The 144179-nt window shown below is 38.5% G+C and overlaps 2 protein-coding genes across 7 annotated transcripts; both read right to left on the bottom strand.

Moving 5' to 3' along the window:
- Positions 1 to 17872: 17872 nt before the first annotated feature.
- Positions 17873 to 18535, bottom strand: LOC307057007 (RNA-binding protein with multiple splicing 2; the record flags this gene model as incomplete). Its single annotated transcript, XM_079709993.1, has 1 exon — positions 17873 to 18535. Exon 1 carries the CDS (start codon positions 18515 to 18517, stop codon positions 17873 to 17875), a length of 645 nt encoding a protein of 214 aa, XP_079566119.1. The 5' UTR covers positions 18518 to 18535.
- Positions 18536 to 45890: 27355 nt separating this feature from the next.
- On the bottom strand, positions 45891 to 113147 carry AGFG1 (ArfGAP with FG repeats 1; the record flags this gene model as incomplete). 6 transcript variants are annotated; one of them, XM_079709894.1, is made up of 14 exons in its annotated part: positions 45891 to 45950; positions 46686 to 46771; positions 47651 to 47809; positions 54332 to 54424; positions 54638 to 54717; positions 57176 to 57356; positions 58450 to 58659; positions 59964 to 60035; positions 60706 to 60825; positions 66223 to 66376; positions 67565 to 67727; positions 71285 to 71400; positions 95341 to 95434; positions 112981 to 113147. In XM_079709894.1, the coding sequence occupies 14 exons, from the start codon at positions 113145 to 113147 to the stop codon at positions 45891 to 45893; spliced, it is 1755 nt and encodes a 584-aa protein (XP_079566020.1). The 6 variants fall into 6 exon arrangements, with proteins under 6 accessions (XP_079566020.1, XP_079566023.1, XP_079566022.1 ...); XM_079709897.1 differs by lacking the exons at positions 59964 to 60035; positions 60706 to 60825 and adding an exon at positions 49701 to 49748 and having other exon boundaries at positions 46686 to 46777; XM_079709896.1 differs by lacking the exon at positions 59964 to 60035.
- Positions 113148 to 144179: the final 31032 nt, after the last annotated feature.

Raw genomic sequence — 144179 nt, forward strand, 5'->3', positions numbered from 1 at the left:
TCTTTCAAAACTCTTCCCATTTGTACGATGTCAGATTTCAGATCGCCATTAATCTCAGCATGGAACCCTCTGCCCTGGTGTTGGGAGTCAATGCCTTCATTGCCTTGCTGACCCAAACCATCCTGACTGTGGCCGTGATTGACAACCAGGGACCAGGGCTTCCAGCCCACATTGAGGTAAGTGCATTGCTTCTGTGCCTGCACTGACACAGAGGCATATCTTTAAAAATATGTATATTTTTACAATCAGATTTATTGAGACATAATTTACATACAATAAATTTACACATAAATAAATTTATGTACAGTTCTGTTAATTTGAGCAAAGATACAACTGTGTAGTCACCACCACAATGAAAATCAAGAACAGTTCTTTCACCCCAAACAGTTCCCCATGCCCCTTTTTCGTCAGTCTCCTCTTTCAACCTCCCTCTCCAGCCCACTGATCAGTTTTCTATCCCTATAGCTTTGTCATTTTAGAAAGTCATAGAAATGGAATTATAATAGTATATAGCTTTTTGTTTCTGGCTTCTTCCATTACTCATAGTGTCTTCAGATGGAATAATTCTGCATTGAGAAATATAAATATAATGTAGTTCAGATGCATTCTATTTCTTAAGAAGCTTTTTCATTAAACAGATGAGCTTTTTATTAAACAGGTGAAAGAATGAAGGAACTACCTAAAATAGAACCATAAAGTCATTCCCGTTTAAGTGGTTCCCCTTTCCCACAGATAAAGGTTTTTCCTTGCCTTGGCCAAAGTTCATTCTCATTAAAGCTTAGTTCACAAATTCCATAAGCCTACTCAATCTCATGAACAAAATGGTCAATTTTACATATCTCTATAAATATGTAATACAAAATATTTAGAATATTGAGCTATCTTCTTTGAAAACAAAAAAATAGAAATCATTTCACAAAACACAATTAAATAAAATAACACCAGGATATTTTAAAAATCTATTTTAACCTCCCACTTGTTCAATAGAAGGAAGGATACCTACATTTAGTAAATATTAAAACTAAGATTCATATAGATTCAATACTTTCTGAGATAATAAAGCAAGCAGTTTTTACTCTCTAAAATTAAATTTGAATTCCCGATTTATTATCTGGCTTGCAATTCTTTTCCCTGTTTTTCAGAAATTATTAAGTGTGTGATGGAGAGAATACAAGCTTGAAATCAGAAAAATATAGATTTGAATATTCAAGTTTATTAGTAACTATTTTAAAACTTCTAATTTTGGACAATTTCAAATACACTTTAAAAAGTAGAATAGTGTAGTGAAACTTCACCCAACTTTAACAATTATCATTTTGTGGTCAATCTTGTTTCATCTGTACTCCTCATGCAATTCCTCACATTTTTTAATGTTTCAGTTTTCTCATCAATAAAATGGAGAATATAACACCTACTTCATGAAGTTTTACAGAGACGAAATACCAGCCTATTAAACACAAGATTCCTCGCCCATAGTGTATTCAATACATGGGTGTGTTTCTCTTTTCTCCTAATTGAATAAATATTCACATTAGTCACACTGTTAGGATGTACTTATTTCTTCTAAGGACTTTTACATTAATCGTCTCCAGATAGTTCTTTTTTTTTACACAAATCCACTGTGTCTTAATTTGAAATGAATATATTCCTATGACTGAAGTAGGCAAAATAGAACTTGAGATGAAAATTATCCATCAATCTGTCTATCCTCCTTCTGCTGCTATTTTGTATAACCTGATTTAAATGTCTGCTTTGCTGACAAATCATTTTGACCTTTCTGGGGAGTTCATGCAAATATCAAAGACTCAGAAAAAAATTAAATTTGGCAGAAAAAGTCAAGCTTCATCTTGTTCCCCCTGATAATATAAGATTTTTAATCTTTTTAACTTCTCAACCAAGGGAAATCTAGATTTAAGAAACTTCTCCAAAATCTTTTTTTGTATTTCTATATTTTCTCTTCTAGTTTCTGCCAACATCCTCAGCACTAGGAACAACTTTCATTGAGGTTCTTTCATTGAAAATTGTTTTAAACCTCAGCTCCCAAAGAAAGGACTTGTTTATCCAGGTGCCAGAGCAGAGTAAGCAAAAAAACATACAATCCAAAGGCATAATAGAAGACAAATCCTATTTCAATAAAATATTTCCCTAGACAAAAATGTGTTATTGCAAATCCCTGGTTTTGAAAAGCAAACTTCTTCAAAATTGATTTTTGGTAGGAATCTAATTAAATATGCTTGAGTTAAACTTCTAAGTGCCAAGACTGTAAAGATATTTGATTAATAACTCCCTAATCTCCATCATAAACGTTCATTTATCATTGATTATGCACTTATGACATCCCATGAGCTCTTTAATGTAATGCCATTTTAAAAGATTGGAATCTAAAAAAATAGAAAGTACAATGTCAGCATTTTCCACATGACACAGAGATTTATCAGAGAGAAGACTGCATTGAAACATCCTAAAGTAATTCTATTTTCTCAGCATTTCTCAAACCGTTATGACAACACAGGCTATTTATGAATTTTGCAATTAAAAAAAAAGCCAATGAAGAGCTTAAAAAGATGATTCAAGCACATCTTCAAAGATTACTGAAAGGCTAGGGGGAGAAAAGGCCCATGAGAAAAGCTAAAAGAATCCTTTTACCTCATCTAGAAAGAGTTAAGGAGTAATTTAATAATAATCTTTAAATACACAGCCAATTAGGCAAGGAGTGGTAACTATAAAGTCTCTATCTTTACTAAAAGCATAAGAATATGTTGTGATATATAGGTGATATAACATAATTTCCTGGGGGGAATCTTATTTTTAAAAGATAGATGAGGGCTTCCCTGGTGGCGCAGTGGTTGAGAGTCTGCCTGCTGATGCAGGGGACGCGGGTTCGTGCCCCGGTCTGGGAAGATCCCACATGCCGCAGAGCGGCTGGGCCCGTGAGCCATGGCCGCTGAGCCTGCGCGTCCGCAGCCTGTGCTCCACAATGGGAGAGGCCACAACAGTGAGAGGCCCGTGTACCGCAAAAAAAATAATAATAAAAAAAAATAAAAGATAGATGAAATTCCTCAGTCTAAAATATGGGGGGTGGGGCACGGGGTGTTAGAGGAAGTGGGTGAATAACCACACAACCTCTCAATAAAGGTTAACTTCTTCAGATAACCCTTTAGCTAAGTAAATGAAGTAATAACACCTCACTAGTTTCACACCAAACACCCAGCTATTGACAAATTGGTTGCCTGTTACTCTATCTCTCCAACTCTCTCTGTCTCTCTCTGTCTCTCTCTGTCTCTCTCTCTCTCTCACACACACACACACACACACACACACACATCCTTCCAACCTCCAACTTGCAAAGATACTCTTTTGAATGGGGAACAGATTGGGTGAACAGCTGTTTCTTCTCGATTAAGGGAGTTGACAGTTAGGACCTCCTCCCATTCATGAATCTCATTGCCTTCGCCCTCCTCCTCCCTGGATGGTCTGGAGGCTTAAGATATGAAAAGCAACTCTGTAATTTTAGAAGAATATTTTTTCCTCCTACCGTGTTTAGTTCTTAGCTGGGTCCCTGTAACAAAAGACAGATTAACAAGTGAAAAGCATACAAATTTATTTGATCTAAGTTTTATGTGCCACAGGAGCCTTCATAAGGAAATGAAGACCCAGAGAAATATTTAAACCTGTGTGTTTTTATCTTAGATTTGATGAAGACTGGAAAGTCATGAAAAAAATGTGATAGGACAGAAAGGATATGAGCTAAGAGTAGTAAACTGGGGGAAACTTAGCATAGCCTGTTTATTCAGGTTCCTTTCTGTGTCCCTTTGTCTTTGGAGGTAAGGATGCTCCTTTCCTCTGGGTATAGGGAAGGCACCTCTCACATGAGGGTCTAATGACCTGCTTCAGGGGAAGGTCAGAAAGTCCTTCCTGCACCTGCAGTGTCTCAAATTCCTATTAAAAATATTAGAGAAAAACAAATATTGTATATTAACACATATATGTGGAATCTAGAAAAATGGTACAGATGAACCTATTTGCATAGCAGAAATAGAGACACAGACATAGGGAACAAACATATGGACACTGAGGGGGGAAAATGGGGGGTGGGATGAATTGGGAGATTGGGATTGACATATATACACTACTATGTATGAAATAGATAACAAATGAGAAACTACTAAAAAAATATTTAGTATGCCAAGATGCATATTTGGGGGTAGCATGGCCTAAACCCCATTACCACCAAGTTTGGGAAGTACACATGAAAAAGAAGAGTAGTGGTGCAAAGTGGTCACTTGATGTCATGAAAATCACAGTGTTGTGCTGCTCTGTCTTTCCTGTCCTCCCTGGGGAATGCAAAATGATCCTTTCTAGCTCTCCTGGCAGAAAGCCATTGCACTCAGCTACTCTAGGACCTGCCAGATGGACCCTGATTACACACTCCATTAGGTTATCTAGCTAGGATAACTGGTGCCTTCGTCTACCCTAAATTAAATAAAATTAGGATCATGAAAATCGATTTTTAGTTATAACCCCAAAGGGCTTAATTAAGGGAGGGACACTCTAAACAGAAAGATTACCTCACAGAAAGTAGAGCAGTGATGCTGTTATTTTAAGTGCATGAAATAGGGTTATGTTCAAATTTGGGGCAGCCTCACATACACCAAAACTGAAAATTTTCAGATGTGTTTAAAGCATGTAATATTTGCCAGCCCAGGTAGCTCAGATGAGTGTTTTCACTTCACATCCATTAATCCAAACCTGTAATGTGTACAGTTGCTCAGCCCTAGGCTTCACTATTTCATAAGCTATTTTGGAGTCAACTCAAAGAATAGCTGAAGTTGAAAGCCAGATTTTCAATATCAAACAAAACAACGACTTATATGGATTTTCAACGCATTTGGGCCCTGATCATTCGGACAACTTTTTTTCTTACCTTTCTATTCTCGTGGAGATGGCCTCAATGCAGTTATCTTCAGGGGAATAGGATTGAGGGATTGAACTTGAAGGAGAAGAGAGTAATGTTTGACATTTAAACAAATTTCAACAAGTGTTTTTAAAAATATTAAAATAAGAAAGGCTTACTTCCATTAAAGCAACAACCGACTAGATATCAGGAAAATCCTTACACTACAAAACACCTAAAACTTGTGGATATAAATTTAACTTTTTAAAATAAATGTATGAATTGGTAATAAGTAAGAAAAAATCCTCAGAGGCCAAAGCAGGACAGGAAACCAGATAGGCAAGGAAGCACTGTGTCTGTCATGTGCTCAAGGCATCTGCTGATTCTCCCACTGACCTGGAATTTGGGCTTCAGTGGCACCCCAAAGGGCTACATCCTCAGTGAGTGGTGAAATAGAATAAAACAGGGGGGCGGAAAACCCTAACAAAGAAGATTAATCTGGGTGGAATTGAAAGAATTAACTCTAAGAATTTGTCTTCATAAGCCAGCACTCAAATAATTCTAGAGCCCAATTCCTGCAAGCTAATTTCTTTCTTAAACTGAGAATTTAGTTTAAAGTGGTCCAGGGACTTCCCTGGTGACACAGTGGTTAAGAATCTGCCTACAAATGTGGGGGACATGGGTTCGAGCCCTGGTCCGGGAAGATCCCACATGCTATGGAGCAACTAAGCCCGTGTGCCACAACTACTGAGCCTGCGCTCTAGAGCCCGCGAGCCACAACTACTGAAGCCCACGCACCTAGAGCCCGTGCTCTGCAACAAAGACAAGCCACTCCAATGAGAAGCCCGCACACCACAACGAAGAGTAGCCCCTCCTCGCTCCAACTAGAGAAAGCCTGTGTTCAGCAACGAGGACCCAACGCAGCCAAAAATAAATAAATAAATTAATTAATTTATTTATTTTTTTAAAAAAGTGGTCCGTATTGGCAATGGTTGCAAGCACATATATGTATTAAAAGCATCTGCTGGGCTTCCCTGGTGGCGCAGTGGTTGAGAGTCTGCCTGCCGATGCAGGGGACACGGGTTCATGCCCCGGTCCGGGAAGATCCCACATGCCGCGGAGCGGCTGGGTCCGTGAGCCGTGGCCGCTGAGCCTGTGAGTCCGGAGCCTGTGCTCCGTGACGGGAGAGGCCACAACAGTGAGGCCCGCATACCGCAAAAAAAAAAAAAAAGCAGAGGCTCTCTAGAAGTGTGTCCCTCAATACAAGAATCAAAATATTGGCACAGATGAAATTCTACCAAATATGAGTTTATGATTAAAAAATCCAAAATCATATAAGGATATAAAATATCATAAGCAAATCAACTGAAATAATAAACAGCATAATCAGACCAACAAAGGTTTTAAAAGAATTATCAGCATCATTGTGTGGAATTGCTGGATCATGGCAATAATAAAATGCAAACAGAGTTTTAATCCGTTTTATTATTGCTTTTAAATTCTCTATGGACAATTCTCCCCCTTACTGACTGTACCTGGGACAGACAACTCCCACCATCAGCATTCTTATACACCCCTGCTTTGTTTAAGGGTGAATATGTCAAGTGTAACTACTAAAAAATTAGAAATAGATTACATAATTTATATACAGAAGAGAGGAATAAAACATATTATGGAAAAAACATAACCCTAAAGAATTCAAGAAAGGAGGGGGAAATTCAGGAGCATGAAAAAATATGAAAAATATAGTAGTAAGAAATAATAAACAAGCTCCTAGACTGAACTATCAATTTACAGAAAATAGAGGAGGTACAAGGACTCATTAAATAACATCCAGGGATATCACTCAAAAACACCAGAATCTGGGAAGCTATGGTTCTTTTCAACAAATAAAATTCAAGGGGATAAGAAAAAGAAGTTGATAGTATCTTAGGGGATCTATCAATCAATTGCTATGTGTGAATTTTATTTGAATCCTGATTCATACCATAAATCTGAACACTATCTGAAATCTAATCAGGGAAATCTGAACACTGACTAGAGATATTAAAGAATTATTAATGTTTTTAGGTGTGATAGTAGTTTGTGGTTATGCTTTCATGAGTCCTTATTTTTAAAGATACACACAAATATTTATTAAGTTATATGATACAGGATTCAAATTAATCTATGAGGGGAAAGGGTAAGTGCTTGGGGCATTAATGAGACAAGATTGGCTCTGAGCTGGTAATTGATGAAGCCTGGTGATGGATAAATAGGCATTTGTAAACTATTCTGTCCACTTTTGTGAATGTTTATAATTTTTTAAAAATTAAATTCAAACAATTTTAAGTTAAATTACCCAGTAAAAAAAAGTAAAATACTAAAAGGTATTGCCAGACAGGATTCCAATTATAAATGGAATCATTATAAATGCTTCCAAATATATTCTATTTATAGAAAACACATCTAAAATACAAGAACATCTAAAGTTCAAGGGGGAGATGGGGGAAAGAGAAAATTCACACCATACAAACAAAAAAATTTTTAAGTTACTATAGTTCAATTTTTAAAATATAAAATATAATTAAGGCCTCTTGATCGAGACATATAAAGAGAGTCATTAAAACAATTAAGGGTTCAATTATTTCATTAGAAACATACATTAATTCAAAACTTTTATAGGTCTATTAATATAATTTCAATGGTTCTAGATGGAAACACTGCAATTTTTTCAAGTATATTACATTCTAGCAGAAGAATAAACTATATATATATAGATATAGTAAATATGTACTATATCTGTATATATAACTATATAGTTATAGTTTTAGAATGTGTATATATTTGGAGAGTTTCAGAAGTATACAAAGTTAAAATTTACTGAATTCATACTATATAGGCACCCTTCTATATGCCTTACATGTAACAACTTATTTAATCCTCAAACAAGTGTGTGAGTAGGTATTGTTATTATTCTAATTTTACAAATGAGAAAACAGAGACAGAGAATCACACCTGCAGAACCTCTCAGCTTGTAGTAAAATATCATTATATATATTAAGTGTCAGACTTATGTGACTCATTAATGTCCTTTTCTTTCATTTATTTTTTTTTTAGTTTTTAGTTTAGGGGAGTTAATTTTCTGTCATTGTTGGACTTCTCCTAATAATAAGAATTTACATAATCTATTCAGCCAAATACAGAAAGGGAAAATGTAGTTCTACTATGGATCGGAAACTAAACGAATCAGAGGACTCAACTCCTGACAGGAGCCCAGTAACACAGTTTTAGTCTGGTCTCTCCCACCATGGACTCAGAAGACAGGCTTCCTGAATATGTATGGTGCTAAAATACATGGTTCTTTAGTGTTTTATCCTAGACTAAGATACCATGAAAGACAGGACCATCATGAACCTCATCAATATCACATTAAAGCCTCAGCTATTGGCCAGTAAACAGGATACAACCAAAAGATGGAGCTGATGAAACTGAAACAAACCATCTGTATGGTCTCAGTGAGCAACTGGGACCCAAAATACTATTTCAGTACTTTCAAGTCTGTCCCCAAAATAACATGGAAATCAGACAACTGGGATCATCCAAGAGCAGAAAGATGAAATATACAAGAGCAGAAAGATGAAATATCCTAGAGTGAATGATATATATTAGCTGTCTGTGCCTTACCTCATAAAAGTGTGATTTGTTTTGATTTGGATAATAGATAAAGAAATACATAGCACAGGTCCAATACATATTAAGTGATCAATGTGTGATTATTATTATTATACTAGTATTGTATACAGACATAGTTCAGAGATATTGCAGGTTTGGTTCTAAACCACTTCAGTAAGGTGAATATCAAAATAAAGTAAGTCACATGAATTTTTTGTTTACCGGTGCATATAAAAGTTATACTGTATTGCACTGTTGATGGGAATGTAAATTGATACAGCCACTATGGGGAACAGTATGGAAGTTCCTTAAAAAACTAAAAATAGAATTACCACATGACCCAGCAATACCACTACAGGGCATATACCCTGAGAAAACCATAATTCAAAAAGAGTCATGTACCACAATGTTCATTGCAGCACTATTTACAATAGTCAGGACATGGAAACAACCCAAGTGTCCACTGACAGATGAATGGATAAAGAAGATGTGGCACATATATACAATGGAATATTACTCAGCCATAAAAAGAAACGAAACTGAGCTATTTGTAATGAGGTGGACGGACCTAGAGTCTGTCATACAGAGTGAAGTAAGTCAGAAAGAGAAATACTGTATGCTAACACATATATATGGAGTCTAAAAAAAAAAAATTGGTTCTGATGAAGCTAGGGGCAGGACAGGAATAAAGATGCAGCCGTAGAGAATGTACTTGAGGACACCGGGAGGGGGAAGAGTAAGCTGGGAAAAAGTGAGAGTGGCATGGACATATATATATTACCAAATGTAAAATAGATAGCTAGTGGGAAGCAGCCATATAGCACAGGGAGATCAGCTTTGTGACCACCTAGAGGGGTGGGATAGGGAGGGGGGAGGGAGGGAGACACAAGAGGGAGGGGATATGGGGATATATGTATACATATAGCTGATTCACTTTGTTATACAGCAGAAACTAACACACCATTGTAAAGCAATTATACTCCAATAAAGATGTTAAAAAAAAGTTACACTGTAGTCTATTAAATGTGCAATAGCATTATGTCTTTAAAAATAACATACAAATCTTAGCTAAAAAATACACTATTGCTAAAAAATGCTACCATGATTGTGAGAAATGCATTTGTGAGGGGAGCTCAGCATTCCTGAAAAATTCTGTGGTTGCTTTTCTCTACAGGTCAGAAATTACAGTGGGAGCTGATACCACTGAAATGAGATACTTAAACGCAATGGAGATAATAGGGTTCTGGGGTAGCAGAGGCCAAGTGCTGTCACTTAATTGCCAAAGACAAGATGGTATGGTTACCACAATGGAGCCAAAGCAGTGATCAGAATAGCCTAACTCACAGAGATCTGTGGTGTTGGCTGGTTAGCATCCCCAGAAAATAAACAGATGCACAATCTACTAAATTCTTACTTGATCTGTCTAAGCAGAGGTGTTCTAATTAATTTTAAGCAACTCAATATTCACTAAAAGTTGTAATGGAAAACACTGACATTTGCTTTGTGATAATTTGGAGTCTGATGTTTTTAGTAGAGTAAAAGCTGCCTGGAAACTAATCCACCCAAGGATAAAAGATGCCCGAAATTTAATCCACCCAGGTGTCTTTAATTTAAGTCCAAGTTGAATGAGTTTAGGGGTAGTGGTAAGAAATGCTTGGGCATAGGAGGCAGCTCCACTGGGAAAGTTTTCAAAACGTTTCTTCCCAGATTAGATAGAATGTTGAGACAAACGACTTTATTCTCTACTATGGGCCTTGATCTCTCCCTGCTGTGTGCTGAGTAAACACCTCATATCAATTTTAAAATTCACAAATTCTCTCTTTGATGGTGCCCACATTTATTTTGTTGCTTGAGTTTTTATTTCAACTTACATATTTTTATTCCCAAAATTTCAGATTGGTTGTTTTGATATCAACCTATTCTTATTTCATTTCTACCTGTATTTGCCTTCTAAATTCTTATTCTTTTTTTATGGAAGTCATCCCTTTATTTATCACCTAGAAAATCCAAAAAAAAAATTACTATTTGAAAGACATTGTCAAAGAAGTAAAGCTGTCACTGTTTGCAGATGACATGATACTATACATAGAGAATCCTAAAGATGCTACCAGAAAACTACTAGAGCTAATCAATGAATTTGGTAAATTAGCAGGATACAAACCTAATGCACAGAAATCTCTTGCATTCCTATATACTAATGATGAAAAATCTGAAAGAGAAATTAAGGAAACACTCCCATTTACCATTGCAACAAAAAGAATAAAATACCTAGGAATAAACCTACCTAGAGAGACAAAAGACCTGTATGCAGAAAACTATAAGACACTGGTGAAACAAATTAAAGATAATACAAACAGATGGAGAGATATACCATGCTCTTGGACTGGAAGAATCAATATTGTGAAAATGACTATACTACCCAAAGCAATCTACAGATTCAATGCAATCCCTATCAAACTACCAATGGCATTTTTCACAGAACTAGAACAAGAAATTTCCCAATTTGTATGGAAACACAAAAGACCCTGAATAGCCAAAGCAATCTTGAGAAAGAAAAACGGAGCTGGAAGAATCAGGCTCCCCGACTTCAGACTATACTACAAAGTTTCAGTAATCAAGACAATATGGTACTGGCATAAAAACAGAAATATAGATCAATGGAACAGGACAGAAAGCCCAGAGATAAACCCACACACATATCGTCACCTTATCTTTGATAAAGGAGGCAAGAATACACAGTGGAGAAAAGACAGCCTCTTCAACACGTGGTGCTCGGAAAACTGGACAGCTACATGTAAAAGAATGAAATTAGAACACTCCCTAACACCATGCACAAAAATAAACTCAAAATGGATTAAAGACCTAAAAGTAAGGCCAGACACTATCAAACTCTTAGAGGAAAACACAGGCAGAACACTCTATGACTAAATCACAGCAAGATCCTTTTTGACCCACCTCCTAGAGAAATGGAAACAAAACCAAAAATAAACAAATGGGACCTAATGAAACTTAAAAGCTTTTGCACAGCAAAGGAAACCATAAACAAGACGAAAAGACAACCCTCAGAATGGGAGAAAATATTTGCAAAGGAAGCAACTGACAAAGGATTAATCTCAAAAATTTACAAGCAGCTCATGCAACTCAATAGCAAAAAAACAAACAACCCAATCCAAAAATGGGCAGAAGACCTACATAGACATTTCTCCAAAGAAGACATACAGATTGCCAACAAACACATGAAAGAATGCTCAACATCACTAATCATTAGAGAAATACAAATCAAAACTACAATGAGGTATCACCTCACACCAGTCAGAATGGCCATCATCAAAATTCTACAAACAATAAATGCTGGAGAGGGTGTGGAGATAAGGGAACCCTCTTGCACTGTTGGTGGGAATGTAAATTGATACAGCCACTATGGAGAACAATATGGAGGTTCCTTAAGAAACTAAAAATAGAACTACCATACGACCCAGGAATCCCACTACTGGGCATATACCCTGAGAAAACCATAATTTAAATAGAGTCATGTACCACAATGTTCATTGCAGCTCTATTTACAATAGCCAGGACACGGAAGCAACCTAAGTGTCCACTGACACATGAATGGATAAAGAAGATGTGACACATATATACAATGGGATATTACTCAGCCATAAAAAGAAATGAAATTGAGTTATTTGTAGTGAGGTGGATGGACCTAGAGTCTGTCATACAGAGTGAAGTAAGTCAGAAAGAGGAAAACAAATACCGTATGTTAACACATATATATGGAATTTTTTTTAAAAATGGTCATGAAGAACCTAGAGGCAGGACAGGAATAAAGATGCAGACATAGAGAATGAGCTTGAGGACACGGGGAGGGGGAAGGGTAAGCTGGGACGAAGTGAGAGAGTGGCATGGACCTATATACACTCCCAAATGTAAAATAGATAGCTAGTGGAAAGCAGCCGCATAGCACAGGGAGATCAGCTCGGTGCTTTGTGACCACCTAGAGTGGTGGGATAGGGAGGGTGGGAGGAAGATGCAAGAGGGAAGAGATATGGGGACATATGTATATGTATAACAGATTCACTTTGTTATAAAGCAGAAACTAACAGACTATTGTAAAGCAATTATACTCCAATAAAGATGTTTAAAAAAAAAGACATTTTTAGTTCTATAAAGTCAATTTCATCTTAAATGAATTCATGTCCTAAGTTTTATTTCATTGTTCTTTCTCAACATTAGATGTTTTCAAATGTGCATTAGTTATTTATTACTGCATAACAAATTACTAAAACACTTTATGACTTAAAAAGCACACGTTGATTATCTCACAGTTTCTGAGTCAGGAATCTGGGTACAGCTTAACTGGGCCCTCTGCTTCAGTGCTTCAGGGTCTCTTACAGGCTGCAGTCAAGGTATTGACTGGGCTGTGGTCCTCTCAAGGCTTGCCTGGGGCAGGATCCATTTCAAGTTCATGTGACTGTTGGCATAATTCAGTTCTTTGTGGGCCGTTGAGCCGAGGCCTTCAATTCTTGGCTGGCTGTTGACTGAAGATCGTCCTCAATTCCGTGCCATGTGGGTCTCTGCAACACGGCAGCTTGCTTCGTCAAAGTGTACAAGCCAAGAAATCAAGAGTCAGCGTGAAGATGGAAGTTACAGACTTTATGACCTAATCATGGAAGTGACATCCTACGATTTGTGTGACATTGTGGTCATTAGCCATTAGATCCAACCAATACTCAAGAGAAGGTGATTTCACAAGTGTGTCAACTCCAGGAGGCAAGAATCATTGGGCGCCATCTTAGAGGCTCCTACTACAAAGAGTGTTTGAAACTTGTTTGCAGACTTACTTAAAGTGAGAGGTGTTTCGGTTTTGTTTTCATTTCTTTCTCTTCTCACCCCAATTCCCCACGCCCTGCTTCTTCCTGTCTAGAAGTTTTGTAGTTATCTTTCCTGCCCCACCCCCTGGCCCCATCCCATAGCAGTCATGGGATATCATAGATTATCCTCAAACCACAGATGATTTAAGTCAATCTGTGGTCTCAGATGTGGCATATATACAAAACTGGAACGATACAGAGATGATAAGCATGGCCCCTGTGCAAGGATGACATGCAAAGTCATGGAACATTTCATATTTAAAAGAATAAGAGGGGCTTCCCTGGTGGCGCAGTGGTTGGGAGTCCGCCTGCTGATGCAGGGGACATGGGTTTGTGCCCTGGTCCGGGAAGATCCCACATGCCACGGAGCAGCTGGGCCCGTGAGCCATGGCCGCTGAGCCTGCGCTTCCAGAGCCTGTGCTCCGCAACGGGAGAGGCCACGACAGTGAGAGGCCCGCGTACCGCAAACAAACAAACAAAGAATAAGAAAGAGGGGGAATGGTAGGGGAGAGGAAGAGGAGGAGGAGAAGCAGGAGGAAAAGATTTGCCGTCTCAGGACTGTGTCCATCCTCCAGTCTCTCTGGTGGACAATAGTTTAGAAGCCATAGCCCCAGACAGCAAAGAGCAGTAGATATTTTTCAAGACCCAAGAGGACCCACCCTGGCACCTGACCTTGAAAGTGAGCGTGGCTCTGGTCTCCCATCTCATGTGGGATATCTAGTCTCTGCTATCATATCCCCAGTCTCTTAATAGCCCATTTTCAGGCCCAAAACCCAACAAGGCCATGGCTACAGCCTTGCATTCTGCATTCTCATTCTGTGTCTTCTCCATGGGGATATTTATCTTGATTTTGAGTCCAGCTATACTATAACTTATTTTATTTTTATTTGTTATCCACACTAGATCTTTTTTCACTTTTTTGAACATAGAGGTTGCATCAATGTGAAAATACTGAACCATTGCTATTCAAAATCTCCTCAGCCTACAATCTCTACTCCTTATAAAACAGCAAAATCTCCACAATTGGAGAAAGTTGTAGAGAATAACCAGAAAAAGAAAAAAGGAAAGGAAAAGGAGGAGAAAGAAGAGGAGAGGGAAAGAAGGGAATAGAAAGGTAAGGAAAAAGAAAAAAAGTGGTTACCCTGTTGCTTTTAATTAAATTGAAAGAGTGGGAGGAAAGACTTCCTCCCGGAAAAAATGCATTGAAAACCCCCTTTCCCCTTGGTTTCCTTTCTTCAGGCCTTCATTTCACTTATTACTTTTGCTAAAGATAGCTGAGAAGACAGAGAGAGGCATTGGGAGAGTTTGTGGCAATCTAATGTGTTTTATTTTAAAATGTTTCAATATCTTTTATTGAATGTTGCAGTGTACTGAAAAAATTGAAAAGAAAACTTCATATACAAAGAATAGGAAGAGGAGAAGAAAAAGATTGAATATGTCAGTAAAAGAAACCCGTCAAAAGCCCAAGTGGTCTTAGTCCCACCAGTGAATTCTGTATTTGGGTCCTGAAGGGAATGGCCTTGTTTGGCTTGCGGACCAGCTGCTGATGGGCCATGTCATGTTGCATCAATGAAACAGGGAAGAGGCTGCACGCATGGGTATAAGGGAGGGAGGAGTCCCTGAGGCAAAGTGCTCCTTCACTGGGAGGAGAGGTTAGTCCCCCCTGACCTGGCAGATCTTCCTATCCGACCTTTGCTTGTGATGCTGCCACTGTGAGGGTTTTAAAGGCTTTGTTCAAAGATAAATTCTCTCTTAAGTTTCAGAACAGACAAACCAGGATTCAGTGTGCTCAAATACAACGAAGACAAAAAGAATGTTTTCTTATGGGCATCTAGTTTTTATTTTATTAGGAAATTTGGACAATATTCTGTGATAACTAAGAACACAAAAGGAAAAAAGAACAGAAAACCATGCATGAGGACAGGCAAAAACGGAGGAAAGATGGAGCTGAATGGCAGTCAGTTGGATGTATTCATATCCATAAAACCAAACATTAGGAATCAATGATTTTATTCAGCTGAGTTTACTGATTTGCACAGTTACTCAGGTGCTGGGCTGCATACATATTTTTTCCATTAGATGTTTCCTATTAGTTTGGAAACTTTGCAGATGGGAAGACTTGAGGTACAAAAGAAAGCCAGGAAGAGAGTCCAGGACCATAGAATGGAGGAAAAACAAGCAGAATGGGAAGGAGGGAAGTCTTACCAACAGAATGGGTACCAGCAGCACCTGCAGACCAGCCCATCTGGCAGCAGCATTGCTTCCGGCAGCAGCATTGCTTCCGGCAGCAGCTCTTCTGCTGGCAACAGCCCTTCCACCGCCACAGCTGCCCACAGTGTCAGGAGAGAGGACTCGGGAGAGGTGAGGAGGGAGACCCAGGAGGGGAGGGAGGTCTGATGCCGCCTTCTACGAAGCCCTTATGTACCATCTTGGGACAAGGGGGAGGGAGCAACCCATGACTCCTGACCAGTGGTCACTCCCTCATTGTTGCCATTGCAGATTCCAAATGGGGTTGTCTGGGGTTATTCCTTGTTTACATTCTTATGGACTATATTTGACCCAATACATGTGCTAATTTTAGCTTTTCTCTTTAAAGTCATTTTAGAAACAAACCAAGAGATGCTAACATGTTGGAAGGGATCTTCATTTTCACAGAAACACAGCTAAATCTTTGAGATTTTTTTTTTTTTTTCTGTGTTGGGTCTTCGCTTCTGTGCAAGGGCTTTCTCTAGTTGTGGCAAGCGGGGGCCACTCTTCATCACGGTGCACAGGCCTCTCACTATCGCGGCCTCTCTTATTGTGGAGCACAGGCTCCAGACGCGCAGGCTCAGTAGTTGTGGCTCACGGGCCTAGTTGCTCCGCGGCATGCGGGATCCTCCCAGACCAGGGCTCGAACCCGTGTCCCCTGCATTAGCAGGCAGATTCTCAACCACTGCGCCACCAGGGAAGCCCCTGAATCTTTGAGATTTTGAATCAAGAAGGCACTTGATTACTACCAGCGCCTGTTCTGTTTCTCCTCAATGGTTTTCTCTCCAAATATTCAGTTGAAATCACCCTGCTTTAACAGAAACTTCGAGATGCAGATGAGTAAATATGAATATACAAATTGAAGAAGCCATTCTCTTTCAAAATTTTCCCATTTGTTACTATTGTGTGCCTTCCACCTCATTAAATTGGCCATTTCAGTTCTTGTGAAGTTACAAGTTCACGGCTATATTTCCAAAATTTTTGGAATGAAATGAAAATAAAATTTTTAAATGAAATGACCCTCTTTTCTTTTCTTTTTTTTTTTTTTACTTTGGATGATTTTTTATTTTGCATTTCATATATTATCCAGTTTCACATTCTCACAGGATCAGCAATTACAACAGCCTCCTCGTCTCCCAAGTCTGAAAACGGCAAGACAGCCACAGCTGCGGCCAAAGGCAATGCACTGATGTGCACACGAAACAAAAAATTGCACAATTTTTCCTTCATTTTTCTTAAACTAACGGCTGACGCTAAGGCTCACTGCTGGAGAACGGAAACCCTTTTCTTCTTCTTGCCTCAAACTAAAATGTTAAACTTATCTGACAGGGCGGACAAGGTCTCTTCAATAATTAATTGCACACACACACGAAAAATCCTTCATGTTGCATAAATATTTTGTTACACAGGGTACAAAAATACTTTCACTTTTTGGTTGGTTTTGAAGTTTGGAAACCATGAGGAACCATGGCAGGGGTGGGGTGCGCCGCAGAGAGGTAAGCGAAACTGGGCAGAGAAAGGGTTTTCTTAATGGCTGTTGGCTCCTCTGAGGGGGAGGAAGCGGAGGACCCCAACTTGAAATGACCAAGAAGACGCTCGATCTTGGCTGGGTGGTCCTTCCTGTTCAGCCTGGAAGTGTGTGGGGTGGTGGAGGCCGCCAGCCGCAGGGCGGAACTGGCTGCAGGGCTTGGTCCTCACTGAAGCAGGGTGGGTGCAGGGGAGGCGGGTGTGGGGAGAGGGACCGGGAATGATGAACCATTAGTGGCCAGGACTTGTTGCTATGGTGACACAATGTGAGAACAAACTGTACACTCACATATATACAAGTTTAAGTGTCTTAATTCATGCCAGGAAAACATGCAAAATTAAACGCCTCATTTCTTTGAGGTGGGGCTACGGAAGCAAATTTGGACTGGAGGTCAGGCCTTGCTCAGTCCCAGTGAGACCTCCGAGCTGGGTCTGGGTGTCCCAGTGAGAAGGCCCCTGAATCCTGCCGTGAGGCCTTGGAGCAGGGCTTTGGGGCAGGACAGGGCTGAGGAAAAGGAGAGAAAGGAAACAGAGTCCACTGAGTCAGGCTTAAAATTCACAGTCTTTGGAGGGAAACAGCAGCTCTGCACGGGCCACCTGGGGGCAGTGGAAGCTCAGGGTGGCTCCCTCCCCAGTGAGGCGGGCGGGGGCTTCGAGCTGTGGTGACCAGACTGAAGAACTAACAGAACTGACGATATTTCCATCCTTGCCGGGTGGTATCAGAGGAAGGGTACCAGCGCACCTGAGCATGTAGGGCGGCAGCGGCAGCAGCAGTGGCGGCTGGGTAGGTAAACGCAGCATGTGAGATGGCTGGGGTCAGCTCCGTGGTGTACAGAGGGTAGGGGGCCCAGGCCTCTGGGGATGCGGGGATCAGAGCGGCCCCCATCAGGTCATAGGGGTCTCGTGCGATGAAGTGTGCTCCTAGGGCGGGGTGAGCGTTGGTGGGATTTGGTGTAGCCATTAGCTTGTTCTTGGCCATCTTGGTGTTGGCTTTGGCAAACTCTAGCCTCAGGGTCTGAGGGTTCTCAGGATCAAAGCGAATACCGTTCAATGCATTCTTGGCCGCTTCTGCTCCTGCCCGGCTGTCAAAGATCACAAAACCAACAGGCTGTCTCGATGTGAGCTTGATCAGGGACCCTTCATACCCCTTGAACGGCCTGAAGAGCAGGTAGAGTTCTCTGGGTTTAATATCCACAGGGAGCCCACTGACGAACAGTGTCCGGACCTCCTCCTCCAGGGTGCCGCTGGAGCCCGAGCCCGTGCCGGTGCCGGTGCCGGTGCCCGTGCTGGTGCCGTGCTCGCCGTCCGGCTTCAGGTTGCTCATGGTGCGGGGGGTGGGGTGGGGGTGGCTAGGGGAAGGGAACGCGGAGGGCTAGCGCGGCGCCCGGCCCCGGCGAGGAGGTGGGAAGGGGCGAGGTGAGCGGTGCGCTGCTCCGGGGGTGAGGGGCTGGGTGGCGGTGGGGAGCGCGCGGGGCGGTGAGAGGGGCAGCCGCAGCGTCGGGCTGGGGTCACATCAAGTTTGGCGGGTGCAGGAGGCGGGGAGGGGGTGCGGCGGGGGAGGCACTGGGAACCGGAGCCGACGACCCTCTTTTCTTTTTTAACCTCAAAAGCTGTCTATTAAAAGCCTGGATCCAATGCTCTCCTCTCTCACTCTGCAATCTTTCCCTTAGGACTCACATCCACACTCATGGTTTCCACTTCCACACTCATGGTTTCCACTTCCACATGTATATGCCTGGACTCATTCCTTCATTGTGCACATACAGCTTGGAATCTTCTCCAGACTCCGAACTTAGCCAACTTGCAGTCCACCTTCTCCCTGCGGGTATCTCAGAGGCAGTTCCAGTGTCAATTGCCCCAGACTCAAGTCCTAATCTTCCCTGCCCACCCCCCACAAAAAGTGAATTTCTCCACTGTTCCTTACCCATCAACTTGGCAATCTATTTAAAAAAGTCATCTTTGAATCCTTCCTTTCTCTCAACCCATATCTAGTCTTTCACCAAATTGTTGATTCTGCCTCTTTAAAAGCTCTCACATCTGTTCACATATCTCAGCTCCACTGTGCTGCTCACCCCTGTACAAGCACCCCCTGAGCAGCTGAAATGCTCTTTGGTCCACATACCACAGAAATGGTTTGGGATCATTGATAACACCACAGTCAGCCCTGGGGACGACACAGCATTTCCTCTCGCTCAAATTCCTGAAGAACGATCTTACCAGATTGGCAAAATGGGTTCTGAACAGCAAGCCTGTTGCAAATGAAGCTTGGGGGAAAGTCAGCCACCAAACATCCCCACCAAGGTCTCCGCACTCTCAGTGATGGCTAGAGATGCTCCTACACCAGCTTGTGTGATGAATAGCCCAGTTGCACTTTCATTTTTCCTACCTTATATTTTTACAGCCTCTGTGTTGGTCACCAACCCTCAAATCTCACCAGGATCCACAACTACACGTTTTACCTCATAGCCACAGACTCCTTTTTTTCCCCATCTTCCCCTACATCTCTGGCCTCTGCCCTTGCACTCCTCAGGGTACCTGCCCTGCTCTCAGAATCACCTAAGTCAGGCTACTTAGCATAGTGTTTCTCTCAGACATCAGTTGATGTCATATCATCAAAGACAAAATTAGTTCCTCATCCAAAGCTAAACATACCAAGAACTACATCATCAAAATCTAGACTCGTCGGAGGATGTATTTCTGTTTTTAAAATAATCATTACAGCCTGGGTGTGAGAAGACAAATCACAATGGTATGCTTCAGATGAAGAGGTAAAGAACAAAAGCTTCTAGGCTCAGCAGTTCCTACTGGTCACAGAACATAATCGTGGCATCTGGCCTTGGCGGTGGACTTTGATTCTGTTACCATTTTCACATCCCCATCTCCCAATGTCACTTTATTGCAAACTCTTTGAGGTCAGAGATTATACCTTAAACTTCACTGTACTGACCCCCTTGGAAGCTCACAGACCACCTGGCCTAGGGGCTGTCCAATGATGGGTATGGTCTGCAGACCCCCTGACAACCCACACACACAGTAATGTTCCCTGGGCAGTGAGGGATGATAGAGAAGTCTGCCCATCCCTGTTGACAGCCCGGTTCCCAGCATGCTTCCCTAGAACTTTTAGGCCTTTTCAAATTGTATTGGAATATAGTTTTATGAAAAAATTAACAAAACCGAAAATGTGATGAAGACAAAGATATCTAAAAGGGAAGTAATAAGAGATGATGGATTCTTCCATGTAAACCATGCCAAATAGCAACAGGGAAATGGACATGTGTCTTCCCTCTCCTGTCCCCAGAGTCAGTATATAAGGGCCTCCCCCAGCAGAAGGGGCATCAGACCTCCCTCCCCTCCTGTGTCTCCTTCCTCATCTCTCTCGTGTCCTCCCTACTTGATACCATGGGCAGCTGTGGCTGTGGAAGCTGTGGTGGCTGCCTCGGCTGGGGTGGCGGCAGCTGCGCCCCGTGAAGATGCTCCCGGGTAGGCTGCTGCCCCAGCTGCTGCCCCTGCTGCTGCCCCTGCTGCTACGGCTGCCCTGGGGGCTGCTGCAGCGTCCCCGTGGTCTGCCGCCATCGCCGCACCTGGAGCTGCAGCCCGTGTGGCTGCGGCTGCGGAAGGGCTGCTGCCAGCACGAGAGCTGCTGCCGGAAGCAACGCTGCTGCCGGGTGGGCCAGCTCAGCTGCTGGCAGCGTTTGCTGAGATTGGGTTTGCCTGTTGGCAAGTCTTTCCTCCAGCCCTCCCCGTCTCTCCTTCCGTGACCTGGAAGTCACTCCTGTGCACTCAAGGGTTGTAATCTCTGCCACATCACAAATTGATAATTTCAAAAGACCCTGCTATTGAGGTGAACAATAAGAACTGTGCAAGCAAGACAGCCCAGCCGCTGGAGACAATTCACATATTGAACAAACTTGAAAATCGAATCATATTTACTTTTTTGCTTTCCTGAAATTCTTTTACACAACTTCAATGCCCACGCTTATTTTCACTGTGCCCGTACATTACATGCCATTTCTTCTGTATTCTGCCCAGCAGTGCTGTACTGCTAAAAATGAAATCTTAAATAGAATAATGCACCATACACTGATGGCTAAAGATCTCTCTTATTTTATTTACTTTTATTAATTGTCTTGCTATGAAAAGACCTTCTGTGGTCTCTAAATTCAAGAAAGCTAAATAAAGAAACCCTTGTTGGGAAGGATTTCCCCAGTTGTAAGATTCTTTTCTTTTACGATCATCAGTTGCACTGATGCGTTATGGAACAATCACAATCAGGTCTCAGAGCAGCCGGATTTACCCACATTCCGTCTCCTTATGACACTCATTTCTTTGAAGTCAATGGGAATGTTATTATTCTTTCCAAAAATTCCTACATCTCACCTTGGTTTGAAAGAACATGAACCCAGCTGGAGTTGTTGCCACTCCAGAATAACAGCTGGCGTTTCACCCCAAATCATCCTACCCCATCCCTGAAAAGGATATTCTTAAGACAAATGTAATACATTTCCAAATCTGCCTTAAATCTTTTCTTTTCAAACCTCAGTTGGAAGTATATGGCCTCTGACACAAAACGCTTATCACAGAGAGTGATTTTTGTAAGAGGCCATGACCATGGATGGCCTCTGGCTCCTACCTAGCAATGACTCGGTGCCAGGATGTGTTGGGATGGGGATTGGGAACAGGTGTATGCAGGTGCTACCAAAGTTCACTGACCCAAGGTTAGGCCAGCACCTGAAGATTTAGGTCCTAATTTCTTTGTTTTTACTCTGGTACTACTCTTAGAAATGGTGAAAATGTTTTAATTCTGCATTTGCCAGTTTCTGAGAGTGGTTCTCCACCCCATTCTTATGAGAAGAACAAATAAATGAGCAAGACAGATCTAAGATGTTGATCAAGGCCCCCCCACTCTATTTATGCACAGTAATGTGCAAGAGGATGAAGACTTTTGAAATTTCTGTGTGATATGGGGATAAGGGTTACAATGACACTTAGCCAAGCAATGCCAGGAATATACCATGAGTACCTGACTGTCAGGACCCAGGAAAATTCTCCTTGTGTGTGACTAAGTGAATGCAAGTCTAACATAGAGAGGAAACGTCTACAAAATTGAAGGATTCAATTACTTACTTAGTTGTTTTAGAAACTGGGAAGAATTCATCTACTGACTTGTGCCATCTCCTACATTTTTAGAAACTTAATCATTTACCTTTAAACAAGAGACTTTCTCAACAATTCAGAGCAAAGGATGGCCTCTGGCCTATTTTCTTTAGAAGGACTCCAGGTATAGAAAATCCGTGTCCTCCACTGTTGGCCTATCCCAATGCACCCTCACCCCGGTACTTCATGTCTTCCAGATGTACAACTGGAATCCTCCCTTCTTTCATGTTTCCCCTGGTCCACTGTAGACCTAGATGAGAGTCTGCTCATCAAATCTCTTTATAGACCTGAGGACAGTCTTCAGTCTTTTTTTTTCCCCCAATAAGCAACAACCTCAAATTTTTAACCTTCAGTAGACTTAGAATATATTAGTCTATCTCAAAGTGTAGCCCCTGGAGCCAGCAGCATTGGCATCACCTGGGAACTTGTTAGAAATGCAAATTCTCAGAGAGTCTGGAGGTGAAGCCAGTAATCTGTGTTCTAACAAGTCCTCCAGATGATTCTGATCCATGCTTGAATTTGAGACCTTTGGACTGTATCAGCTTTTTTCCATTTAGATTTAGAGAACCATCTCATTATAATAGGCATCTAGTTAACTCTTTCTGTCTCATTTTTCCAGTGAATTTTTTTTTAATAGAGAAGATGATCTTTGGAAACTAAGGCTAGATGAAGAGTTCTTAGATTTGACACCAAAAACACGAACAGTAAAATAAAAAATTGACAAATTGGACTGCAACAAAATTAAAAATGTTTGCTCTGTTAAAGACCTGTTGAGAGGATGAGAAGACAAGCTATAGACTTGGAGAAAATATTTATAAACCACATATCCCGCAAAGGACTTATATCTAGAATACATGAATAATTCTCAAAACTCCACAGTTAGAAAGCAAGCAACCAATTAGAAAATGGGCGAAAGACATGAACAGACAATTCACTGAAGACGATATACCAATGGCAAATAAGAACATGGAAAGGTGTACTACATCATTAGCCATTAAAGAATGCAAATTAAAACCACAATGAGATATCACTATATACCTACCAGAATGACCAAAATAAAAAATAGTGACAACCCAAAAGCTGGCAAGGATGCAGAGAAATTGAGTCACTCATACACTGTTAGCAAGAATAAAAAATGGTATAGGCATTTTGGAAAAGTATATGGCAATTTCTTACAAAACCAAATATGTGTTTAGAATACAATTTAGCAATTGTACTCTCAGGCATTTACCCCAGAGAAATGAAAACTTAATGTTCACAAAAAACCTATACATAAATGCTTATGGCAGCTTCATTCATAATAGCCCCAAACTGGAAACAGCTCAGAAGTCTTTCAACAGGTGAAGGGTTAAACAAGCTATGGTATATCCATCCCTGGAATACCGCTCAGTCATAAAAAAGAAGCCAACTACTGCTACATGCAGAACGTGGATGACCTCAACGGAATGAGGCTGAGGGAAAAGCCCAGCTCAACAGGATAATTCCACATGTATAACATTCTTGCCATAACAAAAGTACTGAGATGGAGAACAGGTTAGTGGTTACTAGGAGTTAGAGATGAAGAGAGGGAAGGGAGTGAATGTGACTGGAAAAGGATGACAGGAGGGGTCCTGGTGACAGAACAGTTGTGTCTTCACTGCGGTGGTCACACACGTCTACACATGCAATAAAATTGCATAGAGGTAAGTACACGCAAATCAGTGCCTGAAAAACTGGTGAAATCTGAACAAAATGTAATGTCAGTTTCTCAGCTGTGATTCTCTACTACAGCTATGCAGGATGTTACTATTGGGGGAAACTGAGTGAAGGGTGTGCAGGACCTCTCTGCATTCTTTCTTACAAGTGCATGCAAATCTACAACTATCACCAAATAAAAAGCTTAAAAATAATAATAAGCTGCAAAGAACACTTCTAGATCAAAATGGCACCTAGGCTGACTGAGACCCCTAAAGCCCTCCTTTCCAGCTTTTCTCTGGCGACTCCATTTGCTCATTTTCAGTCTAGACTGTGAAGATTATGATCCTCCCACAATTCCTCCTGTGTCTGGATTGTCCTACCTTCACCATGTATACTGGGTGAATTCCTCTTCCAACAACATCCAATTCTTTCTCCAGTACCATCAACCCCACTTCTAGCCACTGTCTCTTTTCTGAACTACATGTGTAATCTCCAAATTACTCTCCACGCTTCACCCTTATCCCCGATAAATTCCCTTTTCCACACAGCAGCTAGAGTTTGGACCACATCATGCCCGAGCTGACAACCCACCAATGGCTTCCCTTCATGCTCTGGGTTTGTCTTAATCCCTTACCCCAGCCCACAAGGCTCTACATGATTGACCCCTCCCCTTCCCTTCATCAGCTCCACCCACCAGCCACACTTGCCTTCTCTCCATTTCTCAAATACATAAAGCATATTCCAACTTGCACACTTTTGCCCTAGATGATTTCTATGCCTGGAAAAAAGTTTTCCAAATCTTTGCACAATTGATTCCTGCTTAACTTTCAGGTTGAAAATTAAATCTCACCTCTGTAGAGTGATCTTTTCTGATCACTCACTCTGAAGTAGCCCTTAGGGTATGGTGTTTGTAAACACCAGAATTTTGCTTCTCCGTTGGCCCTTATTTATTGTTTTTCTCTCTCCCTCCTTGAGAGTTGAGTCCTACCTGCCTATCAGTGCTGTGTGCCTGGTGCCCACGACAGTGCCAGGCACACCCTCAGTAAACACCCACTCAAAGAAAGAAAGGGAGCTCTGGAGGCTGACTCTGACCAGCTGTCTTCCTCCCCATCATTCACAGAGTCAATTACTCCCTTACCTGTGCGAGCAGCTGCCTTTTACATGATCTCACTGGTACATCAACACAATCATGCATATGTTTGTTTACAAGACCTTGCAGTTCTAGAGGGCGGGAGCCACATGTTTTGGTTTTGAATTCCCAGGTCCTGTCACAGTATGAGGCATCAATTAATATTTGATGAATGAAGGACCATCCTCTTTCCAGGGGATGACACCAGGTGGTCACGTCCCCAGGAATCCATTTAAAGCCATTTACAAGGCCAGCGAGGATGGGTATTGAACAGTGTCTCCCGTGAGGTATAAGGGTCAGACACCGACGACCTGACACTTCCCTTCTCATTAAAGTACGCAATTCAGCCGTGTCCTTAAGCTTCTGGCCAAAGACATTCTTCACAGAAAACTCACAAAATAAAGGAGCAAAGCTGAAAACCAAACGCACAATTGCATCTTCTAGAAAGATTTTAAACTGGAATGCTTTTTAAAAAGGTACCTCATCTGAAACAGTAGGGAAAGGAAAGCCCCAAAGTAGTCATACAACAAATTTCATTCAAAATTAAATCAGTGATTTTCATACGGGATGCCCAAGTGACCTTGCTTCTGGGAGGTCACCAGAGCAGATGATGGAAACTCAGAGAATAAAGCCATCTTAAAAGCAAGTGGGTTTTTTAAACCCATGCTAACATAAGATCATGCTAATGACCTTTTAAAGACATTAAGATGATCTCCCAATTCATCTAGAGTTTTTGTTTTTATTGTGGTTTTTGTTGCTTGTTACAAAAAGTGTAGTAATTAGATACAAGCAAAACTGAGCTATATATATATATATATATATATATATATATATATATATATATATATATATATATGCCCCATAGTTGGACAATAAAAAGAAAACCTTTGGAATGAGGTACCTAAAATGTCTAATCTATGTGGATACTTCTTAACACCCTCCATCAAAGTGTCTCAACAGGCCAGAAACTCAGCTTCCAAAGAGAAGACTTACCCCCGGTGCTTCCCACCAGCTCCACACTTGCAGACCGAGCTTCACCCAGCCCCACCTAGCCCCAGGGGCAGGGCCGCCACTCAGTTCCATCACCAACCTCTTCATCCTGGGGTAAAAAGACTTACCAGCGGAACCAAGGCAAGACCAAAGAGATATGCCTAATTCCCTGGGACCCAAGATCTTCAAAATGACTTTTGACTATTTTTCAAGGCGAGTATTCGTGGATATTCTTTTCCCTTTGAGCTATTCTGACACAGGACAGAATAAAGAATTAGAAACTAAGAGCCACTGAAAGGAACAAAAAAGGGGTGTCTGGGGCCCATCACTAACCCACCAGGAGCCAGCAGGCAGGACCAAAATCCTCATCAAACACTTCTCAACAAGACCATAGAATATGGAGCTGAGTATTTTTACCCAGAAATCACCAGCTCTGTAATTGTTCATAAGGCTCTGGGAATAGAGGGTGGGAGGCTATAATTACCAGTGGTAGCTCTACGGTGCCTTTTAAACTTGAGGTCAGAAAAGAACCTGAGTGTTTTAAGACTGATGGGCTAGGATGGGTCAGGAGACTGTGAGAGATGGAAGATGTACATTGATTGGGGAGTTCAAACAGGTAATTGAAGGGATAACATAAAGTAAGACCTTAAGGGCAAGTGATCAGTATCACCATTTGTCTTTTTCTTAATACAGGAATTGGTGCCTTGGAACAAGCGTTGAGTGGGCACGGCAGGCAGAGCCATCTGGTTTTGTCCATGTCACAGTGCAGCTGTCTGTCAATAATATTGTCACTAAACTTCTCTAAACAGCCATTTCTCCCCATGTAAACATTGGGCTTAGGCTCTCCCAAGGATCCGTCCAGCTCTTAATTCTTCCGTGAGTTTAATGATAATACAGAATGATCCATTTTAACTAAAAATTATTCTCTAGATATATGCTCATAAAGGGAATTACTGATTTATCTAAAGAGGGCAGAAGTTACTTTTATTTGATCTGGATTGATGGTTTCATTTTTTTTAACTTAATGTATACAACTATGTAATTGTGAAATGATTTCAGTCAAGTTTACTTACATGATGAGAGGTTAAGCAGATGATGATAGAATTGTAATTTAATGTAAGCATATAGACCCAAATTTTATTCTTAAAAGTTAGACCAGACCTAAAAGAAATTTAGACTCTGAATAAGTAAAAACTTGAAAACAAAAGCCACGATGATAATAATGAAGGTATAATAGTCACCACTTACAGAGGGCATACATACATACATCAATCTAACTTAATTCCGATGATAATTCTGACAGATCAATATCATGATCTACATTTTACAAAGGGAAAAGCTAACGTTCAGGGAAATTAAATAAGCTGCCAAAGGTGCAAGGCTTTCTGAGGTGTGGAGCTGGAATTTCGATCCAGATTTGAGAGTTTTTATAGCCCATGTTCTCAGTTACTGCACTGCCAACACCAGCAGGGTCACAGAAACAGTGGGTTGCTGGATAACTAGGGCAAATGGTGGGGTAGGGGTGACCAGACGCCTCCATATATTTTAGCAGTAACTACCAGCACTGTTCATTCTCTCTGGATAAAGACAATCAATTTATCAGGAAATATTTGAGGCCAGCTAAATTCTTTCTTGATTTGAGCTGTGTCAGTGCTCTATCACATTAAAAGCAGCAAAGAAACATACAGATATCAGGTTCTTTCCAAGCCGAGGACAGGACGATTTTCCCTTTGTACCTTAGCTAGTCCATCCCTTGCTTTTCTCACTGTCACTTGTAGCTTCTTTCACATCCCATGCCATCTCAACCCAAACGTGACACGGTAAAAGTCGTGAGATTCTTTCATCACAGACACAACCCACCTGGTGTCTTCAACCATGTTATCAGAGCATCTTATATGAAGTCTGAGAATACTCGTCAATGAAGTGCTGAAATAATCAATTATGACCAGACTGCTCATAACATCACTTGAGCAAGTGGATAATATTTGGTAAGTGGCTGATGGCAAAAGCCATTCCAGGAAGGGAAGCAGTGGAACCGCCAGCCACATCATCATTGGGAAATGAGTCACAGGGACCCATTTCATCACCCCTGGGAAATGAGTCAAAGGGATTCAATTTAGGATGACATATGTATTTAGTTCACTTGTTGAATTGTTCCAAAAAAAAAAAAAGGAATGAGTGCCTACTACTTGCTAGCACTGGTTTGGTGCTAGGGATATAGAGGAAGTCCCTATAGTCCAGTTAGGGGAGATTAAACATTTGAATGACTTACCCGTGCATAGTTATTTTATTTTATTTTTGCATGCTTAATTGTGATATCATTCACATACCATACATTTTTCCTTTTTAAAGTGTACAATTCAGGACTTCCTTAGTGGCGCAGAGTTTAAGAATCCACCTGCCAATACAGGGGACACGGGTTTGAGCCCTGGTCTGCGAAGATCCCACACGCCACAGAGCAACAAAGTCCGTGTGCCACAACTACTGAGCCTGTGCTCTAGAGCCCGCGAGCCACAACTACTGAGCCTATGCACCACAACGACTGAAGCCCGCGCGCCTAGAGCCCGTGCTCCACAAGAGAAGCCACCGCAATGAGAAGCCCGCGCACCGCAACGAAGAGCAGCCCCCGCTCGCCACAACTAGAGAAAGCCCATGCGCAGCAACAAAGACCCGACGCAGCCAAAAAAATTAATTTAAAAAACTTTTAAGGGGGCTTCCCTGGTGGCGCAGTGGTTGAGAGTCCGCCTGCTGATGCAGGGGACACGGGTTCGTGCCCCGGTCCAGGAAGATCCCACGTGCCGTGGAGCGGCTGGGCCCGTGAGCCACGGCCGCTGAGCCTGCGCTCCGCAACGGGAGAGGCCACAACAGTGAGGCCTGCGTACAGCAAAAAAAAAAAAAAAAAAAAACTCTTCAAAAAGTGTACAAATCAATGTTTTTCAGGACATTCACAAAATTCACTATTTTAGAACATTTTTACCACCCCTGAGAGAAACACTGTGCCCATTATCAGTCATTTGCTATTCCTCCATCCCCACAAGCCCTGGAAGCCACTCTTCTACTTTCTGTCTCAATGGATTTGCCTGTTTTGAACATTCCATATAAATGGAATCACACATATGTGGTCTTTTGTATCTGGCTTATTTCACTTAGCATGTTTTCAAGGTTCACCCATGTTACAGAATGAATCAGTACTTCATTCCTTTCTATGGCTGAAAATTGTTCCATTGTATGGTCATACCATATTTATCCATTTACCAGTTGATGGACATTTGGGTTGTTTCCACTTTTTGTCTATTATGAATAACGCTGCAATGGACATTCGTGTACAAGTTTTTGTATAGATATATATTTTTCTCTTGGGTATATACCTAGAAGTGGAATTGCTGAATATGGTAACTCTATGCTGAACTTCTTGAGGAACTGCCAAACTGTTTTCCAAAGCAACTGCGTCATTTTAAATTCACACCAGCAATGTATGAGGGTTCCAACTACATCCTTATTAACTCTCGTTATTGTCTATCTTTTTTATTATAGCCATCCCAGTAAGTATAAAGTGATATCTCACTGTGGTTTGTTTTTTCTTTTTTGCGGTACGCGGGCCTCTCACTGTTGTGGCCTCTCCCATTGCAGAGCACAGGCTCCGGACGCGCAGGCTCAGCGGCCACGGCTCACGGGCCCAGCCGCTCCGCGGCATGTGGGATCTTCCCGGACCGGAGCATGAACCCGTGTCCCCTGCATCGGCAGGCGGACTCTCAACCACTGCGCCACCAGGGAAGCCCCTCACTGTGGTTTTGATTTGTATATTGCTAATGACTAATGATGTTGAACTTTTTTTAATGTGCTTATTGGCCATTTGTATATATTTTTTTGAATAGAAAAATGTCTATTCAGATCCTTTGTGCATTTTTCAGTTGGGTCATTTGTCTTTTTGTTAAGAGTTGCTCCAAACAGTTAAAAGTACAGAAAGGAATGTATTACACTTATGTTACACCGAGTTTGAAATACATGTTTAAAACTCATTATTATATGGGCATAATATTTTGTCTTGCAATTTAAATAATTTTTATGAATATTTAGAAAATTAAGTTCTATCCGGTTATAATAAAAAAGGAAAATATAAGAAGTGCTAAAAGCTCTACCAACTCGTAAAACAGACAGCAATAAAAATGGGCCAAATAGGGTGGGAGGGAAGTGCAAGAGGGAGGGAATATGGGGATATATGTATACGTATAGCTGATTCACTTTGTTATACAACAGAAACTAACACAACATTGTAAAGCAATTATACTCCAATAAAGATGTTAAAAAAAAGAAAAAAATGTGCCAAATAAATTTAATTATACAAAAATAATTTCTCTATTTTATATACTATTAAGTCACTATTAATCTCTTCATTTGTAGACTGGCCACATGACTTTTTCCAGTGGTAAGAAAAATTATCAGTGGTTGCAAGATGTCCATCAATAATTGATTACTGTCTTCATCTAATTTAAACCACAAACTGTTGTTCAAAGTCAAATTCAGTTAACACTTTCTTATCTCAAGATTCCAAGACAAACGTCATGTATCTATTATATTTCATACCATTAAAATGCCTCATCAGGGATGTGACAATTCCTTCCTAAGAAGATAGAACATCTTCCTCCCGTATGATTTTCAACCTTCTAATACTTGAGATATTGCCCTATCTTCGAATCTTAGCAGAAATAATTTCAAAGTTTTAAGATGGTACTTTTTTCTCAATCATCTCAAATAGGGTTTTTTAATACCTGTAGTCTATAGATAATTAATTACCCCAAATGGTTGAGTTTTTCTGCATCATATCTGCTACCCACCTCCTGGTTCCCAAGTGAGTCCAGATAAGATATAAGGCAGGGGCTGCCCACTGGGGTGAACAGGGAGATAGATTCTTTTCAGGGTCCAGTCAGATGGGAGATGGGTGGCCCCAAGATTTCTTAAAGATGCATTAAACCAAGGACAACACATCTGGATGGAAGCCAAGATCAAAGCCAAGAAAGAATGCATCGTGTGACCAACTAAAAGGGCCAGGTGAAGATGGAGAGTGGACAGAAAGCCCCTCTCTCACTAGAATAAGCTCCAGGAAGACCGGGGTCTTACTTTTCGTCTGCTTCCGTGTGTAGCACAATGTAGGCACATTGTGGATCAATATTTGCTAAATGAATGAATGAACGTCAAGTTAGGAGCCTGGAGTTTGGGGGCGGAGGGTGGGCTGAAAGAACAGACATTTCTCCCCTGTGTGCACTGAGGGTCCAGGGGAGAAGTGGCCAAGAGCCCAGTCCGCGTGTGCTGACATCTGTGGAAGTACAAACTCCATGAGGGGGGCATCAACAGTTCATCACTGAACACAAGTCTACATTTGAAAGAACCGCCAGTTCTGCTGTCGACATGTCGTCAACATTGAGTATGGATCAAATTTCCCTACTTCTTTATATATTTCAGGGGTTGGCAAGCTATGAGCTGCTGGTCAAATCTGGGATGTAGCCTGTTTTAATAAATAAAGTTGTATAGGAATATAGCTATGTGCATTTTTTTACATATTATCTATGGCTGCTTTTATGCTACAGGGCAGAGTTGGGCTGCTTGTTGTCAGCCTTGTGTACATAATTCAATCAGAGAGTGTTTAAGTACTTTAAAAAATAAGTTTGAGCTGCTTCACATGAAGTCAACTAGAGCCTGTGCTCAGGCCAAGAGCTATAAAAGCAGGAAATTCAGTGTTTCCTTCTTCCAACTGTCAGCTTCTCTCAGTAGGCAGCAGTTTCTACCTGCTACTGGTTGCTCTCCAGTGCCTTCAGATAACTGTTTTCAGCATTTTTCCAGGATTCATAGTTATCTGTGAGAGGGTTGGTTACAGTTATTACTGAAAGATGGAAGTTCTCTCACACATTTAATTTACTTCTAAATGCTATGAGTGTCCAGACTCAAGTGCGTATCTCCAGGTGAGACCTTCCACTTGAATCTCTGTAACAACCTATTGGTTATGTCTGCATATAGGACCCTCAGGAACAAATCTAAAACTGAACTCAACATCTTTTCATCCAACTGTCTCTAAACCAAGATGTCACTCCCATTCATCCAACTACCTCAGCCAGAAGTCGGGGAGTCAGGTGTGGTTGTTCTCTCTTAACCCCTAAAACGTACTCCATCTCCCTATTATGCTGGCTCAAGTCACCATAATTTGTCACATAAATTACTAAAAACCTCGTCTCCCTACTTCCACTTTCGTCTCTTCAGTAAATCATTCTCCATGCTGCCGCCTAAGCCATATTTCTTTAGCATGGGGAAGTCACTTTTACTAAGCCATATTTCTAAGCAAGTCCGATCATATCATTCATCTCCTTAAATCTCTTAATGCTTAATCACTCTTGTCGCCAACTTCTACCCTAAAACAAGTCAAAGCCCCTCAAATGGCATAAGAAGCCCTTCAAGACCTGGCTTCTATTCAATCTGATCTCTCACCATTTTGGCCCCAGTCTCTGTACTCTTTATACTTTGAGATTCTCGAGTTTCCCGTAGCCCCAGATTTTTGCACTCAGTGATATCAGTGCCTGCATTTCTCTAGGCACTAAACTAGATAACTCTTCCTCACTATTCAAGTCTCAGCTGGATGTTTACTTTTATAGAAAGCCTTTCTCAAGGCTCTAATTTCAGTTAGGTGTATCTCCTACCTGTACCCACTGCACCTTAGACTTTATCCTAGTTCTTATTTCATTGAGCACTTGTGTCTATATCCCCCACTACACTGTAATTTATATCACACTGTAATTCCAAGTTTCCCCCTAATTTTCAGGACAGGCACTATATGTTATTTACTGTTAATTCCCAGTAGCTAACTTGGTTCCTGGCTTATACTCCATACTTGATATATGTGTTGATGAAGATAACAAAATTTTCAAAAGGTATGGAGAGGTATCTTTCTAAAGGACTGTTATCTTAACCAGTGCCAACTCTTATTTTCCCAGAAGTTGATCCAAGAAACCCTCATTTATCCAAGCAACATTTATTGAATGTTTAGCATGTGCCCAGCCCAGTGGTGGTTATAGTTATCCAGAGGTAACTGAGACAGAGCTACTGCTAGGGAAGAGTTCACTGCCTAGTGGGGAAGCAAGTGAATAAGTGAATTATAAATATCATGCTAAAGTAGAAGCATTCATAAGGTGCATTAGAAACACTGCTGACAGTAATAAAGTGACATTTGGAAAAATTAAGAAACAGGCTAAGGACATGAACAGGCAATCAAAAAAAAAAAAAAAAAGGAAGCAGAACAAGCAAATAACACTTGGGGAAACAGTCAGCTTCTCTGGCAATTTAACTACAATTTACAAAATGAGATACGGTCTTTTGCTTATAATAATGCTTAGTTCCTAAAAGTCCCACATGAGTAAGGGTCGGTGGGAGTAAAATCTCTGTGGAAGGCAATTTGGCAATATGAAATACTGTGAAAAGATCAATCCCCAAAAACCTACTCCTGGAAATGTATCTTTCAAAGAGTAACATTATATATACACACAGATTTATGTATAAGAATTTTTAAAAAATTATTTGTAGTAATGCAAATAGGAACCAAACTAAATGGGGTAATGTTTAATAAATTACTGCATATCTATGTTACATAATACTACATAGATATTAAAAATCTCGTTTTCACAGTATTTAAAGACGTGATTATATAACATTGGTTTGGTTAAGGATTTGAGTAAGAATTCAGAATTAGAAATTACAGAAAATATCGAGATTTGACTTTACAAAAACATAAAACTTAGGAGAAATATTTGCAAAATACCTAAGTGACTTTACTTAATATCAATATACAAAAAGGTCTAACAAAACAATTTTTAAAAGATGCGCCTACTAGAATAGAGGGATAAATCTCATGAAACAGTAATTTACAAAGCATGAAAAGATGATCAACCTCACTAGCAATCCAAGAAAAAAATGAAATATTAGATAACATCTTTATCAAGTTGACAGGTTTTTAAAGATAACCAGTGTTATCAATGTTTCAGAGGAATAAACACTAGAAAACTTGTGGGAACTCTAAACTGGAGAACCATAACATGACAAGTTAAAGTTTTGCATACCCTTTGGCTCAGAAATAACCATTCCAGGGATTGATGGAACTACAATTGTGCAAAGATGCTGAAAGTACGGTTCATGATTACAGAGAATGCAAACAACCTACAGCCTGCAAGCCTGGTTTTTCAGTTTCACTGGGACAGAACAGAGCCTGCTCATTTACATATCCCTTAGGGCTGCTTCGGTTCTACCAAGGTGGTGTCCAGTAGTTGGGACAGAGACCACATGGCCTGCAAGGTCTTAAATAAATACTATCTGCCATTTAAAGAAAAAGCTTACAAACTCCTAATCTATAGAACTAGCGAAGAAATATACGATCTGTCCAAAAAGAGATACGTATCAGTTACAGCCATTAAGAATGACTTTGCACGCCATTTAAAAGGTACTTGTCAATTGTTAAAATTTAAAAGCAGACAATATACTATTTGCATAAATTTTATACAAAAAGAATTATAGCTAGGAAAAATTCTACACCAAAATTTTGATATTGGTGATCTGAGATAATTTGGGAAGGGGGGGGCTGTCTTTAAAAGTTTTCTTCAGTGGAAAAACAAGTTTTCTTCAGTAAACATATCTTTTGTAAAAATGCGAGAACGAGCTGTGAAGTAACTGCTTTCAAAATGGTTAGGGTGTAAGAAAAACAATTTTAAACACCAGTTCTTTAAAGTCACCACACACTGGCCCTCTCTGGTCAGCTTCCTGCACCTGGGCCATACCTTGGCCAGCAGGGGATGTGACATGCATGTATCTTCGTCCTCTGAGCCACCACTCTTCTGAGCCAACCACTCCAAGGTGGACCGGCATGGTTCAACTACTGCCACCAAGAGATACTTCGGGTGTCCCTGGGTGCTTCTGTCTGCAGAGCCTCCTCCCCTTTTCCAGTGACTGGTTTCATGGTGACAGTGAAACCTGTGCTCTTTGAATTCACCTCTTCACACAAACCTTCTAATGCCTTTATGTGCTATGAGGTCAATACTGGTATGTTTCTTTACTAATCCTTTTTAATAAATAAAATGGCCTCTGCGCTGACTCCTAATTCCTAGAAACACTTAAACTGAACATTCTTAAAAGGGAACTTAACTCAAATGTGCTTCTACATAATATCTTTTGATGAGTTTTTCTTAAAACTACCTTTTAAAATTCTCTAGAGCAATTTCTGAATAATAAACATTTATAAAAATTTAAAAAGCTAAATACAAAAATGATTTATCTAATACAGATAGTACCTAAATCAGTGCTTCTTGATCTTGAATATGCATACAAGTCACCTAAGATTTATTAAAATGCAGATCTTTTTTTAAAATAAGGTGTTTTTTTAAACTGACGTAGAGTTGATTTCCAATGTTCTGTTAATTTCTGCTGTACAGCAGAATGATTGTTATACATATTTTTTATATTCTTTTTCCATTATGGTTTGTCACGGATAGTGAATATAGTTCCCTGTTATATAGTAGGACCTTGTTGTCTATCCATTCTATACAGACTAGCTTGCAAAAAACACAGATTCTGATTACTATCCTGGGATGGGAATTTACATGGCTAACAAGCTCCCAGGCAACGTCCAGGCTGTAGGTCCTCAGATCACACATTGAGTACCAAGTGGCCATAATCATCTTTAATGCAATAGGTGCAATATATATGCTTTAGAGCAGCGGTCCCCAACCTTTTTGGCACCAGACACGGGTTTCCTGGAAGACAATTTTTCCACGGACATGGCTGGGGATGGTTCAGGCGGTAATGTGAGCGATGGGGAGCGGTGGGGAGCCGCAGGTGAAGCTTCGCTTGCTTGTCTGCCGCTCACCTCCTGGTGTGTGGCCTGGTTCTGGTCCACGGCCTGGGGGTTGGGGACCCCTGCTTTAGAGAATTCCAAACTAATACTATTTTACACTAACTTTAAATACAATTATTATAGACTCTTACACTGCTTTCCATGTTCTTCATGCCCTAGGAACCTGGAAGTGTTTGCAACAAATACTCCTACACACACATACCCCATCCTTTATTCAAATGCTGGGAGGACACACCTGTCCAAAGTGCTGCAAATAGCAGCTTCTCCATCGATACGGAGTTCCCACAACATAAACTCCTCTCTTTCCTGCTTCCTTCAGCTTCTGCTCAGCCTTAGCCCTCAGTCTTACATTCTACTATTCTTTCAAGGCGGCTACTCCTTTATGTCTGCCTTAGGCCGGACTGAGATCCCTCCTACTCTCCACAGCCCTTTTCCCTGCCCTTGGCTTAGTGTTTGCATACATCATCAGCCTTCCCCCATCTAGAAGATCAGTTCTTCCGGGGCACTGTGGTGGAAGAGGTTCTGAACATCTGCTTGGAGAGTTCTGCCACTTACTTTCCCTGAGCAAGTAAACCGCCATATTAGCCTGTTTTGTCTGGTAAAATATAAGTCATATAAGGTGGTGAATTATAGGAAATAATGTTTAAAAAACATTTAGCAAAGTGGCACCAAATTAACAGCGACTAAATAGAAGCTACTATGACAATGACATACAGCATTCAGTATAATCTTTCACATGAAAAATTCTCAAACGTTACTTAAAAAGTCAAAATTGTTCTGCATTTTAAAAGGTATTATTTCTGAATAGGGGAAACTGAAAATATTGGAAGTCTCTGCATGGCACACTAGGATTTGCAAGGTCCTCTAATCTAATATTCCCACAGTTTAGGATGCTGGACATCTTATCTGGAAAGCCTGGTAATTCCTCTCTTCCCTGAGGGAGCTACCCAAATATATTTAGTAACTGAAAAGAACAATAAGGCTTGAAAGGAACTGTACGGTTCTAAAATCGTTAACTACTGTATTCTGTAAGTTTACAGTATTCTTCGGTGATAACCTTATGGAAATTTAGTCTGAGTTGTTATTTATAACCATAAGCATTTAAATGTTTGAAATTCTATGATTCCACAAAATTTTATTCAGTTCCCTCATCAAAAATTCTCTCTCTTAAAAACCTTAAAGGTTTTTAAGAAGACCATACTGCAGAGATAACATTTGAAGATAGAACAGTCAAGAAACTTGCACAACTGGTAAAAAGAGCAATCCAGATTCAAGAAGCACATCAAATTCCAAGCACAAAATAAAAATAAACACCCACATCCAGACACATCGTAGTGAAACCAATACCCTGCCCCCTCCCCCACCTCTGCCAATAGCCATTTCTAGGTTGCTATGTGTCGCAAATACAGGGTAGGGAGAAAAGATGAGCTTCTGAATCTAAATAATAATCAGTTCAACTAGAGTATCTAAATACATTCATCCTTCTCTAACTGGTTTAAAGGGGAAAAAAATTATGGAACTAAAAGGAAATTTCTAGATTTGAAATTCCATTACAGATGACGTTATTCAGCCTGAAAGTTAAATGACATTATTAACAATAGAGAAGTCCTTGATTGTGCCTCTGTAAATTCATAACAATATAGAATGTAATAAATAAAAATACAGATTCAGGTGATCCAATTAATATTTTCAAGTTAACTTTCAGAACAATTCATAAATGAGAAAATGCAACTAGTAAACTATGGTAAAATCAACCCCACCAATAAATAAAGATAAGGCATTATTTCATATGCCTTAAATTAGCAATCATTAAAAGGAATTCCCTCTGACAACTGGAAACTGAAGAAAGAATGGCCCACGTGTCTTTTTCATATTTATAAATATTAAAATAATCCCTTTAAACAGTAATTTAGTTGAGAGGATAAAATGTTAATCCTTATAAGCCATCAGTGTGAATTTTTTTTCAGAATTTATTCCAAGAAATAACACAAATGAAAGGTTATATACAGCGAGGTACTCACTTAACATTAAACTATGAAAAATGTTAAATGACCATGAAGACTACATAGCAATACAGAAAATATCTGAGACGTACCCAAGTCCTTAAGATATACATTCTTCCCTCAGCAATTCCATTCCTAAGAAGCACGACGCCAAACCCCAAGTGTGCAGAAGTATAGGTAAAATTTCTGATGTTGAAAAATTGGAAACAATCTAAATGTTCATCATAAGGATGAAACATCACTGTAAGAGAATACAGATCTATATTTGAAACTGAAAGAAACCCATGATATACTGAGGAAAATGTTACAAAGTAGTAAGCATAGCATGATTCCATTCTGGAAGAAGTCTTTATATTCACTTATACATGGAACAAAATCCAGAAGTACTTACAATATACCTTCACAGGATTATAGTTTTTTAAAAGATAATTTTCTGTATTTTCAGATTCTTTACAGTGAGCATATATTATTTTTACAATCAGGAAAAATAATAAATGTAATTCCAATTTGGAAGAAAATTATCTGGGAAAAGTACAATATGAAAAATTAACCAGCTATGATCACAATGCAAAATTTCATATGGGCAAAAAGCAAATACGGAGAGAAAAAAACCAAAATTAGATCATTGGGGATAAGAACGCTGAGTTTGAGTTCCATTAAATGTTTGTGAAAGTTTTTTTTTTTTTAAACTCACACTCTTATTAAAACTGCTGGAACTAAGAGCTTCAAGGGGGGAATACGATATGAGAGGATGAATCTTAAAGTCAGGTAGACTTCTAGTCCTGCCACTTACTAAACAGCTGTATAATCTCGGCAAAGTAGACACCTAAATGCCAATTTTGTGACAAATACTGCCTGGAAGTTGTTGTGGCCATTAAGTGATATCAATTATATGAGGTGCACCTCACAAAGTTGGTAATTAACAGTGGCCATAACATTAAACTATATGATGTTGTTGACACCTGGTACTTTCAACCTACAAAAACACAAGTTTCTTATGTTCAACCGAACAGCTGTTATTCTGAAATGTCTCATTCCAATTTCCAAAGCTTAACTGTTCTCTAAACATGTATACCAAATGACTGACGTTCTACCACGTTTTACCATTTGGAAGAGATCTCACTTTAAAGCTGGGGAACTGGAATCTAACTTACCTGCTTGAATGCCAGTTAATGGCAGAATTTAAGACTGAAACACAGGAAACTTGACTCTGGGTTAGTACTTTCCAGAGTCCCAATCCTAAAGTTCAGTTAAAAAAAAAAAAAAAAAAATTAGCATAGTACTTAAGAAAAAAGTAAGAATTTGAATCTTTCCTCATTAAATAAGTGAGACTAAAATAAATACTAGTTTCCCCCTAGGGGGAGGGGAGGGAAGAGTGGTGGTAGTGGTGGTGGAATTACTGATTCTAAGGAAAGTAAATTTTCTTCTGGGTTCTGGTGATGATTAATGAAAATAATTTAAACAACAAAAATGACAGAATAACTGAGACGGATATACAAAAAAATAATGGTGACTACTACCAGGAAATAAGATTAGGGGTGTGAAAAACTAAAAATAGTTCACTATTTACCTTTTAAATTTCAATAGGTAGTAGAGTAACTGAAATCCAATTACAAAAAATACTGTCTTAAAACCAAGCTAGACCAACATGGATTTCGAGAACATCGAAATATACGGAAAAATAACCAAGTTAAACGAAGAGAACCAAGTTATAAAACCATACATTTAAAACAAGGGAGGACAGTGAGAGGCATTTAGAGAAAGAGGTATATAAAATAAATGTTAACATTTCTGAAAGACTATACAAAAACACAAGAAACTGTATTTCCCTGGGATGTGGGAATCAAGTCCCAGGAAGGAGACATACTTTTTCACTTTGTATATTGCATACTTTTTAAACATCATAAATATGTATTATTCTATGGTAACATATAAAAAAACCTGATTGTACCCACAGCATTCTATGAAACACTGTATAACATCAATTCGCAATCCTCTGCTGCCTTTGACTTAACAGTCATTTAGTCAAAATTAGAAGGCTCCTTGGGGTGTTTGCTTTCTCTGTCCCTCCACTCAAGATTGAGGGAAATGTTGAGAATTTAGTTTAAGTTTTAACTCTCATTGCCTAAACTGTAATTACAAAATTATCAATGGACACCTGAATCACCAATTAAAATATTTTATCTAGGATCACTTTTCCTTGTTACAAAAGCCTGAATCACTGCACTCTGTTTTCGTTAAATTCAACAGCCCTGTGAGTTGGACAAGCACAGATTTCAAAAATATAGTTAAATATATATTGAATTTTTATCCATTGGCATAAAATAAGCAAAATACATAGAGGTTATCAAGTTTGAAAGGAAATACATTTTTGGAAAGAGTCTTCACCAGAAAGTATCATCATAAATTCAAATCCTACAGGACTGACTCCAAAATTAGAACAGCTAAGAGGTGGCATAAGAAGAGCCCTTTTATGTCTACTCAGGATTTGCCAATTCAAAGGCCTTAGAACATGTCTGAACGTCTGAGGCTCAGAACACTGTGAGTGGTAGGCTAGTGCCCACCTTGAGAGTGTGAATACCCTTCAAACTATATAAAATCGGAGTTTTTAAAACACTGTGATGGTCAAACAAAACACAACTGCAGACAGAATTCAGAGTATATGCCATGAATGTGCAACCTCTATGTTAGCACAATAACTGGACTTTTTAACAGCAGAATTCACAATACTTGGGTCTTTCCAGATTAAATACTTCAGTGCCCAGTACACTTCTGGAAGTAAATGAGTGTTCAAATGTTTTCTGGATTAACAACATAAAACAAAAGGTTCTTCAAATATTGGATACAATCACCAAATACCCAGTATATTTAATGAACTGGGTTGTGGGATTACACATCAGTGCTGTGTGCTGGAGCTGGCCTGCAAAGAAAGACTGGTGTGTGTCTCTTTCTAACGCCAAATTTAATGATATCAGATTGGTAGGTGAAATCAGCCATGGTGAGAGTATTTATAACCACAAATGTCAGTAAACACTACAAAACAGGGCACTTTTTCACAAGAGAAAAGCATTCACCAGCACAATATATGACCAGTACATCTTGGTCATATTTTCATTTGTTCAAATATACCACATAAAAATCTTAATGAATGACATGTTTTAAAATATACAAAGAAAAAATTTTAACTAATGAAGATAAATTCAATACAACAGGCTAATGTAACACAAATGTTAGTAACAGCATCCTTTCAGAAGTAAATTTTACTACTGTCTAGGGCACAGACTTTATCAATAAAGTTGAAATGTTTCACAAAATAGGAGTCCCTGTGATACTTCAGATGTCTCTTTAGTTTAAAACCTGATCCACTAATTATCCCATTAATTTACTTGTAAAGTTTAAATAAAACCCTAGAGAATAAACCGTACTGATTTCAGCAAATTATGAAGAGAACCCAAATTTAAAATGATTAAGTTTAATTAGGTATATAGGATATAGAAAGCAATTCTATCAGAATTTCCTAAGATTCTGTAAAAAATCTACTTACACATAAATGTAGACAGCATTTTAATCCAACAATAAAATATTTGCTCCCCAGAGCAAAAGCTCTGTCATTAGCCTGTGCCTTGCTTCTTTCATCCTTAAGCTATGACTCCACTTTAAAGACTGTATGAGATAATACACGAAAAGCATTTAGCAAGTTTCTGATACATTGTAAGAGCTTAATAAGCCACACTCTGTAATACCACCACCAGGTTCAAGTCATTATTTTTGAAGAAATATATATATCTTTATAAACTCCCCTAGAGATTAATTTTCTGATGTAGTCTGAGACTCCAAGTGGAGGCCAAACATGAGGTGAGTCATTCTGAACATGAGTTCAGCAGAGGAGCACAAATGTATGGACAAGGAGGCCCCAGAAGGAAGGCACAGGCCGGCCTGGGGACGGCAGCGTGTTCTGTGGTGTGCCAGCAGCAGCAGCAACAGAGCCAGAGCTTTCTGTGGTGACTATGTACCGTAAGTTACCTTTTACAAAGTCACTCTGTCTTCAAAAGAATTTTAAAACATTCTGTTTAAATGAGAAGCAACAAGTCCTCTCTCTAAAAATGGATAAGGTATAAAAAAAACACTGGGGGAGAAAACCATAGCAAACCTCCTTCTTAAGAAGTAAACACATTCCTTTAATTGTAGCCGACTTCCTGGAGGGTAGTGATTTCTGTTAGAGAAATCCAATTTTCATTTAATATATATATACACACACGCAGACATAAACAAAGCCAAAATTCTTTGTTAACTATAAGCATAGGAGAGAGAAGAAATTATTCTTCGTTTTGAACTTTCTTTAGCAAGGTGTTTTAATTTTTAAATAGCTATTTGATACTCCCCCAAAACAATTTCCAAGTGGTCAGAATAGTAAATAATTCCTAAATAAACACTCATAACCAGGAGTCAGAACTTGTAATATCCCTTTTAAAAAGGAGCTATTCACTCTTTTCATCATTATTGAAATACAGTCAAATAAAAATAAAAGAAAACCCAGAAAACAGTGTTTTAAAAGTTTACAGTTTCAAATGAAATATCAATTCTTCCCACCAAGCCAACAAAAACACTTAAAAGTTCAGGGAGTAGTATATTTACCCTGAAACTAAACACTGTTGTTCCAGAAAATACAAACGTAAAGTGTAGTGTGGTCTCAGGACCCTTGAGGGTCCCCCCAAAACGCAAGGTCAAAACTATTTTCATAATACTAAAATGTTATATGTCTGTTTCACTCATGGTTTCACAAGCGCACAGTGGAGTTTTCCAGTGCCCACATGCCATGTCACATAAAAAGAACTGTCATGCAGAAGTAGTATGAGAATCCCACTGCTTCTATTAGGCAAAGAGATGTGCAAAATGTAAAACAATGGTCTAAATAATATTTGTGGAAAACAGTAATTTGTCATCAAAAAGGGTATTTATGTTAACATGTAATGGGGTTATTATCGTTATATTTAAATGAATAAACATGTTTTAAAAATATCTCAGTATTAGTTTCTAATACAACAAATTCTGAGTGATGTAAGTTACATAAACAAAAGCTCTTTGGGGATCTTCAATAACTTAAGAGTTAATAATAGTCCTGAGACCAAACTGTTTCAGAAGTCCTGGTACTGTGACAGGAAAGCAGCCCGTTAGTTACTGCTTCCATTTTACCAATTTACAGGAACTGTACCAACGAGGACGTGTACTGGGAGCAGGGCAAGTCACAAGTAAAGAAAGCACCGATATGCTTCTTCAAATTTACAGAAATAATTATTCTACAGAAGAAAGTGATTACCTAATCTCTATTTTCACAAAAATGAGAGTAAAATATGCCTTTAAACTTATCAATGAAGTTTGTCACCCTAAAAGAAAAGAAAATTTTCTTTCCTCAGCAAACACAGGAGAGAAGACCTGATTCAACTAGTAAATCAGGAAACTCGAGTCTTCATCCTTGCCACCTCTGAGTATTTTCTCCTCTTCAGTGCTGAACACAATTCTGATGGTCTGTGCAAAACCAGAAGCAAATCTGAATATGAAAGTCTAACTGAAGATTTTAAATCCACATCAAATCTGGATCACTTCTTACACTAAGCATTTCGATTTCGCAAGTTTTCATTTAAAGTCAACAAGATTTCCCACTTAATTACAAACCTCAAGATTTACCCAGAAAAAAATAGTCTTTAAAATTATTTTATTAACAACTGTTTAATTTACTTGTTTCTTAGATGGAAAGCCTGGTAGGTTAATTGAATAATGGCCTACAATTTTATAGCATAACTTTGTACATGAGTTGATTGGGACCCAATACAATCTAAAACATAGGAATTCAAAGACATTTCTTAAGAATTTCCTCCATGAGAAGGGGTCTGGAAGGACACCCCAAAAATGCAGACATTTCAAGTATACACCAAGACACACCCAGACCTTTGCAGCATTCATTTAATTCTAAGAGGCATACTGCTCAGAAAAGGGGCAGAGATTTCCAAATTTTCTTGCTTATCAAAATAGTTCAGATAACCATACATTCAGCTAGATATGCACTGGACAACAATGTTTCAAGAAGTCTGGAAATCTACACAGATTTTAATGTAGTATGAAAACAACTCCTGTAGTCACCATTCGAAAAGGTATTCAACATGAATAAATAATGTTTGAGGAAACTGATGTTCACCTCTTTTAATACCAAGCTTTAAAAACAATTTAAATCATTATAAGAGAATTTTTCAAACATGTATCATGTATTTATATACGTAACCTCACCTTTTCTTGATGACACAGAGTCACAGTAATAGACAATTATCAGAAGAAGATGTAATATACTGATGCCCTCTAAACTGGGCTGGCTGTCCCTACACTAACTGGTCTTTGACAATATATGCTCTTTTGGTCTGGGAAATCTATTAATCAAAACTTCACATAAAGACAAATGCATGAGCTCTAACGTACAGACAGTGTGACTTATATGGGCTGCTCAAAGGCATTTTTTAAAAAAACTATTACAAGTTTCTCAGTTGTGTTCCGTTTTGATGAGATTGCCAGATTATCACTGGATGAATGAGGCATTATATAAATATTTAAACAAGTTCATTTGAATATTAACATAAAGCTATAACTAAACATTAGTATTGTTGCCTTTTTAAACAAAGTATTCTATAACTTTAAGGTAACACTGGGTTCCAGTTTCTTTCCCCCTAGAAATGAACATAAACAAATGTCCTATTAATATCAGTTTGTCCAAACAACGAAAAGAAAACTGAGGTGCAATCATGTCACAGTTAATGCATGTCTGCTTCCAATACATTCAAAGACAGTATTTAAAAAAAAAAAACCAAAAAAAATCAATAGTTAAAATAAGCCTTTTGCAGTCTGAGAATTCAAGATACTTTAAAAAATTTGTAAATACACATACATGCAAATTCTTCATATATACAAATTTTCACAAAATTAAGAAGTTGCAAAGAAATCAGAAGGATTACGGTGAATCTAACAAGCTACATTTAAATGCTTTACCACTGACATACTCCTGAACATAGCAGTTTTAATAAATTTTCTACATGGCCTTTTTATAAAATTTTCTCTTTTAGACATAAAAGTTAGTCACTAGAAGTCTTCTGAAATTCTAATTTAAGAATTCAAGATGTTCTCAATTCACTACTGATATGTAAGGCCACTTTGGTAAAGGCATTGCAGCAAGAACACAAAAACAATAGCATATTTTCTAGTATTTATTTTTTTTCACCTGCAAACTGTAGCAAAACATGACCAGCTTTATTATGCAGACAGGTATCCCTCTACATTTTTAAAGAATTTAGGCATGTATAAATAGAAGAGCTCTTTAGAAAGGAAAAATTCAAGAATGAATAAAACCTTCCAATTCTGACTCTGTAACTTTCCAGAAGCAATGGTTAAAATGATTTTAGGTCATTCATTCCAAGATATATGACAGCACCTTAAAAGTGGCTGATCTATTTCCCCAGTAACATTTCTCACATAACAATGTGTTAAAGTTACAAATACTGATATGCACAAATAGCTAATTTCTAAGAAAAATATGTACAGTACTGCAGCATAATGAATGTGGTATCTGCAATAACTTAATATTAGCCAATTTTTAATATACATGATACCGCTACTTTTTTTGCCAATTCACAGGTTAAAAGTTGTTACTGGAGCCCTCTGTTTTGCACATATTTCCTGGTGTCCAATACACAATGCAGGCTTTTTAAAGACTTCTCTTGTGTTTAAAGCTAGGATCAGTGAAACAAGACAACAGTGCAAGAGGCGGAGAGATGTAATGTGACCATGTAAAAGTTCGTTCCAGTAAAGTGTCTATATAAGGCTATAAGAAAGGATTGGTTGATGAGCTTCCTGTTGGAAATTGTCCTGTCGGTGCACCGGTCTAAAGGAAAACATAAGACAAAATAAATAAACAAATAAAGAGTGTGTGGAGAAAATATGAAAATATTTAATGTTATTTAATTAAACTAGATTTAATTAAATAGTATTTAGATTAGGAATTATTTCATAATTATTGGCAATCATATTTATTCATTATTGTTATTAGCAATATACTGTAATAAAGTGATAGGTTATCAGGCACTGTGTTGTGCCTCTTATATCCATTATTTCATATAATTCTCATAATAGATTCTAAGAAGGGACCTGGCCCTAAAAAAATGCATTTATGATTCAAACCAAACCTGACTCCAGGATTCCTTTTTCACATTGTTCACTAAATCTACAGCTTCTCATAAAGCATTATTTTGACAAGAAAGCAGACAAGTTTCATGTCTAAAATAGCTTATTTACTGTCAGTGCTTTGATTTGCAACTGATTAATGTGTTTTCTGGGGTATTTTTTTGAATTTTATTTTTTTATACAGCAGGTTCTTATTAGTTATCCATTTTATACATATTAGTGTGTACATGTCAATCCCAATCTCCCAACCAATTCATCACACCACACCCCCAGCCCGCCACTTCCCCCCTTTAATGTGTTTTCTTAAAAAGGAATTTCTTGATTTGTATAATCTTGCAGAATACCAAAGAGCATCTAGGAGGAATCACATCCTGCTTTTCCCAATTTGAAAACAATGCAACAACTTATAAAGTGCTTAAAATTGCATCTCACTTACCATAAAAGGATTACTAGATACTCCAGCAGCTGCAACTTGACCAAAAGGGGTTACCACTGGCTTTGTTTGTCCAAATGCTGCAAAACCTGCACCTTGTTTAAAAAAACCCACCAATTATAACCATACCTTTCAGACAATCTGATGCTTATAAAGCTTCATAATGAGTTTCAGAAAAATTCCTACCAGAGCAAAAATAATTTAAAAAATCAATGTTAAACTGTTGAGTCTCATGCTCTTTTAAATAGCAGTTAAACTTCCACTGGCATGTCTTAAAGAGTTTACATTGACTCTCCAGAAATAGTTAATTCCAGTTTGTCTCGGCTACGTGAATTGCTGACAAAGGATTTAATGAAGAGATAAGCTTGTGACTATTTGAGAGGGGCTGTGATCCAGGTATTTCAAACTTTAGCAAATGAGTGAAATGGGCTCCCCCCCGCCAAACTAACAAACAAACAAAAACCCAGAAACAAAAACTGGTCTCTAGTGAATCTTCCTGAAAACAAGTAACAAACTCCAACCACGACACAGTCACCTATTTAGAAAATGAGTTTATGTCACCAAAAAACCCCCAAAACAACAACAACAAAAAACGTACACAAAATGGAACAGAAACAGTTCTCCAATGCAAAACAAACAAAAACACTCTAGGTCTATAAAGTTTCCTTTTAAAATCAAGAGGCATATTAGAACACAGAAGATATAAGAAAGACACTGGAGATTCTGAGAAAGAAGAGGTACTCTTTAGTCCCTGATTTCTCCTAAACCTATAATCTGGTCACAAAAACTACTAAATCACTCAATTTTCTGTGGCCCAAATCACCAAAGACTTCTATATTTGTGTAGTAAACATTCAGCAGATAATGCTACAGCATTCTCTAGATAAGTCTTTTTGTCCAAACATTCATATTATGATACATAAAGGACACCTGCAGTGGACCTACAGCTAGCCAAATGTTAGATCTTACCATTGGGCTGTTGAGAAAAGGCTGTCTGCTGAGGGAAAGCTGCTTGGGCTGGGAAGGCCGGCTGCTGGAAGCTGCCACTAAAGCTGGTGGGAAGACTGTAGGGCGTGGGAGTCCCAAACCCCGCAGGCATGCTCATGGATGCCGTGCCGAAGGTCGCCGCTAGCAGGAGAAGAGAAAGGCTGGTCACTTACGAAGGGTAGGTTTTCGTATACGCATACTCAACGTTATGAATCAGACATCATTTACCTTAAAAACAGTATGATGTATTTTAAATTCCAAAACTCCCAACAAACTTAATAGTAAGTTTTAGCTTCAGTTTAACATAATCTATATTTGTTCTCCTGAAACCAATGACCATGAATGAAACTAATAAAGACTTCTCAGAGTAATTATATACAGTTTGAGTCTAAACAGCAGTCTACTTTTTAAAGTCCATCATCATGCAATTCACATGTATACTAGTATATACATTTTTAAGTTTTGTTTTGCTATATGCAGTAAAACAGTCAAACATTTAATTGTATCCAGTGAATCGTCTGCTATAATGTAATATATGTGTTCCTGGAAAAACATTTAAAACCTCTGCAAAATAGTTCACTATAAATAAAACTTACAGGAGAAATGGGGTCACAGGCAGGCCACTCAAAACCTATGCAGCTTTCTAACCCAAGGCAAAAAAAGGGGTGGGGCGGGGGCGGTCCTAATAAAAACACTAACACAATTAAACTGAAAACATATGAACTCCCATTCCTTTTTTGGAAAGTAAATGAACACTGCTTTGGATAAGGGGTATAAGGAAGGTTAGGTTAGGACTGATGAGTTATAGAAACTGGGGCAGAGTACATAAAACTTGAACAGAAAGTGAAATAATAAGCATTCTTACAAGAGACAAAGAATGTAAGGTGAATGACACTGTGTCCAATAACTTCTCCATGGCTTGCCATGTCTAGCCACTATAACTTGATGGAATAAAGCATTCATTCACAAGTTGGGGAAATTCGTGTGTGAACTACAGCTATATATATACATGGTATGCTGCCATCACTCCCCCCATTTATGAATTACTTATGAACTAATTCACATTATTACATTATCATATTATTATATTATTTATATAAACACACATAGTAGAGAACAGTATATTACTTTTTGCTAGTAAAGATTCAAAATAGAATCTTCCAACTATAACGTTGTAGGAAAAGCCTAAGTGAAATAAGAGCCAATAATGGTGCTTTTAATACAGAACACTAGTAATTACATAGTGAAATATTTTCAGCATGATGCTATCAAAAAACATAATTCACTGAACTTCCTGATTTTAAGAAAAAATTACCAACTTGATTGCTGATTTAAGGCACAAGAAATTAATACTAAAGTGCTACACAGAATTATCTTTTATTAACAAAAAACTAAAAATCATGTTACGGATGTTGCCCAAAGTAATTCTCATAATCCTAATTTTTACAACAGTGCAATTCTCCGCAATGAACCTAATTAGATTTTCCAATTTTAAATATTACTTTTTATTATTGATAAGAAAAAAGGGGAACTAAGCCACTGGGAAGCAAGTGAATTAAAGAATAATAAGCACACTGCAAGGGAAACAGGAGGGTTTCAGAACAGACAACAATGCACTGACATAACTTTGACAAATCACTTTTTAAGAAAGCAGTATAAAGCAAAAGTTGGATACAGTTAAGCAAAACCAAACTCCATGGAATAATGTGGTAAAATGGTTTGGTACATCGAAAAGGTGTGTCACTCAAAGTTCTATGAATTCAAACTTAAGAAAAATAATTGAGAAAACTATTAACATTCTAATGTGACCATGGAGGTAAGCAATATGCTTTTCAGTATTAGAACGCCACAGAAGATTTTCATGTAACTTTAAATATAATGTATTCCCAATGCCACACATCCATGACCACTCCATTTTAAAACATGGAAAAAACTTAATTCCACATGCAGGGATCCAGAACACCAGCAGAAGCTTCCACAAGCAGGTAGACAAATTGCCACACAAATCTAGATATTAGTTGTGGCCACCTACCAAAATGAGCGTGAGGAAACACTTGAGAATGCATTGCTCCAGAAAGGCCTTATGGAAAGCCATAAAGAGACCAATGTCAATTAACTTATGAATAACTACTGGCAAAATAAAAGTAAATTTGTTTCATTAAAATGTTCTAAAATTAGAATATACTGTTACAAAGTAGGTAGCATAAGCATACATAATAAAGACACATCCAATGGAGTCTTTTTATTTTAACTATATTCATGACAGTAGTATTCACACTGTTTGAAATAAAGGGGAGATTAGAATAATACCAGAAAAACAAATATCAAATGAAGAAACATTTACGGAATCCATCTTTTAAACAAATAACATTTTTTTCATGTGAAGATACAATAATATCCATAAAAAGACTTTCTAGGCCTCACCACTTACACCCAAAAATGCTATTCATAGGATCATCTAAAATGATCTAGCATCTACCTTTAGCATCTAAAAAGTCGACTAAATCTAAAAAAATAAAAATAATAAAATAAAAACTCAAATCTTGGAGAAAGCACTTGAATAATGTTTGATTGTTTTACTTATGACTCCATATACTAACTAGAAAGCCTAATGATAACTCAAGTGAACTAATTAAATATTACTCAGGGAAAATTATTCAATGTAGTTCATTAGAAAGGCGAGAAGCACTTTCAGTTTAAAATATGACAGCTAAAAAGAGAGAGAAAAGAAAAATACACCTTGTGCAGATCTTACCTGGCATGACTGAGGTCAGACAGGTTACATATAAATAAATGTAATTAACAAAAAACAAATTTAGGTTGTTAAGTACCAGAATCGCTGTTATAACCATCTGGAGTGGGGTTGTTTCTAAAATATATGGCCATGCATTTTAAATTAACATACTTAACACCAACTAAATTTGGGGAAACAAGGCGATTGAGAGATTAGAGTGGTTCTGTCTTGGTTCTGTAGTTTTCTAATTACAGGATACCACAACTTCTTTAAGCCTCAGTTTCCTCATTTGCAAACGGGGTGGAGGGACATACCATAATACGTATCTACTTTACAAAGCTGCTGTGATTAAAAGTGCTACAGGGTAAATATCCAAGGAGTGTTATTTTTTCTTGCTAACTTAAAAAGATGTTTACAGCGTGTTCTAAATTCAACAAAAGGTTGCTTGAGGGGGAAGGGTTCTGAAACAAGTTTGGTCACTTTATGTTTATCTCCTTTCTTAGAGTACTTTATAAGCTCTGAGAAATCCCGCATTAATAATACTGGTTAAATTTTGTTTAACTCAGCATTTCCCATATATATCTGGGCATAGAATCCCTTTCCATGAAGCACTGATAACACCATCTCAGGACACATGTTCTACAAAATAGGCTTTGGCAAAAACTGACTTTTAGTCAACAGTGATTGTTAACCAGTATTAATTTCTGTACCTCAATCTGCAACAATGATGCCTAGTCCTGGGCTGCTATAAAAATATTTTAGACTTGTTTTAACAAGCTTTTTGATATATAATTCACATATCATACAATTTGTCCATTTAAAGCGTAGAATTCAGTGTTCTTTTTTAACATATTCACCAGGTGTACAACTATCATCACAATCTAATTTTAGAACATTTCATACCCTCCTCACTAAAAGAAATTCCATACCTATCAGCTCTCCATTTTGCCCCACCTACTTTCTATGGATTTGCCCATTCTGGACAGATTATAAATTGAATCATACATTATATGTCACTCTGTGACTAACTTCCTTTGTTTAGCCTAATGTTTTCTAGGTTCATCCATGTTGTACCATGTATCAGTACACGTCATTACTTTTTATTATCAAACAAATTCCACTGTACGGCTATACCACATTTGGTTTATTCATCCATCAGCGGATGGACACCTGGGTTGTTTCCACGTTTTGGCGATTAGGAATAATGCTGCTGTGAACATTTGTATACAAGTTTTTGTATGGATATATGTTTCATTTACTTTCCTATGAGTGGAATGAGCGGAACCAGTGGAAACAGTGCTGGTTTAGAAGCACTCTGGGTACTAACACTAGATTAGTCATTGATTAATTTTGGACTCTTAAGGTTGGGGGGGGGAATCTTTTAAAATCATTTTTTCATTAAATGAATGTTAGAAAATAAAGGTACTCATTCAGGGACAAAGGAGAGACTTAAGAGTTATAAGAGAATTTTCTAATAACTGAAAATTATATTAACTTTATTAATTAGATTTAAGGGCTCAAATGCTCTGGAAAAAGAATGCTAAATATTATAGAATCCTAAAATAAAGAAGGTCTTAGGCCACATTGGCTAGTCTACTGAAGGTTTCTATATAACATGGTAAAAGAAAGCCCAAAAGCTTTGTAAATGCAGGAAAAAAGTTATTATTAAAATGTGCATTTTAAGAATGAAATACGTCAGTAAAACTTTTTAAACAGTTCACACTGAACTATTATCAATACCTTCTTTCAAAAGCTACCTCAAATGGAATTTAACAATACTAATATATTTGAGAAGAACACAAAATATTTCCTAAAGAACTAATATTAATTTTGATGGTAATAAAAACACTGGAAATACCTAAGCACAGTGTATTTGTCAAAGTGTTGTTTATATTTCAGCTTCAGCAGAAACATGTTATATAGTTAACATTTACTTTGACTTAGTCAATTCAATAATAACCTAGTAAAGATGATCAATGTGATAAATCAAAATGGTTTATAAGGGGAAAAAATTTTTTACCTTGAAATAAAAATTTGTGGACATAGTACTTTACCTTTCAATAAATTTTGCTTAGGCTAATATTAAAATTACTTTATATTATCTGAACATACTTTGTACACTTTATATTATTTCACAGCCCATGTAGAACCTTAACTTTAAAGGACTTTCATACTCCAAATAATTGGGGTGGGGGGTGGGCCCTTAGCTCTAATAACAGAACCAGTCTGGAGGTACAGTCATGAAAGGAAAATAATAGGAATGATTTACCAAGTATACACAATAATGCAATGACCATGCATGGTGATTTACATAACATAATTCTCACAACATCCCTGCCAGAGAATAGTGTTCACATTTTACAGAAAAGGACAACAATAAGGTTCTGAGGAGTTACATCAACATAATCTTGGTCAAGGTGTAACTTGAGTTTCCATCCTTCAGTTGTCAAATGGGGTTATAATAGCTATAAACATCTCAACGGTATCTTGCAAATAATATATCTTCCTATCACTTTTCCTCCATTCATTAAAAAAAATAATATACAGAAAGCATTTTTAGGATTACCTAGCAAGTAAATCTAAATCAGGATTTGAACACAAATCTGGCTGTACCCAAAATATACGCACTTAACTTTTCTGAGCCTCAGTTACCTCAGCTGTCAAAGAGTGATTAAAACATTTATTTGATGAGAGTTAAGAGGACTAAATGAGAAAATGTAGAAAACCCTGTGTCATGAGACATGTTATAAATTCATTCCACGAAGTCAAAATAATATGCTTAGAAACAGAAACATTACATATATCGCAAGTGATGTATAAATATTTTGTCCAAAACACAACAGAAATTTGAAACAATCACTGATTATGTATATTTGAATTAAAATAAACCATTTTTAAAAATCAAATTATGTACAAAATTCAAAGTTATTAAACATCTACTATGTGAGGTATCAACAGATTATGACTGAAGACATTTATATGAAAAGGAAAGTTATGGTTCAAACTCCCAATATCACATATTCTCAACTTTGCCAATGACAAAAAGATATGCTAGTAATTGTCAATTCTTAATGGTGCAAATTTATTGTGATGTTACAAACACCTTAATCCCTCAAAATATCACATCAACAAAGGCTATAACTGAAGTTCAAAGTTCAGTTCTAAAATTATCTAAATCTAAAAACAGAACTGACAAATTCAGTTTAATGGGTATTGGGCCATACCATATGCACTTGCTAATATTCCAAGGTACTGGCAAATAACTCTGGTGTTCAGGGTAATAAGACAAAAATCAAAGAGGTACAATACAAGAAATATGTACCAAAAAAAGGGGGAGCGATAAAGAGGATTTTTAAAAAATTATCAGAAAATATTCAAATGTTATACCACAAATTAAACCAGTTTCCCACAACCTAAAAAAATGTGAACACCTAAAAGAAATATATACTAGAAAAAGACCTCATTATTAAGATCTCATGTAATAATACCCATCTATTCCTTGCAATCCCATGAAAAGGAAAAAAGCAAAAAAACTTACACATTTTTTCTATTAAGATTGAGTTATAACCAATAATTGTGAAACCAGACCAACAAATAAGTCAGAATTACAACGTTCAAGTACCATCTCTGTCATATATTGGCTGTGCGCTTTAAGGCTTTAACTCTCATCTCCATGCTTGGGCTTCCACCTGAAAAACGAAAGCTTTGAGTGGTGGGTGCTAGATAACTTCTCTGGTCCATTTTCAAATATTAAATTCAAGGATTTTATAAACTTTCAGCTACTGTATGTCTTTACGGACAAAACTAATCCACTTTACAGTCACTTCAGTAAGAAAGGAACCTTATTTTCTGATGTTCTTCACATGGTGTCTTTGCAATATATACCTTTTCCAAAACTTACTGTTCTATAATTTATATTTATTTCTTACCTGTTGCTCCTCTGGCATTGGTCTGAAATGGATTTGTAGAAGATGCCACAGAAGGCCCAGCAGCAGCAACAAATGGATTTGTGGAAGGTGTAGCTTTAAAAAATTATAAAATACACTATAAAATCCTAATGCATTTGTATTCAATTATTTAAAGTATTTGTTCATATATTTATGAAGATAGAAAACTAGAGCTTTCTGATAATAAACTGGTGCTTTGATTGTCTTCTGGTATCCCTAAGAAAATGCGATACAATATATATTAGGGTTCTTTATAAAAACCAGTATATATATACCAGAAACACGTACCTCCAAATGGAGCAGGCACACTTGAAGAAGCAGGCTGTGTCTGTGCAGAAGCACCCACTGGCACTGTTCCAAAAACATTACTGAAAACAAGTATTGAAAGAGTTCATGTTTTGAGGGGAAAAAAAAGCAACGGTAATCTCTCTACAAGGTTGCCATAAAATATGGAAACAAATAATATTGAACATATCATGTATCACATCAGTTCTCAAACTTTAAGTCTCAGAACTCATTCACATTCTAAAAAATTATTGAGAACCCCAAAGAACTTTAAGTTGCTATATTTACCAATATATATTGTACATCAATTAAAACAAATTTAAATAATTTTATTCATTTAAAAATAACAATAAAGCCATTACATGCTAAGCTAAGTAGCATTTTCATAAGTAACTATATTTTCTAAAACAAAAGGAACCTAATGAGAAGAGTAACACTGTTTCATATTTTTACAAATCTCTTTAATGGCTGGCTTAATATATGATCAATCTGTTGTGATATGTTGTTTAGGCTGATGCATATGAAGAAAAACTGGCCTCACATGGTAACATAGTTGAACAAAACAAGAGAATTTTAACACCTTTTCCAGATAACTGTGGATATTTTCCTTGACATCATACAAAAAACGCCAGGGATAGTTTCCTAAAGGTTAGTTGCAATATGGAATTTAAAACCATATCAATGGACTTTTATGTAAAGTAACATCCACTAGTCTATCTTACACTTTAAATGAATATTTTACTAACTTTATATCATTTGGAAAATACTTGATGCCAATCTTCAAAATGTCAACATACTTCCCTATGCAAAATAAAAAAAAATTACAATCATTAATGTCACCATCCATCTCATCAGAAAAGTAATGGGAAGCTTAATTTTAAGCCCACGGTGGCCCCTAAATTTTCCAAAATTCTACTGTTTGCTTGAGAGTATGTATTTTAAGTAGTTATTTTCCTTAAAGTGACAGACTTAAAATTTCATTTTTGAGAAAATATCTACCAAATATCGAAATCTGAATAACCATGGTTTGCCTATCAATCATACTTTCAAGGAAAAATGGTGTTCCATAAAACAAGTGGCCGGTTCATTCCACAACTCCAAACAACCACACAAATTGATTTTACTCAAGACAGCTTTATACTTCAGTATATAGCAGAACTACCTGATGCATACCTTACTTCAACACACAGAAAATTAAGAAGACATATTTAAAGGTCAAGACTTAAATTCCTTTACTGCTTCATACAGCATATTCATAATAAAAACTGCATCAAAAATATTCCTAAGTAAAACTGAATGTGTGGTGGTAAGGAATATAATGACTATTATTAGATGACTATTTGTACGGCTTGGTGCCAAAGCTGTAAATCAATGCTAAGGCACCAGCAAGTTTTACCTGTCATAGTTTTTGCACCATCAATACAAATGTCAATTACTGAAAACACAAATAACCCCTCAGAATTATTATGAATTTAGGTTTTAACCTCACAGACCTTTTGAATGGGTCTCAGGTACTTCAAACATTCCATGGGTTACACTCCGGGGACCACTTATGATTATAATGTAATACCAATAAACCATTTCATTACATATACCTGTCTATGTTTCCAGACTTTACGACCACCTTGCTATAGTCCACTATTACATATGTGTAATGTAGACAACATTAATAAAGCAAAAAATATATAAATACTCTGAATTTTATTCTTTGGATTCAATTTTTTCCATCTGCCATACAGAAAATTTGTTACTGAAGAGTGAGCCAAACTAGTCAATGTTACAATCCTACCATTTCTCTCTGGAAAAGGTGCTAAAGGGAAATAAAAAGCTACTCGAATAACAAAAAAGAAGAGACAATCTGCAGGAATGGAAAACTAAGAGATGGGTAAGACACTGTACAGTTAAGTCACCTGTACTTCTAGGTCTGCTTCCTTGACCCAAAGATGAAAAAGTCAAAACTAGAAGAGTTTTTAAAGACCGAACACTGTTAAAATGCAGTAGACTTTCTGCTGCCAAGAATTTCTTACACCAGATATATCTGAACACAGTAACAGATATGTCTATTTATAAATACCAGTATGACAAAAGAGATACAGAATTGGTCTCGGGTTCTGGTGCAAACATTTCTAAAACTGCTTATTTACAACGAAGGCTATAACATGCTACTTTCAGTGTTTAATCTTCATGACTGAGAACTGTACATTAAAAGTAAATAATTCTGTAAATGGATTCTCTGCTGAGTACAATTAAATTTGTAGATGACTATCTATTTCAAGATGTGTATATACTCTAAATTACATTTTAGTGTTCAAGGGAAAAAAGTAACAAAGCCTTCGATTAAATAAAAAAATAAAACTATGGCACTTAACTCAAGGATTATATTTTAATTAGAAAATTTAAACACAGTTTCCTCAAACTTACAAAAATATTCAGGAATCTTTAAGCCCCAAATGGTCATTACTTAACAGCATTATTATTCAGAGGTGAAAATAAGTTTAAAAGATAAAACACAAAGCAGGAACACAGACAAAGACAAGCTACCTGCTAGCATTACTTGTGGAAGAATATGCGTTACTGGAGGTGGCCGCAGAGCTGAAAACGCTGTCCAGTTCTGCTAGGGCTGCATACTTGTCTGAAGATGCACTTGACTGACTGGGAACTGAAACCACAGAACCAACAGGAGCTTTACCTGTGGTCCCAAACCCACTACCCTGATCACCACCTGTGAACAAACAAAAACATATTACATCAAAAATTTTAACTGATGCTTAACTTACGCTTTCAACTTACAACCACATTTGCCATGAAACATATGTAAATTCAAAACCGATCTGGAGCTTAGCAAATAAATGGACATGATTCTAGAGTCTTATCCGATAAATAATACAGAAAATATTGGACAAGATTAGTGCTATATATACCACTCTGATAAAGACAACATACTGTTTCTGTAACAAAAACTAAGACCCAGTACCAATAACATGTCTAGATTACACATAAAGAAGAAATTCTCAAAGTGCTACATTAAATCTGCAAGACGGAGACATCTCATTCAAGTGAACATATACACTCATAAAATGCTTGAACTATATGAAGAGTCTATTAATAATATCATTTTCCCAGAGTTGTTCATGAAAAAATTAGAGATAGTAGTAAGAGAAAACATTCACAGAGCACTCATGATGTGCCAGGCACTGTTCTAAATGCCTCCCATGCAATAACACATATAATACAACTTGTTAATTTCAATGCTATTACTATTGCCCTCGTTTCGGAGGGTAGATGAGAAATCAGGCTCAGAGATCAGGATGCAGAATCCAGTCTGAAAGTAGACCCCTGCTGTTCCCCCACTACACTACGCACTTAAGAGAGGCAAAAATACTAGCCTTAAGACCAAAACTCGGTATAAAATACACTGTAAATATCTTGTTTTTTTTAATAAATACAAAAATATTAATAGAACATAGTTCAAAACAAATATATCACAGAAACTACCAAATAATCCTCTAGTCATCTCTATTAATAGGATTTCTTGGCCCTTTATGGCCTTAGAACAATAAAGCATGCTTTCTAAGACAAAATTAAATTTTTGTCAATTATTTTCTTTTAAATCTAGACGTTTACAAATTAGTTTCTAGGCCTTCCACTGTGTAGTTATTTCAGATCCAAAATGTGCCAAATGGTCATGAACATTTAGTGTAAACTAAACGTCTATACAACTAAGAAAAGCACATCCTCAGATTTTAATAAATACAACCAAATTTAGAGGACTGTTTAATATACAAATTTATATTCATTTGTTTAAAGCTTGATACCTTGCCCGGCACTGAAGATATTGTCTAAATTAGCAAGTGCCGCATATTTGTCTGTAGTCTGTAGACCAGCTTTGTTCGCTGAAACTTTACTAACAGTTGATGCTGTTTGATGACTCTGGGAAGTATTGAAGGTTCCAAAATCAGCACTGGAGGATTTGGGGAAGTTATCAAAATGAGCAAAATTAGCATTTACTGATCCAGCACTTCCACCTGTAACAGAATAGACAGAAAACTTGAAATTGCTAGACTTTTCTCAATATCCTTTGATAAAGATTATATGATCATTTCTTCCTAAACTAAGTGTTCTATAAGCAATCCTAAATTCTTAAAATTAAAAACTGGCAAATGGCATTCAACTGTAATTATCTACACGTGACTTTCCATAATTTACAAAACTAGATTTTCAAAGGCCCTGGCAACATATAGGACAACAAGTTTCTGTGTGTAATTTTCTACCCTGGAATGAAGAGAATAATTCACAGGAGAGTATCTCCATGCTACCTAATTTGAAATTCAGTTACTTCATAGAACATTCAGCTATGTATACTATGACCTTTTACCAATTCTCCCTAAACAAACTCTGTAGGCAAGATGTAAAATATCTTACACTACAGAAGTTTTTGTAGTTCCAAGGGAGACCTGGCTGAAACAAATCCCAGTGTAGAGATTTAAAATGTTTACAATGTACTATTTTGATCCAAATTTCTTAAAAGGTGGTTTTTGAGCTTTAGACTTATTTTACTTGAAGAGCTATTACTTAATTCCACATAATAATTTAATGTACACATGACACCACAATGTCTTCAGTAAAAGTATGCCCTAATATATAGTTCAAGGAAAGAATTATTACATCAACTTTATCCTGCTAAGATTTTAAAGACTGTTCTGTATTCTAGAGTACTCCCTAAGGTACTACTAAAATACTAAAACCAGTATATATTCATTCTACACTTTTGGTGCTACACTTTTGATGTTGGTTCTTTATGCCTAAACATTAGTCTCAGCAATCAAGATAGTAGATACAGATATAGATATTTATATATTAAAGTGAGAGCAAAGCACACTTATAGGTATTTCAGAAACAGAAAGGTTACAGCCTATTTTTTAAAAAACCACAAACACTTTCCATCAATCAGTTTTTTATGCATTCTAAAACAAATATATTTCTTTCAGGAATAAACTCTAGTTGTTTTCGATTAAAACTAAGTAATGTTTGTATTTAAAAGACTGTGATCTGTTACAAGGAGCTGATGAACAAAGTACATACTGAGCTTTCAAAATCTGTATGAAGAAAGTTATTTCAAATTAATAAAAACTGAATTATTAAATCAACTAACACTGTTATGGTATACTACTGTGTTCTCTGAGTTTAGCAATAGTGGAGAGAGTAAAAGTGAGAATTTCTGAAGGATTATCGTTAAAAGATGATTAACATTCTATAATTGAAAAACCTAAAAATTATAGCACAAAACATACAAATTAGTAAAAGATGCCTACTTGACAACAGAACTTACTGTTGGAAGCCTGGAGAGGAAAAGCTGAAGTAAATTCACCAAAACTGCAGCTAGATGAAAGCATTCTAAATGCTGGACAGCCAGATATTATGTAAATGATGAAATTTAAAGAAAAAAAAAAAAGAAGAAAGAAAGAAAATTGAAAGAAAAGGCTTAAGACAATACAGAGTTAAAAGTTGAACGAAAAATAATCAGCCAAAGATCTAAACAAAGGTTCAATGAGTTTCTGAAAACAATACAGTTTATGGGAAGAGTATTGAATGTTTAAAGACCAATTCCTGCACAGAAAACTATTTAAAGTTTATTAAAGTGATTGTTAAATAATCTACTCAACTACTAATATTTATTTTCTGAAGCTTGTTGCCCGGAAAATTACTTAACATTTTTAGTTCTATGGAAGCAATCAACTAGCTTCCTTTATTCAGAGCCTAAATCGTAATGTGTTTTGTGAACCTAAAGAACTTTTAGTACTTTAATACTTCTGTGCTTAAGAAATTTAAGGAAGATTCATGTGCAGGAAAAGGAGAATAGATGTGAATTAGACAAAATACTAGCGTTCAGAAAAACAAACGAACAAATAAAAATATAAAGATTTCAGGTTTCCCCAGAGCTTTGTAAGACAGAACTATTTTAGAACCAGATAATCACAGAATTTAAGTTTAGAGTAATTTTCCAAAACTACCTCTAGAGAGTTTTTTATTTTTTGAAGTAAACATTTAAGCATAATGCTGGAGAGCTCTACCTGTAGATTGGGGCTGAAAAGAAGAGTGGCTTGCTGTGGGGAAACCTCCAAAATTACTCGAACCACTAGACTGTCCAAATGCATCAAAGTTTGCAAAATCTGCATTTGCAGAATTCTGAGCTGTAAATGGTAAGGAACAATATATGTTAATGAATATGAAAATTATAAATGAAAAATATGATAAATGAATTTAAGAATTTTATGAAACTTTCTATGTCTCACAACTTACTTTAAAGAAAATTCATTTAGAAATCTGATTTTAAATTCTACCAGTGTTTATTTCACCGAACTTCAAGCAATTAATTAAAGGGTATCCAGGAATTTCCAAAAACGCTTTGTACAATGATAAATTTGTACACAATGGCCTTTGAGTGACCTCAGGAATAGTACTGTAAAGTGCCTCTATTAAAGGAAACTCTGAATTAAGAGCACTAAATATTTAGTTAAAGCAGATAGAGATGCAGGATACATTTGGAAAATTCAGATTTAAAATAGTGATAAGTAATTCATCAGTTATGTGAATCTAAAATAATGATACAAAGATGGCTTAATTACATTAAATCTTTTGGTTGCTTTTTGAGTTTACAATGATGTCACACCATAGCATATTTAAAAAAAGAAAACTCGAGTGTATAAAAAGAAAACTCGAGTGTATAAAAAGAAGGACATGATCACCAAATACATTGAAGATACTCATATTTTATTAGGAGGCTGCCATTTTAAAAAAAATATTAAAACTTAAGAAAGGATAAAAACGTAAAAATCATAGCATAAATGCACCTCATACCCAGTGAAAAAGACCAACTGGTATTTCCCAACTGGTCACCAACCTAAGAGCAAAATTCTAGGCTTCCCTGAAGTTAAAATATGTAAGTAAAACGAAATAACTCAAAAGACTTTTTTTAAGGCCAAAACAGATGCTGGATAAGATTTTTATGGAGGATAAGATAAGAATAAGAAGTGGTTGGTATGCAGGAAAGGGAATGCTAAGTGGTAAGGACGAAAATCATGTCCAAAAGATGGAGAAAGATTATATGTCACCAACAAAGTGAGTGAGCCACTTAAACCCTTTGCAGGCAATTCTAGGTAGTTTTTGTAAAGAGAGAATACTGCAAATGAGCATGGCTGAATCTAACAGCTAAACAATGTGTTTTTTATAATAATGAAAAACTGAGAAACTCAAATGGCCGACGAGAGATCACTTAAATATATTATGGAACATCATACAATGGAATATAATGCAGCCATTTAAAAAATTCATGTAAAAGAATATTTAGCCCTATACAAAAATACTTACAGCAAAGTAAATAAGATATAGGTTAATAAATTCCAGATACATTTTCATCTGCTAATTTCGTTAAACATGGCATCATGTGCATAGAAAATCTGCATTTTAGTTAAATCAAAGTGGTGAGATTTCAGGTAGGTATCATTTCCTTCTTTGTTTGCCTGAGTTCGCCAAGCTTTTTCAAAGAATATGTACTCTACTTGTAAACAAACCAAAAGAAGTCACTAAGCAAAAAAATTTCCCATTAACAAAGTAAAACATTATTCTAAGGAAAACTTAACAGTATTTCATGTAATTTCTGTTTTATCTATCTAAATGGATATGACGGGGGCGGGGGAGGAATGTACCTAGAGTAACCCCCTTTTCCTACACACCTGTGCCACTTCCCTTCTGGTGTCTTCGCACCTACCACTTCTGACGAGTGGAGTGCTATCCCCACATGTCACTGCTCACTGCGTTCTTGAAAACCTTTTTGAAACACATTTGACCTGGCCCTTAAGCACTATACACTAGAATCTAAATTAAAAGGCTGCTTACTGCTTAACAATATAAATTCTGTATTCTGGACTCCCTACAATATTTTGTCTGTTTTTACTTAATATGATAAAATTCAACTTCTTTACAGGCTGAAATTTTACTTTCCCCAAAAGAAATATAATGGAAGAAATACTAATAGATAAATAATAAATTTTAAAAATTTCCTAAAAAATATTTTGAAAGGAATAACTATACCAGTTTAAATATAAGTTTAAATACAGTTACCATTTAGCATTGCTGAGAACACCAGTAAGCAAGTACAGTTTAGTGAAAAGGGAATCTAAGATAAGAATCAGGGAACTCCATCCTAACATAAGTAACTGTAAACCACTGGACAAGTCCCTCAATTGTTCTGACTCTACCAGTATTCTCATTAACAAAATGAGAAGATTTGCTAGATGGTCTCTACTAGCAAAACCAACAAACACTATGATTCTACAACTTATGAAACAACAGAAATAAATTTCTTAAGAGCTTTGAAATACTAAGCCAAAGAGAAGAAAATTCTACTAAAAGACAAAATAAGTTTATTAAGGCCAAAATAGATAATAAATAGATAATATAACTATAAACCAAATGAATAGAGAACACGATATAGGAAATTCTCAAATTTAGAGTGGATTATATTCCAAAACGCAAGTTTCCAAGTTTTTTGAACACTTAGCTGTACAGCTGAGAACAAAAAATGAAACATCTGTCCCTTGTAGAAACAAGAACTGGGTCCCTAAGCTAGTTTGTGGCTTATAACCTCGAACATATCTGTAGCCTGTAATAATACATATTCTACATTTAACTTATACTTAGAGAACATCATATGGGAAAATTTTACATTTAACATGTTTCAAACATCATCAGGGGAAAAAAAATCAGTTCAATGCAATCCATTTTGTTGGGCAAGCCTATTTTATCACATTTATATTTTCCCAATGTTTTCCAACCAGAGCATCAAACACACTCATCAAATACCTATTCACTATAGCAAGACAGGGTTTTGTAATACTTCTATCCGTTTTTATTTGTAGACACTGAATCTACTGTCTTCAATAACTGATTATAGTAACTTTTTAAATTTGTAAAGTGTTGCAGAATGAAACTGATAAGCACAACTTCGGAAATTAAACACTAATAAATTCAATAAACAAAAATTACTATCTGGAACCTCAAACAATCTCTACACAAAGAAATCCAAACTAAAAAGAATGTGACAAAATAATAAAGATGTTTTTTACACAGTCTTATTCAAAAAGTACAAAGGAGTCAACTCAGAATTTAGAATTTAAGGCACCAAGTTAATGAGCCTGAATCTTGCCAAGAGTTGTCTTTACTCTTCGGTGAGCAACAGATACTCATGAGAAAGGGGAAAAAAATGTAGAGACCAGAGGATGGAAACAGGCAACCCTCATCAAATTCAGCTAACCAACAGACTTTGTTTCACCTATATGACAGTTTATTTTCATTAATTCCTAACATTTAAAAAGAGAGCATTTCACATTACATAACAAGTTTTCAGTGTATTTAGTAATCCTAAGCCTGTATTTTCATGTGGCAACAGGAGATTATAGACCATCCCCCTTTTAAAGGGGCACTGCATTATATTATTCATTTGTGTTAACTGGGTGGCAAGGCAACTGAGTTTGACATCCCTCATATAAGGTGTGGCCAGAATCAATTACAGTTTACAGTTCACAGGTTTTGTGATACGTTTATGACCAGGCAAAATAACTATTACATGCTGTAGTAAATTATGTTTCTAACTGCATGCCTATTTCTGTAGAAGATGACTTTTCCTGAACACAATACTGACCCCACCACTGACACATATCCACACACAAGCCAACTCAGCCAGAATGTTCAAATAAAGAAGGGTAAAGACTTCTGGCTTTTAACCCATTGAACCATCTGCAAAAGCACAGTTTTCTCTTTAAAACAATGCCGGCCAGATTGGCGTATCTGAATAATTACTGTTTGCTAGTAAAAGTTCCATTTGTCACATCAATGTGTTCAGGAGAAAATTTTCACCTAATGTATTTTTTTTTTTAATGATAATTTCAGGGCAAAAACTCAGCTATCAATGACTTTGTTATCTATGAACCATGTATGGAAAAGTAAAATTCAGAGTGCTTGCAAAGACTCTGGAAAAAGACATTTCAGATTGAACCGTGACACCGATTTAAAACTTACTTAAGGTAAAATGTGAAAGATGGCATCAACTATACTAGAAGGGAAAATAAATGAGTAATTTTATTAGCTTGTTCTTGCAATATCCATATATATTTTATGCTCCTGGGATCAATCAAATGAAGTAAGAAAAGTGATCTGAGTAGTCATCTGTAAATACAAAAGGCTAAAAAACTATTACTCTCAGGCAACCTGACCTAATCTACATGGTTATTCAACTACTTCCTCACAGACACATCCGTCCTACCATTTTTGCCATATGTGGAAAAGAGACAAAATAGTTAAGATTTACTACCTTCTATCAATCTGATAAAATCATACATTTCTCTCTCTTTTAACATTTTCTACAATTAAATAATGACAATTATTTTCAAAAAGCATTTTAAGGGAGTTATCAAAAGTATGAGGGTAATCACGGTACAAATTAGTCTGTGGAGCTGCACTGTCTTGTCTATTTTTGGCTAATATGATTACACAGAAAAGTGTAACATCAATTCCCTGACTTGCAAATATTCACAAATTGCGTTTAGAGACAAAAACACAAAACAAAAACACACACACAAGGGAAACATGAAATAAGTCATGAAATAAGCTGAAAATTTACAAAAGAGTTTGGCAGTTACTTTTCCATCATTTCAAATTACATTTCCATAAACCTAAAACTGAGATAAATGCAGAATACTCATAAATTACAGAAGGGTCACTCTCTATTCACTGACTCTTCCACCAACTCTTTTGGCCACCATTCGAAAGCAAGAGGGGGGACAGAAGCTAGGGCTCCTGTCTGCTCAGAGAGGGAACTGGTTTCCCACCTACAGTATGAAAGGAAGAGTCTCCTCAGCCTCCTTCTGGACTTCTGGGCTCAGCCAATGTAAAGCAGATGGAAACCTACCACAGCCCTAACAGCGTGAGCCTCCCGATTTCTTACCCTTCTCAGTACAATCCCTCCTGAAAGAAATTCTCATCCTAGAATCCCTTTTGAAAAGCAAACACACACACACACACACAAACGTACATAAATCGCACCACAACTTCTTCTGTAGCATATTCTTAGAAAATGTTTCCACTGGTATTTAAAACAAAAAATTCCTTCAATGCTTGATAGAAAGAAATATGGCTGAAGAGCAGGTTTTCTATAATTTTCCAAACTATCTCAAAAGGCACATTTCTGGATGCATATATACATGACATACTTTGTACCATTATTATCCAACTATAAGCCAGGACATGAAATTGAAAGGAAAAAAAATAAGTGGGATAGCATCACAATTTCATAGGTGAATAAAAGAAGGTAAAATAAAATCCCAAAGTACAAATAGGAAATCAATTCAGTAAGCAGTGGCTTCTGTTATGCTTAAAAAACAGTGAAATATATACACGCAAAAAACATAAAGCAAAGTTTCAAATTATCAAATAAAACTGCTTCAAAATGACCAAATCAATTCTTAAATTAGTGTACATTTAATTTGATGATTATTCAATCACTCTGGCAAAACTGCTGGAAAAAAACTTACCTGCATGACTGTTGAAATGTGCAAAGTTTGCAAAATTGGCTGTAGCTGTTGACTGAGGTGCTGGAGCAGCAAAGATGTCTGAGCCAAGATCACTTAAAAGGTCAAACTGCTTCTTTTCCTGCTGCTGCCCTTGAGAGCGACCTACAACAGGAGACTATAAACCACATATTAACTATAAAGAGCTTCCAGTCAGATTTGCTGAATTTTTATACCACTACTTCCAATTCACCAAGCTTAAAACACAGTTTAAAGATTACATAATCTTCTATTTGTAGAGTTTTGAGTTCTTTGATGTTTTTTCAAAGCACAAATTTTCAACATCTATTCCCATATTATCTTTCAATGTTAAGTACAGAATCAAAAGCAATGAAATATTATTACAACAGTTGTTACACCTCATGACACGAGACAGACTTACTGCTAAGACAGTATGATGACAAGGCTTTCATAGAACAAATCTTTTATCCATGGGAAGAGTTACAATATACTGACTTTATCCTTCTCTTCATTTTCTACTCAAACCTTTGATGAAAGTGGAAATTTCAACAGTTGTTACACCTCATGACACGAGACAGACTTACTGCTAAGACAGTATGATGATAAGGCTTTCATAGAACAAATCTTTTATCCATGGGAAGAGTTACAATATACTGACTTTACCCTTCTCTCATTTTCTACTCAAACCTTTGATGAAAGTGGAGCAACTTATCTAGATGCCCTAGTATATGCATTATTTAAAAAGGTGGAATTTAATTCAAATAGTACCATGCTTCAGAATCATTCTTGTGTAGGACAGACATTATAATGCCACACAGTAACAGATCTGTCACAGCTCGCTATCACGAAGTACAGAAGCATAAACTCTAGACACCAACTGCTGAAAAGACTTCAGTTTTTTGAATATGCTATGTAATGCAAAGCCACCTGCGTTTCAATGATAAACATGCTTCACAATCAGGATGGAGAAAAAATTCTATGCTTGAGAAATCCTTTCCTGTAAAAGAATAACACAGAGGCCATACTGTTCTAACTCTGATGGTCACCACAGATTCATGTTTTACCACTGTATATGATACATATGATACATATATGTTGATAGTTATAACAATGTTCCTGTACAGCTTTACAAACTCGTATTCACAATAGCATTCGCAATAGCAAAAAGAACAAACATAAGACACATTCCAACCACTTAACCAAGTATCTTTTAATGTATTATAAACCATTAGGACATAATGTTACTGGTATACAAGGTTATGCAACTGTCTTAATGAATTCCCAAATTCATGGTACTCAATCCTCCTTAAGTAGAAGCCTCTACAAAGACTTAAAAACTACTCACCTGACTAGGTGTGCCCTTATTTAAATGCAGTGCTGGTGCTGAATCTCCTAAAAGAGATTTCAGTGGTTTGACCTCAGGTGTGCTGCTTGTGCTACTGGCAGAGGACCCTGAAATAGATGCATGAACTGATGCCACCACTTTGGCTTGTTCTGGTGGGACATACCTAAAACATATGAAAAGTTAAACAGCCAGTTAACTAAGGAAGATGTAGGGAACACTAAGCTCAAAATTATAAGCTTAATTCTAATTCTGTACAAGACTGTTTTGATATTAATCTTATTTCAAAACTGTCTTAGAACTGATAGCTTAAGACTACACTTAATTAAAATGTTCAGAGAAAGGGTAATAAAGACTAACCACAAAACTTGTTTCGATTATTTACTTACAGTTTTTCTAATAAATACAATACATTAAATAGCTGCTTTTTTAAAAAAAGAGGACTCGTAGTTAATCATGATGATAGTTAATAAAAACCAAAGTATCATACGCTCATAAATAACGTTTGAAAACAGAGCAGAAGGAAGGAGAAACATTTATTATATTACAGTTAGTAGCCCAAAATATAAAGGTCTATTACAAATCTATAAGATTAACAACCCAACTTTTAAATGGACAGAAGCAATTCACCAAGGGAGACAAAGAAATGAAAATACTTGTAACCAAATAAAACTGTAAATTAAAATGACATTCGCATTTGATCTGAGTATAAACTTTACAAAATGTGTTACTCTCTATTAAAATACATAAATAGGTATACTGTGCCCCAGAAGTACCATTTCTAGTAACTTATCCTTAGGAAATAATTGACTAACTGTATACACATAAATGTATACGTAGGTTATCACAGCACTCTTTAAAATTTCAAAAAATTGGACAATAAACCAAAATCCACCAGGAGAAAAATGCTTAAAAGGATTATACTAACATCTATATAATAGAATAATACATAGCTACTCTGTCTTGACATGCAAAGATGTCCGTAAGACTTTACAGGTCTTTCACGTTTGATCTCAGACATGTAAGAATTCACGGGATCAAGGGAGTAAAGGAAGGAAAGAGAGGTAGTAAGAATATAATGCCCAAATATTGGCAACGCTAATCTCCAGAGCTGGGATTATGTGCGAGCTTTCGATCTCTGTATTTCTGGGGTTTGTTCTACCTACCCTCCTTCCCCGTATCACACAGGTGGGAGAAGTAGAAAAACAGAGCTTTTCTACTCTGTTCTAGAATCTGAGTTCAAATCCCAGCTCCATCACTCGATAGCTATGAAACATAGGGCAAACTACTTCAACTCTCTGTGCATCCAAATTTTCTTCTAAAACACTGACATATGGTTGTTATGAGGTATAAACAAGTTAACATTTATGAAGTACTTAGAACACTTTTCTGGTACAGGTGTTAGCTACACAAGTGTTGGCTATTATCAAATTATATAATAATCACGAACAATAGAACTGCTTTGTTTTTTCCAGTGTATGGGAGAAAACAGGAAGTCACACTTTCCCATAATTTGGCCTATCAGTGATAATGCCAATTTCTGAGTATAGCCAAGTCTTATTAAAGGATAAAATCAGATAATAGTCTTTGGCTCAAAGGTTTGCTTAACTAAAAGTAAAACAGCTAAGCATGTATAGCACAGGAATTGAGTCTGAAAACTGGTTAAAAGAACAATTTCAAAATCCCTTTAGATGACAGCAACAGTCTCAATGTTTTAAGTATAGTTGCCCAGTGAGGCTTTTTAGGGAGACTGCATTTGGATAGTGCTTATGTCCTGTTAAAAACCCATTGCACCAGGGGCTTCCCTGGTGGCGCAGTGGTTGGGGTTCCGCCTGCCGATGCAGGGGGCGCAGGTTCGTGCCCCGGTTTGGGAGGATCCCACATGCCGCGGCGCAGCTGGCCCCTTGGGCCATGGCTGCTGAGCCTGCGCATCCGGAGCCTGTGCTCCGCAACGGGAGAGGCCGTGGTGGTGGGACGCCCGCATACCGCAAAAAAAAAAAAAAAAAAAAAAAAAACCACTGCACCACTCTAGTTACACATCACAGGTATGCAGGTATGCAGGAGTGTGAGTTTAAAATGCACAGGTCCCAGCCTAGCTGAATGTTGGTCACTCCCTCTCCCCTACCCACCAACTGAAGTTTGTATTTGTATTACTCTTATTAACTATCCTGTTTCTCAGGACAGAAAAGATAACACAAATTATAATTATTGAAGGTTTACAATTATTGGAGGTTTACAATTATTTGCTTACTGTTTGAATGAATTATTTTTATTTTGTTGTTATTATTATTAATGTGGGGGGGGGTTCCTGGTTTTAATTCTATAAACCTTATTCACACACACTTTTCTCTTACTAGTTGAAGCTAAACTGTCTGAAATCCCAGATAAGTCCTATTCAAACTAACTCTGAGCTGGTAAAAGTAAAACTGTTGGGAAAATCAAAAATTAGGCCAAGGCTATCAAGCAGAAATGTCTTAACTACAGGAAAGGGTCTAGGAAAAGGTCTAAGAAATTAAGAACTAAAATGATAAAAAGATAATTATACACTTCATTTTAAGAGAATCATTTATGGCACCATGTTTTTACTATCACCGCATCTTCTAAGTTTTTTCTTTCCTGAACTCAAATCTTACTGATATGTTTTCTTCTATATTCATACTTAATGTTTCTAGTAATGCTGAATATATAGCCCAGGCAAAAATTAGTCTCCTCTAGGGAACAGTAAGAATACAAAGTTCACAGAACATACAAATCAGAGCCACTTCTTTCCACTATGCTCACCTAATGAAGGTAGAGATATCTCACTCATAACCATGGTAAGTATTCCCTCAACCAAAACAAGCTCTTGAAGATATTCTCTGGGTTCAAATACAGCTCCTCAGGGAAACAAGAGGCCATGTACTTCCTCATTACCTATTCCTTCTATTTGTGACTCTCTCTCTCATCTTCTTAATGTCCCAAGAAGGAAAATATACACTACTGAATATTGATAAAGAAACAACCAAGAATTCATCGAGTCTCAGTAAACTGACTTAAATTGTACTCATACAGGTAAAAATGAAGAGCTCAAAGTAATTGAACACTACTAGTTCTACGAATATACCCCCTCCTCTGCTTTAAAAGGCTTACTAGCCAATACATACCTGTTTTAATTCCTTTTTAAAAATTAACATCTGACAGATTTAGTTAAAAAGGTATAAAATCTTCCTTCTTAAACAGGTAGAGTAAAATGACTTCTTGGTTGGGCAGTGAGTGATATTTTGGGCAAAGAATTACTACAACATGCAATTAAGTGAATGAATAGATTGCTTCATGAGTGCTTTAGCATAGTGCCTAGTATATAAAAGACAGTAAATAAACACTTGCTAAATGAAGGAAGATTTTAAGAAAGGAGGCTTTATAAGACTAAAATGTCTAGAGAAGCTAACAGGGATAGAGAAGGTTTAGAAGGAAGAATCCCTAACTTCCCCAAAAAGGGTAGGAGGCCTGGTGATAAGAAACAGGCTACTGCTAGGCACAGATGAGTTAAGATAAAGCAGACGTAAAGGTCTGTGGAAACCAAATTCAATAAAAAGCTAAAGTATAATGAGTTCTACCTATTTCCTTATTCCCTACCTACCTACCTACCTTCTTATTTCCTTCCGTCCTTCCTGTTATACTAATCTTACCCATAATTAATGTGATTTGGGGAGGCTTTGCTCTAAACACAAACTATTCACTCACCATCTTTTCTTTTCATATTTTTCTTGTAGGAACTCTTTCACTTTTTGTGGATCCCTGAAGTCTGGAATTGCTGAAGATCTATCATCAAATAATCCTAGCCAAATCTGTTTACAGACCTTTGGAAAGAATTAAAAAAACAAAAGTGTTAAATTCGACATCTTAACTTAATGAAATTTTAAGATAATTAAGATTCTCTCAGAAAGATAACCTACTTAATTTTAATAATATTGCTTTCAATGAGGATGTTTATCACAATGATCAATGAAGAAGCAACAAATGAAGGAACTAAATTTATTTTAATGTTACAGCATGCAGTAAAATCTTATCAACAGTATCACAAAGAACAGCTCCTCACAGGGAAACAAACAGTGAAATGGCATTTAAGAGGACCTCAGATTGTTTGGTCTTAAAATAATCATACACTGTAAACAATTAGCAAAGTCATGTAACCTTTATGAACCTCAGTTCCTTCACCCCGTAAAACAAAGGAATTAGGCCAGTGAGTGGCAATTTCCTGAATCCTTGACGAGTTTAAAAATCAACCAAAAAGAACAAATAAAAAGTACTAGAATCATAAGTAATATGCTATTAAAGTAAAACATAACACAAATACAAGGCAGATACAACTCTAGCTTTTTAATTACCTCCTATGCTTTTTTTCCCTAATGACTAAAAAATGAGAATCTGAGATTATTTAAGTTTTCAGTAAAATCAAAGAAATGAAATGATGCAGAACTCAAGTAAGACACAAAGCATAAAGAGAACTATAAAGAAAAAATGTATAAGGTGGGCTTCATCAAAATTTACAACTGTTGCTTTTCAAAAAAATTAAATGAAAAGGCAAGCCACCAACTGAAAAAAGGTAGTTACAAAATGTATAAAACCTTGAATTCTTAAAACTCAGTGATAAAACAGACCCCAGATCAGTATTTTTTTAAGAGTGGGCAGAAAAGTTGGCCACTTCACCAAAGAAGATATACAAATGGCAAATAAGCATCCCAACATCATTAGTCATGTAGAAAATGCAAATTTAAAAAACACTGAGACCCCACTACACAGACACCCATACATACCACTAGAATGGCCAAAAACAAAAAAGACTAAAGGAAGGCAAAGCAAGGCTTTTTTCATGAACTATGTTAATCAAAAATGCACTGGAGAAAATGCTTCATCAGAATTTCCCCTAGAATAATTTTCCTTCTCTCCTCTATAGACCATTAACTCTCTTGTGCCATTTGTAATTTTTTTTGATACATAAGAACTTTTGGAAGTTCTTATGAAGTAAGTGTATGATTATTGAGATACTTGGGTGTTTTGACAAATATTTATTACAGCCATCCAGAAATAACTATTCTAACCACCTCAAGTTACACTGGATGGTTATTTCTGAAATAATAACGGTTCTAGCCAGGAAAAGAAAAAAAGACTGACCATATCATATGCTGGTGAGAATGTGGAACAACTAGAACTCTCAAGAATGTAAAAATGGTACAACCAGTTTGGAAGACAGTTGGTAGTTTCTTAAAAGTTAAACATATACCTACGATATGACCCAGCCATCCTACTTTTAAGTATTTACTCAAGAAATATAAAGGCATATGTCCATACTGAGATTTGTACACAAATGTTCACAGCAGCTTTACTGCTAGTAACTCCAAACGGAAAACAACCCAAATGTCTATCAACAGGTAAATGGATTAATTGTGGAATATCCAAGTAAGATACTATCCAGCAATAAAAATGAACAAATTATTGACACAAGAAACTACGTGCATAAACCTCAAGACAATTATGCTGATTGACAGACCTCAGAACCATCCCCTACAAAGTACATACTATGTAATTCCATTCATTTAAAATCTTAGAAAATGTAAACTTATCTATGGTGATGGAAAGCAGATCAGGAGAAGCATTACAAAGGGGCACAAAAAACTCTTGGGGGTGATGAAAATGTATGTTATCTTGTTACTGTAATGATGGTTTAACATATGTCAAAACTCAAATTGTACACTTTAAATATACACAATTTATTATAATTAATTATTCCTCAGTAATGCTATAAAAACACACCCACAAGTTTCCAAAATTATATTACTTTAAAGAATAACCAGTTGTAACACTGCAAAGAAGGCAGTATCTAACTTCAAAAGCCTGACAAAGATTTGAGAAATCAGACAGAAAGGTAGCACCCTTCTCAAGCTTACCTCCTCACTGAAGTGGGTAAGAGAGAAATAAAGACAGGAAAAAAGGATTCACCCTTTTCCTCTCTTATTATGTACCCCAAGCATGTTCAAAATAGAATTTCTTGTGGTTCCTTCCTACTCTAGGCTCAGTACAGATACTACAAAGTCATTAAGGCAGTACAACTGACACAAGCGAGGCCTAGGTGAAGGCACAATCTCATTATAAAAACATTTCAGTGGCAAAGCCCAAGAAGTTCAGATACCCAGGAATGGTAATGCAACTTACGCTAGAAATACTATATAAATCCTGTAGAGGGCCAGCTTCTCCAACAGATATTTAGCTACTTTTAAAAAACCACATGATCCAAAAGGAAACATGCACCCCAATGTTCACTGCAGCACTATTTACAACAGCCAAGACATGGAAGCAACCTAAATGTCCATCAACAGAGGAATGGATCAAGAACATGTGGTATATATATACAATGGAATACTATTCAGCCATAAAAAAAGAATGAAATAATGCCATTTGCAGCAACATGGGTGGACCTAGAGATTATCATACTACGTGAAGTCAGACGGAGAAAGACAAATATCATATGATATCACTCATATGTGGAATCTAATTTTTAAATATGCAAATGAAGTTATTTACAAAACAGAAACAGACTTACAAATATTGAAAACAAACTAATGGTTAAGGGGGGAGGATAAATCAGGAGCTTGGGATAAACAGACACACATTACTATATATAAGATAGATAACCAACAAGGACCTACTGTATGGCACAGGGAACTCTACTCAATATTGTATGATAACCTATGAGAAAAGAATCTAAAAAAGAATGAATATACGCATATGTATAACTGAATCACTTTGCTGTACACCTGAAACTAACACAACATTGTAAATCAACTATACTCCAATAAAATTAAAATATTAAAAAAAAAAACCCGCATGAGACTCTCCTCAGGAAAAGATTCTGTGGCTTTACAATTACATTCGTAAAGCGAGAACTGGTAGTTTCTAATTCTTTTATTTTAAAAATTCCCAAGTGAGAAAACAAGAGAAATTTGCTCAAAGACTTATTAACTGTAATTGACAGAATTAGTTTAATTCACTTCATGACATTTAGTCTTTGTATTCCAAAACCCCTATTAACTAACATATACAATTTTTTTAACTAAAAACAATTAATGAATAGTAAATAATAAACGTGTTGATACAAACATAAAAAGGAGATGGGTTAAAGACAGATCATAAAGTTATTGTCTTGGCACTCAACATGGGAATACAAAGCAAAGATGGAGTGCTTGATGATAAATTTTATAGATATTTGCCATTAGCAGCCTGTAGGAGTCACTCAAAATTCTGTACCAACTGCTGGTGGTTCTGATCCTTCTCTCTGACAGGTCAAACTGCTAGAGAAAATAATTAAAACTCACTGCTTGGGTCCACTACAAATTCCTGCTATCTTACTATCAAAGTTCCATCATGTTGTTAGTCAGCTCTTATTTCTTCTGACTATGCTATCCCACAATAGCTATTTGCTATATTGCTCAAAATCCTAACTATACCTGCCACTCTTGGCAGCTGAATTCTTACTCAAGTGAAGTGACTCTCAAAATGGGATTCCCCAATTTCCTGGACCGGCAGCATCAGTGTCACCTAAAACCTTGTTGTAAATGCAATTTTTTAGGAGCCACCCAAGACCTGTGAAATCAGAACCTCTGGAGGGCTCCCCAGCAATCAAGCCCTTCAGGTGACTGTGAAATAGGCCAAAGTTTGAAAACCAATGCTTTAGTAAAATCTAGGCCAGCAAATGGAAACTTCCTTTCCATATAAATACTATATATAGTTTTCAGCACTTCTCAAGTTTACTTAGCCACTAAACCTTTTCTTGAGCAAGAGTCATTAAATAAAGACAGTGTTCCAGAGATACATCTGGGAAAATGTCACAGCCTCTATCTCTTTGGATCCATTCACATTTTAGTCCCTGAAAAGTTGGCTTCTGCTCCTACCATTCTCCTGAAACTGCTCTTTCAGGTTTGTAGATCTGCTGATAGGAAAGTATAAAGTTCTCCTTTCTCCATGTTTGTTTTGGTTTTTTTTTTCTTTTAAAGTAAAATAATAAACACCATCAACTGAAAAGGGAGGGTTCTTCAGAGCTGAAGAAAAATGGGAGAGTGAACCAACCAGAACTGCAGGCAGCACTAAGGTTTTGAGGTCACAAGTATTTAAAGTGAAACTAGTCAAGACAGTGGTGTGTTTTCCACCAGTCTCATCTGGTTGTTTAGGTACAAAGTAGGTAGAGTATTGGCTTTAATCAGGTAAAATACAACAGGAGTTAAAGTGAGTGGTTATAACAACAGACCACAGAATAAAAGCTAGGTTAAGAAAAATGAAAACACAGTAAGGATGATACACAACAAAGAAATTTAGCGTCAGTGGACTCTCTTAAGGTTGTCCCAGAACTGTTGGAGTAAGAAATTAGAGGAAATGAGCTGGGAAGAGAGAAGCAGTGATGGTCAGAGAACAGGATGCTTACACTTGAAATCTGAGAAGTAATACAGTTACTGATAAATAAAGTCTAAAACAGAAGGAAGGATTACTGGACATAATAAGTCAAAGAATTCCAGAGGCTGAGTTATCTGTGTAGACACTGGGATTGGCAGAAATGATTAACACTAGTGGAAGAAAGACACTCACTACGTGAAGTGCTGAAATCTATACTGAATGAGGGGGGCTAACTGGTATGACTGCAACAGGATGACAGAGCAAGTGATAAATTCTACTGGCAAGAGGAACACAGGGCTGCAGGCCTTGAAACATCACTGAGGAGCAACGAGGATACCTAAAAGCCATCATTTGAAAGGGCTGCATATAAGATGGATTCGTTTTGATGATCTCTCTGGAGAGGTGGATAGTTTTAATTAGAGAATAATATTGTAGGTATGGTAGTTATGAGCCTAGACTAGGAAATCAGACTGCCTTAATGTGAATTCCAACTCAGGTAAGAGAACCTGCTTCACTGAGACGTTGGAAGGGTTAAATGAGTTAATATGTTGTCTACTCAGAACAGGTATATATAAGTGAATTTTAAATAGTATTAGTTATTCTTACTGTGGGGCCTGGTATCTTATGTGGTTTGCATTGGTGTGTTATGGGGTGATGAAGTAAGCAAGGACTGGGAAATACAGGCCTTACCAGAAACACAGGAAACTGTAGGTCTCTCTTCAGTCCTGCTGCAGATGGAATCAAAGTGGTCTTAATGGAACAATCAACCTCTCTGAACTACTATAGCACTTGTAATTCTCACATGAAACTTACCACAAACTCCTTTTTATTAGAATTACTGAGCATGTGTCTCACCTACTTCTGAATTCCCCACAATGCTTAAAACAATGGGTTGTGCCATATTAAGTGCTCAGTAACCAGGCCGATACTACCCAAAACCAGATCTTATGGAGGAATTAAAAATAAAATCACACATCAACCAACAGAATAAGTTCATGAAACTGTCAGAATAACTTTTTCCCTTATTCTAGTGCTAATCCACTTAGGATTGCAATCACAATAACCACTGACAGAATCTAAAATACTTTAAAGTATATTTATCAGTCAGGGTTGCCTTAGGAAAGAGATGGCACACTCAATTTGGGTAATTTGAGAAGTTTAATAGAGACTGTTTAAAGTGTAGGTAGGCTGTAAGGAAATCACAAGTGAGAGTATAGTGTCCCAGGGTTAGCAACAGGAGGACCTACCACCACCCACTGGCAATGAAGGTAGAAGGAGAGGAAGTGGTTGGCAACCTTAAAACTAAGAGGGCTATTTGATGGGAGTTTTGACCTTCAATGAAAGGAGGCAGCCAGGCTACAGAAATCCCACATGAAAGAAGTTAAGGAAGTAAATTTATCTTAACCTTTCCCTCCTTCCTTTCTTTGGTCTGCTGACAATGTTCTCCATCAGCTGAACGCCCCCCACCACCCCCGCAGAAGCCAGGAAGCAAGAAAACCCATTTGTGTATCCAGACAAACCAGGTGCTTGGAGACAGAGCTAGAAGGGCAGCTGAAAGCTATGCAGCACTGAACCTAAATCATGATAGTAAATACATGCAGTGCAAGCAGTTTCACAAACTCAATTATGAACACCAGAATAGGGAACATCCATACTAATTCTCAATTACTCACATATAAAAAGAAGAGTAAGAAAACAGTGTTGCATCAGACAAATAGATATGAATAGAGATAACATGTTACAGTTTTATAATCCTCTCAGGGACAACAAAATAGAGTGGAAACTTGCTGGAATGGATACTTACCTTTAAGATTCAGACAACCCCTTATTTTCACAAAAGAGATACAAAGAATAAACAATGTGACATGACCCCGCTTGCAACCTCTAGGTCCAAAGATATAAAAATAAGGAAAGGACAGAAAGATTCTCTGGAAGTAGAGAAACTTTTTTCATTAAGCCAACCTATACACATCAACTAGAGTTCAGACTCCTTTCTGTCCTTTCTCTCCTTAGTAGAGAGATGGAGTGCCTTCTTCTGTTAGATATAATTACAGCAGTTAACAGTACTGCCCATAAAATATAGGAACAAATAGGAGACTTAGGGCTTCCCTGGTGGCACAGTGGTTGAGAGTCCGCCTGCCGATGCAGGGGACACGGGTTCGTGCCCCCGTCCGGGAAGATCCCACATGCCGCGGAGCGGCTGGGCCCGTGAGCCATGGCCGCTGAGCCTGCATGTCCGGAGCCTGTGCTCCGCAACGGGAGAGGCCACAACAGTGAGAGGCCCACGTACTGAAAAAAAAAAAAAGGAAACTTAAAGAACTGAAAAATTCATGAGCAAGTAACTAACATCCACTTTTTGGAAGCAGAAAGAAAAATTTAGCAGAAATAAATATTAATATTAGAAGCTCTCTGGAGAGTTATGATAGACCTACACAAATTCTATCAGCAACATAACATCTTTCCCTAAAAGGGAAAACAAGGGTTTTGGGGGTTTTTTTTGCCTTATTTTGTCCTAAAAATTAACAATCAGAAACAATATCTCATATATATGTCATGATTTAAGTTAAATACTGAAAAAACAAGTACATGATTAAAATTTTCTACACTCACCCAAGTCTACATGAGCATGACTATGCTAGTATTTCTAGGTCAACAGCTGACAGGTATTTCTCAGTGATGACCTATCTATAAAGGATTTATTCTCATTAATAGTGCTTAAAGAAATAACACTATCCATATGCCTTTTGCAAAGAAACAGATAGTCCTGCAATTATTTACATCTTTTGAAGACTGTATGGTATATTCCATCTTAAAATTTGGTTTTAAAAAATGTTTTAGCAAGAATTAGAACATATGCAACTGAGTCATTGAAAACAGGCATGCACAAGCTGTATGTGCAGACCACCGGGACACCAGAGCCTTTGTGAACCAGACAGATAATTTGGGTATGTGAGGGAATATCAGATTTATGAGACATCAAATCCAATTTATTTAATCCTAGTTTGTTGTTGTTGTTTTTTAATTTAAGCATGAACTACCTTATAATGGCTTCCTTAGCCTAAGAATCAAATCCTTCATCACCACCTGTTTAGGCCCCATAGGATCTCACGCCTGATTAACTCTGCAAACTCATCTTACATCATCGCTCTTTCCAGCCACAAAGGCCCCCTCATAAAGTCTTCCCTGACCACCCATTCCAAAGGGGTAACATTCCCCACACCAAAACTCATATACACGTTATCACAATGTACTATTTATTTTCACAGACCTTTATCTCACAACTTCTAAATGTAAATTTCACGTGGCAGGAACCTTCTCTCCGATTCCCCACTATCTGTATTCTCAGTGCCTGCCAAACATAGAGCAGACACTAAATAAATATCTGGTGCATGGGTGGAAGCAACTTCCTAACAGCCCTGAAATATATATACAGTAGAAATTATCTTTTTTTCCCCTTCGTTCCATCTAAAATATACATGCTGACCTAGAACATTCAGCTTACCAACTTACGCAGAAGTAATAAATTCACTGATCCAAATTCTCAAATCAAATTTAGGCCAAAGGTTAGCAAATTACACCTCCCAGGCTAAATCTGGCCTACAGCCTGTGTTTACAGCTGAAGTTTCACTGGAACACAGCGATGTCTGCTTGTTTATCTATTGTCTAGGGCTGCTTTGCTAGGTAGTTGCAACAGAGACTGTATGATACAAAAGCCTAATATTTACTATCTGGCTCTTTATAGAAAAAGCTTGCCGATGCCTGAATTACGTGCAACGTGGACTTACTATGATACCATCCCAGCATCCAAGAATAATAATGATTTAAATAGTATAATAAATAAAAGCCTGTTTTTGAAGTCTGTGTTATAATGTGCATGGGGAATAACAACAGAGAGATGAACATAAAATGAAAGAAGCCTTTCCCTGCAGGAAGAACTTTCCAAGAGTGAGGACTACCTAAGGGCCAATTTATTATACATACCCATTCACTTGAGAATGAAGGAGAAAAGTACCATAGTTTAAGTTTCAGGGAGAGAGTAACACTTTTCAAAATAACTGATAATTACAAAGAAATAGAAAAGATAAAAGAAGAAAATATTTAGGATACTAGAGAGAAATTAAATGAAGTGGAAATAGCAATAAACCTTAACTGCAAGTGTTTGTGAGTTGTGAAGGAGACCAGCAGATCTAATTCAGACACCTATGGTAAAAGTCAGTATATACAACTCACAGTACACTCTCATGCCTTGTTTTATTTAATGTCTCTAACGTCAGAATTGCATTCCATGTAGGTTGCAAAGAACCAAAACTCAGCCACATTTGATCAGATAAAACAAGTTTATGCAAAGTGAACAGTAACACTTAAAACATGGGAACCTGCGCTGCAAACAGGAAGCCATCTGGGACCTAGGCAGTCTGATTACCTGTTTCCAAAGTCCTTCTCCACACCCCGCCCCCTGCAAACACATAGTTTATCACTTTTGCTTCTCATACTATGTCTAATCCCTGCTCTTGCTTATCTTAGTACAATTTCTTTTTCCCTGTTTACTTGTTAAGACTTCACATGGGGGCTTCCCTGGTGGCGCAGTGGTTGAGAGTCCGCCTGCCGATGCAGGGGACACGCGTTCAAGCCCCGGTCTGGGAAGATCCCACATGCCGCGGAGCGGCTGGGCCCGTGAGCCATGGTCGCTGAGCCTGCGCGTCCAGAGCCTGTGCTCCGCAACGGGAGAGGCCACAACAGTGAGAGACCTGCGTATCGCAAAAAAAAAAAAAAAAAAAAAAGACTTCACATGGCCCAAGTACATACTGCCTTTTTGGTTAAGTGATTCATCTTTTCAATCCAGCCTCTGTGAACCTTAATTCAATTTCGTAAGAGAGGATCTGATTAGTCCCTGGCCCCTAGGGTTAGGCATCCATTCTTAGTCCAAACAGCTGTGTGTTTTGTGTGTTGTGTGTGTGTTTTGTGGTTTTCCCAGGAGAGGGAGTCTTCCCCCCCGCTTTCTTCAGTAAGGAGCATGAGCTTGCTAAGCTGCCCCCCACCTCCTAAACACATCTATTCATGAATGTGCTTTATAAATTATAAACAGCTTTATAAATGTAAGATTTAGTATATTAGCAAAGGGACAAGTAATTTGGAGAAAGATTATCAACTGCCCTATTTTATCAAACTAAGATGACATATGTAAATTACCCTGTACCCTGTATTGCTCTTTCAATTTTATATGCTATGTCTTTAGTAAGTTTCCATGTTTTAGCTAAATTTGCCAATTTTTACTTTTGTGATTTCTTCCATTGCTTTTAGTCTATAAAGTCTCCACACGTTTAAATGTTAAATATGTAGTCAGCTAACCTTAAACACTACCATTTAGTTTTGCCTGCCTTTTAGTTATGAAATAATCTGTTTTACAGAAAAGTTGCAATTGTAGTGGAAAGAAGTCCCATGTATTGTTTACCTAGAGTCTCTAAGGTTAACATTTGCTTTATCATTCTCTCTCCAAAAAAAGTTTTGGAACCATTTAAATTACAGACATGAAACTTTTACCTAGAGTCTCTAAGATTAACATTTGCTTTATCATTCTCTCTCCAAAAAAAGTTTTGGAACCATTTAAATTACAAACATGAACCTTTTACCTCTAAATGTGTATCTCCTAAAAATGAGGACATTTTCCTATAACCGTAACACAATTATCAAAATCAGGAAATTAACACTTTATACTATTACTATCTAATCCACAGACTAACCATTATCTTAACAGTATCCTTAACAGCTAATGGAAAAAGTTCTCCTGGTACAGTATCCATAACTGTCTTGTCTCCTTTAATCGGGAACCGTTCCTTACTCTGTTTTTGTCTTTAATGACCTTGACATCTCTGAAGAGTACAAGTCAGTTATTTTATAGTACGTTCCTTAATTTAGGTTCCTCATAATTAAAGTTATGTTATGCATTTTGGGAAGGAATACCACATAAGTGATGTTGTATCCTTCCCAGTGCATCGTATCAGGAAGCACATGATGTCAGTTTGTCCCATTCCTGGTGATGTTAACTTTAATCACTTGGTTAAAACAATATAGGCCAGATTTCTCCACAGTAAAGTCACTATTTTTCCCCTTAAGATTAATAAGTATCTTGTAGGGAAATACTTTGAGACTATTTTCTATATTTTTATGGCTTCCTAACTCTAAAATTTTTCTTAAATTTATTTTGGTGTACCATGTCAGTTAACATTCTACTTGATTCTCCATTTACTGAATAACAAATTCCTTCCACAGCAGACTGCTGAACTTAATTTATTTTATAATAACTTCATATACATATTTAATATACATAAGGATTATAGTATATCTCAGGCTCTAGTCTACAGATCTAGTCTACTAGGCCCTGCACTAGCTTCAGATTACTGTAATTAATTACTTCAAGTTTACATTGCAAATTACTGCCTATAAACACAGGCACACATTTAGTATCTACTAGAGCCAATCCTATTTACTCCTTGCTTTATAAATTCTTTCCAGCTAGTTTTACTTTTTTTGAGCTTTTGGATAAACTTTAGAACCATTTTCTAAAATGGTATTAAAAAAAAATTCCCACCAACATTTTGGTTCCATTTGTTCTAAACTTAATTTGTGAAGTCTCTTAAAGCAAAGCATTCTCATTCCCTAAGACAGTATGAATCTGATAAGCAAGCTTGCCAAGAAGGAAAAATTACCAAAGGTTTACGTTTCTCTCCCTACAGGGAGAGAATTTTTTACGTTTTTCAGAATATAACAAGAATAAACACAGAGGTGAGCAAGGGAGGAGAATGGGCAAGTTGGTCTGATACTTCATTTAGAACTGAATATTAAGAAGTTTTATTTACTTGTCTTGATATGAAGTAAGAACTATCCAATGTAAGGATTATCAATGGTTTAGGGATAGCATCAACACCAGAGCACCACCTCTAGCATGAACACTACTCATCCACTGTTTAGCTTCATCTAAGGCTCAATAATAGTGATTGATTTGGACTGACATTCTATTGTCTGGTTGTCCTGGTGACTGAAAGCACGCATTTGCCAGGCAGTTGACTAAGGTTGGGAATGTAGCCCTTGGCAAAGGAACAGAGAGATTAACTGGCCCAAATGCAAAACAAGTCTCTGAAGTAAACGTGATCTGTACCATATTCTACATAAATCAATCATGAGAAGAAGAAACATTTAGTTTTCTTTGAATATTTGCAAATAGACAGATGGCTCACAGGTTAATATAAAAAGAGGAAAAGGAAAATTTAGGGAAAGCTCTTCTAAGTAAAAATGAGATTTGCAGAAGTGGTAAATTATAGTAGCTTTCCAAAACAGATTATCTAACTGTCCAAAGGGGACAACTGAACATCAACAAGAATAACTGCTACTGACTAAAATAAGTCAAATAAACAATTTCACATTGATATATATATGACCAATTTATTGTATACACACACACACACCCTGATTGGTCACTGTGGGAGATGCTACAGAACTAACTCATTTTGGAAACAGTTAAATGTTGAGGACCATAAATGGCTTTGTTTATGTGCACTCTATCTACTGATATTTATGAGAAACAGTTTTAATGTACTTTTTTTACTTTTTAGAAGCTTTATTGAGATATAATTTGTATAACATATAATTCACCTATTTAAAGTGTACAATTTAATGTTTTTAGTACATTCAAGAGTTGTGCCACCAGCACAGCTCAATTTTAGAACATTTTTATTATCGTCTAAAGAAATCCCTTATCCATTAGCAGTCGCTCTACATTACCCCTACTCCCACATCCTAGGCAATATTAATGTACTTTTAACAGCAATAAAACTATTGTATGTTAATGTAACTAACTTTTAATTGTAAAAATAGCTATATTTTCTAAAGCAAAAATTAGCAAGAAGAGTGACACTGCTTTACATTTTTTGCAAATTTCATTAATACCTGTTTAAATAGAAGACAGCTGATTTCTGATTAGCTTCTGCATTGTTATGTTATGTAGCTTCTGGAAAACTCCATTGTATACTCATGAGACTGGGAGTAAATACAGCAAATCAAGTCTTAAAATTATTATTAAAAAAAATTTTTGACCTCAGAGAACCCCTGTAAAGGTCTCAAGGATCCCCTTACAGGTTCCCAGACTAAGTTATCACCATTTTACAATCCCTACTAATGGATGTAGGCAGAGTATTAGCCACCCCTTCTCAACACAGACAAAAACACGAAAATGTGTTTCTCCACAAAAGAACACACCACCTAACCTATGTAACACTGAGTCTTCCCTCTTCCCTCAATTAAATGTGAATCTTAGGAAGCTACTAGATACGACTATCAATTTATAGGGAACTGAGATGACAGAGGAACACTGACACTGCATGGACAGAATCAGCAAAATCGTGATAGTGGGACTACTGAAAAATGACTGAGCTGAGAAAGGGAAAAAGGGAGGGGGAGAGAGAATAGGAGTAAATAACTGAAGGGAAACTTATAGAATAAAAAAAAAAAAGGTTTAAAGACAAGCAGAGCAGGTTCCACTTCCAGTAACGTCAGTGTAGCTCAAATTAAAACCCAGCTCCCAGAAATTAACAACTATAAACTCAGCACACATTATAAGAATTATCAGAAGGCACTAGAAAGCAACCACAGGTAAACAGATTCTGGAGAAGAGTCAACACCTGTAAGAAAGAAACAGCACTAAGTACCTACTCTGTTTTTAAAGATCATCATTTGAAAGCAGACCTCTGCCAAGCAGAGCTGCCAAAACTCAAGGAGAAATCCACAAATCTAAAAGCTTAAAGACAGAGTTCACAACCACAGCAACTGGAAAGTGAAGGGTATGTCCAAGAAGGGAGAGCTGCAAAACTTGCATAACGACTTTGCACAAATCTCTGGCTCACCCTTGATCGAGGCATGTACAGGGACAATTCAAAGCAGTTCAATTAAGGACTAAAAGAACTGAACAGAGATTTCAACTGGCTCCCACCAGGAGAGGCAGAGTTTGCTAAAGTAAAAAGTGAACAAAACAAACAGACAAAACCAATACTTTCTGGACAAACAAGACAGAACCCAAAGGCTCTACAACCTACCATCTGCCGATGCTCTAGATATAATCCAAAATCACTAGATACACAAGAGGGTGTGATCCATAATCGAAAGAAAGGCAATCAGTAGGTCCTTGTTGATTATCTATTTTATATATTGCAGTGTGTATATGTTAATCCCAAGCTCCTGATTTATCCTTCCCCCTCACCTTTCCCCTTTGGTAACCATAAGTTTGTTTTCTAAGTCTGTTTCTGCTTTGTAAGTAAATTCATTTGTAACATTTTTTTTAGATTCTACACATACTTGATATCATATGATAAGTCTTCTGACTTACTTCACGTAGTACAATAATCTCTAGGTCCCCCATGTTTGCTGTAAATGGCATTATTTCATTCGTTTTTATGGCTGAGTAGTATTCCATTGTGTATTATGTACCACATCTTTATTCATTCATCTGCTGATGGACACATGTTGTTTTCATGTCTTGGCTACTGTGAATAGTGCTTCTATGAACATAGGGATGCATCTATCTTTCTGAATTATAGTTTTGTCTGGATATATGTCGAGGAGAGGAATTGCTGGATCATAGGACAACTCTATTTTTAGTTTTTTGAGGAACCTCTATACTGCTTTCCATAGTAGCTGCACCAATTTACCTTTCTACCAAGAGTGTAGGAGGGGTCCCTTCTGTCCATACGCTTTCCAGTATTTGTTATTTGTAGAACAAAAAAAGCACATTCTTAATTATTTTCTTTATACGAGTATGAATAAAAATCAAAACATTGGTTGCCTCTGGAAAGGGGAGGGACTGAACAGGAAGAGATGTTAGGGGAACTCTGGGGGAATGATGGTCATGTTCTGTATCTTTATAGGACTTTGGGTTACCAAACTGGATACATTTATCAAAACTCTTCCAAAGGTGCACTTAAGACTTTTACATTCACTGTGCATAAATTATACCTCAAAAAAATCTTAACAAATATCGAATTCTAATTAATGATATACAAAAGATTTTATGGGTGATATGAACTAATGTTTGCAAATTACTTTGAAATGCAAGAAAAATATAAGGTGGATGACCAAATGGGAGACACACACAGATATTTGCTAATGCAAATACAGCACCGTGTTTAATGTGCCTGCATAATTTTTAAAGTTTTATGTATTTCTCATGATAAAATGTTGAGAGTTGGGGGGCAGAAGACAGCCAAATATGGCCATTGTGCTGTGGCTTTGAGCAGCCTCTGCCGGGGACAAGATCTTGCTATGGCCATCCATGAGAGGGGGTTATGAGAGACAACTTAGCAGGCAACCCAACCAGGCCCCCCTCAAGCAGAGCAGCTACAGCGCTCACACTACTAGGAGACCTTGCTCACCTTCAGTAAGACTTATGGCACCATACTGCAGTTAGGTGGCACAAAGCAGGACAGGTTCCGGTGCCAGAAGATGACTGCTCACAGCCACCCCATCGTTGGGAAAATCCTAGCATCACAGGCCAGTAAGAGATCATCCCTGGGGAACTGGTGGAGCCCATGGTCTAGGAGAAAACTGACAAAAGATACCATCTAAATCTCTAAGAAGTTCCTGCTGGGCATGGCCTATGGCTACTACTACCCAAAGATGATCTTGCCTGTGCAGGATGGCTTGAATTTCATGAAACAGAACCAAAAAACCTTCGATGTCATCAACAATTCCTCAAAAATCTATGGCCCCAGAGCTTAAGTTCCTTCTTACCAGCTCATAAAGCACCCTGCATCCAGATGGCATCTTCTGTTGCCAAGATGAATGCCAGTTGTTGGTTGCTGGTTGGTCGTAGCAACCAACTAGCATTCCTGCTCTACAGTAAGAACCCAACATTGATTTTCAGCAGCCTGGTAGCAGGTGATGCTGGAGCAATGGAAGACACATGTGAAAGACTACAACTCAGATATGTACCGGGAGAACTTGTACTATGAGTTTGACTGCAAAGCTTGGAATTCACCTCAACTGCTATGTTTCCCAGGAACTTGAGCCGGCAGTGCCCCCAGTTACAATGTATCCAGCCCCAGAGTAACCACCCGGTCTGAGGCCCCCACTGTCCCAGCACAAACCTGACTCTATCCCACAGACCAAGTGGTACAGGCCCCAGGAAGTTGCCTGGTCCCAGCCAGGCCTAGGCAGGCCAAAGTCTGACCCATCTAGCCTCCAATCCTTTCCTTTGTCAGAGTTTCAAAACCCATATTAACCACTCATAACATGTGAGCCTTACTTGCATCTCTATATTCAAACATATGCTTAAGGGAAGAGAAAAAAGGAAATTTATGAAATAAAAGGAAACTTGAACACTGGCTATGTAATTAGATTACTATTAATTTCTATGGATATGAAAACGATATGGTGTTATATATTCTTTTAAAGTCCTTTTTTAGAGATAACATCTAGTTCCTGAATTTACAGAGGAAAATTGTATGTCTCAGGTCTGCTTCACATAATAAAAAAGGGACAGGAGTTTGGTACATTATTCTGTCTACTGTGTAGATATATGAGCAGCTCCACAACAAAAAGCTTAAAAAAGAACAAAAAGAATGAATAATTTTATTTTTAATTAGATTCAAGTAAGATTTTTTTTTTAAAGATAACATACTTAATGGCAAGAAAGAAAGAAACAAAAGCTGAGAGATGAAAGGAAGCTAGAATGGCTGAAGCAAAGAGTTAGAAGGAAATAAATAATGTGACCTGGGATAAAAATGCAATAAAATGTTAAATAAATGCTCAGAGTAGTTACAAACTACCATCCAGCTCCTTCTACAATACTCTTGAGTTTTCAGTCATCATTCAGAAAGATCAACAAGCTACAATATGCACAAAACAAAGATAACATTTCCAACATTCCTTTTGTTAATTAGTATTATTAGATATTTCTCTGAAAGCCAACAACTAATATCAAAGAATGCACTCTGAATATTTTAAAGATTACTATGTCATTACTGATTTGATTCAGCAGAATTTTTAGAAACTCTTAACACCTCACCTTTCTTTCAAAATAGAGGCCAGACTTTAAAATATGTGTTTCTTCATAAATATGCAGAAGTTAAACAAATAGCATCTTTAATACAGAACATGCTTCGATATTTTAGCTAGATGGTTTTAAACCTCAAATATCTCACTAGGAAGCTAGTCTCTCAAATAATTACATATTTTTAGTTAAAAATTTTTGAAATGTTACTATTATTATTGAATTAACTTTTCATACTGATTAATACCATCATATTGACTGTAATTCTGCAAAAATCTCCCTAAACTAAATTCAGTTCAAAGCACACCATTTTCCTATATGATACTTTTTTTTCCCCTGAGCTTAGAATTAGAAGTCAATGAAAAAGTACATTTGCACTTAAAACTGACATCTTCCATCTACATAATACATCAGTTTTCAAAATGTTTTCACATGTACTACCTTCAAATCAACCTCATCAAATAGGCAGGACAGGTACTTCCCATAGTGTACAAGGGAAAATGAAGCTCAGGGAAAAGGAGTTTCCCCAAGGTAACAAGGCTTATCAATTAGTGGTGCCGAAACTAGACCACAGATTATTGAGTCTAGACTGGATGGAGCCTTTAGTTACTATACTGGTTCTCTCAAAAGGTGGTCTGTAGCCATCAGCAACAGAATCACATGGGGCCTCTGGCTGAAAATGCAGACAGACACTCCTCTGCCTCACCCCACACCCAGGGTCAGAATCTCTGAGGAGTAAAGCCCAGGAATTTTTACAAATATAATAATAATAAAATAAAATAAAACAAAATTAAAATAAAATTTAAAATAAAATACACACACATTTACATATATGTACAAACACACACAAACACACACATGCATACATTCTCACTGCTCTAGGTATAATGAAGAAGTATATAAGATTATGTCATGGAAATGTCTATAATGTAAGACCAATACAGAAGAAACTATGAGAGCAATAAAAAAAATCTGTGTAAAATCTTAGAGTCAGTGCTATATTAAAAAAAAAAAAAAAAAAGCTTAAAGTATGGGGGCGGGGGGGGTTGTCCCTGTGGGCTAAAATACTCCTGAAAGACTTGATGGAAGGGTAAAAACTTTGATAGGTCTTGAAAAACAGATTCAGGATAAATGATTCAGCTTGAGCAAAATGGCAAGAAAAGTGGAATACAGACAGCATATATAGAAAACAAACCAGAAACCACTGGCGTTCAAACATTTCTATTGGTAATGAAGCAAGAAAAAGATTAACTAGGAAAAGAAGCAAGGTTATAAAAGAATTTATATTGAGAACTGAAAACTTTGGAATTCCATAGACCAGGAGTCTATAATCAACCACCTGCAGACCAAATTTGGGTTACTGGCCTATTTTTGTACTGCCCCTGATTATTTGGTTTATGCATATTTAAAGGGTTACTTTTTTTAAGATTTTTTCTAACAAGAATATACAACAGAGACTGTATGTAGGTGGCCTTCAATATTTACCATCTGGCCATTTACAGAAACAGTTTTGCCAATCTCTGTACAGACAGCAAGGTAATTGTAGACCCTGGAGTAATGACTATGTAACTTAACTCTGCCACTCAATAATGACATTTAATATGCTGTTACTAAAATAACTCCCAAATTTTACTAATATTATTTAAGCTCAGCATAAAATTAATATGCTCCAAGAGTTTAAATATATAACCTAAAATTAATGTAAATGATGCTACTGTATTCTAAGAAAACTGAAAAATTCCCCTAATGAAACCACTCTGAGCAAAAAGTCAAAAAAAAATATTGATAATCCTTCTATACCTTCTACTATCTTAGATTCTGATTCAACAAACACCTGAATATCTATATGATTCTATAAGAAATATGCTGGGAACTTTCACAGGTTGCTTGAGCTCAAATTAGTCTAGCCTTTCTATATTAAGATACTGTTATTATTTTACACTTGTAGAAATTGAGGCTCAGAGGCATCTTGTCCATCGTTCTCAACCTTCCAAGTCCAAATCCAATCCTTCTGCACAAGACCACTTCAAGTACTCTTTTAATAGGCCCGGCCCATATTTTATCAATTTCCCTACAGAGCTGCAGTTTGCGTTAGACTGTTTAATTTTTAATCAAACTTAAAAGAAATGAATACAACACTTTGAAACTACCTGACAGTTCCATGCCCTGATTCAGGATTAATTCAAAAGCTCATTGTCTTTACTATGACAATGGCCTACGGGCTCTTTCTCATATTGGCCTTCTACTTTACGGAGTCCACTGTTCTGTACTGACAATGACCATCACTTATTATAAGTTTATAAGACAAGATGATTTAGGAAATAACCACTAGTGTCCTGTTTAACAGCATAATAGATTGAGTATAACATATCATAAAATGATACCTGAATATTCCAGCAAAATTGTCACAGCATGTGAATTTGGAATTTTAAATTTTTTAGATATCAAAATATTTTTCTTTGTGGCAATGCTTGTTTCTGATTATAAAATAGCTCCAATCTTCCCAAAGATGCAATTTAACTACTCAAAAGGCCTAAAGAGCTGTCTCATAAAATAAAGCCTATTTAAGCCATAAGTATAACTTCTTGAAAAAAACTGTCTGCATAATCCCAAGCATTTACAACTCTAAACTGAAGCCCTTTCTCACTCCTATACCAAAATGGAACTGAAAAAAAAAGATTTTTACTGTCTCTCTCCCCTACTAGACTGTAAGCTTTACCTGAGGGCACGAATCATGGACAGTATCCCTAGCACCCAAGGACAATCCCTGGCACATGGTAGATGATTAACAAATCTCTGCTTCAAGAATGAAGAATGGGGCTTCCCCGGTGGCGCAGTGGTTGAGAATCTGCCTGCCAATGCAGGGGACACAGGTTCAAACCCTGGTCCGGGAAGATCCCACAAGACGCGGAGCAACTAGGCCAGGGAGCCACAACTATTGAGTCTGTGTGTCTGGAGCCTGTGCTCCGCAACAAGAGAGGCGGCGATAGTGAGAGGCCCACGCACTGCGATGAAGAGTGGCCCCCGCTCGCCGCAACTAGAGAAAGCACCCGCACAGAAACGAAGACCCAACACAGACAAAAATAAAAAATAAAAAATAAATAAATTTTTAAAAAAAGAAAAATGAATCAATCATGAATGTTAACCAGGGAAAAAGCACACCTTACCTTATGGGTCTACTGTTTAAGAAGGATTTTTTTAAAGCTTTAGCTTCTGGGTTGGGGGTTATTTTTTTTAATCTAGCATAAAGATGATCAAATACTGTCAATCAATGCATGATTTTATTTCTACATGTAGATTTTATGCCTGTGGAGCATCAGCAGTAATCTTTTTACTCTCAGTCCTGAAACATAATTAGGAAGATTAATTTATTACTAGAAAAGAAAAACTATATGGTTCAAAATAAAATTACTTCTACATTTTCCTTTTACTGAATTATCTATAGCACTGTTAGCCAGCCTTCCTTCCATTAAGTTTGATAATCAGAAGTTAACCCAATAGTGAAATTCCTTCAACTAGAGGACCGTGGTTGACCCACATCATAAAAGAGGGCATATGGAGCAAACCACTAAAGATTTTTTTAAAGTAACATCATGATACAAAAGCAAGCATTACAAGATAAATATGTGGAAATTTTTTGTGAAATATCTGACTTTTGGAAAAAATGTCAACACCAATAAACACTAAGTGCTTTGCTATAAAATATTTTACTAACATCTGGCAAGTATGTTCTATAACCTGATAATGTACGTATCTCCTCCAATGAACACACTGTAGGAGTCTAAGAATTCTAAAGTAATATTCAAGTAACTTGTAAACTATATCTGTAGATACTAATGATATGTTATAAACATCAAGGGTGTCCGTGATACATATTTATAAATACTAGTAACATCATCTGCTTATTACCACAGCTACCAACTCAGACCAATTCAGATGGACTTTATTAATGACTCAAATGCCGTGAGTAGTGCTGCCATCAGTTCTGTGACTTGCCAAAAACAGTGAACAATTCTTAGTAAAGTTCTCAATGAAAAGTGAAATCTTTCCCAGATATACAAATGTGTCAAGTCACTGCATCGATGGTCTCAATTCATGGCTTCCTGTATCCAAGCCCTCTGCCCTGTAACTTGGTAGTCCCCTCCCACACTTGATTCTGGACTTGGCAGCATGACTTCTGGCAATAAGTTGTTCACGACTATTAATGAAAACATATAAAACAGATTTAAGTTATACACGCAGACCGACTGTAAAAAGGTTTTTCCCGCTTATAAAGGTCTGGAGGAACATCCAAAGCATGTGGAATATAGGTTAACTCTATTCAACACCTTGTGAATCATCCAGCAACCAAGGTGCTTGCCTGCTTAAGCCAGCAACATTCCCTAATCGTAACAACCAAACATGCCCCTCAGAACGTTAAAACTTCCTCATAAGGGTAGAAGATCCAAGACTTCTGCCAGTTAATATACTTTTTGATCTTTTAACTTCAGGCATGAACCCATTCATGCACAAGATGTATGACAGTACCTTCTTTTTAATCCAAAATTTATATGATTGAGTATGGTCCTTTCCAGACTACTGAGAGATAACACACAGTGCAAATACAGCAACATAATTTGAAACAAAAAATAAAGATCTGTATTTTTTCTCTATGCATGTTATACTTAAGATTTAAATGTTTAAATAAGATAAACTGATAATAAAGCACTTGCACTTCAAGTCTATAGGTTTTTATTAAGTTGTACCAATCATCCTGCATTTCATGATATCAATCCTCACCTTCTATACATCTCTTGAAATTTTAAGAACACAGATATTACTAATATTGTAAAGAATCAAATATACCTAGTCCAATACTTTGGTTCTAAGATGCCCTTAGGGGCACAAGAAAGTATGTTTTTCTCCCTTAACAAGTAATTAAATGGTTGGTACACTTTCCAGCAGTAAGAACCATTGCAAATTTCTCTTTTCTTTGTGCACTGTGTTTCCTCTGCCTGCAATATCTTTTCCTGCCAGCCTAAGTCCTAGTCACCCTCAAAAGCCAGCAAATATTCAGCCCCCTCTATGAGATCTTCCCAATCCTCTCCTTTTCACCAACAGATTGAGTCCCTCCTTCCACATTACTTCTGAAACTTCTTATTCTTTACCATTAATTATCTAACACACTGTTGTAATTATCTGTTACATACCTGTCTCCCTAACTAGACCATGAGCTCTATGTCAGCTAAGCCTATGTGACATTTCTATAACTGTATCCAAGTACCTAGTACAGTGACTGCCACGGTGAGGGCTTTAAATTTAAATGGCTTATTAATTTGCATGACTCTTTTTAGGATTTAAGATTCATAAATCCATTCCATCACCTCTATTATTTGTATTTTGTTTCTATTATTTGATATAATGAGTTACCTAAAATTTCTTTTCATATATGCTAAATTTATTTTGATATTACAGTCTTAATAACTTCCTTCAGAAATCCTGTCATACGCAACAGCGCAGCTGAACCTTGAGAACATTATGCCAAGTGAAATAAGCCGGTCAAAGAAGAACAGTACTACATGACTCCACTTAAATGAGGCATCTAAAACACTCAAACTCACAGAAGCAGAAAATAGAATGGTGGTTGCTATTCAATGGGTATAAAGTTCAGTTACGCAAGATGAGTAAGTTCTCAAGATCCATTTACAACACTTTGCCTATAGTTAATACTACATTTTACACTTAAAATTTTTTTAAGAGAGTACGTCTCATGTCCAGTGCACTTACCACAATTTCAGAAAAAAAAGGTCCTTCAATCGTAGTATTTTGGAACCAGTCTCCACCTAATCTTATCTACTGACAGGTTTGAATGTTTTTTACTTATTTCTCCAATGCATTGTTTGTTACCTTTCCAGTTCTACTACTCTGACTTTATCTACTGTCAATTGATTTTTAATCTAAGAACAGATATTTTTTCATTTCTGACTCCATTCTGATGTCCAAAATTTTGCATAGAAGGCCAAAATTCTAAGAAAGTAATTTAAAATATGCACTGCTAGGCTAATCCCAAACTTTATACAAATAGTTCAAATTGTCTTTTAATCCAAAAATACATTTCTACACTTAACTGTCATTACACACCTTCTGCCCTTTCATCTTGCTTTAGATTTTCCTGTAATGTACCTACATCAGTCTGGAACTTGATTACTCAAGATAATTTTTTATCGGCAAAATCTGGAAACTTCAAAGTGTGTGCTCAATTCTCTAAATCATGTATTTAAAAATATTTCATCATCTTAAATTTACACTTCTTTACTACTTTAGAACCATACACACACATGAATCACAAGTAGACAAGCAAGTTTAAGATGCTACTATCAAAGTGTTAGGGGAAAAAAGAGGCAGAGTACAAAATGCTTGCATATATCTTCTGAGGGTGAAAAAGAAGATTGAAATTAATAAAATCTTAAGACTTAAATTCTTTTCTGTGTCATATCAAAAACATGCAAAAAAAAACCACCCCGAAAACACGCAACCACTGTAGTACAACTAAAGTAATATTTCCTTTCTAGGAAGTGATTCAAGTGTCTATTAAATAATAATGGCTATTACTGATCAATTGGGTTGACTGGCTCATCCTTACCCCAAGATTATAAAACATTCTTGCTTTTGCTGTTAATTTTATAGTTTTTTTTAAAAAAACAGTAGACCACCACCTTTTACTAAGAGAAAAACATGGAACTAAAACAAGAAAGCAAACAAACAGAATGGAATTCCTGAAAGCCCATTAAAGCAGAGTAGAAAGAAAAGGCTCCCCTGCAAATCTTTACTCTACTGAGTTCCTCATGACGCAAGGCTGCCCCCTCAGAACTACTAACCTCCTCCTTTCTGAGCACCTGCTCAATATTAAACATCACACATACATCTAAAGTTAAAAACGTAAAAAGGAAAGAGGGGTCCTCAAGTGAAAGCTGATCACACAACAGCCTAACAAAAGTTTACTACAATACCATAATGTTAATTCCCTTTCTCCCTCTCTTATTTTGTCTTTTAAAGCAAAAACTAACAGTTACTCCAATACTAGATGTCCTCCAAAAATGCCTTTTACATTCAATACTGACAAAGTTTACACACAGGTTTCATCTCAGGTTTAAGGTTAAGTATTTATGTAGTAGACATTAATTCTAAACACATTATTAATGAGTACTTTGTATAACATCTAAATATAGAATACAAAAATAACTTTTTAGACAGTGAAAATTCACCATTCTAAGCAACTTATTAAATCTTATTAAAACGACTACCAACAAAAAAGTTGAAAATTGTAAAAAACACTTACTTCATTCCCATGTTTTTGAAGGAATTCAATTTCCTGTTGTGTGAATGTTGTCATGGAGATGGATTTCACCCTGTGTGGTGGATTTAACCCTCGCCTGAAAGATAAAATATTTTACAGATTTACTATTACAAACTAGAGTATTTTAAGAATTATGTATCAGATAACTCAAAACATTTTTAATTAGCACATTTAAACTTGGAACAGTGTTTTCATTCCATAAACTACAAATATTTAAAAGTTATCTTAAACTATTAATCCCCACAATAGATATGTCAATGTAAATTTAGTCAGACCCACACTAAATAATATATTTAAAGATAAATTCAAGTAACCACCTAGTTAGAAGCAAACAGTACCTGTAACACATGAGATTCTTGGAAACACAAATATTGCTTTAGTGTATGTCTGATGGAAGGAGAATAATATATATATGACGGGCTCAATGGTAAAGAATTCAAAGTTATTATTTAAATATTTTCATATTTCCTAAGAAAGTGACAATGGTATGTCAGGTTTGGACGTTATCTGTTTCACATTTCGAAGTGGAGAAACGTTAAGTTAGGTTTTGTTGTTTTGCTTTAAGTTTTAAACTAATAAATTACTTTCCTTCCAGCTCTTGGTAAGTCATAAAATACAGATATGAAGATTGCACAGTAGGAGAAACTGAACACAGCAATTTCATCCTAGTAAAACTTCCAAACTTAACTATAAAGAAACAACTACCATATGAATTACTTTCAAGTACCTTTACAACTAGCAATCACAAATTAAGGCTTTAACGATATCATCTAAATTTCCAAAAGCGAAAATTTAGCAAAGTCATTATTATTCCTTTAAAGCAGGACATTTTGTTTTCCAATTCATCTGTATTATGAGAATAAGACTAAATTCATCATATTCACAGCTTATTCATTTATGATATTTACCCTAACAAGTCCTATCTTGTTCCAAAACAATTTAAAAAGGAATTAGCTTATTACTGTTCTCTCAGATTCCTCTGCTCCCTCCCTCACATTTAGCATCTCTGTCTCTCCTTATTCCCTAATACTGCCTCCTTGTTCCAGCCAACCCTCTACCCTTCCATCTCCCTTATAGTATCCTTTCAATAAAAAAAGCAAAGGAATAACTTTCTAACAAGGAAATGTCAAACACTGCTACAAGGGTGTATGTTTGAATAAGCAAGTTTGGAGCAATGAATTATATCCCTGTACTTCTCAAATCATCAAATGAGGGAACCCCCTGACTCTTAAAGTTACATGCAGATGTAATCTCATGAAAGCACTGCACTGTATAGCTTACTCTCTCATACATCTCAAGGCCCTACCATACCACAATGTTCATTTTTGCATAAAGAAGGTATTCATATTACTTAAATAAGTGAACAAATTTTCTCACTTATGAAACAAACAAAACCATAACATACTCATAACCACAATATGACAGGACATTTTCCCACTTAACAAGAAGACCTATTACAGAGCTTCTTTAAATGCGCTCTCTCAGTGCACTTAAAATAAGATTCAATTTACAAAACTGGTAGACACAATTTTGCAAGGCCAGATTACTTACATAAATTGAGTAACTCCAAGGAAATTTTACATTTGTTCATATTGGTTTCTCTAATTACTCTTTTATATTCCATTAATTCTGGTAGATTAACTGTATTTTCAGTGCAAAAATTTTCCCTTTTTTAGCTTCCAAAAGCTTTGTATGTGGATATAACATGACTATAAAATAGTTTGGTAAAAAAATAGAAGGCTGGGCTTCCCTGGTGGCGCAGTGGTTGAGGGTCTGGTGCCGATGCAGGGGACGCGGATTCGTGCCTTGGTCCGGGAAGATCCCACATGCCACGGAGCAGCTGGGCCCGTGAGCCATGGCTGCTGAGCCTGCGCGTCCGGAGCCTGTGCTCCACAACGAGAGAGGCCACAACAGTGAGAGGCCCGTGTACGGCAAAAAAATAAATAAATAAATAAATAAATAAATAAATAAAAATAGAAGGCTGACTCTATCAATTTCTTAAGAAGAATGCAGACTGATGAGGCTGTAGTAAAAAATGTAGTCTCATACACTGATGACAGTAGGATAAATTCACCAACCTGTGAATAACCTTATTCATGTGTTTTGACCCAGTAATAAACTTATAGGAATCTATTCTAAAGAAGGAATCTGAAGCTTAACTACGTACAAGATGTTCATCAAACATCACTCATACTAAAAAAAAAAATAATAATAACAAACACTTCATTATCAAAGGGGAAGTGATTAAGCGACAATAAAACTGTACAACTATGCATACTTATGCTTGGTTTTTTTAAAGATGAAAATTATATAGTATTCTCAAAACTATATTAAAAATATCTGCAAAGAAAACAAACTAAATACCCCAAAATGTTAACAGTCTTTGCTTATAGATTATGGAACTGAATGATTTTTTTTTCTATTTATAATTTTCTATTCTCTCCATGTTTTCCACAATGAAAACTTGTTACTTATTCTGTAACAGAAAAAAAAATTGCAAGAAATAATAAACAATTCAATTAACTAGTAGTAGTCAAAAAATTTGGACTTTTAGTCCTGGCTTTATGGATGTGAATGTCTGTGCTGAAGAATTACAGAAAGAAAATGAAAGAACAATTCTTAAGGCTTTCTTTCAGTTTTTCTAAAAAACCTGGAAAACTTTCCTCCCAAATATAGCCACCAGCATCAACAATTTATCTTTACCTCATTTCTCTAAATCAGGCACTACCGACATACTGAGCAAGAGAATTTTTTACCGTGAGGGGGCTGTCCTGTGCACTGTAGGAGGTAGGGCAGCATCCCTGGCCTCTACCCACTAAATGCCAGAAGCATGCCCAAGCCAGTAGGAATAATGAAAAACGTTTCAAGATACTGATAAATGTCCCTCAGAGGTGTGGGATGGGACAGCAGAGTCCTTCTACTTGAGAACCACTGCTCTAAATATACCAAATATGTTAAGTACCAAGTGAAGAAAGAAGCAGAATTCCTTTGGATCACTACTGAGATATAAATTCTGCCTAGGTTCAATCTTCTACAGAACATTATACACATTTACCGCATATACAACAAAAAACTTAAATTTTCCCATAAATTTACTATTTCCAGAATAACAGAAAATAGAAACCCTTAGAAGAGATTAAGGAAAGTGTCCACAAAAAGTAACCATACGATGTCAAGCACACTTACACAAATTGGTAGGCAAAATATAATTTAATAAGACAGAAGAAAATTAGTATTTTTAAAGTAACATAGATTGGCACTTTGCATATCTAATCTCAATAATTTCTACTTACAATAGTATAGCAGACTGGATATTTTGAAAGGTTCCTCTGCTAAAACATGATACCCCATAAATTATTTTAAAAAAGAAAAAAACCCTAATTGTTAACATTTCTAGAAAGTAAGGGGGCTCTCAAAGAATTCCCCCTTCCCAAAAGAAGAAAAAAGACCAAAAAAAAAAAGAGTGAGCTAAACCAGAAGAGTGGCCCATGTCATACAAAAAAATTCAGTGTTGCTCAGAAGGCAAATACCAACAATAACTAAGACAAGATGAGAGGTAAACCTGAAATATCCCTGTTAAACCCAAGACCCTGGATGGAGAATTAAGTAGCTTCAGGATGGTAGTATCCCTAGATTGCAGGAGAAGAATATACAAATCCTCTCAAGAGAAATGCATTTCTGGGCTCCCCTGGTGGCGCAGTGGTTGAGAGTCCGCCTGCCAATGCAGGGGACATGGGTTCATGCCCCGGTCCGGGAAGATCCCACATGCCGCGGAGCGGCTAGGCCCGTGAGCCATGGCCACTGAGCCTGCGCATCCAGGGCCTGTGCTCCACAACGGGAGAGGCCACAACAGTGAGAGGCCCACATACCACACACACACACAAAAAAAGAGAAATCATTTCTAATTTATAAATTATGCTATCAGGATTTGGAAATATTAATTTCAATAAAAGATGAGATTATAATAAAAATCATCACACAACAGCAAAACAAATCACTGAGCTTGAGTCAGTAGAAACAAAATCTTTATGCCACCTCTTCCCAAGACTTTAGCCATTGGATTTATCAAATACAAAATACAAAGTAAATACAGCATGTAGGAAATGTTAAAACAAACAAAAGATGGAATAAAAATGAACAGGAAATGTGGAATTATCAGAATAACAGTTAAATTTAAAAGTCAGAACTTTCAGAAATGAAAAATTATAAATGTGGAAATTAAAAATTCAACAAATTAGTTAAAGAGCAGATGAGACACAGCAAAAGAGAGATTTGGTGAATTAGAAATAAGAAATAACCCAGAAGGCAGCACAGATACTTCAGGAGACAGAAAAAAGCAAGTGTTTTCAGAAAAGGAAAAAACACGGGGGTGGGGGGCTATTCTTGCTTTTGAGAGACAGAATTGAAAGAATGAAGGAGAGGCAATATTTGAAGAGCTAACGGCTGAGATTTTTTGAAATCCAATGAAAGTCATGCGTCTACAGATATAGGAAGCACAGCTTATCAAAATCAGGACAAATAAAATTCACACTTAGAAACATTTGGGTGAAACTTCAAAGATAAACAGAATATCTTAAAAGCACTCAGAAAGAAAAGACAAAGGAAACAAAATCTGACTGAAAGACTTTTCAATGGAAACCAGAAAAGAGTGGAATATTATCTTTAAGTAGTTAAAAAAAAAAGTTGTGAACTCAGCAAAAATATCTTTGAAGTCTAAGATCAAAATGACATTTCCAGATAAACAAAAACCAGAGTTTACCCCCAGGAGATCTTCCCCAGTTGGCTCTCTGTGTCCCCGGGTTCTACATCCAGGAATTCAACCAACTGCAGATCAGAAACACTGGGGGAAAAAAATTCCAGAAAGTTCCGAAAAGCAAAATTGGAATTTGCCATGTGCCCAGCAACTAGTTACACAGTATTCACATTGTATTCACACCTATTTACATAGCATGTACATTGTACTTACGATCATTTACATAGCATTTACATTTTATTAGGTATTGTAAGTAATTAGAGATGAGTTAAAGTAAACAGGAGCATGTGTATAGGTCATATGCATCTTATATAAGGGACTCGAGCATCATCAGATTTTGGTATCTGTGGGGCATCCTGGAACCAATCCCCCATGGATACTAAGGGATGACTGTATACACTGTAAGAAGAAAAATAACCCCAAGAAGGTCATGCGATGCAAAGGGGTGAGCAAACAAACTGGGAAACACATTGGCAAATCTAAACAAATGGCATCTGATTGCACAATATCCTCCGCACGGTGGAGGGGAGGGGGCAAGTTTAGCATTTTACCAAAAGCAGCACTGAAGTGAGAGCACTTTGTATGTTTAAAGACTTCGTATTATTAGGGGAAGGTGAAAATACTGATTAACTCTAGAATGTTACGATGGATAATAAAATTCCAACGGTGACCATAAAATAACAGACTTTACAGCTTCCTAACCAGTATAAAGGGGAAATCAAATCAAAACAACCAAAAACACTGTCTTTTTTTTAAAAAATTAAACATACACTTACCATAAGACCTAACAATTCCAATCCTAGGTATTTACCCAGGTGAAATGAAAACTTGTGTTCACCAAAAAATCTGTATATAAATAACTGTATGAAACAACTGGATTGTTTCATACGTATCAAAAACTGGAAACAATCCAAGTGTCCCTCAAATGAGGAATGGGTATACTCCCAAGCAATGAAATACTACTCAGCAATAAGGAGAAATGGACTACTAGAATATGTATTGGGTGTGCCAAAAAGTGCCTTCCGTTTTTTAAGTAAAAATAAAAGACACATTTTTCATTTTCACCAAGAACTTTATTGAACAACGTATTCACCCTTTTGTTCCACTACCTTCTGTCATTTTTCAGGCAACTTCGTTATTCCATCTGCCCAAAACTTTTTATCTTTTTGAGCAAAGAACTGTTCCAAGTGCCTTTTACAGTCTTCCAGGGAATTGAATTTTTTTCCATTAAGAGAATTCTGTAAAGACCGAAATAAATGGAAATCCGAAGGTGCAATGTCTGCTGAATACGATGGATGAATCAGAACTTCCCAGCCAAGCTGTAACAGTTTTTGCCTGGTCATCAAAGAAACATGCAGTCTTGTATTATCCTGATGAAAGATTAGGCATTTTCTGTTGACTAATTCTGGACGCTTTTTGTCGAGTGCCACTTTCAGTTGGTCTAACTGGGATCAGTACTTGTTGGAATTAACCGTTTGGTTTTCCAGAAGGAGCTCATAATAGAGGACTCCTTTCCAATTCCACCATATACACAACAGTCACCTTCTCTGGAATGAAGACTGGCCTTTGGTGTGGTTGGTGGTGGTTCATTTCGCTTGCCCCACGATCTCTTCCATTCCACATTGTTGTACAGTATCCAATTTTCATCACCAGTCACAATGTGTTTTAAAAACGGAATGTTTTCATTACGTTTCAGTAGAGAATCGCATGTGGAAATATGGTCAAGAAGGTTTTTTTCACTTAACTTATGTGCAACCAAAACATCAAAGTGATTCATGTAACCAAGCTGGTGCATATGATTTTCAACGCTTGATGTGGATATTTTGAGTATGTCAGCCATCTCCTGCATGGTATAATGTTGACTGTTCTCAATTATTGTTTTGATTTGATCATTATCAACTTCACCTGGTCTACCTGGCCATGGAGCATTGTCCAATGGAGAACTCTCCAGCACAAAACTCTGCAAACCACTTTTGACACGTTCAATCAGTCACAGCACCTTCTCCAACACTGAACAAATCTTTTGTGTGTTTCAGTTGCATTTTTACCATTCTTGAAATAATAAAGCATAATATATCGAAAATGTTGATTTTTTTCTTCCATTTTCAATATTAAAATGGCCAATTTTGATAAGTCTTTTTAACTGCATGCTGATATGATAGCTGCCACATACAATCTAACAAAATTGTTTCAAATGAAGTTAAAGACAACTAAGTTCTACTAGAGCCATCTTACGGAAAAAACAGAACAAACCTTTTGGCCCATCCAATAACAACTAACCTGAATTAATCTTAAAGGTATTATGCTGAGTGAAGAAGGTAATCTAAAAAGGTTATATACTGTATAAATGACATTCTCAGAAAGAAAAACTATAGCTGTTGGAGAATGGATCAGTAGAGGCCAGGGGTTAAGGAAAGACAAGGGTTAGAGAGTCTTGAGGGGTAACTGAACAGGTCCATTCCATGTTCTGATTGTGGTGGTAGTTACATGAATCTATACAGATGTTAAGACTCCTAAAATTACACAACAAAAAAGTTGATTTTAATGTATGTCAACTTAAGAGTCCATGTTACTATCTTATAGAAACCACAATTTTTACACAAACTAAAATTTTTTCATTGGCAGACTACCTTCTCCATCTACCAAATTTGATCACTTAAATGAATGAAATCCTCAATCAAATCTGAATTATTCATTTATCTAGTTATTTTCAAGATATATTCCTGGAAGCTGGTGCCACTTCCCCTTTTTTGCTAAGCCAAGTTTAGCTATCATGTGAATCCAGTGTTTATAAAACACTTTACTGTAATGACATTAGTCATAACTATTGGATGAAAGTGTTATTAGGCAAGTAACCCACATCATTTTCACAGTGCCAATATTGTTGAAGTTCCACCCATTCTGGATCCTAAAATACACGTTTTAAGTCTCCACTTCAGTGCAAAATAAATTTTTTTAATGACTCATTTAATAACAGCAGTATTGATATTTTGAAAGCATGTTTGTCACTTAATTGGTTTCAAGAAGTTCCAAAGTCATCTACTGGTGGAGCCCAACATGCTTCTGCAGTATAATTAAGTCATATGCAGATTCCCAGGAGTTTTAGTTTTAACGACCACCACCCAGGTATGACTGCAACCAGATGGTGTGACTCATTCCATATGTCCACCAGTATGCTACTCTTAACTACGCCTCAAACAATCTTCCAAATAGCCATTTGTCAACTCAAACTACAATGTGTGCTAGATAAATAAGAAAGCTTATTTAGCTAGTTTTATTAATTGTTTTCCTCCTGCTGGGGGAAAAGCTGGTTAAAATATTTTACTAGGCTGTGGAAATTTAAGTGGTTGTTAATGCTGGCATAAAGTAATAAAGCTAATCTGGCATTTAAATCTATTCCAATCTTAGTTATTTAGTAAAAATATTATATACAATGTTTCATATTATAAAAATTATACATTTAAAATCTACAACAAATGGAAAATGCCTTTAACAGGTTATCAAAAATCTACAGACTTTTGATACCAAGATATGTATGTATTATATAGTCCAGAATATTAGTTTATCCAGAACACAACTTTAAAACACTGAAAATACATACACATACACACACACACACACACACACACACACACTCATGGTGCAAACTATAATTGTTATTTTGGGTTTTTGTTTTTGAAAGTCAGAAACACTACACTGTAAGGTCCTTGTAACATTTAGGGCAAGCACTAAAAAATAACATCCAAGTAACAATTTAAACCTAATTAAGGTATTCTTGCTAAAAGTGGACAAAACCCAGGAATGTCTTTACTACCTCTCTAAACTCTACTGAAATGATAGCAAAGGAATAAAAAAGCATTAACCCACAAAGAGAAGAACAGAGAACAAAGAAGGAACCCAAAGGCATACCAAAATCTAGAAAATTACCAGCAGTAACTGACTGTGTAGACTAAAGAAAGCCAAAACAGATGCTCCTGTAGAGGTGGGAGAAGCCAACTAAAGATGATTCCCACCACAGAACCCCTGGAAGATTCATGAAAGGAATCAAGCCACAAGTTGGGGGATTTACATAGGGTCAAAAATAGATTCCCAGTTTCCCTACTTCCATAAGACTACCCCTAAGAAGTCCTAGGCAGAAGTCTGAAGGAAAATCTGATCTGGAGAGGCTATACCAAATAGACTCTGGACTCAGGCACAGCTGAGGATCGCTACTGGGTACTATGCTAAGAAATGGAGGCTTATCTGAGACTCCACACACTGAATGATAATAAGCTCTATGCCCCCAGTTCCCTCCTTCAACTTGTGCCTAGAAGAATGACAGCCAGGTTTTTTTTATTCCCCAGTAAGAAGACTGGAGAAAAAATATCTATAAACTAGCCAAGCGTAAGTTTCCAATCCAACAAGTCCAAAATAAAGCCTAAAACATTGAACAAAAAGACCTATACCAAAATACTTCAATATAGGTTCAGAATAGTAGGGATAAAAAGATCATATATACTCCCAGAGGGAGTGGAAAATAGGGCACAAAGAATGAGTAGTAAGAATAGAATCAAACTTCTCAATAGCAGTACTGAAGGATTAAAGACAATTAAGCGGGACTTCCCTGGTAAGAGCAGTGGTTAAGAATCCGCCTGCCAATGCAGGGGACACAGGTTCGAGCCCTGGTCCGGGAAGATCCCACATGCCGCCGAGCAACTAAGCCCGTGAGCCACAACTACTGAGCCTGCGCTCTACAGCCTGTGCTCCACAACAAGAGAAGCCACTGCAATGAGAAGCCTGCGCACCGCAACAAAGACCCAACGCAGCCAAACATTAATTAATTAATTAATTAAAGACAATTAAGCAATGCCTTAAAAATTCCAAGGGTAAAGTATTTTCACCTTTGTGAATGTGAGGGCAGAATAAGACACTTTCAGCCATGTAGCTCTCCAAAATGCTCTCCCATTAACCTTGAATCAGGAGGCTAATGGAAACGCGGGGGTCCTGGAAAAAGAGGTTGCAACACAGGTTAGGCACGAAGGGAATTTCCACAAGGAAGGCAGGAGAAAGTCCCAGGATGACAGCTGCGGAGCAGGCCTAGAGAGCAGCATTTCCAGACCAGAGGATGACAGAAGTACCCAGGAAAAAAAGAAAAAGTACCTGACATACCTGGTCATATTGAAAACAGTTATATACCTCAGCCAGAGATCATTTATCTGGGGATATATGAACGATACACACATGGAAAACAATGCAAGTGAAGAAACCTAGACAATTACAAACTTCAGGGGGAAAAGGTTGTACAAGAAAGAAAATGTAGTAGTAATATACTGTATGACTTAGCTGAGAACAGTAGGTACATAATGCAATAAGGTAAACACTACATAGTGATGTAACCAAAACTTGTGATGTTCTATTGAAGGAGCAGCTGCAGAGTACAGGTGGAGAGTGAGAGGAGTGTTAAGAGGGCCAAAGCCTCATCTTCCCTCTTGTACAGTAGAGACGTCAATAGATAAAAGCAAAAATTGAAACATCAAAAAAAGAGCTGTAAGCATGCCAGCTAGAAATACTAAGATAAGCAAAGAGGAAAAGAACCAACTGTCTATGGTAATCAGAAACAGAGAAAGGGAAGAGACGACGGCTGCTGCTCGCTATTAAGTCTTGGCCTTTTTAAACTATGTGCATATATTCTTCTGATAAAAATTAAAACTCAATTAAAAACTAAACATAAAAAAGAATGGAAAATAAATGGTTCTTTCCCTTCAAAATCAAATTTAACTGACATATACGTAGGCTGGTTTCTTTGATGAAAAAACATTCCTAGAAAACATGAGGAATTTTTTAAATTTTAAATCCCTCCTATTTCAAAAATACCAAGTCTCTTTACTAGACACTAGCAATCTTTTTATAGAAGCACCTACTGAACACAAATGTTCCAAGTTAGAGCCACCAAGATTCACAGAGTAACAGATAAAGATTAGAAGAGAGAAATGAGGAAGTTTTCACATCTTCCCACATTATTAGTTCCGCTGATTTTCATACTTCCCCCATCAAAGATCTTGCAAAATTTAACCAAAAAGTGGGGGAAGAAAAGAATTTTTAGAATCTGACACTACAAGGAAAATTCCTCTTCCTTTTCTAAACATGTATGTTTCTCTGTAACTTCCATACCTGGTCTTGTATCTCCCCCTACAGAATAAAACCTATTACCTCTTCCACATAAAGGCCTTAATTTACCCAAAGACAGTGACTACATGAACAGCTCCCCACCCTCACTCTCTAGTTTTTTCTTCTTTAAGCTAATAACACTTCTGTCCCTGCAAATATTCCTCTCATACAGAATTTCAAATCTCCTTATCCTAATCAACTTCCTTACACCATGCTCCAGTTTAATTCATCTCTTAAAATAAGCAACTAGAATAAAAGCAAAGTGTAACTATGACTTCCCTCCCTCTAAAAAGCAGTTATGGTACCAATCAAAAAGAGACCATGTCGGGCTTCCCTGGTGGCGCAGTGGTTGAGAGTCCGCCTGCTGATGCAGGGGACACGGGTTCGTGCCCCGGTCTGGGAAGATCCCACATGCCGCGGAGAGGCTGGGCCCGTGAGCCATGGCCGCTGAGCCTGCGCGTCCGGAGCCTGTGCCCCGCAACGGGAGAGGCCACAACAGTGAGAGGCCCGCGTATCGCAAAACAAAAAAAAAAAAAAAAGAGAGACCATGTCTTACTCAGGAGTCTTTGGAAAAATATGTTCTAACTTAAAAACAAACAAAAACTCATTCCCCATACATAGAACAATTCAAATAAGGCTCCCATCCCTCCTATAAGTTAATAAATTTCATTCTAATCATGTCCAATCAGGTGTCTTTAGGGCAACAACTCTAATGTGTGAGGCTGTAAAGGATGTCACAAGGAACCTATTAACGAAGTACCCAAAGTTATGAATGATTTACTTTTTTAATATACATTAGAAGAACCCAAGGTTTATATTCCTAGATAATCATCGATTTGATCATGTGGATTGGGAAACGCATTACTGAGTGGAGGAAAAAACAGGAAGGGTAATGGCACCTAGTCCTGAATATCTCCACAGAAGCTTCTCAAGAATGTAAGTATTATGCATGTTGCAAAGAGAAGACTGAAAATTATCAGTCTGGGGATTTCCTTATTTTCCAAAGAGTGTACTGAAGTTAGATACAGAGGTTTCTAAAGAGGCAATAAATTTTAAATTGAGGTCCAGAGATCAGCAAGTTCCTTAAAAGAATGTTTTAATTCTTTTTATTTGTAATCCAACTCACAAAATTTTAATATAGATTTAATCTAGATAAATTGTACAACCACTACTTTGAAACTGACTAAAGATCAAAGTGTTTACAATCACGCTGACCCAAATTCACAGACAAATGAGAGAAGAACAGATATGAACTTGATATAAAAATGCCTTGGTAGCAAGTTAAAAATGCCTTGGTACCTATGTGCCAAACTCAAAAAAATCAGTATCAGAACCAGTCAGCACCATATCCCATTACACTCACAATACACAACAACAGTTTCTAAATAGGTCAATGAACAGACATTTGAAGCTAACTAAAACTATTTAAAGAAAAGCATGACATAACTATAAAACAAAAATGGATGATACATCCATAAACTATCTGTCCTGCCTTTTAAAATCCAATGAAGTAAAATCCACCATTTAAATCCCTCAAATACAGAATTCACAACAATTTACAGCAAGCATTAAGAGTGTAAGCCACATTTTACAATTTAAAGTTGTGGAGAGTAACAGTACTTTCCTTATATGATTGTTACTAGAATAATGCCTGACACAGAGTGAGCACTCAGTAATTCTAACTAGTAGTTATTATTATCTTATTTTTCATTTCTTTAATTTTTGTATCCCCAACACATGTACTGGTGCCTGGACTTAATGAATATTTGTTTAAAAAGGAAAAAAAACCTCTGCCCTTCACAACTGAAAAAGTATCAGTTTTCCCACTCACACTAAATTGAAGTTGTACTACACTGTCAAAATATCTCACTGAATGTAGCCATGTTAGAGTACTAAAAAAGTGAAAAGGGAATTAAGGATATAAATCACCGCCAACTGTGAGCTCATGTGGTACTGAATATTATAAACAGAGTTCCAAAAGGGTATTTGATTGCAATCCACTCAAATGCTAATGAGTGTATAAAAACAAATGCCTCTTTTCATCTGTCCAACTTTAAAGTCAAAATTCTTATAAGATTCACCAAAAGACTCAAAATGCACATAAAATTAATAGAGTATAAGTTACTATCTGTCTACATTTATCCTCCTGTGAAATTCCAAGTTTAAAGGCACTGTTCACATAAAAGGGCTGGTATTAAGTGGGGCACGGTGTTTCTCAAATGTTATTTTTTATTTTTATCTAAATTCTCTCTGAAAAGTTTATGAATCATTTTTAAAGGACAGAACAATTCTCATATTATTTACTGATTACACAAATGCTAAAACTCTCCACAAAATAAATAATTTGGTCTAAACCTAGTCTTTAAATTAACTAAGTTCTTTAACATGAAGGTAATATTTTATGTTGGCTGTAATAGAATGCCATTCATAATTCTACATATTTCTGTAGACAGAAGCAGAAAGAGTGACAAATCAATCTGTTAGAACAACCCCATTCTACCTCAGTGACAGTTTAATACATCTATCTCAAGTCTATTTGAAAGTTTCACAATCGGAATTCAGTTACGTATTCTAAATAAGCATCATACAAGCACAGAGTGCAGTCATCTGGAAAAAAAAACAGGAAGTAAAAGATCAGCTCTGAGTCTAGTAATATTAACAATAAGATACTTGTTCGATTTATTTAAACAAAGATACTGCTAAATATATGATAAAAGGCATGTGACTATCCTAAATTTTTAAATTCATGATAGTAGATACCCTTTCCTGTGTATCTGCATTTTTTAGGCACATCAAGGTTTCTGACCAGCAGCTAACATGACTCAGTTCATATATGTACATCCACTGCTTAGCCCCATACTCAAAAATAATATATGTTCATAAATATTCAATGAATTGTACCATTTAATCCTCAGAACAGCCTTAAGCTATATATTATCATCTTTTATCACAAATAAAGAAACTGAGGCTGAGGGGATGGGTCCAGGCCAACCTACACATAGTGGCCTTAATACTTTGCCCTAAGTCACAAAGCTAGTGGCAGTGTCAAAATCTGACTTCAAAATTCATATTCTTTCAATTATACCATGGCATCTAAATAGCAAAGACATTATTATTAAACTCAATAGTTATATTATTCTTAAAGTATTTTCCAATATTATTGCTCTCCAAAGAAATAAATCCTCAGGAATTACTGTCCTTTCAATATTTCTGCAGCAGACCTTTGATTCAGGATCCATTCTTTCCTTCACAAGGATCCCAGATTTCTGATTTGGGAACTCTATTTTGGAGATCCTTGTTGTTCCAATAACGTCATCATAGAACGCATCCAATGAGGGCACTGGTTCTACTTAGCCATATGACCTAAGCTAACCCAGACTGAATCACAACTTCTGGAAAAGTTGTAACAATGATATAAATTAAGGCAGTATGTAGCCCCAGGAGCTGGGAGCAGCCATCTTTGGATGAGGGAAATCGAGGTAACATCATTAATCACTGGATAAAGTCTTATTTAAAAACACACAATAAATTCCCCTCATATTTTCAAAGATTTTTTGATGTGGACCACTTTTTAAAGTCTTTATTGAATTTGTTACAATATTGCTTCCGCTTTATGTTTTGGTTTTTTGGCCTGGAAGCATGTGGGATCTTAGCTCCCTGAGCAGCGATCGAACCTGCACCCCCTACACCGAAAGGCGAAGTCTTAACCACTGGACTACCAGGGAAGTCCCTCCGCTCATATTTTTAAACCAACTTGAGTCAGGTTTTGAGTTACATCTAAAGAATCCAAACTGATAGATTTTTTTATAAAGCTGCTTCTCATTTCAGCATCTTTCACATATTGTTCCCTACTCATGGAATATCCTATCCCCCTTGTTAATAATGCCCCTCATATATTGGGGAGCTATTGATATTACATATCTCAGGCATCATGTGAGATGTCATACATACAATATCTCTAATATTGAAAACTAATCTACATCCCAAATGTATAAGGTAAACCTTATCCTCACCTTTTCATAGATGAGAAACTTCAAACTCAAAGAGACTGACATTCTCAGTACCACACAGTTAATAAGTGGAGCCAGGATTCAAAACCAGGTTTATCTAGCTCGTAAGTATTTGTTCTTTCAACTACATGAAGCCACCTGCCATGTGGATCTTGTCTTTAAAGGTCTTTGCTCAGGCATCAAATCTTCTGTGAAGCTTTCCCTATTCATTTACATATTTCAGGGACAGCTCAAAGATATGAAATATCACAGTGTATCATAACTATGTTTACATACTTAGAATGCAAGCTCCTTAAGGATAGTGGGATCCAAGGAGGACCAGTGCCTCCCACAGTACATGACACAGGCCAAGTGAGCAATAAGTATTTGTAGAATCACCACTAAACAGAGATATGGAGTCCTATCTGTTACAGGTTAAATTCCAATAAAATAAACAATTGTCATGTATAATGAGATATCCTTTCATATATAATTGTTCGGAAATGTGACCTCTAGGAAGAAATTTGTAAATATTTTTCATATTACACATTTCCTGCAATAAAGTAAATTTATACTTGCAAATGGCTACACAGAAATGTCAGAAATCCAGAAGAGTAAATACATACATACTTTTCAAACTAAATACTTTAAAAGTATCAAAAGACCTTGTGTTTAGTAAAAACACTGGCATACTTATTATGCACATAATAAAAGTATACTCAAAACAAATTGGACTACTGGCTTCATTTTAAAACCAAAAGTTGCCCACAAACTAAGTCTTTATTTGTAAATGAAAAGAATGAACCAGACTACCTCCTAAATACCACCTAGCTCTGGGATTGTGTTGTACTTCAATAACAACACTAATTATCAACTTCTCAGAGTGCTTTCTTGACTCTACAATCTAAAAGTAACCTCTCCGGCTTCCCTGGTGGCGCAGTGGTTAAGAATCCGCCTGCCAATGCAGGAGACACAGGTTCAAGCCCTGGTCTGGGAAGATACTGAGCCCTCGAGCCACAACTACTGAAGCCCGCACGCCTAGAGCCCGTGCTCCGCAACAAGAGAAGCCACCGCAATGAGAAGCCCAGGAGCTGCAACCAAGAGTAGACCCCGCTCGCCGCAACTAAAGAAAGCCCGCGCGCAGCCACGAAGACCCAACGCAGTCAAAAATAAAATGAAATAAATTTTTAAAATATATATATAAAAGTGACCTCTCAGAGAAGGTCTCTCCTATCAGAGTGTTTTAGTGCATACTTGCCCCTGACATTTTTCTCATTTGATTACTTATGTGTTCCCATCTCCTCCACTAGAATGTAAGCACCAAGAGAACAAGGATTTTGCTCTAATCATCAGCACAGCCCAAGGCTTTACAAAGAACCTATAGGCACCCAATAAATGTTTGTTGAAGAAATAATAGTCATGGAAGAGTAATAATGCTTCTTTGCCCAACTTAAGAAGAAAACAAAACATAAACAAATCCTACTCTACCAGGCATACCTTGCATTTTCCAAGAATGAGTTTTCTCATATATCCATTGCCTCAGTATTACTCTTACAAAGTTTTTTTGGGGAGAAGTGGGGTACCAAATTACTTTATTTCAAAGAATGGTACAAGTGAAAGAACTTAAGTAGTTGTCTGGTAGACCGAAGGTTATACGAACATTTAGTAACCACCACTTCGTCAATAATTTACTGAATACAAAATAATTTAGCATATAAAAGCAACTTATTCAGTTCCAAAATCATCTGCAAACTCTCCAAAAGAAAGCTTCAATCACAGTAACGAGAGTTTTATGAAAACGCAGCTTAATGGAGCAAAGAGGAAGAAATACAAACCATCCCAGTAATTCAAGACGGTGGTCTCCCTTTTTCTGAAACAACGCTGTCTTTCCATCTCTCCTCATTTCTGTACACAGCCAGGACACTTAGCTATTAACAGAGAAATCTTACAGATACCACCACCATATTTACAATGACACAGCCCCGAGTCAATACCTTATTTCCTCTAAAACTTCCCCCAAACTCCTCAAGACTCTGCACCATAAAGCTAAAGCCCCGCAACCTCACGTCTGCTTTCTCTGCCTCCCTCTCCCGCAATTAATCTTCTCTAACTTTTCCCTTGGGAATCACATCTCTACCATCAAGACATTTTAATCCCGCTACTATTCCTAAGTGCCGGCTTGCTCGCACAGACCTAGGTACTCTCGACCCGAGGAAAAAAAGCCCAAGCTAAGCGTCCCTGCTCTCTCCCACCCCAGGTTCTCCCTCACCCCCCAACGGCGCCCGGCAGGTGTATTGCTCGGGACCGCCGCGCCCCGGCGGAGAGGCGGGGCACACAAAGGACCCGCACGGCCCTCCCCAGCCTCCTCCCGTCTTTCCCCTGCAGTCCCGTCGGGTCAGCGCCCGGGACAGCCGAGGCCCGAGGGAAGCGGCGCCGGCTACGCGGGGACCAGAGATGCTCACGCAGGACGCCCCCTCCGGACCCCAACCCCGCCCACGCCCCACCCATAAAGGCTGCCCCGGGCCTGGACCCTCGCCCGGCGAAATCGAAAGCGCATCCCCAGCCCGGCGGCAAGGGCCCAGCGCATCCCGGCCCCTGGCCTCGACTGCCCCGCCCCGCGAGCCCGCCCCCCTACCGCCGCCGCCGGCCGGACCGCCGCAGGACCCCCACCCAGCCGCCCGCTCCCCACGCCCGGGGAAGGGCCCTCCGCCCGCCCGGCGGCCCCGCACTCACAGGCTGCCGGAACAGGAGGTACAGACGAAGGAGCCGACCGTCATGTTCACGTAGGTGGGGCCGCGCTGGTCGCAGTCGAAGCACTTTCGGTTGTGCGGGAGGCCGGTCATGTCCCGCAGCATCTTCAGGTGCTTCTCCTCCTGCTTCCGCTTCGCGCTGGCCGCCATGGCTGCGGCGCCGAGAGAGGAGGCCGGCAGGGCCGGGAGCCGGGCGGCGCTGCGCCGGGGACCCGCGGTCCCACCGGCCGCCCTGGCCGCGGCCGCCGCCCTCCGTCAGCGCGCGCCGCCCGCGCCGGACCCGGCCGCCGCGGCGGGACTCGACTGGGCTGGGCGCGGCGCGGACGCTGCAGAGCTCGTGCTGACGGGCCACACCAACCGGCCCAGCTGAGACAACCGCCCCCGCCGCCACCGCCGCCGCCTCCGTCTCCGCCACCTTCCCGACTTCTCCTGAGGGGAAAAGACGAGGAAGGAGGACGGCAAGAGGAAGCCCGCCCCGGGCGGCCTGAGGCCAAGTGTCGGCCGGCGCCCTCTGCTGGCCAGGAGGAGTTACTGCGGCCACGCTTACAGGGCTAAGCGCATTACTTGGGTTACCTTTCCCCTCTGCCTAAAGCTCTCCAAGGGCTGCCCACTGCTTTGGGGATAATTCCAAGTTCCTCACCGTCTGCCCTAAACAGCGCTCCATCATCTAGCCCAGGATGCCTCTCTCACTTCATCCTGGTTTATTCAGCCACAATGGATTTCCATTTGTATCCGAACACAGCAAGCTCCCTCCTGACTCAGGACCCTTGCCCTTGCTGTTCTCTCTGTAGCGGGGTTTCTCAACCATGCCACTGTTGACGTTTTGGACTAGTTAATTTTTTGGTGTGGAGGCTGTCCTGTGCGGTGTTAGGATATTGAGCATCATCCCTGGCCTTTATCCACTAGATGCCAGAACGACCTCCCCACCCCTCCCACAGCTGTGGCAACCAAAAATCCCCTGACATTGCTGTATGTGGAGCGATGATAGAGGGAAGTGAAATCAACGGGACTGAGGACCATTGCTACACGTGGAAGGCCACGGCATCCATGCATCCATGCAGCCTGGAAAGTGCAATATTTCCATGTGAATATTTCCATGTTCCTGGAAAGTCACTCTCCATGAAGTGGCTGTGTTGTATTGTCTTCATAGTTCTAGCTGTTTAAAATCCTACTCCTTCTTTAGTGTTTACTATGTTTTATCTGGGATCTCCCTTTAGGCTCCAAAAACAGCCTGCACCCCAGTGTTTTCTTCACTACTCCACCCTCTGCCCCTCCCAGGGCTGGAGGCTAGGTGCTCAGTATTTATGGAATGAATGCATTAAGTATCTCATTTAATCTTAACAAGATCTCTTCGAGGTAAGCATTATTGTTCTTTCCATTTTTACAAATCTGGAAGCCAAAGCTCCGGAGGATTAAGTAAATGTACCCTAGGATACATGTGGGTTGGCCCAGACAGTCAGACTGCCGGACTCACATCTCTTAATCACTCCAAGAATCCACAACCAGCAGGACGTTAAAAATCATCCCTGCTGCTCATTTCCCAAAAGAATACAGGGAGACCCAGTGAGTCCAAAGTCATTCAGCCGGTGAATGACTGAAAGTAAGATTAGAATCCAGGTTTCCTAATTGCCAAGGCCAGCCTCCAGATCTCCCATGAAAGTGACTGTATAAATCAACCAAATGAGACTTCATATTAATATAATACTGAGAAATGGAATATTCCCTGCCATATCAGTAAACAAAGGATGTCACTGTCATCAGTGATTGCAGCCACAGCCCATGGTGGGCTGGTGACCCCTGAGGAAACTCAAGAAGGAAAGAATACCTGCCATCAACAGCCATCAGACGGCAGCCACTCCCTAAGGTGAGCCCTGAGGAAACTCAGGATGTGACAACATGGGATATTGGCCCCAGATAGCTGAGGTGCCTATCAAAGGAATGATTTCAGTGAGCCCAGACTCTTGCATCTTCTCATACATAGAAAAGAGCTAAATTCCTTAACTTGAGATGCCTGGTTTTCTTTAACAATAATCTTTTGATGTTCTGACCAACTGCTCTTTGTTGCAAAACTCCTATATAACCTGGCTTGCCCCCTCACCTCCTTGGAGCAGTTCTCTCAGGGTTACTTGAGATGCTGCTCCTGGGCTTGAAGTCCTAAAAATTCCCGCTGAATAAAACATAACTCTCAATTTTTAGGTTGTGAATTTTTTTTTGAGGCAACAATACTATTAATAATAATCTTTTTTTTTTTTTTTTTTTTTTTGCGATATGTGGGCCTCTCACTGTTGTGGCCTCTCCCGTTGCAGAGCACAGGCTCCGGACGCGCAGGCCCAGCGGCCATGGCTCACGGGTCCAGCCGCTCCATGGCACGTGGGATCTTCCCGGACCGGGGCACGAACCTGCGTCCCCTGCATCGGCAGGCGGACTCCCAACCACTGCGCCACCAGGGAAGCGCAATAGTAATCTTTTTAATATTAAAAGAAAGGGATCAACAGATTTTGGATTGGCCAATGGATTTTTTAAAATTTATTTTCATTTATTTATTTTTTGTACTTATTATTTTATGTATTTATTTTTTTGGCTGCACTGGGTCTTCATTGATGTGCACGGGCTTTCTCTAGTTGCGGCTAGCGGGGGCTACTCTTGGTTGCGGTGTGCAGGCTTCTCACTGTAGTGGCTTCTCTTGTTGCAGAGCATGGGCTCTAGGCGCGTGGGCTTCAGTAGTTGTGGCTCACGGGCTCTAGAATGCAGGCTCAGTAGTTGTGGCACATGGACTTCGTTGCTCCACGGCATGTGGGATCTTCCCAGACCAGGGCTCGAACCCGTGTTCGCTGCATTGGCAGGCGGATTCTTAACCACTGCGCCACCAGGGAAGCCCTGGCCAGTGGATTTTTAACTTAACCACAATACCATTAACACACCTAAAAACTGAACAATAATTCCTTAAAACCATCAAATATCCCATCAGAGTTGAAGTTTCCAATTATCAATGTTTAAAAAAGGTTTTTACTGTTTGTTTGAATCCCCACCTTGCAAATGGGTAATATGTCTCTTAAAATCTCTTTTAGTCTATGGTTGCCCCTCCGTCTCCTTTCTCCTTGCAATTCATTCTTCTTTTTAGGAACTGGACCCTTCATCATGTCATTTCCCACAGTCTATGTCATTTAACATTTTTCTCTGTCCTTTCTGTTTCCTAAGAATATGTTGTTGGATCCAGTCCACTTGTATCCAGTTCGATTTTTTTGCTGTTGTTTTTTGGCCAAATTTTATCTTTGTGTTCTTCCATCAGGAGTCGCATAACGGGGTGGGGGGGCGGGGGGGTATCTTTCTATCTTTTTATGACATTTGCAGCCATTGATGATTAATGTCTAGATTCATTAATTCATTAAGGGTTCAGAAATGGTGATATTCTAACTCTGTTGTTCCTTCTTCATTTATCAGCTGAAAGAAAAGTTTTCCTATAAAGAAAAACGCTCCCTCAGCTGCTCTTTGGCACAGTTCACATCAGAAAGGCAGGGTGAATATGTGATTCCTTTCATTTATTCACAAATTTTCAAAATAATATATTGGTTTCCTAACACCTTGCAATGGTGATCAATATTTTTTCAGTGTCGTTACAAACTCAAGAATTTGAAAACATATTTGATATATTTCACATCCTTGGCATTGTCTCAACATCGGATAGGGGGAGCCTCTTAAAGTTGACTCCCCGAGTCTTTTTGACAAAACCCTTGAGTTAAGGTCAACTGGAGTGTCATTGCCGCAGGATCCCTGGCTGTTTAGGAGAGGAGAGTACTGAAATGTTCAATCCTGGACTGATCAAAACAAGGCTTACTCAGCCCCCCTCTGACTAAACGTGACACCCAGCAGCCTGTTATTCATCACCAACAAATGCACTCAACCCGCAGCCAATGGCTTACTTGTTTCTATGTTTATAACGCTCACTTGTCATTTGTATGTTTTCTGTTTGTTCATCTGTGCATGGTCTATCGTCATAAATGCCAAAATCAGAAGGCGTGACCGTAGCCCGGGTACAAACAGTTTAATACATGGTTGTTGTATTATTGTGTTGTTGTTTAGAGTCAGGAGAAGGTACTTCCAGACTGTCGTTCTATAGCAAGGTGAAGTCCAAAATGTTTTCTCCAAATAAAGCCGAAAGTGGTTATGACCTGCTGAATTTTAGCTTTCTTATACCCCATATAATATCAAAGTAGGCTTCTACTTTCTCAGATCCCAAGGAGAGTTTGCACCGTGTCAAGCAAAACTTTTTATTTTCTTTAATTTTCTTAACCCTCACAACAATGCAGAAGGAGGTATTATTATCCCCATTTTATATACGAGGAAGCTGAGGCTCTGAAATGCTGGCTTGCCCAAGGCCTCGCCATAAGTGAAGCGTGAAGCTGGAATTCAAACCCAGATCCAGCTGCAAGGCGCCAACTTCTTCTTCCAGTAACTGAATACTGATCCTGCATATTGTATTTGCAAAGCAGAAGTTACCTTCAGAGACGTTAGCTCTGTAGCCAGAGTGATCTTTCCAAATGCAAATATGATTCAGGCATCCTCAGTCTCCTCCCCCTGCCTTTCAGAGACTTCCCATTGCTGATAGGAAGATAGAGACCCTAGGAGACCCAGAGGCCCTGTGGTCCAACCCAAGTTCCTGTGCCCGATGCACAGTGAAGCCAAACAAACTGAAACGTTGAAGTCTGGAGCAGAGAGAAGTTTATTGCAAGGGCCACGCAAGGAGAATGGGTGGGTCATGCCCCAAAGACCTGAACTCTAATTGTTTACAGGGAAAAGTTTTCATAGGCAAAATTTGGGGGGAGGTCTGCAGTGTGCATGATCTTCCTCTGATTGGTTGGTGGAGAGGTAACGCAGTGGTGTTCCAGAACTCTCAATCGTCAGCCTTCTGGTTCCTACCAGTCTGGGGTCCATGTGCTTGTGTTCCGCCTGAAGTTACCATCCTCCACGTGGGTGGTGGCCTTAGTTCCTGTAGAAGAACTCGGAGATTCCTATCAGATTGTTGCGTATATCCCTTAAGGAGGAGCTAGGACGCTGCTCCATCATTGCAGTATTTTTTCTTGACTGCCTTTCCCTTGTTTCTGCATTCCCTCAGGCCTCTAATTAGTAACAGCATGAATTTGCCCTTTGGAACTCAGGAAAGGTCTAGGAGGCTGAAACCTTTTTCCTACAAACAAGGAATAGGGGACAAGCAAAGGCTTTTGTGCCCAGTAGGGCCCCACAAGGTCTTGCTCAGTTTCAGCCCTGCACAGGCAGCCTCCTTCCTGCTACCCATGCTGGTCTCCCCGACCCTGCCCCAGCTCCATCCTAAGTCTCCACCAGTCTGCTCCAACCCCTCTGCCTTCTGAGTTTTTTATATTCTCTTCTCTCCCACTGCAGGGCCTTTGCAAATGCCATTGATGCGTCCCAAAACAGCCTTCCCTCTCCAATTTCCCTTCTCATTTCTCAGATCCAGCTCAATATCTGTTTTTCAGAGATCCTTCCCTGTCCTGCCTAATCAAGTCAGATCCCATAATATGTGCTCATGGTACTGAAACAGGAGGGAAGGGGGCAGGGCACAACATCTAAAAGAATGACATAGCCCTTGAGGATTTGACATAAACTGGTTAGAACCCACTAGGTCCAAGATGGCAGAAGATACCACTTCCAGTGGACCTTGAGCCTCATTATGCGCTCACTGCTATACATTAGCATCTAAATTACATGCCTACAGGTGCCATGACAGTTCCTAGGCTAACCATAAAAGATCAAAAAGTGGGCAGTAGCCCAATTCCTGGAAATCTCCAGCCCTTCCCCAAAACAGTTGGAATAATCCTCCCTCTTGTTAGCCTATGAAATTACCCAGCCCAGAAAAACTAACCATCCCATATTTCGGGGCCTCTTGCCTTCTGAGTGGCCCACACTCTGTCTGTGGAGTGTGTTTCTCCCAGGACCGCTCTTGCGTTTTTAGACAGACTACATTCTCTCTATGGAATGTGTATCTCTCTAAATAAATCCACTTCTTACCTATCATTATGCCTCTCGCTGAACTCTTTCTGTGCTGAGACATAAAGAACCTGAGCTTCATTTAGTCCTGAGACTAGGTGTGCGATTTTAATTAAAAGACAGTGGGTTTGGGCTTCCCTGGTGGCGAAGTGGTTAAGAATCCACCTGCCAATGCAGGGGACACAGGTTTGAGCCCTGGTCCAGGAAGATCCCACATGCCACGGAGCTACTGAGCCTGCATGCCACAACTACTGAAGCCCATGCGCCTAGAGCCCTTGCTCTGCAGCAAGAGAAGCCGCCGCAATGAGAAGCCTGTGCACCGCAACAAAGAGTAGCCCCCACTCACCACAACTAGAGAAAGCCTGTGCACAGCAACGAAGACCCAGTGCAGCCAAAAATAAATAAATAAAAATAAATAAATAAATTTATTTAAAAAAAAAAATGACAGTGGGTTCAAGTCCCAATCTGAGTTTCGGCTGGGTTCAAGTCCCATCTGAGTTGTGCGGTTTCAGTACCATGTACCTCTCCTTTAAAGTGCTTGCTGCTGTGACTGCTTTGGGATTTTCAGGTAGGGTTCCTAGCCCCCCTCCCTCCCCAGTACACTGTGGGCTTCATCAGGATGCGGACCCGGTCTGTGTTTGCTCACCACTATTTCTCCAGCTCTTAGCATGGGGCCTGGCACTTAGAAGGGGCTCAAGTCCGTATTGGTTGAAAGAACAAATAAATGCAGCAATGGGAGTCAGAGGATAAAGCTTCCCTCAGTCTTATGCAGTGGGTTCCACGTTCTGTTTATTGCCGTCTCCGCTGCTTTGGCTCCCAGAACGACTGCAGTTCTGCCAAAGCTACAATAGTTTTGTTAAGGAACTTGCAAATTCTGAAATCAAACCTCTGAGGGTAAGAATCTAAACCCTGACTTGCTTAGAGGCTCCCGCCTATCTTATCACCAGGGGTGACTCAGAGAAAATGTCCTGAACAAACCCTGGTGTTTGGAGAGGCCCCATGGAGCCAGCGATAGAGCTGCCAACTCATCCTTGGCCGCCCCACCCTCAGGGCCTGTAGGCGAGGCCCAGAGAGGAGGCCCCTCTGAGTCTTCTTGGGAGCAAAGCAGGACAAGCAATAACAAGTATCAGAACAGCGGTGGCTTGGTCGCTCTGGGTATTTGAGTGAGGAGAGAAGAGTCCCCCCATTTTTATGTGAAGGACTCAAGTGTAGACTACTGACAATATACCTAACTGAGTTACACACAGTGTCAAGGAGATCCACTGACAGAATAGAAAGAAACTGTAGCCAGAGACACACGCATGGCCTGTGTGCCTCTTCACAACCTGCAGTGCACTCTGAATTCATACTTTTAATAAGTCCTGGATTTACCTTGTGAATAACACAATTGCTTTGTTTGCTTGTATACTAAAAGTGCTAATCTGTTGCGTGTAATTATTTAAAAATACGCCGCAGTTTTTGTGGTCCTGTTTTTTTTGTTTGTTTGTTTGTTTGTTTGTTTGTTTTGCGGTACGCAGGCCTCTCACTGTTGTGGCCTCTCCCGTTGCGGAGCACAGGCTCCGGACGCGCAGGCTCAGCAGCCATGGCTCACGGGCCCAGCCGCTCCGCGGCACGTGGGATCTTCCCGGACCGGGGCACGAACCCGTGTCCCCTGCATCGGCAGGCGGACTCTCAACCACTGCGCCACCAGGGAAGCCCTGTGGTCCTGTTTTGACAGCTTTCCATGTTTTGATATACTGGGAATTTTGAAAAACTTGAAGCGGACATGAACCCTCCCTGAAGCGAGCCTCCTCTCTCTCCAAAGCCCCCAAACCCTCAGTCGGCTCTGCCCAGCCTCAAACCTCAGAAGCTCCCCAGTCCTCCCTCAAGGCGGCCCATTTCTTGATGCCTGGGGTCTTCTGATCTTCCTTCCCCTCAGGATCCCTTGATGCCTGAAGCTGATTTTCTTTATGGAGAGGAGTTACCTGACAGCTGTGATCATATCCAAGGTAGGAAACTGGAGCTCTGGGTCTTCCCCTTTTATTAACATTCTTCCCTCTCCAGAGCGTGACTTTTTCCAGCTTGTGACCAAGGAGCCAATGCTAAGTTTTATGGCCTATTTAAGTAATGGCAAAGGAGAGTCACATCGGCCCATTAACTCCCCCAGACCGCAGCAGGTTTCACAGAGTGAATAATCACAGGGCCTGGGTATAAAGCACTGTGGAATAATACTCAACTCAATTTTTCCCCCTTTTCTTCTTTTGATACCGCCTTCCCTTAGCTGTGGTTTGATTATTTTTACATTGCTTCCTGACTTGCTTTTTAACTTGCAAGAAACAGCAACATAGAAAGGGAAGAGGGAAAGAACCTACAGAGAACAAGCAGCTGGTGCATACTTCCTGGAAACATCGGCGTGGTTTCTGGGTACACTCTGCACAGAGCCCCGGGAAACCACGCACCTGAAGGGCGATGCTGTGGAGCTGACAGGCAATCGGTCACCTGGCCTTCTCCTCCCGGCAGATCTGCCCCCGAGCTGTCCCCACCACCATCGAAGCCCTGTTCCTCTGCCTGAGTTCATTTTACTCTGTCCTTTGTAAGCTTTGTCTCACCAGTTGAATGGCATCTGCCCATACAGCAGGTCCTAAGCTCTGTGTTCCTAGTTTGCCGGGCCACAGAAGGACTGTGCCAGTTGGTTGACTGCTCTAATCTCAGGCCATTCTGGAAACCCAGAACAATTGCAACTAGACTTCAGTTATCCATGTATCAGAAAGGCACTTTCTGGATGTTAGAGAGAAACCAGAGGCAGTTTTCAGACATCATTCACTTATTCATTCATTCATTCAATTAATATTTCTTGAGCACCTACTGTGTGCCAGGCACTGGGGACTCAGCAGTGAATAAGACAGAGTCGCTACTCTTCTGGAGCTTGTGTTGCCTGTGAGACGGAGACCAGACACTATCCATGTTAATAGAAATGGGCCAGGTGACGTTAAGTGCTCTAACCCAAAGTGAAGCAAGGGAAAGGAATAGGGTGTGAAAGGAGAGGATGCTGCCGGTTGGTCAGGCAGGCCCAAAGGTTGGTGAATCAGGGAAAATTCTAGGATGTGCACCTGTCAGAAATCACAGGACAAATATCATATGATATCGCTTATATATGGAATCAAAAAAAAATGGTACAAATAAGCTTATTTACAAAACAAATAGAGTCACAGATATAGAAAACAAACTTATGATTACCAAGGGGGATTGAGGGGGAAGGGATAAACTGGGAGATTGGGATTGACATATACACACTATTATATATAAAATAGATAACTAATAAAAACCTACTGTGGCACAGAGAACTCTACTCAATACTCTGTAATGATCTATATGGGAAAAGAATCTATAAAAGAATAGCTGTATGTATATGTATACCTGATTCACTGCTGTACACCAGAAACTAACACAACATTGTAAATCAACTATACTCCAATAAAAATTAATTTAAAAAAAAAAGGAAACCACAAGTCAAAGGGCCTGGTGTGGAGACCCTGCAACCGAGCAGCCCCCTTCCCTTTGTCAGTTTGTGCCAGAATCAGGAATCCTGGCCTCCCGGGGGTCACCTATAGAGAACATGAGTCTTCGGAAACCAAGGGAGAGAAAAAAGGTCCCTGCGTCTGCAGGAGCAAGAGAGTCTGGGGTAAGAAACGTTCCATTCACGGCGTCAATGGAACGTTGTTCTTGCCCATTACTGAAAAGAGAAAGGGGACCTTCCCTTCTGGCCCAGGGTAAAGAATGGGGCTCCTGTGGGGAGAGAAACCTGCTCTGGCTTCAGAAGAGAAACGCCAGCAGGGCTTGCAGGGCTGCCCAAGAGGAGAATGGACCCTAGCAGCAGCCGTCCATTTTGAAGGGATCAGACGGAGATGTTGTAAAAGTGGGTCTCTAAAAACACTCATCTTCTTCCTTTTCCTTTTCTCACCAAATGCCAGCTCCTATGACACAGGGTGATCTGAGCGCAGAGCAGTTCTCTTGAGCCCAGCTGACTGGCGTTGCCATCACACCCCAGCCCCTGAGAAGGGAAGCGATCGCACAGAACTCCCTGTTGATGCCCAGTAACGATGACGAACATTTCCTGGGACTAAGCACCAGGCACCATGCAAAGCACGCTCTGTAGAATGACTCCATTTATCCTCACACCAGCCTTCAGCAGTAGGCTGTATTAGTTATGCCCATTTTACAGATGAAGAAACTAAGGCTGCCGAGTGGAGGACCTTGCCAAGGTCCTACCACTGGGAAGTGATGGAGCTGGGATTTGAAGGTCAGTGGGGTGACTTCAGAGCCCAGGATTTAATGTCTACAGTCAGCACTTCACTATCTGTTAGATGCTCTTGTCAATCAAACCTGGCCCTACATGAGAGCAGGAAAAGACAGGAGTGTGTGCTTTCCTGGTCTTGATCTGGCCTCCGGGGGTACAAACTCCCTGGAATACAACCGGGCTGGTTTAGCCCAAGGTTTCTGCTTTGGGAGGATGCCACCCCACCCCCAGAGCTTCAGGCTGTGTACTTGAAGGACCTATTTTCATTCAAGGAGTTATTCAGATGAGGGAAATTACCTGAAAGTTATACACACCAAGCTTCCCCCAGTGAAAATGTCCCAAATACTCATTTAGGTAGTTGTTGCAGTGCAGATTCGTCCTCACAGAATGTGCAGACAGCCACAGAGCAAAGTCCACTTCAGAGGTGGGAGAGCCCCTGGAGCAGGTTTACAGGAACAAGGCTATAGTCATTTTTACCATAAAGAAAACCTACAGCTTTATTACTAGTCACCCTCCCAGACCTGGGGCCAGCGATGATTCAGAAGGTTTTGGTAAGGATTGAATGGGAAAAAATAGTCAGCCCAGCACCTGACATTTTAATGTAAGTACTACAGTCATTCTTATTTTAAAGATGCCTATTAATTCCCTTTTCTTCACTCAGTGAGTATTGCTTGTGATGTACAAGCAATGCAGTTTAGCTGCAGTTTGCTAGAAGCTACTGTAAAACCGTAAGTGAACCCCCCTTGGGTACATGGCTACTTTGACCAGAGTGACATTGCACTCTGACTGGTTGAAATCACTGTGGTCTGAGTGGTCTGCAAGGCAGTCAGTGATGCTCATGAACAACTATGTTTCATTCAGTTCATACTAGTCTTTATTTGTTCTAAGTGAATATCTGACAATGACTAGTTCAATGGATTCTGCAGATGCAATGCTCCAAACACATCTAACCATAGAAGAAACAGGTTCCTTTATTATTATTGTACTTGGAGGGAGGAGGGGAGGATGTGGGTCTGTGTGTGTTTAGGTGACAAGTTTCTTTCATCAGACCCCGTCTCCTGTGTCTGTCTGCACGTGAAGAGACAGTACAGCAAGGGCTGTTATAAGCACAGCTTCTGAGTCAGACTGTTTGATTCCAATCCTGGATCTCCCCTGGGAGTTTAGGCAAGTAACTTAAGTCTTCTGTGCCTCAGTTTCCTCATCTGTAAAATGGAAATGATTGCACCTACTTCATAAGGTTGCTATGAGATCAGGTGATTTAGTATATAAAAAGCACCTAAAATAGTGTCTGGCAGATAGTAAGCACTCTATAAGTGTTAGCTGTTATCATAATATTCCTCTCTCTTCCCATCAAACACCTCCGCTACAATCCAGCCAGAGTAAGCAAGCAAATGTGTGTGTGTGTGTGTGGCTTCTTATAATACACTTTGCTGTTGTTGTTTACTTTTGTTTTTTAAAATTTGTTTATTTATCTTGGCTGCGCTGGGTCTTCATTGCAGCACGCGGGATCTTCATCGTGGCACCTTCATTGCGGCACGCGGGATTTTTAGTTGCGGCATGCCAACTCCTTATTTGCGGAATGTGAACTCAGTTGCGGCATGCATGCGGGATCTAGTTCCCCGACCAGGAATTGAACCCGGGCCCCCTGCATTGGGAGCACGGAGTCTTACCCACTGGACCACCAGGGAAGACCCTTCTTTTGATTTTGAATATCCTAAGTAATACATGGATACAACCTCTTTTTTTTAAAAAAAGGAACTTCAAACATTGCTGGTACAGTGGTTGAATAATGTCCCCCCATTCACCCAGAACCTCAGGATGTGACCTTATTTAGAAATAAGGTCTTTGAAGATGTAATTAGTTTAGGATCTCGAGATGAGATCATCCTAGTTTAATAGAGTGGGCCCTAAATCCAATGACTGGTGTCCTTGTAAGACAAGGAGACACACACAGACACACAGGGAAGAAAACCATGTAACAACAGAGGCAGAGATTGAAGTGATGCTGCCACAAGCCAAGGAATACCTGGGACCACCAGGAAGCAAGGAAGGATCCTTCCTTAGAGACTTCGGAGGCAGCTTAGCCCTGCTGACACCACCATTTCGGACTTTTAGCCTCCAGAGCTGTGAGAGAATAAATTCCTGGTGTTTTCAGCCACCTACCTTGTGAACATCTGTTACAGCAGCCCTAGGAAATGAATACAGCCGGCACAGCAAGCGTTCTCCTGTCCACGGCACATGGCCCCCATCCACGTCCCTTCTCCCAGCACAGTGTCATTTTGTTACCTTTCCAGGCCTTTTCCCATGCCCTTACACACATAGCCAACATATTTTGTCTAATTGGCAACAACATTTGGCAACTGTGGCTAACTGTTTTCATTACATTCTGCAGCATTGATTGCAGCCGAGCGGCTGGACCACATTCAGGATGAGGACTGCTGCCGTGCTGCCTCTCCCAGGGGACCACAGGGACCATCTCCTGTGTCTCCCCTGAGCATTGCCTCTGCTGATAATCATTAAAAGACAAGGGAATCCTCTAGAACAATGTCTCCTTTTTCATAACTCATGAGCTCTCAGGGAAATTTTTAACAACGCTACTTCCGCTCATGCAGGTTACATTTTTGTCTACCTTAGTCATCTTCTACAGATCTGATTAATATGGGTCCATTAATATTAATATGGGACCGTGCTCTGTAAGAACTGGAAGTTGCCGTTTGAAGAGTGCTTTGCCATATCTTCAGTTGTGAGCATGATACAGAGTTATCAATTACATGAAAAGGGATCTTCACATACAAAGTTTCAAGTTAAAAGAATATTCAAAGTCTCCTAACGCTTAAGAATCCTATAGGGATTTCCCTGTGGTCCAGTGGTAAAGAATCCACCTTCCAGTGCAGGGGACGTGGGTTGGATCCCTGGTCAGGGAACAAATATCCCACATGCCGCTGGGCAACTAAGCCTGCGTGCCACAACTACTAAGCTCGCGCGTCTCAACTAGAGCCCGAGGGCCGCAAACTACAGAGCCCACGTGCCCTGGAGCCTGTGCACCCCAACTGGAGAGAAGCCTGCATGCCTCAACGAAGATCCCGCGTGCTGCAACTAAGACCCGAAACAAGCATAAATTAAATAAAAAATAAATCTTTTAAAAAGAAAAAAAAATCTGATAAAGATGCCAACCCCCTCCCCTGAACTATGCACCAAACATATAAACTAGAATCTCAGGCCAGTCCTTGCGCCCAGGTTAAAAGTCCCCCTCATTTACAGTTGAGAAAAATCAGACTCCGAAGAAATAAAGCAAAAAAGGTCTCAGAGGGATCTGGTGGCAGAACCAGGATAAGAACCCAGATTCTGCATGACCTACCATCTCCCTGTGACTCTATGTTTCAGTCAGAAGACCCATTTGCCAGCAGATAGGACAAAGGTGGGGAAGAGGGTATTGTGGGAAGGAAGACCCTGATTGAAGGAGCCAATGGTCAGAAGCAGGAGAGAGAGTTCAAGGTCTGCACACAGATGGGTTCCTCAGACATGGCATTCTTCCAGTGTCCACCAAGGCCAAGACAAAAGAAAAGAACTTTACATTAAAGCAGCAAGGCCTTAGCTCACACAAGGACATTTTATTTTAAGTGACTATCTTTCCATTTCTAAAAGAAATGTATATGATGTCCTCTGCAGGCCTCAAAAATAGAATAGCATCTCGTCTAGCTAAGATGATTTGACTGTAGATAGATATGGAGACGAGGCTGGTCAGGACTGTTAAATACATTGTCTGGGCACACCATTCCTACCTCCTTAGCCCCGAGCGGACATCACTCACCCTCATTGTACTATTTCTAAACCAACTCCAGGTGTGGCCTCGAAATCCTTCACAACTCACTTCCTCCTAGTTGGCAATAAGGTCTGCAACCTATATGCCATCCTGTGGCTAAATGACCTTCCAGTGTCCTTTCTAGTCTCTTGTGATTAGGGATTTCCCTGTAGGGATTTCCATTTAAACTTTCTGATGGCTTTACTCAATCCAGCAGAGGCCTAGGGACCTCCCTTTCTAGGGCAGGAATCTCCCCTAGGATTTCTTCTAATAGCTGTACTCCTACATTCTCAGTCACGTGAAATAATTAAGAGAGCCCTAAGAATCCTTGCTTATAACTTATGTTTACATAGACTACAAAGGCAGCTCTTTAAAAGTTTTAAGTTCGGGCTTCCCTGGTGGCACAGTGGTTGAGAGTCCGCCTGCCAATGCAGGGGACATGGGTTCGTGCCCCGGTCTGGGAAGATCCCACATGCCGCGGAGCGGCTGGGCCCGTGAGCCATGGCTGCTGAGCCTGCGCATCCGGAGCCTGTGCTCTGCAACGGGAGAGGCCGCAACAGTGAGGGACCCGCGTACCGAAAAAAAAAAAAAAAAAAGTTTCAAGTTCAATATTATTATTGCCCATAGAGCTTGTGTCTTGATTGCAGAACCCTCTTTTGTATCAGTGTTCCCTCCCTCTCTCTCTCTCTCTCTCTCTCTCTCTCTCTCTCTCTCAACTACATCCCTTATGTTAGATTTTGAAAAAGAGACAAGTAGACTGACACAAATCTAAGCTGCATCATGAAGTTCAAAGACGACAGGGTGAGGTACAGTGTAGGATTTGACATCTTGTCACCCTGAACTTCAAAAGGGAGCTCTCTGCATACATGACATTGATTAGATACATAGAGGGTAGAGCCCAGTGCTGGGCCCCTTTCTTGCCTCTTTGCTTTGCTTGCATCACCAAGCATTCCAGAACTACTTCCGGAACTTTCCAACCTTGTGTTTTCCTCAGTGCCCCTTGACTTGATGATATGTCTTCTGCAACACAGCAGTACTGCCCCCAAAGGGAACAACCAAGTTAACTTATATCTCCAAACTGGAAGAAGCCATGTGCCAGGAATGTCTCAACCTGTGATGGCAGGGTGGTCAAGTTCTCTGTGCAAGAGAGGGACTGAACAGGAGGTCGTGTTGTGTTGTGTTTGGTTTTCTAGTTGTAAGTCTAACGTAAACCAAGAAGCTTTTAATATTTTCTGAGTTGACTTTGAGAAATCCTTTCGTCCCCCTGCTTCCACACTCATGTTCCTCTACTGTCCATCCTCCACCCAGTACGTGGTGGGGGCGGGGGGGGTGTCCTTTTAAAACCATAAGTTCTACCACGTCATGTTGCTACTCAAAATCCCGTAATGCCCGCCTCCACGCCTGGCTTCCCCTTCTACAAGGCTCCTCTTGTTCCTCTCTCTGCCCAGCCGTTTTGACCTTGCCACATGGGGAAGGCAGCAGGCTCCTGCCTGGGGCGTTTCCTCTAGCTGTTGCCTCTGCTTTAAGCCAGATGTTTGTTTGGCTAACTCCTCATCTCTTTCTATCTCACTTTCTCATCAGGGCGTGTTTCGATGACCCTATTTAATATGGCAACCAGCCTCACACATACACACCCCAGTTCTCCATCTCCTTAAACTTGCTCGCCTTTATTTTTATTTTATTTTATTTTATTTTTTTCCAGAGCCCTTATGAACTTCCTAAATACTATATTGTTCTTACTTACCATATTTATTGTTTATTATCAACTATCTCCCATGAGAATGTAAGCTGGAGGGGGGAGGGGTGGCAGGAATATTTTACGCTAATTATCTTTTTCACTAATGTATTCTAGGTGCCTTGAATTGTGCTAGGTAGCTTCGGTGCTCAATTAATAGTTGATAAATAAATGGTTGAAAGAATAAAGAAATGAATGAATAAAGCCTTTGTTCTGGGATGACTGCCGATTAGTAGCATCTAGAAACATCACCTCTAACAGCGTTTCTAGAGTAAGGAAGGGGTGGGGGTGAAATCAACATTGTAGAAAAGTCTGAACACTGATGATCGATAGCATTTATTTCTCTGCGTAATACATACTCACTGGTGGTGGTGACCTATTTTTATAGAAGTAAAACTGTCACAACTTCCAGCAGGTAGTTTTAACAGTAATTATTTTATAGAGTGGTAATTTTAATATTTGATTTTATTTTATAAAAGAAGGCTGCAGCAGTTCTCTGGGTCTTTCTGGCAAAAAAAAAAAAAAAAAAAATGGTAGCCTGGACTACTCTAATAGCACTTCAGGTTTTCCTTCATTGCACAGAAAGCAGAAATGCATGTGTGAGGAAGTTACTTAAAAGGCATGAATATTTTGCCAAAAGAAAGATGCTTTTGTGGTTGAATGATGGAATAATTTATGCTAACTACCTTTCAGCGACTCTATTTTTGCATGTGGAGGTGAGCTCATGTCACTAGGAACCAAAAAGCCTTAGTAAGACATGCTTTCTGGACTGTTAATGAAATGACAGGCCGAAGGGTAACACCAAGTCAGTGCAATGCATCATTATCAAATAACCATCATCCCATCCAATTAACTTTTACAGAGGAAGCAACCTTGAATCTAAATGCTAACAATACTGGGCTGGATAAAGACAGCATGATTCTATTGAAAAGAAAGTTGACACTTGAAGCCCAATGAAACCGTGTCCATAAAACTCTGAATTTGAGAGAGGAGAGGAAATATCATGCAAAATAAGATGACAAAGTAAATGTACCCTGAGTCTGTATGCTTCTGAAGGAAAATGTGCATTTTTATGGCAATTTGGGTTTTAAAGACTAAAGGGTGTTTATTGTTTCCTTCAATGTACTTTGCAGAAGTGCTTTTCACAATCTAGATGCCGACATGATTAATTAAACATGCACACAATGACATTCTACTGTGTGAGCTTAGAAAAATTGCAAGGCTAACCTTTTAAAAAAGTACACCTAACCGCTAACACCTAATGAGAGGCGACACCAATGAAAGATTTTCAGATGAATCTCTGGTTGAAGTCAAAAGTCACCAGCATTTCGTGGGCAGAGAAGGGATTAACCTTGGTTTCTTAGACAAGAGAACTTCCTAAGAAAACCTAATGCCGAAAACTCAGCCTCTGTGGACCAATGCCGAATCAATTCTCGCAGACAGATTCTCAGAGACAGGTGAAGTAGAAAAGAAGAGTTTTTTTGCTTTGCCAAGCAAAGGGGGACACAGCGGGCTAATTCCCTGAAAAACTATGTCCCAACCTGGGAGGATTTGGTGAGGAGTTTTCTAGCTCTGGTTCAAGCTCCGGGCTGCTGATAAGGATCGGGGTGTGTGCAGGGCCTGCACTCCTTTAATCTGGCCTCAGGTGGTCTCCTAATGAGTTTCTCAAGATTATCGTGGTGGCGCAGTGGTTAAGAATCCGCCTGCCAATGCAGGGGACAGGGTTTCGAGCCCTGGTCCGGGAAGATCCCACATGCCTTGGAGCAACTTAAGCCCGTGTGCCACAAATACTGAGCCTGTGCTCTAGAGCCCTCGAGCCACAACTACTGAAGCCCACATGCCTAGAGCCCGTGCTCCGCAACAAGAGAAGCCACTGCAATGAGAAGCCCGTACACCGCAACGAAGAGTACCCCCACTCGCCACAACGAGAGAAAGCCCACGCACAGCAATGAAGACCCAATGCAGCCAAAAATAAATAAATAAAATAAAATAAATTTTTAAAAAAATTATCAAACTGTTCCTTCTCTCTGGAACATCTTCCATTTGGCGGGGTTTTAGTTCCAAAGAAGAGCTTAAAGATATTGTTATGTGTGTCCCTTGAGGCAGAACCAGGACTCTGCCCCAAGGCTGCACTGTTGTTTCTTGACTGCTCCTCCCTTTTCTCTGTATCCCTTCCCTTCCCTGATTAGCAACTGTTGAAAGGCTTCCATGCCCAGGAGCCCCACAGGATGCTGCTCGGTTTCAATACTAGCCACTTGCTACCATTTTCTTCAAAGGCAGAAATCGATTTATCCTTCAAGCCTCAGACCCGATTTTAATCTTCTGTGAAGCGTTGCCAGATTTTTTTCAACCAGATGTAATGGTTCTTGTTTAGTTATTTGAACCCTTGTAATACTAGGTTGGCACTTTTCTTATCCCCTTGGAAAGGTACCACTTACTAGGTAACTAGATATGTCAGGTACTGAGCTCAACACTTCATGTGTATTGTCTTATTTGCTTTTGAAGAGTATGTATTACTACTTGCATTTTACAGATGAGGAAACCCACCCTCACAGAAGATAAGCTACTTTTCCAGATGCACAAAGCAAATGTGACTAAACGTGATGTGTCTCCTTAACTTCACTTCTAGATTAAATGCTCTCTGTAGGCAAAGTCAGCATCTCTTACTCAACTTTCCACATCCTGTGCCTCACTTGGAGAAGGGGTTCATAAACACCAAGCATTGTTGATTTGAAGTGAACGTATGGTTTGGATACCAGAGTCTAGTGATGTAGTAAAAAGACACAGCAAACGTAGCATTGTACGCTTTCCAGTGCATTTTCACATACGTTATCTCATTAAGACCTCTCAACAATTCTGTGAGATATGTATCGTCTCCATTTCTCAAGTGGAAGACTGGGAAGCTAATTGGCTTTCCTCAAACCAAACTGCCAGCTGTGGCAGAGCAAGGACTCCAATTCAGGTGTCTGTCCATATGCCATCCACTAGAGCAACATTACCTTCCCCCTAGTCCCATCTAAAATCCAACCAATGGCACAATATCTTGGAGGCAAAAGAACCTTTATATGAATCTCAAATACTGCAAAAGAGGCAATGACCATAAATTAGCAGAAAACCTGAAACTGTTTTGCCAAAGTTCAGTTCTTTAGAAGGAAGAAGGCAGATAAACCCAGAGGCAGGCCAAATGCAAGAAATCTAATTCTCATTCTGTGGGAAGAAATAGTCAGCTCAAATAACTCCTTTAATCTAACTATGGATTTATATAAAGTAACAAGACAGCAGGTTTTTAGGAACTCTGAATGTTGAGCATTCTCATTTGTAAGAATTCAGTTCTGGAGCATTCTTCCTTTTCTTTCAGGAAGGTCAGGCATGTCATTTCAACATGTCTCTGGCAGTGGTAGCCTTACAAAGGGGTTGGGCTAGGTGATGTAACTGTTTTTATATTTCTAAATATGAAAGCACAGGTTGGTGTGTTATACAACAGTGAAAGAAAAAGAATGGCTGTGTCTTTAGTAACGTGTCCCATTTCAAGAAGCAGCCAGGGGGCTTCCCTGGTGGCGAAGTGGTTAGGAATCCTCCTGTCAATGCAGGGGGCATGGGTTCAAGCCCTGGTCCGGGAAGATCCCACATGCCGCGGAGCAACTAAGCCCGTGCGCCACAACTACTGAGCCCGCGTGCCACAACTACTGAAGCCCACGCGCCAAGAGCCCGTGCTCCGCAACAAGAGAAGCCACCACAAGGAGAAGCCCGCGCACCGCAATGAAGAGTAGCCCCAACTTGCCACAACTAGAGAAAGCCCACGTGCAGCAACAAAGACCCAATGCAGCCAAAAAAAAATAAATAAGATAAATAAATTTATAAAAAAAAAAAAAGAAGCAGCCAGGATCTATTAGGGAGTTTGTTCACCATAGAAAGAAAGAATGGAAGCAAAAATGCTGACACACATTTGCAAAGGGAATGATTGCAACATTAGTCCAGGAAATTGAACTATAACTGGACTTTGTCTTTCTTCAAGCTGATGGGGCTGGAGAGGAGCTTGATTGCATTATCTTGCTGTCCAGAAAGACTTCCTCAGGGTAGAACAAATATCAGACGTGGACTCTGTATCTAAAAAGTCATTTACTTAACGTGTGATCTGAATGCAGTGTACAAAGTCCTAAGTCACATGGTATAGGAAATACAACAAGGAACTAGAGGCAGATCCTCCCTCTCAAAGGGTTTTCTGGTTAATAGGAAGGGAGCATAAATGACCTCAAAGCAAGACAGAAAGTGAAGTGTCACAAGAGCGGTGAGATACTGTGGTAACACAGTTCAAAGGCAGGTGTGATTCCCTCAGTCTGGGAGAAGGGAAAGGAGACTTCACGGAGGGGTTGGCAGTTGAGGTGGGCAGGATTTGGAGGGCATGTGGCCCTGGGAAGAAAAAACATCCCAGGCAGAGGAAACAACTGGGGCTAAGGCTGAAAGTAAGAGATATAAGAGGCAGGGCCAGAACAGAGAATTTACTTCGTCCACGACGTAGGATGCTTGAAAGTCAAACTTCTTTTAACAGTAATTAATGTTAATAAGGCTTAGAAGGCATTATGAGACTGTCTTTCAATAAAGTGAAAGTCTTCTCAATTACCCAGTCACTTGTCTGACCCTCTCTTAGCAATCTTAGTAGAAGAAGATTTTTTCACACATTTAAAGCTACATGGATGGAGTAGCCAGTGGGCCAGGCACCCACTAGGAAGCATTTCATGAATAATATTTAGATTTAACAACCAAGTACCTGTCCTTGGTTCGTACAATATGAAAAGTCCTGCAAGGTACAAGGAAGCGTGTAAAATCCACACTTCTTTATAGAACTTGCTAAGGCAGCTGTTCGATTTTAAGTGTTCAATTGAACATTAACACTGTGCAATACTTGTACTGACACATCCATGCCTCATGCTTGATTTCATAATCCAGATGTGTTGAATCAACTTTTCTGATATGCGTGAACACTGTAATAAGAAAAAAAAGGGAAGGAAGGAAAGAAGGAAATAAAGAGGGAGAGAGGAGAAAAGAAAATTGGTTTCCTTTTTATCTCCAAGTCTCAATTTCTGCATTTCATAATTCAGTTGAATCTAGGAAGCCTAGTGTGATGTCTTTCCCAGAAAAGAAAGAAGGTATTTTCCTGCCAAATTGAATATATAGATTTTGCTGAGAATTTTAAGCCACGTGGTAACATATTTCAAGAATTCTCCTTTTGTGACTGTATCTTAGCTCCATCTATACACAAATGTGTATTGGACTTCACTACAATAAAAAGGATGACTTTTAATTTCATCCTGAATCTCTAACATTTTCTACCTTATGAAACATGTACACTTCAATGTTGTGTTTGGCTCAGTCTACTAAAAAAACCAAAATCTTTCTTCAGGAGAATGTGACCCTGTTCCCACTGTTTTCTCAGCACCAGCCCATTGATTGTGCTGTCATTAGCCAGAATACTGAGACAGAAAAGAGATCTATTAGATCATCAAAGTCCATTCCTGGAGTGGGCCTAGGTCTCCTGGGAGAGACTGTGACATAACATCTTAGGCAGATGACCAAGGAGAATGTAGAGGCATGTAAAATTTTACCTGCTACAGTTTTCAATTTTTGAAAGTTTCTGAAATAACTCCCAGAGACTGAAACAACAGCTCAAGCTGAATTTAGGTCAGTGGTTCTCAAGTGGGGGCAACTGTGGCCCCCAGGAGATATTTGGAGACCTTTTCCGTTGTCACAGCTCGGGTAGGGGGTTGCTGCCGGCACCCAGTGGGTTGAGGCCAGGATTGCTGCTAAACTTCCTACATTGCACAAGACAGCCCCCCTACGATGAAGAATTATCCGGCCTCAACTGTCAATAGTACCCAGGTTGAGAAACCCTGGTTTAGGTCCTTTTCTAACTCTTTTTTCCTGAAGTTTAACTATTCACTCAGCTCCAAGCAAGTCAGATTGCTTGACTATGTGGCACCAAAGAGCACACACTATTCTGAAACTATTTCAAATAACATCCCTACTACTTCCTTCTTCTTCAGAATACAAGCAAGTATCAAGAATCATACGGAGAAAATAAAAGCACCTTTTCTAGTTATTTCAAGAGTTAGACTGTGTTGAATTTCAGATGGCTCCAGATCCAGTAAATAACATTCTAGAGACTTGAGGAAAAGGAACCATTACACGCTTTAGGAAAAAGAAACCATCATACTTTCCTAAATCATTAGAGCCTTATTGTTCATCAGAAGCTTATATTTTTGTTTCTACATATTCTTCAAATGTTTAGAGGCAGAGTAGATCTTTAAACTCAAAACCTTAGATGAAAAACTTTTGGTAACAAACAAACAGCTCAGAGTACTCAACAGATACCCTCCTGCCCTTACCCTAAATCATATCCATTATTCATTCTTTTTTAGGAAGTAAAAAAAGGGAAAGAGAATATAAGATAGAATGGAGGGATAGAATAAGGGCAAGGTAAGGAAAGGAAAGGAGAGAGGTAAACCGAAGTTTTGTTTCTGCAGGTTCAAATGGACCTTGGCTGACAGAAACTTCCTGGTGGCTTGTTCAACACCCAACTTTCTGTGCGATGTAGCACTGGCCTTGGCCTTACCTGTAATGAGGATTTCAATATTGCACATCAGGGAAGTTTGTAAAGGGAAGAAATGGATAAAACATTTAAAACAGTTATGAATTGTTAATGAAATGCTAGCATCGAAAAAGTAAGCAGTATTACAAATATACCAGCTTAAGGTTATCCCATGTCGTAATATTTTTGCTTGCTTTGAGTTTCTAGTTTTGAGAATCTAATCTGAGTTCATACTTTCAAAGACCGAAGGAGTTGTTACAAATTCCAGATTAGCTCAGAGGCTTTGAAAGTGTGAGAAGCAAGCCAGATCCACTGAAAATCCTTTTTAAATACATGGGCTTTGTTTAGCTCATTGATTTCAATAGCAAAATGACACCTGTGCATTTGAAACATGAAAGCCATTTACTCTTTGCCTATTATGGAGTCATTCCTTTTTTGAAACTGCGCCTTGACTATGACATTCATCCTCCTCCCCTTCCCCAAACAGAATCAAGGTTGAACCTTTCTGCACTATTAGGATAACTTGAATTAAAATCTGTCACTTGTGTTCAGTTACAATTCTGTTATATTTCCTAATGAACCGTGTCTGATCTTCCTGCATTTCCTAGGGAATTTATGAGAATGGTGCAACTAAGGCTTAGTAGAGACTTCATGGTGCTCTTTAGTATGTGAAGCATCTTTACAAAGCATACAGTGTAGAATCTTCATTCTTTCTTGTTATTAAAATCAGTCACCCACACTCCTCTCCTACTGAATGAGTCATGCCCAGGATAACTCAAACACGAATTCTTCACAGGGATAGCACTGATCGTAGCAGAACTGATAAATCCAGTCCTAACTTTCTCTATAAACCAGGAATACATTTAATAAACTCTTTTCCTTTCCTTTTATCTTACTGAACTTGTACAAATTACAATAGTCATATAAGCTCATGATAAATGAAAAAATGTCTACCACACAGAATGGTAGTGAAAACAAAATTTCCTTTCTCTACCTGCCCAACCTCCAGCCCCATTGCTCAGAAGTAAGCACTATTAATAGTTCCTCATGTGTTCTCCTAGAAGTTTTCAGAGACAAGAACAGAGAAAAAAAATTTTTTTCTGTGCCCCAATTCCTTTTTTTTAATTTTTAAACTTTTTTGTTTTCAGAGCTCACAATACTTTACATCACCACTAAATCTTTACCAGGTCAGTCCCATAAATATCTCAGGCAATTCTAAATAAATTAGAGAGCTAATTAAAGAAAATAATTTCTTAATATTAGTGGCAGACATTAAATAACATTTTCCCCAGCCTTCAATGGTTTCTCTCTCTGTTTACCTGCTTTTTTTTTTTTTTTTGCGGTACACGGGCCTCTCACTGCTGTGGCCTCTCCTGCCGCGGAGCACAGGCTCCGGACGCGCAGGCCCAGCGGCCATGGCTCACGGGCCCAGCCGCTCCACGGCATGTGGGATCTTCCCGGACTGGGGCACGAACCCGTGTCCCCTGCATTGGCAGGCAGACTCTCAACCACTGTGCCACCAGGGAAGCCCCCTATCTGCTTTTTAATTCAAGTCCCCAAGTTCATTTTGAATTTTGTAGCTGTTTTCTTTCATTACTCTAAGGGCTTCATTTAGTGAAATTAAGTGGAGACAAAACTAACATTGATCCTGCAAACCCATGGAGACAGTGTGGAAATAGGGTATTCATTAGCAGGCCCACAGACCTGAATGTGGTGCTCTGATAGCCTTGAATATCTTGTTGCTTCAAGATGCTGTACTCTCACTATTTTTATTAAATCCTGAAACAGGAATGCATCACGCCCCTGGTCTGTCTTCCTGGCCGATTTCCTGTTCTTCCTGGACATATCTTGAGACTTTTATGTTTTTAAAACACATACCACTACTGTATCTAGGTTTGACCCCAACCTTTTTGTGGGGTCATTCTGGCCTCCAGACTACTTTTAGGGAAACTCACCAACTTCCCCCAAGCCACTAAGGGGCTGCCACTAGGTGATAGGCCCCTGTCTTCCTATTACCTGTGAGGCACTCTCTGGCTTTCCGTCCACTTGGAATTGGAGCTGCCCCTGGGTCATCTCCCCACGGGCCTGCGCATTCCTCCTGGTGACATTTCAGTCAGTAACATATCCCATCTGGCTCATCTGGACTTTTAGTTGTGGACAGAAGACACGTGCAAGAAAGTTTTTCTCTTTGCTTGTCTTAAATCCAAGTCAGCCCAGAATTTTTTTTTTAATAAATTTATTTATTTTATTTATTTATTTTTGGCTGCACTGGGTCTCCGTTGCTGTGTGCAGGCTTTCTCTAGTTGCGACGAGCAGGGGCTACTCTTCGTTGAGGAGCACAGGGTCTAGGCGTGCAGGCTTTGGTAGTTGCAGCACGCAGCAGGCTCAGTAGCTGCGGCTCGCAGGCTCTAGAGCACAGGCAGGCTCAGTAGTTGTGGCGCACGGGCTTTGTTGCTCCACAGCATGTGGGATCTTCCCAGACCAGGGATCGAACACATGTCCCCTGCATTGGCAGGCAGATTCTTTTTTTTTTTTTTTTTTTTTGCTGTACGCGGGCCTCTCACTGCTGTGGCCTCTCCCGTTGCGGAGCACAGGCTCCGGACACACAGGCTCCGCGGCCATGGCTCGCGGGCCCAGCCGCTCCGCGGCATGTGGGATCTTCCGGGATCGGGGCACGAACCCGTGTCCCCTGCATCGGCAGGCGGACTCTCAACCACTGCGCCACCAGGGAAGCCCAGCAGGCAGATTCTTAACCACTTCGCCACCAGGGAAGTCCCAGCACAGAATTTTAAACCCCGGGTACCAGCCCATTAATAGAAAAAAGAAACAAACAAACAATAAATTTGCAGAAAGAGAGAGGCATAAGTAAAAGCCACAGCATGAGGGAGGACTGACAGGAAGATCAGGATGGATTTTATTATTAGCCCTCATCACCCCTCCTGAACAACCCCAGTTTTGCTCAGGACAACCCTCAGGTCCTTGGGAGCAGTTGAGCCTCCAGGATGGGAGAAGGGCCTGGCTGGTCTGTCAGGAATCCCATCCCCTCCGCCAGCAGTTGGTTCAGTGATGGGCTTGTGAGAGGAGAGGTTTCTTGCAGCATCCTGCAAAGTCTTCTCGCTCTAAGGAGAAAGGGAGAGGAACTAAATACTAACTAAACTAATACCAACATTGCTGTTCTGGTCTTTCTCTTCCTCTGGAACGTCTCAATATTCGCCTACAGATGAGTTCAGCCCACAGGGGAATGCAGAGCCCGAGGGAATGGAACTAGAGCCTGTGGATTCAGTCAACCCTGACCATGTCCTATCAATGCTCCAGTTGTGGGAGCCGAGGCAGTTTCTCATTGTATAAGCCAGTTAAGTTCAGTATGTGTTACCGGACACTGAAAGTGTTCTAAATGATACAAAAATAGGGAAGCCAGCATCAAAGGAAAAAAAACAGAATTTCTACCCCACAAACCATATTTTGTCCTCTTGGGCAAAGTAACTGCTTTGGAAAAAAGCACACTGTGGGTGCTTTTTAATACTCTTATGGTTTCTTTGAATTTCTATAACATGTATTTGTTTCGGCCTGCTGTGTTTTGTTTTGTTTTCTTTATGAAATGAAGACCCAAATTGTGTGGATTTTTTTTTTCTTTCTTTCTTTCTAATTTAGAACCATAGGACACAGCTAAATGTATATATATATTAATATCAGTAAGAATAATAATTGCATTTAAAGCACTGGACTAAATATAGGGGTTATGGAAAGAGGTATAAAGAAAGATAAATAACATTGTGCTAGACTTAAGATGTTCTCATTTTAGTCCTATCCCCAAAGAATCATGGAGAAAGAGCAGTTAATGTAATTCTAACTGACAATAGCCTTGAGCAGAGGTGACATTTGACCTGAGCCTTAAAGCTTTTTTTTTGCATAGAGGAAATTCAAACATAAAAAATAAAGAGACCTACGTACTAAGCACTTGTGTCCTCAATAATTTTTTTTTTTAATAAATACTAACATTGCTGTTCTGGCTTTAGATTCGTTTTTTAAATTAATTTTTAAATTTTGAGATAATTGTAGATTCATATGCAGTTGTAAGAAATAATACAGAGATTGATGGGGTTAGTTACATGTTAAGCTTTATTAACGACCAGGGAGATTGGCGAAGAATACCAATTCCCCAGTTGGGTGTCTCTACGTAAAGGGAAACTGTTGGAAATTATAAGATGCCTTGTTTTAAAAGTTATGTGATACCTTTAATAAGAAATAAAACAAATTCAAATTAAAAAATAATAATAATACCAAGAGATCCCCTGTAGTCTTTCCTCAGCTCCCCCAATGGTAACATCTTTTTTTTGGGGGGGGGAGGTATAGTTGCTTTACAATGTTGTGTTAGTTTCTGCTGCACAATGAAGTGAATCAGTTATAAGTATACATATATCCCCTCCCTCTTAGGTCTCCCTCCCACCCACCCCCCATCCCACCCATCTAGGTGGTCACAGAGCACTGAGCTGAGCTCCCTGTGCTTTACAGCAAGTTCCCACTAGCTATCTATTTTACACATGGTAGTGTGTGTATGTCAATCCCAATCACCCAGTTCATCCCACCCCCACCCCCCACCCCGCCATGTCCACGTGTCCATTCTCTACATCTGCGTCAGTAGTGGGATTGCTGTGTCATATAGTAGTTCTATTTTTAGTTTTTTAAGGCGTCTCCATACTGTTTTCTGTAGTGGCTGTATCAATTTACATTCCCACGGCAAGAGGGTCCCTTTATCTCCACACCCTCTCCAGCATTTATTGTTTGCAGATTTTTTGATGATGGCCATTCTGACCAGTATGAGGTGATACCTCATTGTAGTTTTGATCTGTATTTCTCTAATAATTAGTGATATTGAGCATCTTTTCATGTGCCTCTTGGCCATCTGTATGTCCTTTTTGGAGAAATGTCTAGGTAACATCTTGTAGATGTAGGTAATACATTACCACAACCAAGACATTGACATTGATACAGTCAAGATATAGAACATTTCCATCCCCCCAAGGATCCCTCCTGGTGTCCTATTATAGCCACACTAATATCTCTCCTATTAGGACCCTCTCCTTAAATCCTGGAAACCACTAGTCTGTTCTCCATTTCTACACTTTTATCGTTTCGTAAATGTTATATGGATGGAATCATACAGTATGCAACCTTTGGGATTTGCATTTTCACTCAGCATAATTCCCTGGAGATTCATCCAAGCTATTGTGGGTGGTAGTAGTTTATTTCTTTTCATTGCTGAGTCATATTCCATGGTACAGATGTGCCACAGTTTGCTTAACCATTCATCCACTGAAGGACATCTGGGTTGTTCCCAGTTTTGGGTTATTACTAATAAACTTTATTATTATTGCTACAAATATTCATGTACAGGTTTTTGTGTAAACATGCCTTCATTTCTTTGGGGGAAAATGCCCAGGACTGCAATTACTAGGTCATAGTACTTGCATGTTTAATTTTTTAAGAAACTGCCAAATTGTTTTCTAGAGAGGCTGTACCATGCTAGATATCCACCTGTAGTGGATGAGTAATCAAGTTTCTTTGCATTCATACCAGCACCTTGAGTTGTCACTATTTTGTAGTTTAGCCATTCTAATAGGTGTTTAGTGATATCTCATTGTGTCTTTTTTCATTGAAGTATAGTTAATTTACAATGTGTTAGTTTCAAGTGTACAGCAAAGTGATACAGTTATACATGTATATATATTCTTTTTCAGATTCTTATCCATTATAAGTTATTACAAGATACTGAGTACAGTTCCCTTTGCTATAACAGTAGGTTCTTGTTGTTTACCTGTTTTATATATAGTAGCAGGTATATGTTAATTCCAAACTCCTAATTCTCATTGTGGTTTTGATTTGCATTTCACTAATGAATAATGATGTTGAACATCTTTTCATATGCTTATTTGCCATCTGTATATCCTCTTCTGTGAAATGTCTCCTCCTGTCTTTTGCCTATTCTTTAATTGGATTGTTTTTTGCTTGTGTGTTTGTTTTACTTTTGAGTTTTGAGAGCTCTTTACATATTCTCTATACCAGTCCTTTGTCAGATATATGGTTTGTGAATATTTTCCCTCATTCTGTAGTTTGTCTTTTCATCCTCTTAACAGGGTCTTTTGCAGAGAAAAAGTTTTTAATTTTATGAAGTCCAGTTTATCAATTTTTCTTTTCAGGGATTGTGCTTTGGTTGTCAAATTTAAGAATGCTTTGCCTAGCCCTAGCACCTGAAGACTTTCCTATATGTTTTCTTTAAAAATTTTTGTAACTTTATGTTTAACATTATGTTCATGATCCATTTTGGGTTAATTTTTTATAAAGTTTGAGGCTTACGTTAGGTTTCATAGTTTGGGCTATAGATGTGCTCCAGCACATCTGGAGCTCCAGCCTCACTGGTCGCAAGGGCTATATTTCTCCCGTTGTACTTTTGTCAGACATCAGTTGGGCATATTTGCATGGGTCTGTTTCTGTTACCTTGATCTATGTGTATATACTTTCACCAATACCACACAGTCTTGATTACTATAGCTATATGATCAGCTTTAATATCGGTTAGGCTTCTTTCTCCTACTTTATTCTTCTTTTTCAAAATTGTTTTAACTAATCTGGTTCCTTTTCCTTTCCATATAAACTTTAAAATAATCTTGCCCGTATCTATAAAAAATCTTACTGGGATTTTGAATAGGAATTGTGTTAAAACAGTATATAAATTTGGGGAGAATTGATATCATCATCTTTTTTTTTTTTGGCCATGCCACGCAGCTTATGGGATCTTAGTTCCCAGACCAGGGATCGAACCTCAGACCCTCAGCAGTGGATGTGCAGAGTCCTAACCACTGGACCATGAGGGACTTTCCCATTATTATCTTAAGTATTCCAATTCATGTACACAGCGTGCCTCTCATTTTTTTTTTAGATTTTAAATTTTTTCTTTCGTTAGCAGTTTTTTCAACATGCAAATACTGTACATGTTTTGTTAAATTTATATTTTTTAATCTATTGTGAATGGTATTGTATTTTTAATCTCAGTGTCCATGTGTTCATTGCTAGTATATGGAAATACAATTGATTGTTGTGAGTTTATCTTGTACCCTATGACCCTTCTAAATCCACTAATCACTTCTAGGAGGTATTTTTTTGTTTGTTTTTTCCCTGAAATTTTCTACATAGACAATCGTATGATCTTCATGAGGACAAATTTTGATATGTTGTTTTTCCATTTTCATTCACATCAAAGTGTTTTTTAAATTTCCTTAGAGAGTTCTTTAACCCATGGATTATCTAGCAGTGTTTAGTTTCCAAAAGTTTCAAGATTTTCACATTATCTTTCTATTTTTGATTGCTAGTTTGATTCCATTGTGGTTGGAAAACACACTTTGTATAATTTTGATTCTGTTAAATTTTTGCGGTCTCTTTTGTGGCCAGGACATAATCTATCTTGGTATGTGTTCCGCTGGTACTTGGAAAGAATGTGTATTCTGATGTTTTTAGGTGGAATGTTCTATAAATGTCTGTTAGGTCCTATTGGGTATTCATGTTGAGTTCTACATCACTGCTGATTTTTTATTTAGTTGTCCTATCAATTGTTGAGAGAAGAGTGTTGAAGTCTCCAACTATAATTGTGGATTTGTCCATTCCTTCTTTCAGTTCTAATGTTTTCTGCTTCACATATCTTGCAGCTCTTTTGCTTGGTGTGTATACATTTAGGATTGCTATGTCTTCTTGGTGAATTGGCCTCCCCCTTTCTTTTAATTATATAATGCCCTCTTTATCTCAGGTGATTTTCCTCTGAAGTCTACTTCATCTGATATTGCTATAGCCACTCCTGCTTTTCTTTGACTAATGTTTGCATGACATATTTTTTCCATCCATTTACTTTCAATGCTTATATCATTATATTTCTAAGAGCACATAGTTGGGTCATGTTTCTTAATTCAATCTACCAATCTCTGTCTTTAAATTGGCGTATTTATATCATTTATTGACATGTTAGAGCTTAAATCTGGCATTTTGTTGTCATTTTCTCTTTGTTCTATCTGTTTTTGTTTTCTTTTTCCTATCTTCCTGTGGGTTACCTGAACATTTTTTAGAATTCCATACGTTTTTGAGTATATCTCTCTGTTTAGCCTTTTTAAAGGTTTCTCTAGGTGTTGCATTATATATAGTAACTTACCAAGGTCTACTGGTGTTGTCATCTTACCAGTTTGAGTAAGGTGGAGAACCCTAACCTCCCTTTACATCCATTTCACTTGCTGTTCACGTTATTATCTTAAATATTTTCTCTACATACATTGCAAATATTAGACAGTGTTATAATTTTTGTTTCACTTGAAAAACATCATTTAGAAAACTCAAGAGGAGAAGGAAAGCCTCTTATATTCACCCATAGTTTATTTACCATGTTATTTCTTCCCTAAGTTCCAAGGTCCCTACTTTTATCATTTCCTTCCTTTAGTCATTCCTTTAGAGTAGGTCTGCTGACAATCATGTCTCTTAGCTTCTTTCATCTGAGAATGTATTGATTTCCCCTTCATTCCTGAAGGATATTTTTGGTGGATATAGGACTTGGGGTTGACAGTTCTTTTCTTTCAGCACTTGAAAAACATTGTGCCTTTTCTTCTGTCCTCCATGGTTTCTGGTGACAAATATTCTGCCTTTCAAATTATCTATCCCCTACAGGTAATGTGCCATTTTTCTCTGGCTGCTTTCAAGATTTTTTTCTTCATCTTTAATTTTCAAAATCTTAATTATAATATGTAA

Source organism: Hyperoodon ampullatus (genome assembly GCF_949752795.1).
Source record: "Hyperoodon ampullatus genome assembly, chromosome: 8".
In the NCBI taxonomy this organism is placed as follows: Eukaryota; Metazoa; Chordata; class Mammalia; order Artiodactyla; family Ziphiidae; genus Hyperoodon; species Hyperoodon ampullatus.